This window comes from Enoplosus armatus, chromosome 22 (genome assembly GCF_043641665.1).
Source record: "Enoplosus armatus isolate fEnoArm2 chromosome 22, fEnoArm2.hap1, whole genome shotgun sequence".
Taxonomy (NCBI): Eukaryota; Metazoa; Chordata; class Actinopteri; order Centrarchiformes; family Enoplosidae; genus Enoplosus; species Enoplosus armatus.
In genome coordinates, this window is record NC_092201.1 from 13,214,649 (window position 1) to 13,354,848 (window position 140,200).

Genomic DNA, 140,200 nt, shown 5'->3' on the forward strand with positions numbered 1-140,200 from the left:
AATAAGTCAAGCTATCTTAGAAAATTAATAAATCATTACATCATCATTGACTAATGATTACCATTGATGGTTGAAATTAAACACTGTCATATTTTGTGGTAAAGGACGATGGACTCACCTTGAGCAGGGTAAGATGTGAGTGACCTTTATCCAGGTGGGTGGAAATTCATTTCAGAACAGGTGAAAAGCTGAAATTCAGCCTGATGTGTTAGTGGTTTCAACTTTCGACATGATAGATGTATTATAGACAGCCCTCACTCAAAAAAGATAGAGAAAATATTTATGATGATATTGCACATTTTCAATATATTGCACCCAATTCTTTATGTAAAGAATAAAGTGTATCCCTGAGTTTCCACTGATGGTTCATTCTACCTTAAACAGCTCAAAACCCTCAAAGAATTGCAACAGTTTGGGTTTTAGTGGGGTGTTTTAATGTCCCCATTGGTGTTTTGTTCTCACAAGAATGCAACTGTGAGGCATGACACTTTTAACCTCAGATGGTCAGATGTGAGCATGTTGAATATCAGCACAAAATACTGCGAGCTTTCATCCAAATACATAAGTGTTTTAAAAATGTATTTGCATCATTTTGTGGTCAATTTGTCTGACATTGAGTCCTAAAATCCTTTTCCCTTGAGGTGTAAGGCCTAGTATATACTTACTTCTTATTTACTAACTAATTACTGATATTTATTTTCTGACATTTTAGCACACTTCTTTGTCTGTTCTCCCACGGTGACAAATGTGTAAATTACTGTGATATCAAAACAGGCCAAATCTATCTATCAAAGAGTAGCCTTTAATAGTCGGACATTTTGACATGTCATAGAATGAAAAGCATGTGTTACTAATAACATTAAGGAAAGTGTCCCATTACAGCAGGGGCCAGTTGCAGTCTTTGACTTAAATATAACTCTCAGGAAGTCTCTCAAGTCAGACTTGCTATAGACACTTAAATTGACCTGTTTCATATGAGCTTTCTTAAGAGTGACTAATGTGAGTCTGACTTGCGCAAGGCATTATGGGTGAAATAAGACACAGAAGAGGAGAAAATGGCGGTTACAACAGCGACACTCAGCGGCGGAAGATCGACACATTATACACCTGCTGAAACTGCTGGAGGAATACAAAGCTGACAAAAGTGTGTTATTTGGCAGTTTTAATCAACTTGAAATTTGAAGCGACACCAAGTATGGGAGAAAATAACTGAAAAGGTAAACAGCATAAATCCAACTGCCTTTGTGTCTTCTAACTGACGTTCTAACAGATTGTTGCCATAGCAACAAAACTCTCACCTCAGGCTTAGCCAGGGTGGCTCAAATTAAGTCAGTCTTAATATGTACACAAGATGATTGTTGGTTTAACTTTGTTAAAATTACGAGTGGTTCAGGTAACTTTTACTAGCCAAGTCTGTCAAATGAATGACAAGACATGGACATGACAGAAGCTAGCTTGAAATGGTGCAGAACTTACTGGTAGTCAAACTAATCTTGTCTTTATTACATAGTCATAGCTATAGGTAGCTAGGTAGTGAAATATTGCCAATATATATAAAATATACATATCAAATGTATTTTTACCTTATCAAAACTTGGTGTGGTTTTCTCGCTTAGCTCTATGCTCCAAAACAAATATAAACGAAGCGGGAAGCGGAGAGGCGGGGACCCTCAAACGAAGGCGGAAGTGAAGGCAGAACTTCTTTGTCGCCTCTTCGCTTCTCTTCGCCCACCACGCGGAGTAAAAACAAACTCCCATAATGCTTTGTTCAACATGGCTGCGCCCTGGTGTCGGCGTGTGTGTAAACAGTTGTAGCCCGGAGAAGAAATAAATTGTAGTTTTCATGAAGCTTTCAAACCGCACGGCGACATTTGGAACACGTTTAATCTCATATCAAGCAACAAGGCAAAGATGAAGATTAAATCCAAGTCTTCGTATCACAAATCTGAGAACACCTACAGGGTGAGAGTCCAGAAACTTAATGCGGCATGATGCTAGTAGAGAGACAGGGGTGAAGTGGAGATAAAAACACAACTGTATTAGTGTATGTGTCTGTTATTTTATATGCGGGTTATGTCGAAACAAGTAGAGGGATTCATTGTTAATTTCAACCAAATAGTACTGTCTAATAAGTTATGGAAAAGACGCCTGAAGTCCCTAATATAGCCCATTATTTCAGCATCCTTGTTAGATTCGTCATAAACCCTTCTGACGTGTCTCTTTCAGTTTCTCACTTTTGCTGAAAGACTCGCCAATGTCAACATCGATGTCATCCATCGTATTGACAGGACTGGATCTTATGCAGAGGTTAGTACAGTCGGTAACCTGGCAACACAGTCGTGTCCTCTCATTTATACAATGAACTCAGTGTTTTCATGGTCTGCATGTGATTGCTAATGACTTGTTGGCTCCCTGTGCAGGAAGTAGAAACATACTTCTCTGAAGGCTTGACAAAATGGAGAGACCTCAACCTGACAGAGCATTTCAGTATGTGTAAAATCAAATAAATACCACATCATTTGCTGTATGATCACCTTGTAATAAGTGAACGAAAAGAGCTGAACTTATCTACTACTAAACCTGAGGAAAGATGCTGTGTGTTTGTAGCCAGTGTCAAATGACTGCCTCTCCTCCACAGCTACATTTTTAAAAGAGGTTTCCAACAAGAGCCAGTCATTCAACATGCTGGTTTTCCACCAGAAGTCGATAGTGGAGAGTCTGAAAACGCACCTGACTGTGAAGGACAGTCTGGCCTATCAGCCGCTGCTGGAGTAAGTTGCCTCCATCATTTTGGATGTGGGTTATGTTTACCAGAGGGACAAAATTATTGGTGATGTACTAGTGTAACCAGTAATTAACTCCAGTTGTGTCTCTTCTTCCAGCCTGGTGGTGCAGCTGGCCAGAGACCTGCAGACTGACTTCTACCCCCACTTCCCTGAATTCTTTGTTCTGATCACATCGCTGCTGGACACCAAGGACACAGAGGTCCTGGAGTGGGCTTTCACTTGTCTCTCCTACCTCTACAAGTACCTGTGGAGGCTCATGGTGAAGGACATGACCAACATCTACAGGTGAGAAATACGACGGAGTCAGACTCTGTGGGTGCTCTGCAGGTGAATCTGTTTGTCCGCCGTATTGATGCATTCGTGGAGTGGCAGATGAAGAGTGTACACCACTTGAGGATGGAAGCTAACACCTCTTTTCACCCCGCAGTTTATACAGCACACTGTTGGCACATAAGAAAGAGCACATCCGCAAGTTTGCAGCAGAGAGCTTCTCTTTTTTGATGAGAAAGGTGAGTTATTTGCATGTGAGCTGATGTCAAACATGAGCTTGTGCCTTTTCAGTTGTTTTCATGATAAAACGATACCTCATTGTGTCACACAGGTTCCAGATCTTGATGCCCTGCTGAGTCACGTGTTCTCAGATCTGCAGCAGCACCCCGACAAGGCAGAGGGAGCAGGTCAGCTGCTGTTCGAGATGTGCAAAGGAGTCCGAAGCATGTTTCACTCCTGCGCCTCAAACGTGAGTTTTTTTTTCCCAGGGAGTGCTTGCACTGACACTGACAGAATCCCCTATATATGATGGACAGTTTTCATTTAAAAGTTGTTGCCAGTTAAGTAGAGTTAGAATAAACGAAATGGACCGAACTTCTTGCCTGTATGATTTAATGTGATGTAGAAGAGAAGTCTGTTTTAATGTAAAACCTTGTAATAACAGACACCGTAGTCCTGAATTTTCTGCTTCTCTTCACCCATCCGTCCAGGCTTTCCCTGTGGCTTTGCGTAAGCTCGGAGCCTCAACCAACCCAGGAGTCTCTCTGCCATGGGACACTGTCAGGGACGCTCTGGATCACATGGCCCAGGCTGCAGCCAATCACGTTGACACAGAACACTTCCTGGTTTTGTGGGAGTCCTTACAGGTGGGCTAGATGCACACAGCAAGATGTCCAACTTGTTTTACTTTCAGTCAGTCCTCTCTACACCTTCTCCAAGGATTTTTTTAAACCTTTCTCTGCCATATGTCTGATAGTGGTGTATTCCCATGTACAGGCCAGCGTGGTGGAGGTCCTGGGTGTCATGGAGGCGAAAGGAGAAGAGTCGGACCAGGCAGCCGAGCAGCTCGAGAGGCTGCTGTTCATTCTCCACACCCTGGTGTCCCACAGGGACGGAGCCAAGATCACCAAGCCGGAGGCTGTCTGCCAGGTAAGAGGAGAACACTAATCTCTGACTTTTAGTTGCATATGAAAACCTAGATCTTCTAAAAGTGTTTTTACTTAATGCTTTCTTCATCTTACTTTCTCTCGCCCGCAGACAGTGTTGCGGCTGATTCAGAGCTCGTCTCTGTCAGCTTCTTGTTCCCGTCTGCTCCTCCAGATCACCTCCTCCCTGCTCCTGGGGGAGAACGTCGCCCTGCCCAAAGCGCTCATCCAGGAGACGGTCCAAAAGGTGTGTGTTTGTGTTAAGTAAAATGATTGAGACCTGTATGTTTGAGAGTTCTGTACACATGCTGGGTGTTTGTTTGTTCGTATACATCTGACTCTCTGTCTTCTTCACAAGGTGTTTAGCAGCACGATGGGGCACGATCTGATACTCGAGTTCACCAAGGAGATGTTCACCATGCAACAGTTTGAGCAGGTGAGTCATCACCAGAGTGACATATCCAGTATTTTCCTCTGTTTCTGGTTCTGTCTCTTTTCTCTCTGCGACTCCCTGACACTAACTCCTCTCCCGCCCTCTCCTCCAGCTCTTCCTCCCCAGCCTGTTGCGCTTCGCCGCTGGGTTGTTCGGCAGCGGCGATCCCCTGTCTCGCCACTCTGGCCTGGACGTGCTGGCCAGTCTGATCCTCGCCAAAGCCCCGCCCCCCACAGATGGCTCCATGGCCTTTGAAACCTACCCACTGCTCTTCACCGGACAGACCACAGGGTGCGATACCACAGTACACATCAAACATTTTCATCCACCCGGGTAACTTTAAACACGGCCTGAATGAGTCTTTGGTCGTCTCTTGTGTGTTTTTAAGTTTTACATTATTATTTTTCAGGAGGTAAATGTGTTTTTCTCCTCCAGCAGAGTGTTTAGCATTAAGGAGGCCAGCTGTGCAACATCAGAGCAGCCTGCAGTGCCAGAGCTGGTGCTGTCACTGATCACCTTTCCTGAGGAGCAGAACCAGTCCATCACTGACCTGTCACTGCCTTGGGCCGCCCTGGTGCTCCTGCCACACCTCAGGTAACACACACACATAGTCCTCAGGGCCCCTAGTGGTCACAGAGTTTCTTTCGATTTATTAAGATTAAAATTGTATGTAATATATATGTAATATAGTTATTATACAGATTTATTTTTCATTTTTTCAGGCCTATTGCTCCTGCTAGCGTTGTTCCCGCTGTGACTGCTTTCTTAAACCACCTCCTGTGTGAGATTGAGACAGAGAAACTGGGAAAAGGTTTGTGATTTCTTGTTTTTCTTTTTTAAATGTTCACCGTGTTTCAGAAGTGTCAGAAATATAAATAGCAAAATGCTCATAGATCGTCAACGGTGTTCAAACAAAGGAAGGCTTTAATCCCTCCAAGACGTTTCTTTAAATGTGTTTCTCTTTGGGGTCTTCCCAAACAACTGAGAAAATAGAACCAAGATTTTAAATGGTGCAGGAAGTTTTTCTGTTTTCTCGAGACTGACTGAAGGGCCTCTGTCCCGTCTCCACCTCTGCCCCCTCCAGCTGGTCTGTTTGTAGCCAGACAGGCCCTGAGCTGCCTCCTCACTCTGGACGGCTCTGCCCAGCTTCTCTCACTGCTCACTGTGGACAAGATCAACTCAATCCTACGGTAAGTAAAATATAAAAACGCATCCATCACTCATGTCTTAGGTGAAAAACATCTGTTTTTGGTTGCTGAATGTAATGTCCATGCATTAGATAGTAAACACCTTCCCACTAAAGGGTTTCAATTCTGACCATTGTGTTTATTATGGTTACAGGAAGTTTCCCTCAGACCTGTCTGCCCTGCTGCTGGGAGACCTGTACTACACCCGCTTGTCACTCAGCGGGGTTTCAGAGCACCTATCCCACAGTGCACTGCTGGAGCTCTTCCTGATACTGCACGGCAACCTCTCCTCCAACATCTCCAAGGTGTGTCTGCGGTCGCTGCAGCAGGGACTTCAAGAGATTCCTTGTTATTTAGAAAAGATCACCTAAACACAGAGTTTGCATTTGTCATTAAACCTGTATTTCTACCTGGGTGTTGCTTTCCATAAAAAGTTTCAAGTGTTAAGAAGACATTTAATCAATCAAATCGAGTTTCACAGAATATCTGAAGAATAATATCAACATGTTTCCATTTTTACCTCAATTTCCTCTCTCAGATCCGCCTGCTGACTCTGAGGATTCTCTCTCAATTTGAGGCTGAGCTCCCTCCGCAGACCGAGGTACTACTCTCAGTCCAGATTCTCATTAAACTCGATCAAATTTTATAGAGTTATGGAAACAATAAGCTCTTGTACTTATTTGTGTGAGCGTGTGGCCCTCCATCCAGGGAGAGGAGAATGTGGAGGTGCAGCCGGTGTTCGCAGTTTGCCTGCAGGCTGAGCTGGTGCCGGCCTCAGTGCAGGACTACAGAGACAAGCTGCTTCACCTCCGCAAGCTGAGACACGACCTGGTGCAGCGCAGTCTGCCGCAGGGGCCACCTGCCACCTTCCAGCAGGTACACAGGAAGCACTCCAGGCCGTTGTGTTTTTTTTCATCATTTGGAAAACAGCAACACCATGAGCACTGATTCTTGTGATGTGATTTCTGCTGTTTTTCCTCCAGGTGCCTCTGCGTTACCTCATCGCGATGCTGTTCGTCAATTTCAGGCCACTGTGGGACGCAGTCATCGAGCTTCTTGTGTGAGTATAAAAGGATCCCGCCTGTCAGCAGTGCACTTACTATACCTTTATACTTACTATACCTTTGAACACATTGATTTTAAATGAGGAATGCTAACAATGCTAATAGGCCTTGGTAAAAATAAATAAATATTACAAATATTCAACATGTCGAGGTGTCTGCTGAATACATAAATGAGTCTCTTTCCTCCTCACAGGAGCCATGCCAGAGGGATGGACAACAAGGACTTCTGGAGGGTCTTCCACGAACATCTGGAGATGGTGGCAGGGCTGGCTGGTAAGGCTGCCTGCTGTCCTGCATGTTGTCATGATTTACATGTAAATTCTTTGTTGACTGTCAGGTTTTATATGCTGGCCCCCTCAGTGTTGGTGCTTCTGCTAAAACATCAACACATTGTGGTGATAGTGTATTTATTTACAAAGGAAATGCGGCAAAAGTCGATTTGTCTCTCTGCACGTCATAGAAAAAGAACTGCAGGAGAATAACGAGGACGACGAAGAGGAAGACTCAGGTCTCCGGGACGAGCCGGGCTGTGACGTCATCGAAAGCGGGGACGTAGGGGTGTTGTTCCTAGAGCAGGTGAAGTTGACCTCCAACCCCAACGAGAGGACGGACTTCTCAAACTTCCGCAGCCTGCTTTGGCGCTCCATGGCCCAGTTTCCCGACAGAGTGGAACCACGCAGCCGGGAACTGAGCCCTCTGCTGCTCAGGTTCATCAGGTTAGTGTTTACAGTGTTTTTAGGTATATTTGGGGGGGGGGGCGGATTGATCATTTTCCAATATTTTGTAACAGGTAAATCTGTGCCATCAAAGTGGAAGTATCAGGTCCTGATGTTTCCTTTTTTTTCGTCAGGAATGAGTTTTACCCCGCCGACCTGCTGGTGGCACCTACTCAGGACTTGAGGAAGAGGACCGACACTGCCCTAGAGGAGTCTAGTATGGCTGTAGAGGAAGAGGATGAGAGAGAGGAAGAGGAGCAGGCGGTGGAGGAGGGAGGCAGACAACAGAGGAAGGCTCTTCCAAGGAGAGCTGCTGCCAAGTAGGACATCATAATCACGCCGAATCACACACTCATTAACAACTATTACACAAATTAAAGATTCAACAATGGGGTCAAGTTTGAGTGAAGTAACCTTCTTATCCTCCTTTCATGACCAGGTTTCTTGTTTTATATAATTGTCTTTTTTTCCTTACAGACAGCTGATTGCCCATCTGAAGGTATTCGCCAAATTCACCAACCCTCGCTCTCTCTACCTGGAGAGCAGCCTCAGTGATCTCTATAACCAGGTAAATCTAACACACACACACACACACACACACACACACACACACACCTTGTCTTAAAACAATAGCAACATCAGAGCTGCTTTATGCTGGAACATGTCTGTGTGTTTTCCTCTGAATATCACAGTTTTGCTGTGAATACCAAGATGTTGGACATTCTTCAGCAATGCAAAAAGGGAGTGGGAGTTTGGGACACTTTCTGTTTTAATATATTAAGGTAGACTATTTTCTAAGGCATCACCCTCACCAGCATGATACATTTCTCTCTGTTTTCAGTTGCTCTGCCATCAGGACCAGCAGATTCAGCGAGTGGCACTGGAATGTGTTCTCTCATACAAAGACCCCAACATAGTACCATACAAGTAAGAAAACGACCTTTAACCACCTTAATAGATGAACAGGAAAAGAAATATACTGTAATGTTTCTCTTGAGGCAACAATGGCCCGTTCTTTCTTTTCCTCAATGGGGTCATTGTCAGCATCTTTGATAGGAATCAGCGCTCTCGTCCTCCACCCTCTATGGTTACAGGCGGAGGAATGTTAACTTCCACCTCAGTGCTGACTCTGCCTGACATCATGCCCTCGGATGTCTGTTATCAAACTATCCATTTACTGTACCTCCAGCTCACCTGCAGACAGATGTGTATTTCCGAGGAAGTTTTGCATTACATAGTGTGTGTGTGTGTGTGTGTGTGTGTGTGTGTGTGTGTGTGTGTGTGTGTGTGTGTGTGTGTGTGTGTGTGTGTGTGTGTGTGACTCTTTGTTCAGGATCAGGCTGTCACACTGACCTGGTTTCAGGACAGCAGTGAACAGACCCTTGTTTTTTTTGTATGCTGCTCATCAAACCATATTTTAGGATGTACAACATGGCCTGTCACATTCAGGTGATATTGGTTATTTACTGGTTATTAGATACATATAGCTACGTTGTGGGCAATTAGAAGTTTCTCTAACCCAAGTTTGAGTATCTGTCCTGCAAATACATCTTTGTACAAGACATGTGATGATCTGTGTCTCAGTGTTTTGACCTTTGACCTATTGTGTGTGTGTGTGTGTGCTCAGGGAGAATCTTGAGAGGCTTCTGGATGACAAACACTTCAAAGAGGAGATTGTCCATTTCAACATTTCTGAGGAGACTGGAGTGGTTGATGTTTCACACAGAGCCAGACTCATCCCACTGCTCATGAGGTACTGTGTGTGTGTGTGTGTGTTTTGTAATTGTTAGCTGCCATAAAGGAATAATACCTTTGATTTGCTTTCTTGACGAGAGTTAGATACCACTCTCATGTCTGTCCGGTTAGCTTACCTGAGCATAAAGCCTGGAAACGGGGAAACTGCCAGCCTCTAGAGAGGCAGGCTAACTGTTACCCTGTTTCCAGTCTTTATGCTAAGCTAAGATAACATCTCCTGGCTTCATATTTAACCGACAGATAGGAGAATGGTATGAATCTTCTCATTTAGCTTGTGGCAAGAAAGTGAGTATGTGTATTTCACAAACTATTGAACTTGTAAAGAACCACTTTGCTCATTTTGGGAGTTTGTTTTATTGAACTGTAAAACAACAGCCATGGGTTTCATATTAGCTTCATCAGCTGGAAATCAGCAGACTTTAAAAAAAGAGGAATGTGCTTTTACACACACTCTGTCACCAGCCAGTCTGTCTCCCTCACTTCCAATGTTGACTTTTTGCATGCAATCAGCCTTTTCCTCTGCTGCTTGCTGTCTGATGCCAACATTTTCTACTCTAGAAAGTTTGAGAAATGGCCCAAGATGCACTGTGGGAACAGTCAATACATAAATGATTGAAACAGTGAAAGTGTACCTCTAATTATTGTGTTTGCTGTTCATGACACAGGATCCTGTTTGGCCGCCTGCGCAGTAAAGCAGGCAGTAAGTTTCAGGGGAAGGCGAGCGCCGCCACCCGGTCCTCCATCATTCTGCGTTTCCTGGCAGGTTGCCAGGCTGAGGAGCTGGGAATGTTCATCGACCTGCTGTTGGAGCCCGTCTGCCATCACAGCCAAGGTGGGACACGTCTATGGTAGCAAATGAAAGCTTTGTTTTTCTTCCACGGACAAAAACACCTTTTATAAGAAGCTACTGGGAAAAAAACTGGATCCTGTACTATTATTTTTAGTTTTCTAGTTTAGTTTCAACGCAATCAACATACATTTAAAATGTGTTTTTTATGTGGGTGTCTCGTTAAGACAGTTCTCCTGCATAACTAAAACTATGTTTGTGAAGAGTATTTTAACTGGTAGAGCCACTTGGGGTCTAGATATATTGTGTGAACTTAGAAGCTGTTCTTTCTGTTTCAGTTGATCCACAGAAACGGATTAATTATGAAAAATATTGTTGTTAATTATCTTTAAGGTAATATATTCTAGAAAAAATGCTAATATTTGGTAGCATTTGTCTTTATTTCTGCAATTTTATAGACTTAATCTTAGTTTTTTCTTCCACTCACTGGCAGCAACCTACAGGTAGACTACACTCCTGAGGGGTCAGTGGACCTGAATGATATATCATATGCAGCACAGTACACCAGAAAACAAGTCTTTCTTGAACCAATGCTCCTCTGAGCCTCAGATGTAGAAAAAAAAAACTGTTGAATCTCTTCCTCTGTCTGGGTCCTCAGGCTCTTGCCTGGCAGCGGTGGAGAAAGCAGTAGCTGAGACAGACGTGGGCGCCGTCCTGCCGCTGGGCCGCCAGCACAGCCTGCTGAACATCATCAATGTGGTGATCCAGAAACTGGGCCACCTCATCCACATCTACCTGCCCAAGGTGCTGCAGATCCTGCTGTGTGTCACCGCTTCTGTGTCCACCATCCTGGATAGCAGGGACCAGGTAATCAGGATATGGATTGATAAGATATTTTAATGTTTGTTTGTAGTGTTCCTAAAGCTTCTGTTTCTGTCTAATGTCTGACAGGTTCATTCCTCAGTAACAGTGAAAGTGAAGAAATAACATCATCAAATATTTCTTTTTATTTAGAGATGCAAACCTATAAAAGAACTCTGCGTCCTGATTTCTCAGTATTGACCTCTTCCTCTGTTGTCTGCAGCTCCGTGCAGGCTGCATCAGTCCTCTGAAGAACCTGAGGCGACTCGGAATCCTGAGGATCCAGGACTTCTTTGACGGCTTCGACTCCTACAGCTTCAGTCCAGATGAGCTGGACGCTGTCTGTCAGGCTGTGGTCTGGCCTCAGGTACGTGTTGCAAACAACTTTTTGAGTTTGTGTGTGGGTTTTTATGATGTTTGTTTTCTTTGTTCGGACATTTCTGGCTCACCTAGGAGTTTACATTTCTTTCTGTGCAGGTGTGTCGTCTCCCCACAGAGAGCCCTTACTCCCCCACCCCTCTGCTGAAACTCATCCACGTGTGGTGCAAAAATGCCAGGTCGGAGTCTGCCTCTGTCTTATTTGCATCACATTGGTCATCTATCTACCAGAACATCTTCACCAGTTAATAGTAGTTTTCATCCTGAAGATTTTTTTCCTGTTTCAGGTTCTTCCCCGTCTTGGCCAAGCAGAGGCCAAACCAGCCGGAGTGTGATGTCCTCCTTAACGTCTTCGCCCTACTCTCAGCCAGGAACGCTTCCCCAGTGACCATTGCCATGGTAATGGACATGGCTGAGTCCCTAGCAACCACTGAAGACTTTGTTGCCTCAGAGGCTGAGACCGAGCTGAGTGTCAACGGCTGTGTCTTCCCGCAGCCTAAAGAGGGCGCTCTCGTCACTGCAGGTTAGTAGAGTTAAACACATGTCCTCCAAATTCTCTGACTGGTTTTATTTTATCCATAATACATATATCTTCTAATTCCAATGTCAGACTAATTCAGAATCGATAATTGTTGCTGCAGGACGAAGTTAAATGTCGCCTGTTGTTGTGCCTCCTCCAGACTCTATAACTCAGGGCTCCAGACTGCTGCTGCCTCACATATCCACCCTGCTGCAGTACCTCAGCGGAGTCGTACGCAACACCGACAGACTCAAGAAGAAGAAGTTCAGGGCACAGGTGGCCAAAGAGCTCAACATCCTCTCCAAGTTAGTGTTTTTATTTGGATGAGAACATAAAGTATTGTTCACAGGTTTCTTTCTGTGTCACTGTATGTAAGATGTGTTTTCTCTCGTAAGAATAACCTGTATGCAGTTTTTCTTTGTCTCGAATACATTTTTGAATTTGTGACCTTTTCCTCTGTCAGGGTCAGTCGATTTGTGAGCGACAAGGAGCAGAGCTCGGTGCTCATCAGCCTGTTGCTGCCCTACCTCCAGAAAGCCAACAACCCTCAAGTAAGACTAACAACTTATTTGTCTGTTTTTATAAAAAACTGTCATGGTCTAGAGAGCTCAAATGAGATTGATTTCACATATGATGGAAAATTAAGACCTTGAACAGAGCCTCTAAGACTGTGTGTACCGCCTCCAACTATCTTTACCAATTAAATATTTAAAGTTATGAATGTTTAACGTTGCAAGCATCCAGAGAAGCATGTGTACCTGGAAGACTCAACTCGGGGCACAACATTTAGTTAGAGGTGTTTGTACATCTCCATGCTGCCCATGAATGACCTTACTGCGTGTTTATTTCAGGAGACAGAAATCGACATCCTGGCCACAGTGCAGAACCTGCTGCGACAAAGTGTGCAGCCCTCCGCCTTCCTGCGGCCGCTCAGCAAGCTCTTCTCCATCATCCACAACAAGCTGCCCAGGAAGGCCCTCACTAATGTCTTCCAGGTACAGCAGAGAACTTAATATTCTGTTTACAAGTATACTGTATTTGTAATTTAAGACATAAATGTGTAGTTAGTTACAATGCACTGAACTGGTGGAAAGAGTGTATGAATATACAGAAAGCAGAGTGATGTGTGTTGCTACTAGCCTGTATCCAGTGTGTATTCCCAGCACATCACTTCCTGTTGGTGTTACATTATGTCATTACTCTAGTTTAACCAAAAAGACAAGTGAAGTTAATATCTATGTTTACACAAATAACCAAAATATTTAGAATGTTGACAAGGAAATCAAGCTAACACAGACCATGAAATTCATCTTGACAAGAGGCGTGGCAGTTTATACTGATAGACTACGTCTCTACAGCTGCCTTGAATATAAAATATTATGTTTAATGGACAATAAACTTGATACTTGATTATGCTGAATATTACTAATCGCAGATGCGTGAATTGTTGCAGATTTTGTTGTTGACTTAAATTTCAAATTTGACTTGATTGATGAGTAAAATGTGGTTGTAGTCTCAAAGAATGACGTTTGTTTTTTTTGTTTTTTTAAATGAATCTTCCTCGCTCTGTGTGCTGCTCTGCTTTCAGACTCTGTCAGATCTGGAGCCTTCGCTCACATACATCACTGATTTAGCAACAAAGGTAAGATCATTATTACATTCACAATCTAACTCCTCAACAGTAATCTCTGCCGTCAGGCTCACCTGTCACCGCTTAACACCTGCTTCACATCATTACAACCAGTGAGCCAACACTCGTTTCCTCTCCAGCTTAACGCATTTGACAGCCGACACTTGGATGAGATCTACTTTGACGTGCGTCTGACGGCTTTCCAAGGCGCCACCAGGCGGGTCAAAGACATGACGACTCTGGACCTGGACTACATCGGCACCATCATGCACAACTGCTTCCACACCTATGAGGTAAGCAGATGTATGATACAGATATGCTGTCTACATTAATACCTAACTAGGAAGGTTTTTCATGATCTGTTTGATTCTTCCATCCTTTCACCCTCCCTCCCTCCCTCCTTTGATGCAGATTGGTGACATGTCGCTGGCAGACAACGCCACCTTGTGTCTGTCTGCAGTGATCACCCAGCTGGCAGCGGTCGGAGCCGGAGAACAGATCTACAAGGACATTGTGCAACACACCATCCTGGATGCTGTCCACAAGGGGCTTCGCAGCAAGACAGAGGTAGAAACACACACCAGCTATTTCAAGAGTAATGCTCTTAAATATGAACCCACTAAACGTTTAAACATGTGGTCTCTTCTCTCTATTCACTCTACCAGAGTGTGCAGCATGACTACACCACCGTACTGGCCTGCCTGGTGAAGACCTTTCCCACCAAGAAAGAGTTCAGAGACCTGGTACAGCTCACAGACTACAATGACCTCGAGTCTGACTTCTTTGAGCACATGAAGCACATCCAGGTAAGAGAGAAACCATGAAAACTCACTCCTCTATCTGCTTTCATCCCTTTCCATCCAACCTTTATACACATAACCCCCGCAAACTGACATGCGCATGTTTTTTCTCTCTGTTTAGATCCACCGTCGGGGTCGTGCCCTGAGGAAGTTGGCCAAGCAGCTGACCGAGGGCCAGGTGGTGATGACGCCTCGCTCTCTCCAGAATTACATTATGCCGTATGCCATGACCGCGCTGCTAGATGAAAAGATGCTCAAGGTGACTTGTGCGCATGCAAAGTTGCGCAAATCTGAATAGTTTGATTTCAAAATGCATTCAAACCCTTTGTTTGTGTGTCTGACCCCCCTTCCTCTCCTCACATACTGCAGCATGAGAACATGATATCGGCGTCGGTGGAGGTGGTGGGCGCAGTGTGTCGCAGGCTGACCTGGTCCAAGTACCTCTACTACCTGAAACACTTCGTTCACGTCCTGCAGACGTCGCAGGCTGAGCAGAAACTGGCTGTCAGGTGGGTTTGTCTGCTTGTAAATCACCCTTTCTATTTATTTACTGTTTTCTAACCATTGCATTGCTTTTTAATTTGTTTTGTAAACTCTGTACTTTCCCTCTCTCCCTTGCATTGAACCTCCCTAACTCCAGTTTGCTGGTCACAGTCCTGGAGGCTTTTCATTTTGACCATGAGACCCTCAGCAGAGAAATGGAGGCCGCCAAGGCCAGAGATGGTGAGTGACTAAACACACTTAATATTGTGTATTTCTTTGGTCATTTTAAGTAGGTTGAGTTTTGGATTTTGTATCTTTTAACATTCTTGCAAAGTCTGATAATGAGAAAGCATAATGTGTCACACATATATGTTGTATCAAGCTGGGAGTGTCACGATCGACGCAGCTGATGAGGAGCAACCTGCAGCCGACGAATCAGACGCAAGTGATGATGAGGAGGCAATGGAGGTAGACGGTAACACTGCACCATCCAATGTTCCCATGGAAACGGACACCACCAACAGAGAAAAGGATGTCGCCTCTGAGGATGCAGCCACTGCTGGAGCCAAGAGGCCAGCGGCTCCTAAACCCACCGCAGTGGCCAGCGGGCTGCCGCAGAGCAGAGAGGAGCTGGAGTCTCTGATCAGCGCCATCCACCAGACCGTTAATAACAGCGTGCTGCCTCGCCTGCACAAGTGTCTCACTGCAAAGGTACGATGCGCGCGCACATACACACACACACACACACACACACACAGTCTTAATCTGTTCTGACAAACTCTAAACAGCAGTATAATAGTGGACGTGTTTGTGTGTGCGTTGTCCAGGTAAAGCGTGATGACGAGCACAAGGCAGTGAAGTCAAAGGATGTGAAGGAGGAGGAGGTGGCGAGGATACCGATAGCCTTCGCCATGGTCAAAGTGATGCAGACTCTGCCTCCACACATCATGGAGGCCAACCTGCCTAGGTATGCAGCTGTGTGTACGTGTGTGTGTGTGTTTGAGATCATAAGTTGTATGTGGGACCACTTAAGATGTTGGTGTGGTGTTTGTTTGAAATTGCATTTTAGTGATATGTGACATATTAGTGATATTTTGTCTGCTGGTAAATATGTGTGTGTGTGTGTGTGTGTGTCATCCAGTATCCTGATCAAGGTGTGTGTGCTACTGAGGAACCGTTTCCAGGAGATCCGCGACGTGGCGAGAGGAACTCTGGTGAAGATCATCGAGACTTTAGGCCAAAGGTACCTGCAGTACCTGCTCAGAGAGATGCAGGGGGTCCTCGTCAAGGGCTACCAGGTAGGAGCGCACACGGGGACGCAACCATGCGAGCACGCAAATGGTTACAAAGACACAGAGATGTGTCAGCATTGCCTTTGAAATTCCTAATAGTCTCTCTGTTTCTGTTTGTGCACTCCTCTACTCAGGTCCACGTGCTGACATTCACAGTATACCAGTTGCTGTCGGTCCTCAGTCCAACCCTGAAGAGTGGTGACCTGGACCCATGCATGAACATGCTTATCGATGTAAGAACGTTCCACACCACAAACCCACAGAGACTCCACTGTGTCAAATAACAAAAACGGCTCAACAATCATTCAGTTTAAAGCTTTGTTAAATTCTCCCCTCTTCCTTCTTCCCCGTTGGTCAGATCTTCAACAACGAGCTGTTCGGGGCTGTGGCTGAGGAGAAGGAGGTGAAGGGGATCGTCTCCAAACTGATGGAGGCTCGACACAGCAAGAGCATGGACTCCTACGAGCTGCTGGCCCAGTTTTGTAGCAAGGAGAGCGTCACCAAGTTCATATTGCCACTGAAGGAGGTGGGAGGGGGTGATTTGATGTGAAAAATATAAAAAGACATGCTTAAGTATACAAGACTCAGTATGTATTTAAACTCTATTAAGATGATAGTACAAGAGTCTTTTTCATCATAATTTGATTTAATTCATTTATTGGCATTATTAACATTACTAATTACATGGAGTAAACATAGGAGAGAGGTTGTTGTGCAACACTTGACAGTTCTCCTCACTCTGTATTCTTTCTGTGTTTCATTTCCCCTCCTTTCAGATCCTGGAGACTTCATCCAGTCTGAAGGTGTGTAACAGGGTGGGTGCTGTGCTGCGGCGGCTGGTCCTGGGTCTGCTGGTCAACGGGGGCATGACTTCCCAGGATATCTTACTGCTGTGCCACGGACTGATCAGCCAGAGTCTGCCGCTGCTCACCAAGAGAGACCGGTACACACACACACACACACACACACACACACAAGCCCACATCAAAATACAGTAAACCACATTGACGCTTACTTCCATCTATCATGTATGACACTGTATATGTGTATTTGTAGAGCGAAAGCCTCAGCTCGGCCTCCCCCGGACCCCAGACTGCCCCCTCCCAGCTGCCTGCTCCTGCCTCCGACTCCAAAGAGAGGGGGTCAGAAGGCTCCGGTCAGCAGTCGAACCAACATGCACATCCTGGTGGACGCTGGCCTCAAGGTGCACATTAACACACTCCCCAAGCTAGGATTCAACAATATCATGTTGTAATAGAAGTGAGTCAGAAAAAGTGAATCTGAAGCAGAAGCTTTTCTGAAGTGTCTGCCATCACTCGTGTCCATCTATTTTCTCAGCTGCTCCATTTGAGCCTGAAGAAATCCAAAGTGACGTCGTCTGAGACCTCAGCTCTGGAGATGCTGGATCCTTTCATACTGCTGTTGCTCGACTGCCTCAACTCCATGCACGTCAAGGTACTTGCATTTTAAGTTTACATCGGGACCTTTCATCGCCCCAACAAATGGAGATTATAACTCGCACTCCCTCTCCCTCCCAGGTGATCACAGAGGCTCTGGTGGCGTTCACTTGGCTGTTGAAGTTCCCTCTGCCGGCAGTGGAGCAGAACGCCGGCCAGCTGACCAAGCAGCTCTTTGTCCTGCTGAAGGATTACTCCAAGGCCGGAGCCGCCCGCGGGGAGAACTATAACCTGGTCCAGAACTGCTTCAAGGTACCACAAATAAAAAACATACGCACATATGTGCACACACCTGAAGGTAAACAGGTGACACCATCAGTTTAGTTTTGTAGATGCAAACACAACAAAGGCGCTGAGAACAGGAAGTGTTCCTGTAAGATGAAGGCAGCTTCCTGGAATATTATTAGACTTTTAAAGGGAAGTGCTCCAACTAAATTCATAAAAGTCATGGGCCACCCTGAATGAAGATAAAACTGCTGCACTTATTTGTGATGTTTAATCTGTCCGTTTGTCTCTCAGGCCATCACCATACTGGTGAAGAATGTCAAAAGCAACACGATCTCAGAGACACAACTGCAGGTGCTGCTGGGATACGCGGAGGAGGACATCTACGACCAGTCTCGCCAGGCTACCGCCTTCGGCCTGCTGAAGGTAACCAGTCAAATGTTGAGCTCAGTGTTTGTGGTGCTGTGATTTTTCTTTCTTTTTTTTGTGATCTGAACTGAAAATCTGAAGATGGAAAATGTAAATAGTAAAATATCATTAAAGCTGTGTGACAAAAAGCTTCATTTGTGTACATGTGTGTCTGTCTCCTCCAGGCGATTCTGTCCAGGAAGCTCATTGTTCCAGAGATGGAGCAGTTGTTGAAAAAAGTGGCCAAGCTGTCTGTCACCGGCAGCAACGCCATGATCAGAGTCCACTGTCGACAGGTACTCGCACATGAAAAATAATAAATGTTTTCCTCTCTGCTGTGCGCTGAATGACTGAGATGTTTTAAAGATCTTGTGCTCAGTCTGATCATGTTTTGTGTTTTTGCAGATCTATCTAAAATACCTGCTGGACTACCCGCTGGGGAGGAAGCTGAGAGGGCACCTGGACTTTGTGGTGGCTCAGCTGCACTACGAGCACGACACAGGCAGGGAGTCTGTGCTGGAGATGCTGGCCTACATCTTCCAGACTTTCCCTCAGGTACAAGAAGAAAACAATGCGTGCATATGAGCATCATATCATATAGTTATTCTTTCACCCAGGTTACCCGCATATACTGTAATCCATAATCACCAGTCCAGCACTTTGGCATATCAAAACCTTGATATTGAGATAAACCCAGACCACTAGCTTCAACATAAAATAAAAACTGATGCTGATTTCTGACTTTGCATACATATTCATATCCCACACAAAGGCAACCGCATAATGGTGACACCACGTTGCGTTTTTATTTCTCCACTCAGAACCTGCTGTTGCAGCACAGCGGCTTGTTCTTCGCCCCGCTGGCCCTGGTGGTGGTCAACGATGACTCGGCACGCTGTAAGAAAATGGCCGCCATGGCCATCAAGGCCCTGCTGGCCCAGCTGGACTCGAACCACCAGAACACCCTGTTCTCCCTCGTCAACACCTGGCTGAATGCAGAAAAGGTAAACATACGCTCAGTTTACAGTTGGTAACTTTGGTATGTTTCAGAGTCTTCAATCATTTTGAATAAGATCTCATTTAAACCTCTGACCTCTCCCCCCTGCCCTCTCAGGCCAGCCTGTGCCGTCTCGGGGCTCAGATCTGTGGTCTGTTTGTGGAGGTGGATGACGAGAAGTTTGCCCGTCGCCTGGACGACCTGCTGCCTCTGCTGGAGAGACAGACAAACCCTGACAACTTCGAAGATGTGAGGTGACACATGCAACACCACCTTTGGCCACAAGTTTTGAAGCCTCTTAACTCCGTCTGTCTTTCAGATCGAAGAGGAGCAGGAGGAGAAAGGAGCAGACAGGCTGCTGTTCAGTTTTCTGACTCTCATCACCAAACTGAGCAAACACTGCGGCCTGCTGGAGCTCAGCAATCCTCACGACACACTCTGTCGTATCTGGGGTAAAGGGCCGACACACACCGCCTCTCTGCCACTTGCATACACACATTCCACACACACTCATATATTTTTATTTATTTTACATGTACTCCTGCAGGTCACATTGAAGCCCACCTACGGCACCCTCACTGCTGGGTGTGGCTGACTGCCTCGCAGCTCTTTGGTCAGCTGTTTGCGGCCCATCAGGCGGAGCAGCTGGTTGCTGTGTGGAGAGGAGAGGCGGGGGATGCTTCACCTCAGCCGGCAGCCACAGCCTTCATCACCAGCAGCCTGGACAAGAAGGTGAGGCCGAGGAGCACTTGTTTTTACCTGCAGTGATCTAATTTATGCATCTTACTCTTGTTGTTTAAACAAATGTTTGTTTTTTTTCGGCCTCCTTTATGACATTTAGATGAGAGAGCTGGCGTTGTCTTTCTGCAATCAGCTACAGTCCAAGTTCCTCGACACGGCCTCGGGAGAGCAGGTGCCCAGACTCCACCAAAAACACATTTCAGTCAAAGAGCAATTCAACATCACACACGAGATTTGATTGACAGGCATGTTCCGCTCCACCCACAGGTGATCAAGAACCTGCTGTTTGTCGCCAAGGTGATCTACCTCGTTTCCCCCGAGTCTGACGTCGCTTCTCCTCAGGAGGAAGTGAAAGAGGAGGAGCAGAGGGACAACGGAGATGAAGAGGAGGAAGATGCAGAGAAAGAAAAGGAAGAAGAAGAGGAGGAGGAAGAAGAGGAGGAAGATGACAAAGACGACCGGCCTCCGTCCCTGCTGTGGTTGATGAAGAAGCTGTCGCTGATGGCCAAGAGAGAGGCAGCGTACACTCCCAAAGTTCCCCTGAAGGTACACATGGAAACTAAGAGTAGCATGTCCAGCTCTCTGGTTGACTACAACAAGTTCAGCAGGATCTAATTACCCAATGACTGAAAAGAGCCTTGACTGACCTCAAAGTCTCAGGGCAGCGTTCCAAAATGTATTGATCATATTGAAAATGGTTACATTTGATGTTTTCTAGTAGATTAATTATGATTTCCCAAGTCCACAATTACCATTTAATTATAGTCCGTCTTTCCATAGCCTAAGTTGTAAGATAATCATTTTCTTTCCCTCCACTCTCTCCCACAGAGAACATGTGTGTTTAAGTTCCTGGGAGCGATAGCCATGGACCTGGGGAAGGAACGGCTCGGCCCCTATCTGACCACAATCATCACTCCTCTGTACAGGGAGCTGGACAGCACCTATGCAGACCAAGGTAACTGCTCTTAAAAAGCCTAAAAGACTCTTTGACCAGGGTCTAACTTGTCATGTGGAACAACAGCAACATATCCCGCAGACTACAAAGGCCGATAGTGATTCCACTGAACCCCGCCCTCTGTCTATGTCCAGATCCCACACTGAAAAACCTGGCGCAGGAGCTGATAGAGCTGCTGAAGAGACACGTGGGGCTGGAGAGGTTCTCTCTGGCCTTCTCTGCTGTCCAGAAGGAGTTTTCACAGAGGCGAGCGGCACGCAAACGACACAGAGCCATGCAGGTATGATGGACACCAAAACGCGCACACACACTCACACACACTCAAGAGCAAGAACTTAATTCTTAACAATCAATGTCCTCCGTTTTGCCAGGCGGTGGCTAACCCAGACATCGCAGCAAAGAAGAAACTCAAGAAGCACAAGAACAAAATCGAAGCCAAGAAGAGGAAGATCGAGTTCCTTCGGCCTGGATATAAAGCCAAGAAGCACCGGAGCCATGCGCTCAAAGACCTGGCCATGGTGCAGTGAGCCATGCTTCGCGGCTACAACTGTTTATCAAGGACGCTAGCTGGGAAGCTGACCCAGGAATGTGACCCCTTTACTCAGCAGGCATTAGCTGGTCCAGGATCTTGGGGGCTACCTCGCTGCAGATGTCACATAATGACTTTTACTATTCTATTCTAATTAAATATGTCAGCTGATAAAACAATCACATTGGGCCAGGACATGAAAAAAGACAGAAAACAGATGTTTCTCCCTGGTGGTTTGCTTAAAACATTTGAGGAACAAGGATGCTGTGAAAACCACAACCAACCATGCAGAATGATGAAAACCTGATCCATCTCTTCTGTTAGGTATCCAACATGCTTGTGTTTGTAAAAGGAATTAGAAATGAGACACGGTGTAACAGCTGTTACACAGCAGGAGATCTCTGTATCACTCATGACATCAATTCATATGAATTGCAGATTCTTTATTTTCCTGCTGTGAAACAAAGTGTAGATTTATATCCCGTGAACTGCTCGGGTAAATGTACAACTTTTTGTAATTAAAAAAGATCAGACATTTTTTACCCATCATCCATCTTCTGGTATTACAATCAAAACAGTCTCAACACAAAATGGTACAATCACTGATAGCAATCTTTACTGAGAATCATTTTCACTGTACAAGCAGATATAAATATGCAACCATAAAACTTTGAGCATACAGTTAGTGTTCAGTAACTAAATGACTAATATGCCAAAGCTGTACTCAAGGATTTCAATGGAAAAAGGCTTTAACTACTAAATTATTTTTTAAAAAAAAGTGGGACTAACATGAACAGGAGGAAAAAAACAATAGAAATCTAGCCTGACTTTATAGTACAAAAACAGCCCAGGCTGCAGTAACACTTGACCAGAGGACACAGTAGATGTGAGGTACTGTTTTTTTTTTTACTATTTGAGGCCATATTTGCTGCACTAAACACGGAAATTCAATACTGTGTGGCTAGTCCAGCACACTATTAAAAACTGTCTAATGGATTGTGAATCAAGCAGCTGCTTCTCAGTGGCGATGTGTCTCTGGTTGCTCCAATCAGGTACAGGAGTGAAATTTCTATTGCTGAACCTCTGACGACTTTTGTTCCCTGATGGGGAAACCCTGCCACCCAGTGGATCTTCATTGCATCTTTTTGCTGCCGTTAGTGCCCATCAACTACTGATCATCTTCTGGCTTCACTACATGCAAATGACCTCCGGGAGAAGATGAAGCTAACTGATGTATTGTCCAGCGAAGACACCTGATTTTAGAGATGCTACAGAGTGTCAGAGTAGATGGGCTTTTCAATAACTCTTATTTATTGATTCGTAATAACTTATTGAGTGTTGACACTATTACAAATGGATCCATAAAATTAGCAATGTGTCTGTCCACAGGTGTTTACGAACAAAAATGTAGATACGAACTTGTTGCCCATCCGTCACTGAAGTCATACAGCTCTCTAAATCCTTCACTTGTTGGGAGAGATGGTGCTTCGTGTGTTTGTTCCCAGTTCAAACATTACTGCAGCCTTCGCTTCTAAGTCCCAGTCTTGAAAGGCGTTAGGCATTGGGGGGGCTTGGCCAAGGCTTCAGGTGGGTTTTGGAGGTGGGGAGGAGTGCAACCACTGATCCAGTGGAAAGTGGGACGTGGGGAGGGGTCAGTCACAAGGCTTCATACAGAAGGGTCAAAGGTCAGGAGTATATACAGAACGGGTGGGAGCCTTTACTGTCGACTCTTCAGGGAATCCACCAGCCTACGAGAAACAAAGAGCAAATATAATTCAGCCTCGGTAAACACAGAACAGATAACATGTTGTGCAATATGCACTAAATATGAACTAATACTGAAGAGTGTGAGTAATCTAGTGTAGTGAACTGAGACCTCCACATTGTTTTTTGCTGTTTTTAAAATACAAATGAAAATGTTGAGTTTTTCCTACTTCAGACTTATTTGAAAATAATCATATTATTTCCCTCTATAGTAAGTATGGTAAAGCCTACCATTCCATCCCCTCATCCAGGCCTGTGCCCTTTGTGGCCGAGGTCTTGAAGATCTGCCATTTTCTGTCTTTGAGGGCGGGAAGGCCCAGGGCGTTGGCCACCTCAGTGGGCGTCATTGCCTGGTCCATGTCCTGTTTGTTTGCAAATACCATCAGGATAGCTTTCTTCAACTCTTCCTCCTGATTAAAAAGACAAGGTCGCAAAATGACATCATGAAAAGTAGAATTTTTTTGAGATCTTATTTCCAAAAAGCCTTAAAAAACATATCAGCATTACGGAAGCAAAAAACAACTGTAATAACTTTATCTTATAAGCGACTAAATACTTGATTGTGAAACCATAATTTAACCATATTTAATTGAAATACCACTGAATTTATAGCTTTGAAATATTTTACTTTGAAAACCATTGGTCTGAATTTTTGTGGTTTGAAATTTCCAGAAGGTGTCTGGTGTCTTTTTTTTTACCCGACTTCAGTTTTATTTCAGTTGTTGAGTAATTTCACTCGACATACCTGAAGCTACCATGATGGTTCAAACTTGTAATGAAACACCCTCACATCTGACTTGGTTCAATGTTTTTTCAGTTGTAGTTGAGAATGTGCCCACTTACCTCCAACATGGCCACCAGCTCGGACTTTGAGATTCCCATCCTGTCGCGGTCACTGCTGTCAACGACATAGATGACTGCGTCTGTGTTTGAGTAATAACATCGCCAGTAGGGCCTGTCGGGCAGAAAGAGGAGCAGAAAGGTTGTCAGAGGGGAGAAGAGACAGAGAGCAGGTTCTAAATGTAATACCTCATATTTGATATACATCAAAATCTCCAAGATGTCAGCTGATGCACAAGCTGTTTAGAGCTATGACCATGTCCCACATTCCACACATTCACTCCTGGGAGCTCTGCAGAAACAGCCACCATCTGCCACCTACACCTACCTGATACTTGTCTGTCCGCCCAGATCCCACACCTGGAACTTGAGATTCTTGTACGCGACTGTTTCGACGTTGAAGCCGATTGCTGTGCAGAGAGAAATCCAAATTGGTACAGTGAGGCCAGAGGCCGAGAACGTTATCCACATGTACAGTGTGATATTTACTGCAATTGTGATATGCACTGCAGTACACAAAGACACAGCTTGATTCAATGTCTAATATAATAATAATAATTAATTATGTTGCTTTAAAGTAGCACACGTGTCTATATACTTCCATTTCAATGTTATAAAAAGTATCACAGCTGTCCTCACTGACAGCCTGGCCAGCTGTTGGTTCGAAAATACTCAGTACATACTCTATTAGCTGTAATGAATGCAATTAAAGCAAGGGAAACCTGTTTTTTTCTCCACCGGCTTTGCGTCTCTCTAATCAAAACACTTCAAAGACTTCATTCTGTCAAACAAGAATGCTGATGAGACTGGTTGCCTCTCATTGTAGAAGCATTTGCCTGCAGAATTCCTGGCCGATGCCATTCATAATGGAATTACTGTACATAAATAGGTTGTTCTCATACCACTATGTTAAAAATAGTGCATCTGATAAACAGAGTTTAACTGATATGAATCTGAGGATGTTGTGAAGGGAGGAATAAACACTAAATAAGTATGAATATAAAGAGATGGAGCAAACCAGTACATACTGGGGATTGTGGTGACCACCTCTCCGACCTGCAGCCGGTACAGAATGGTTGTTTTTCCTGCACCGTCCAAACCCAGGATCAAAATCCTCATCTCCCTGGTGCCAAACAGGCCCGAGAAGAGACTAGAGAAGAAAGTACCTGAAGACACACAGGGGAATAAATTACAGCTGAGAAAAGTAGCTTTTGATTAGTGGGTGGATGGAAAATGTACCCTTTGTTCCATCTTTGTATTATCTTTGTAAAGTATTTCTGATTCCGATTCTGTAACACACCACTTTGGTATCTGGTAACCAGTGATGGGCATTTTTCATTGCTTTGGCTTTGCATTAACTTAATGATAACTCAAATAATACAAACTAACCAATGGTTAATCAACTCCCAAAATAGCGATTAAAGTGAGTACAGAACCAGAGAGGAATGTGAAAGTCACTGACATAAAAGTGAATTCAACGTGAAAGAGTGAGCTTTCCTACATCTGTAACTATCTAACACCCAGCTCTTTTCCTGATCTGATGAAACCTAATTCACTGCCATTGTCACTCAGGTGGTTGCACAAGTTAGCTGCGATTAGCTTAGCTACAGTAACAGACGTTAACTTATGGCATGATGGAATTAATTGACGACTGTAGGTGTTGTCGTGCTTTATCTCTTATGTCATTGATGCCAATATGTAGATATTATACACAACAGCTAGGCCGAATAGCTTGGAATGAAGACGTTTAGGAATTGTCCATATCAAAACACCATAGAAGAAAAGCATACGGTATTCACTGTAAATAGCTAGGTTAACGTTAGCTAGCTAGCTGGCAACAGTCGCACTACGCGATAAATGAAGCAGGCAGACACAAAAAAAGAGACATGCCGGTTTTAATTATTCACGTATATGTAGGTTATAGGTACTCAAAGGACAAATACATATTTCATCGACCAATAATTAAGATACTTACCCATTTCGATGAGACTACGGTTCTTATTTCAGCAATGCACTGGCAGGTTGGATAGAGACCTTCTTCCGTGTGGTTGACGTGTCGCTGAAAATGTCACCAACTCTCGCGTGGATTTCGTTTTGCAACATTCGACACATTCAAAATAGCATGTTTAAGTGAAAGAATGGACGAATAGTTACTAATACGTCTAAAATATTTTCAACAATATAGTTGACACGTTCATTGTCTTTTAAATTTTATACATATGCATCTTAGGTACGCTGCTTTATAAAAAAAATATATCTTTTAAACGAAAGTGCTATTTGTGAAAAGAAGATTCATCCAGAAGCTGTAGTACAGGGTACATTCAAGAAGCCAAAACGGATACGTGTTCCCATATGTTAAATAGCTATTCTTAGTAAAAGGAATGTGACAGTCACTGGTGAATTGTTTTGAATGCAACTCATATTAGACGAAGGAGTTGCCCTCTCTCCACAGCATCAAATTTACGATCACCTCAGACAAGAAAGATTATAAAGATAGATGTGAAAGCTGCTAAGCGTAACGTTAATTTAATGCAAAATGCAATCGTTCTGAACAGTTTAGAATAACTTTGCAATGCGGGAATTGCTCTGAGCTGTAATTATCTACGGATGGACCTGGTGCCTGTCGGCTGAAACATCATTTACAATCCGCGGTGAGACTGACGAGGCGGGACCGCCGACAGGATGGTGGAGCGGTCGGACCGAGCCCCTCTGCTGGACTGGGAGGAGGTTCCGTCCGCGGAGAAGCCCGGGGGAGCGACACCGGCGGCAGCAGCGGCCAAGGACCGACTGGCGAGCCCCTCCAACAGTCGTGCCTCATCAGGATGCTCCGCGCCGGGGTTTGGGTGGAGCAGCGGTCCGGGGGGTCCCACTCCCAGCAGGTCTGTCTCCAACGCAGACGGCTGCAGCGCCCCGCCCGCGACCTCCAGCACCCCGGCGGGCAAGGATGAAGCGCTGCGTCCTGACAACGAGGAGCATCTCTCGGATCCAGGGTCGAGGGAAGTGTCGCTGGAAGACAGGATGGTGAAATGGGAGGAAAAGGACCAGATTGTGTCGGTCTTTGTGGTTACATTCAATACCAGATCAGGTGGGACATAAAATGTGCAACGTGGATTTATTATTGCTGTGATAAATAACATACAACGTGGTTGCGGAAAAAGGATCATGTTTATAGACAGGAAATGAAAAAAATAGACGAAGCCTGCCTCGTCTAATGCCAGCAATTCTTGTGTCTGACGCCCAAAATGTAGAGCGCATGTTTCAACCAAGTCTGCAGAACCTTCTCCGACAGGTGTGGCTCTTTCTGACCTGACCATAAGTGTAGAGACATGATTAAAAGCCATGCCACCGTCTGTCTAACTGTAGAGCAGACATGTCGCAATGTCAGGAGGAGTTCTGTGAGGGAAATCAATCAGCTGGTTGTTCCTGCAGAGTCGGCCTATACATTCTGAATGAGGGGCATGTTGAAGACAGGATGGGCCCCCTGTGGAATAGTAGCCAAATCAGGTTACTTACCTAGAGAGCGAATCAGTTTAAGAATCATGAGATTTAATGTTTCAATGTTTTTTAATGTTTTGATTGCGACACAGGAGATTCCCTACAGGGTGGAGCTGGGCACCTTTTTCTGATTTTGCTGCATGTCAGATTGACATGACACCAGGAGAACAGGTTCATCAGGAACATGCTTTTTAAATATCTGCTCAGTGGAAGGGTCCACCGCTACCACCATGTCACACAGTCTGATAGGAGGAAGGAAAGGCCTCAGTTTGAAGCCAACAAATAAGACTCCAGGTAGATTAGCTGGATCAATTACAGGTCTGCACAGTCCCTGGAGGAAAAGATACCCTTTTATTCAGTATGTTATTCAATGTTTTCATGTTTGCAGAACAACCAAGATGAAACAGTGTTACAAATTGCACAGAGCCATAATATATTCTAAAATATCTTTTATGTTCACTGTTTGTGCACTCAAATGTCACCCTTATGCTAAAATGTAAAGGAAAATATACCTCTGCCTTAGCATCACAACAAAGTGTAGACTATTATGACAATTGTGTCTGTGTTTTGGCAAGATATCACAAAACATATTAGATAACGCAGCATCAAAAATGTGCCCCATCCCTACTTACAGATAGCAATCTCCACGTACTTCCTTAAAGGAGAAATCCACCCTAAAACCTTGTTTTGTACCTTTTTCTTTAATTAGAGATTGCAGCAGAGAACTCTCATTAAAGAGACGGAGGGTGGAAAGTCACGCAACATCCTTTAAGCTAACGAATGAGACTTAAAAATGTACTAGAAGATTTCTGGGTCTATACTGCACCAGAACAAGTAGAGATTCATTAGAGTAGGATTAGGATTCATTTGAGTATGTCACCTATAATAAGGCTGGCAGAATTGCTTAAACAGAATATTGATTTGAGGATAATTTCTTGCAGAGTTTAGTCCAGCATCAAGAGCCGAATGATACATCACAAAGCAAAGCATTCTGATTGTGTGCTTTTGTTCACAAATGGGATGTAAAATATGTAATGAAAACACATCATGTCTTATTGGTCTGTCTGTACAGGAAGTCAATCTGACAGGCACTTTGCACTGCGTGATACTTAAAGCTAAATGCTTGAAGTCAATAACAGCTGTCAGAGTGGTAACAGAGCCGCAGGTGGCTTTTAGTCTCAGTGGATGATACAGACCAACTCATCAACTCATGTGGCAAACTCCACTGACTGATACATGTAAGCTAATGATTAGACTGAAAACCACACTGGCTGAGTCACCTTCTCATATCAGGCCGTATTTGCTCAGCTGCCACTCAAGCGTCAGCGCCCTGCCGACACATAATGAATTTCACAGGAATCCAGTCGGGGCTGTTACATGAACATGAAATGAAATGGCGATAATATATTTACCGTCTGGTCTTGTATCAGTGTTTGTGTGCCCGCCTGTGTATGTTAATATTATCCCTCTGTTGTGTGGGTGTGATAGGAAACATGCTGGAGTGGTGTCTGCCCAAAGACATGGACCTGGAGGGAGTGGAGTTCAAAGCCATCGCCAGCGGCTCTCACCGAGTCACCACAGACTTCATGTAAGTGTGTGTACACAGGCATGATCAGGATAAGTATTTGCACAGCAGAGGAGGTTGTTTGCCTTTTTTAAGGATCTGAAGGACACAACCAAGTGGAGGAAGATCATTTAGAGTATTAGGATGCAGCCCCATGTCTTCATCCTGGCAGGACAGAACGACAGAAAGTGTTGCCCGGCACAAGGAAGAAAAAAAAAGCCCAGCCATCTGGCAGTGCCTTTGCTTTTCATGACTCATGGCTTCGTCTGTCTCCCTCTCTCCCTGCGTCCACAGCTACTTCCGGAAGGGCAGCTACTTTGGCCTCGCCTGCTTTGCCAACATGCCGGTGGAGAGCACGGTGGAGAGGGGGGCGAGAATGAAGTCGGTAGGGATCCTGTCTCCTTCCTACACCCTGCTCTACCGCTACATGAGCTTCCTGGAGCACCAGGTCAGGTAAGAGGTGCTAGTTTGTTCAACAGAGTGGTCTACTTAATGCACACGGCAGGAGCCGTTACTTTCACTGAACAAACAGACTTGGAATCAGGGCTAATGATCATTATCAGTGGTGATTCTCCTCTCAATAGTTTTCTGATTAATCAATAACAAAATGCCCAATCACAATTGGGGCACCTTGGCCTGGGGGACGACTTCAACCCAAAGACATTCAGTCAACAAAAACAACCTCACCACAATGTCCATTTAGTAGCTGTCCTGGAGCTTTCTGATCACATCACACGATCTTCTTCTGGAGATTAAGTTTCCCTTGTTGTCATGGAAAGAACAACATTGAAAGATGTTATAAAATAAAAGCAAAACCTCACCTTTGAGAAGCTGAAACCAGAACATATTTGCCTGATAAAGGACTTAAAATGATTAACTGACACTGCTGTTGTTTGAATACACATACCTCTACTGTTTTTTATTGGGGGGAACGACAAAGCATAAGTCGCAACGACCAAAAGTGAAGCTAGAAGACATATCCTTCTCAGTTAAAGAATTATTAACAAGAGTCTACAAAAAAGGTTTTTATATGGTTGCTGATCCACATAAGTTCTATATATCAGAATGCATTTGTCTGTTGGTACCCACTAGTATGAGGCCTCAAGTATGGCAATATTAGTCCACAGGTAAATTCAAATATGGCCTCTAGGGGCAGCTAGTGGGGCTTTTTCACTCCTCTTACCCTAGTTCCTCTTCTTCCCTCTTTCCCCTCATCTCAAATAGACCACTGTCACACTTTCTGTGGTTCCCGTTTTCTCTTTCTCAAGCCGCAGATCTCCTTCAACAATGCTTTTCATTCACAGGCCCGTATACTTCACTGTCACATCCCAAGATTGGTCACACCCCTGTCACGCTTTGAACACACCTCTCTCTATATTCAGTCCCTCCTCCTCTTCCTCCTCCTCCTCCTCCTCCTCCTCCTCCTCCTCCTCCTCTGCACAGTTCCCACACTCCAGCCTCTCCTGGCCTCCAGTCATGCAGCGGTCATGCTCCTTACTCATCATTCCCCACGTAGCTCGCTCCAGATTCCCCATCTGCTGACTGCTATGGCAGTTATATAAAGGGCTCACTGTTGGTCATGAGGTGGTAAAGATATTTAGGAATTCATGGAAACTTTCCCCTTTTTTTCTCTTTCCCCTTCCCTCTGTTTCTGCTTTAGTGAAATACTGTGAACTGGATAGTGGTTATAGAATAATAATAAAAAAAAACATCACATTGTTTTTCCTATGTACTTTGGTAGCATGTAAGACCCAGACTGGTATGCTGCCCACTGCATATTGGTGGCAGTTCAGCTTAGTCCAGTCTGTTGTTACAGAATGAGGGTTTCCAGGCCAAATTCATTTGTATTACAAAGAGCTGCAGCTGATCATTTGTTTCACTATATTACATTCTGCACTAATTAGTGACTGTTAACACATGCCGTCCACATTTTAGCTCTCCATTTAAAAACAAATCGGCTCTCTTTGCTGAACAAGAAGTATTTACATGTGTTTAATGTAGGCATTAATACATTTTGCCAAATGTCTTGAATAAGAAGTGTGACTGGAGCTTTTCAGTGTGCTGTGTGACATGCTGTTGGCAGCGTGTGGATTTGTTGGCAGGCTTGTGCAGCTGTAGCAAAGTAACTTTGGTGATGTTTGTTTTGTGTGTTGAAGAGCACCATGCATCCTTTTTTAAAATGATATTGGGATTGATTGGAATAGTTTTGGTTGGGATCGTTATACTCGAATTTGAGCTGAAACTGTATTGTGACAATGTCATTTGTTTTGTTCCCTGCTCCAGGCTCCAGCTTCAGTCCCCAGGCCACTACTCTCCCCTGGAGGCCTTCTATGAGGACAAGAGAGCACTTCTGCCCCCCAGTGGTGATGGTGTTGTTACTGCATGTCCAGCCAATGCCTGGGGAGCTGCAATCAACCACAGCATGCACCCTGAGATGAAGGTAGTAGGGGACAGTTCCACTTCGACAACTACGTCAGCTGGTGTTTTTTTTTTTTACACTATATTACTCAGTAACCTCTGTGTTTGAATACCTGGACCAGATCACCCACCCTGCAGGCTGTATGTCCCAGTTCATCCGATTCTTTGGGGAGCAGATCATGGTGCTGTGGAAACTGGCTCTCCTTCGCAGACGCATCCTCATCTTCTCCCCCCCACCGGTGGGCGTGGTCTGCTACAGAGGTGGGAAACATCTGGATTTATTCACAAGGGCTTGAATAGAAGTTTAAAAGAATAGTTTGACATTTGGAGAATTACACATATTTGCTTTCTTAAAGATTGATAGCACTCTCATGTCTGGCGGTTCAGTATGAAGCTGGAGTCAGCAGCTGGTTAGCATAGCTAAGCACAAAGACTGGAAACAGGGGTAAACAGCTAGCCTAGTTATGTCTGCTCACCTCTAAAGCTCCTTGATTAACACGTTTTATCGAGTTTGTCGAATCTATACAAAAAACAGTTTCCTTATGTATTTACTCTACGAAAGGTTTACACAATCTTTCACAGCTCTGAAGCCCATCAGAAAACGATATCTTTTACTAATTCATAGTAAGAGTCAGCGTGCATGCCGTTCCTTTCCAGCTGCGTCAGTGTTGGACAGCCTAGACGTCATGCACACATTCACATCCTGTGTTGCTCTCTTTCTCTCCCACACTCATGCATCATTTTTCTAATTTCTCCATCCACCCCCTCGTCCCTCTCAGTGTACTGCTGCTGTTGCCTGGCAAACATCTCCATCCCCGGGATCGGTGTGGCTGTGCCCGAGTTCCGCCCCTTCTTCTATGTTAATGTGGCTGATATCAGCGCCCTGGAGAACGAGCTCTCTTACGTAGCATGTAAGTGGATGCTCGAAACACGTTAACAATCCTGAAAAAAGCCCCACTGGAAAAAGTGGCTGGGTGGTCTGATATACACCATTCGCGGGTATTTATGTGATTAGCATATGTCAAATCTTAGAGATCCTGTATTTGTTTGTATGCTCAGGTACTACTGAGAAGATCTTTGAGGAGAAGAAGGATCTGTATGATGTGTATGTAGACAATCAGAATGTAAAGACCTGCAGAGACGGCCTGAAGCCTCTGCTCCGCCTCAGCACAGCAGACAGGGAGAAATATCGCAAACTCACTGAACAGAGGTAGGTGAATCATAAATCATAAAATCATCTCCAACACAACACACACAGCAGAATAAAATATATCAGGATCTTAACTTCTGCAAAACAGAAAGTGAAAGTGAAAATCACCTCTGTGGTCCAAACTGATATATTAAATATAAATATAATAAATATTGAATGGATTACCATGAAAATTGAGCATAGACATTTATCTTTCCCAGAGGATGAATGGTAATAATGATGACGATCCCTTAACTTTGCATCTGGTGCCACTGCCCCATCAGCCTCAGATGTACTTTGTGTTTAGTGCTAATTAGCATATGCTAAAACACTAAACTTAGATGGTGACCATAGTAACCATTATACCTGCCAACTTTAGCAAGTTAACATGGTATCAGCATTTTGTCATTTTAACGTTTAGCTCAAGGCACCCTGTACTTATGAATCACAAGTAGTGCACTCTCTCCAAGGAACAGCTAGAAATAAAAGTGTGCGTCTGTGTGTGTAGGCAGATGTTGCTGTACTCCCAGGAGGAGAATGGAGACTGTGTGTCCAGTGAAGAGGACCTCTTTATTCTGTAAGTACACGATTCATTTAACCAGCCAGTGGTGCTGTGCTAACTGTTCAACCACGGTTCGCGGAGCAGACACAACGTGGATCTTTTTATGAGGATCCCGGAGAGCACGGCCGGCACAGTGGCAGCTTAGAAACTTAAAACTGAATCCCAGCGGTAACGAGCCTGACATACTCTGACCTTTCTCCCCATACAGTCGCTGTTGTTGTTGTGTCTCACAGATCTGCAGATTTGTGTGCTTTTTCCATGTCATCGCTGCTACTGTTCAGCATGGAGACATGAAATGAAACCACAGGCATGTGGGAGGAAAGCACACAGGGCAAGGGGAACCTAACAAAGGGAAAAAAGTCAACTTTGTAGATGTTCTCTGAAAAATCAATCAAATTGAGTGTATTTGAGTCGTGGAGCTGGGTATAGAGCCATGTAACAAATTCTCTCTACCACCTTCCCTCTACATCTTATCCAGGTTTTTCCTGGAGCAGAACAACAGGATTTTCCAGACCCTCAGTGAGGTGGCAGGGAGCGCCGATCCCACGCTGACCCAGGAGAGTGTGAGGGCCATGGGTCTGGATCCCCATGGAGACAGGCTCTTCCTGCTCCACCTGCTGGAGATCTACGGCTACGACACCCTGCTGGTGTCGGAGCAGCTGTGCTGTAGTTGAAAGACAACAGATGGTCGGCTGTCCGCCTTTCATCACTGCTGGTTTTATAAGGGGGTGGATTTGCATCGAGTGAACTTTGAGTGCTGCACTACTGGCTTCTTGGAGTCTTCAGGACTGTTTGAGCCTCCAGGAATTTCTCTGGTATAAGTTTTGTTGTTGTATATCTCCCCGTGTTTCTTTTTTTCAACGTGGTTCTGCTCCCTCACAACCTGATGGCAAGAGCAGCAATAACAACTTTCATGTAGTTTAACCAAGAGTGATGTGGTCAATTGTACAGCCTCGCAGACAGAAACTCACCCTTAAGATGGATTACTCACCCCTGGCTGACTGACAGCGGTCCTCTGGATCGGATGCAGCTGCAGTATTTCAACAATGAACCGCGTTTTGAATGCCATGGATGGGCAGGTCCAAACCCAAGATGATGATGAAATCAAATAAATACTAAAGTGGCCTGTGAACTGTGAACAAGAAGGTGAATGACAGAGCAAGTGACTTCTTGCAAAGTGAAGCCAGAGATTTGGAGATTTTCAGTGAACAAAATGTGTACTGAGGATTAATGTATGACAGTGAAAAAGAGAGGTAGCCTTCCTGTAAATAAGTTGGTTTTTTTCCTTTGTGTACAGTTTGTCAGTCTGTGTGTGATATGGGGTCCGCCTCTCTGCCAGTTTTGCTGTCCTTGTATCAAGTGCTGGATTTAAACATCTCATTTTGAAGCCTCTATGTCCAAATCAGGTCCTCCTTTCTTGAAATCGAACTCGTGTCACAACAAGCAGGTCAAACCGCCTTTGTCTTCAAGAGCCATGTCTGTATGCACTGCTGTTTAAGTGGCACTTAATGCGACACATGACACAGTTTGCCATTTAATGTGACGACTAATTCTTTTTGGTCTGACCCAAGACCAAATCAGATTTTCTAACGATGTCCAACAGGCAAGGGTGATGTCCACATGGACATAGAGGCAATTTGTCGGCTGGGCCTGCAGTTCAGAGGAATGAGCTGCAACACAAAGAGCACCGTTTAGTCTTTAATGCTTTTCTCAAATGTCCCGTTATGTTCACAACTCTAGTGTCAAGACAAAGTCTGGCCTTCAGGGGACGAGTTCACAACGTTAGATGATTCTCTCAATTCAGAGACACCAAGTTGATTTGTCTTTAACAGCTACCATCGGCAGAATAGATTTAGAATCAGTTTAGGCACAATTCTTTAACTTTTAAGCTCTGTACATTTTGAAGCACACCATATTCTTTCAACAGCAAACAGAGAAGTTGCACTTGTTGGTATCTTATGTTGTGTATTGCTGTTGATACATGATGTAGTGCATAAGTGACTAAAGAAACACTAGACCACTAGGTTCTTTGTTAGAAGGCAGAAGAACTGAAAAATGACATATACACAGCTGCTGCTACATCACTGGCTTGTTAAGTTGTTAATGGCAAACGTGTAAGCAAACAATGGCCTAATTACACATCCAGCAAACACAAAGAAACATTAGCATTCTTGTGGAGTCGTGTTCTTTTGTGTGTCCATTTCTTTTAGCTCTGCTTTGGTCTTCACCAACTCCTGAGGTCTTTAAGCTGCTAGCTGTTCGACTTTCTTTGAAGCTCCTGTTTAGTGCTGGATAGGTGGAGCGCAGTCCGTTTATCGCAACATTTTGCCAAAAGCAAGTCTGTTGATGCTGGAATCATGGTTGATGAGAGCAGGGAGGCTGAACCATGCATCAGGGTCGTGTCTGGTAACCCTAGATTTGTGGAATTCTCGCCAGATTTGTACAAACACAGAAACCAAGTGACTTATTTGAACCCAAACCATGACCTTTCCTAAACCTAACCAAGTAGTTTTGTTGCCTCAAACTAACCAAACTGCGTGCAAGAGTTTCTCAAATCTAGAGTTACCATCTAGACACGAGCACAGATCAGGTATACTTTAGCAATTCATGTGGAATAGCGACGTCAGTGTTTTGAGGAATTTCCTTTAGAGTAACCATCACTACATAATTGCTACGTGAAAATACATGCACTGAAATATAAAAAAATTATATTGAAATAACATCACTGAAAGTCAGTCATATTGTTAATTTGCCGTTTCCTCTTCCTGCTTGAACCATGCTGCACACTAAGCTAACCTGGTGCTTTGGTTACCCCATGGGCTTTGTGCCCAACACATACAAGATATGATGAACTCCTAACAACAAGCTAAAGGTTATTATTCAGTCATTGTCTGTTTTACCGTGATCACTTTGATCCATTTCATTCTTTTTAAATGTATTATGTTTATTTAGAGTTTGTTTAGCTGTAAATCATCATCATCAGTGTAAATATTCAATTGCTGTAACACCATCTGTGAAGAAATGGGATCAGTTGAATGTGTTTTTTAAGGCAATTATGATCCCACAGAGCCTCAGTGTATCATCGAAACCCTCATGCAATTATGTGTTCCAACTGTCCGCTGTAAGAAAACAACCTTGAGCATATTTTCACTCCACATCGCATGGCACCTTAGGCAAGCTGTACAGAGCTGAAGCAGCCATCTTGGTAGTTGAAGGGGTAGTCCGACTCATGTTAAAACACCTTCACTTTATTTATTTTACTGTAAACCATTTCAGAAATAAAGTGCATCGCCACTTAAGGAAAACACAGTTCTCACTCTGAATATTGTGTATTAACAACCTTTACATTCCTTAATTTCATCTCTAGATTTCATTAACTTTATCAAATGTGCTACTGTCTTTACTGTCTAACATCAATGGACGTCTGTTGCTGTACGTTCATGTACATGCTTCTATGAGAACTTTCCATAGTGCCCAATCTCAAACATTCAGGAGTGGTTTCCCTTGTTGCCATTGATGATACATTCCTCGCCACTAGACACGCTTCCATCATTGACATTACCATTAATGCCACATCCGGAGCCATTGGTGGTGATGTCACAGCCACAGAGTGTTCCCGCTGGCATCCTTCCTGTCACAGCAACTTTCAGAGCAGTCAGCCAGCTCTGCTTGAGGTCCAAGCCATCACAGGAGAAAGTGTGGGTGGTTTTGGATTGGCTTAAACAGAAACAGGGCTGACCCTGGAGCTCCTCCACACTGCAGCCCAGTAGAGGTATACAGGACAGGGGCTTCGCATCCTGAAGATATGGGGGGGGGGATGAAAGGAACACAACTGAACACCTACAGTATGGGCGATTTTTGTTCGACATGTTTGGCTGCGCTCTTCACCACCGTCATAGGACACTTTACTAGTGGTTTGTTCTTTAATTTGTACACCTACAAGAGAGACTTCCACCCAACTAACAGTGAAATACAAACAGAAACAAGTATGTAGCATCATTACTCAAAGTTTGAGAATGAAAATGCAATAGTAGTATAATAGTAGACATAATATATTAAAGGATAATACAGTATATCACATTGTTACAGAATTATTATCCTCTATCACAGAGATCCCTACCTGTGGTGCAGTGTACAGATAGAGGACTGGAGGTTCAGTCCTGGTGATAACAGACCACACCTGTTGCCAGGTCTTGGGGTTGTCACCATAAAGCAGGAAGCCACTCATTACGTAATCACGGAACACCAGAGATGCCTCCGAGTGGGAGAACTCACAAAAGAAAACACAATGCTGTTAAAGACTGACGATGACAAGAAAGTCTTCCATTTTCTATGCAGAATATACAAAACTAGAATTTTTAATGTCAGTTTTAGTGTAAATGAAATTCTAAAATGAAATTTGTAAAGTCAAGTTTGTAAAATGGGGAAAAATATACAAGTTTATATGTCCAGTTATGACTAAAGGGTATGATTATCATTGTTTAGAAAGCTAAACCCTCGTCATAACTTTTAGCACACAAGGCTCACCTCCAGTATTCTCCTCTTCTTTCCCTCCACCTTCTCCCCTCTCTGGCCAATCAGGATGGAGTAGCAGGCTTTGCATACTTTGTTCAGCTTGTTACCATCATACTCTAAAGCCACTTTATTGTCTGAACACTTCCAGCACACCACCTGAGGAGCAGAGAAGCCATCACTGCTACATTGTCCTAAAGTGAGGTTTTTGTCTGTGTTGGCGCGAAGCCATCACATCTGGTCACTCACGCAGCCACAGGCTCGGCAGTGATGTCTTCTCCTGGTGAGCGCGTTGAAAGGCTCCTGACATTTCATGCACACGGTCACCTCGTTGTCCCTGATCCAGCGAGGGGCCCGTCGGCCTAGTTCCTCTGTCTGTAAAATACACGCACATCAGCTGGTATGTTTTATAGTCTCCCAGAATTTTCTGAATAGATTAGAAATACACAAACACCTACTGGGTCTTCTACATTCAGCTCCTTAGAAGCCAATTTGAAGGTTTCATTTTTCTTCTGAAACACGTCAATGGCTTCCTGAATTACCTGGAAACAAAACTCAGTTGACACCATTGACGCTTTTCCTGATCCATATAATATTTAATATGTTGTACCAAAAACTAAATAAAACGCCCCGTTACCTTTATCCACTCATCTCTGTCTTGTTCAGAGCTTAAAAAAAACAAAAAAAAAACAAAAAAAAAACAACGAATTACAATTGAACTGAAACTCACACTTAATGCACTTACTGTATATGTACAATGTACAGAAGTTTAATATCACAAGATTATGATTGAGTAATTTAAAATCAAATCAAATGTACTTTCTAACTCAGCCGGCACAACCCTCTAAGTTTGTTATCCAACATGGCAAATTTATAGGACGACAAGTTTACAACACACACACACACACACACACACCTGCTCTGTAGCTCAAGGGTCCTCTCCTTTCCAGAGACCTGGAAAGTGTAGGGGTGGTCTTCATTGGTGGTCTGCTGCACCTGCATGCCATCCACCCCGATCCTGCAGCGGACAGTAAATCGCTGCCCAACCAGGCTGAACTTAGGAGTGCAGCACAGCAGAAAGTTGTTGAACTGCGGAGAAAGGTTATACACCAATGTTCCTTTTATGATCTGTAAGGTATATTGGATTTACATTTCAGGCAGTCGAAGCTAGGGGGACTCAAAGTGCAGTTTAAAATAACCCTGTGACTTGCTCTATGATAGAAAGGTAATTGGAGGGGTAGATATGTACATTCAAAAAGGTGTTTGGCAGATTATGGATCATTGTCTCAACAAAAAATGCCCAAAAGGTGTAGAATCAGTTTCTGCATATACACATCAGTGTTCTAACCAGGAATAGGTGCCTCTCCATGGCAGATGTGTTCCTAGCAGCAAGCTTGAGCAGACGACCTTCCCTGAGGAACTCGTTGGCCGGGTTGACCACTTCCTCCTCTCCGACCATCTCATAGATCTCCAGCAGTCGCTTCAGGCTCTCCTACAGGGAAAGAAAAAGCATCACTGAAACAGATTTGTATGGACACAAACATAGCTATCACATTAGAATGAAAACCACAATATCAGGACCAGTTTTGACTATATAAACACACACACACACACACACAGTTAATGTGGTGATGAAGTGGTACGTAATGGCAACGTACAGCTTTGTGGATGGCGCTGTTTGAGTGGGTGGCTGCCATGGAAATGGTCTGCAAGGATTCTGCAGGAGGAGACAAAAGGAAGAGGTTCATTCTGCTCATTAAAGACGTAATGGCCAATCAGAGACAGACTGGCACTTTATGGAGGGACAGGGAGGTACCATAAAAATCTGACCAGTTAAGCGCTGATACAGCATACTTACTGCGAGCGAACTCATAGTCCAGGTTATCCTCGGGCAGTTTCTTCAGGTAATCCCTGAGCAGCATCTCATAACGTGGAACCCTCTGAACTGGTTCCAACATGTGGTGCTGCAGGGTCAGGCTGCCACACACCTCCAGACTCTAAAAACAGGACAACACATATGCAACGTCCCGCTCAGATCTCCGTACTTTTAGGTGCATAGGAATAAAGCCAGTGTCAATTGTCTTACCTGTACGTCCTGGATGATGTTTCTGAAGGCAGAGGAGCGTTCGGTCCAGGTCCTCACCAGCTCCATGGCCTGGTCAAAGTTCCTGACATAGTCTGCATACATCCTCAGGAAGGGTGCATGTTGCAGCAGAACATTACCCAGGCCTGGGCTCTCACACCTACATTTGGTGGAAGTGGGAAGGCCAAGGTAAGGGTAAGGGTCTTGTTATTTAATTAAAGAGTTACAAGGCCATCTATAAGTATTTGGACACTGACACGTTTTTCTTTTGTTGGTTCTTTACTCCGCCAGATCTTCTGAAATTAAGTAATGACTGTGAGGGTAAAGCACAGACTTTCAGCTTTAAGTCACATTAATCATGTAGGTGGTTGTGGCCCTGTTTATATACAGTTTCCCAATATTAGGGGACGGAAAATAATTTGAGAAAATGAACATAACCCTAAAGCCATTGTATTTAATGTTATGGTAGCAAGTCCTGACGTCAACTACGCAAAGACAAACGTTCAGCATCTTCCCTGGTGATGCTCTGCCAGAGCGGCACTGCACACGTGCAGAAGACCAGAGCGAGAGCAAAAAAACTTAGGGGAAAAAAATAAGCAAGTAAAACAGATGTTCAGTCGACATTCTGCTTTCTTGCCTTAAAAAAAAAAAAACCTAGATTCATCCTGCTACCACAAACAGCTGTGGCATCATCAACCCCACCATGTTTAGCCGAGTTGTTGACAGTTGTAAAGTGATTTTATTTGGTTAAATGAACACCTACCACTGGCGGATGCACTTTTCCAGGTCAGGGAGCAGGAACTGGCTGTGGAAGGAGTAGATGGAGGAAATGTTGGAGAAGATATTTCTAATCACCTCAGGGGGAAATGAGCCTTGGCCTGCCTCTTCTGTTAGGCGCGAGCAGAACACCTGTGGTAGGAGTTAGAGAGGCGTGATTGATCTTCTATACATGACAGGGTTATCCTAACCCTATCCCTCAATATAACAACAAGCAATAGAAAAAGATTTTATTTTATTACAGACTATTTTCTTTGTTTTCATCAGGTGCATTACGAGGTTACCACACTGACCTGGTCTAGCAGGTGGAGACGAGCCACATAGGCCCTCTCTGTCTGCAGGAGTTCACTGGCTATCTTGTACAAATTCTGCTCCGTATTCTGTTCGTCTTTTGGCTCACCTCCTCCTCCTCTCTCCTTTCTCTTCTCTTCCTTTTGTTCACCTTTAGACTCCTTGTGAATCCTGCCATCTTCCGTAGTTGCCTCGTTCCACCGGCAGGAAAACTTGGAGCCATATCCTATGGGTGTCTTGCCTTTCTCCATTTTGTCACTTATTCCCTTCCCGTTTACCACTGTGTGATCTTTCCCCTGCACTATGCCATTCATTGGTCCTGGGGAATGTTCTTTGCCATAGCTTGATAGATGGGCTTCACTTGTGGCATGACTGAGTCTGTGGTTAACTGGTGCGTTGATGGTGATGGCTGGCCCGTTGCAGTTGGGGGATTGCAGCGGTTTCAGTGGCGAACGGTCAACTTTTTCAATGGGAATCCTGCAGAAATTAAGTGCATCTATCATTGAAAATTCAAGTAATATTCACATATGATTGGATTCTATATAGTGCTAAATATACACACATGCTATGGGAAGGTATTCAGGTAATCAAGGTTCAGAAATGGACCAAATAAAAAATCCAACCTGCTCTCATTCAAGTAAAAGATCAAGTCAGGCACGCTCAAAGATTTCCCCGCTTTCTTCTCTTGTCCTTCCATCTTGCCGCTTGGGATTCTGTGCAGTCCTAGCCAGGATTTAGAGGTCTTGGCGGGGCTGTAGCTCCCCATCCTCCCCTGCACGGGGCTGGGGGTCCGCAGTTTTCCTGCAAGAGGGCTCTGGTTCCTTGGGGACAACTTAGCAGGGCTGTGCCATCCTTCCCTCGATGGGCTGCAGCTCTGAATTCCTCTTTTGCCTGGACTTGGAGATCCTAAATCTGGACTGCTTGTAAGATTTGGAATCCCCTGAGTATGTCTGGCAGGGCTGACATGTACTCCAGATACTCCATTCAAAAAACTGTTCCCTCGTCTCCTGACTGGACTAGGGGAACCTAGACAATTATGAACCGGGCTGACACAGGGAACAGAAAGTCCACAACCTCTGTTGGGACTCTGGTCTTGCTCTGTGCCATTAACTTGTTGAGGTTGTAATTTTCCAGTAGTGGGGCTGTGGGCTTGAGCTTGTCCTGCCCTCAGAGGACTCTGGAGGTGAGCTGGTTTAGGAGGCACTGCAAAGAGATAAACAGGGTGCTTGACCAATTCATGATTAGAGTACAATATCTGGCAGGTACAGTACAGTCCACAAAACAGTTAAGACAAGCGGCGATGTCAAAGAATAAAAGAGGAATTTATTGAATAACACTACTTATTTCTCAGGTTGTGTACGTAGGCTACTGGACTACCTTGTGGTTTGAAAGCCGATCCTTTAGCCGGGTCGTTGTCTTCCTCTGCACCAGGTTTAGGGTTTGTTTCTGATCCACAGACCCGGTCACAAGCACGGCCACAGCTGTACGAGCCACACACTCCACTGCTCACTACTAAAAGAAATACACAGTTACTATTTTCACCATATATACGTACCCCTCCCCCCCCCAATCAATCAAAATAAAATTGACGGATTTTGAAGTTTGACCTAGGCTTGGCTGCAGACCATGCATTTGTATTGAGGACCTATTCTGCTGAGTCCTTAAAACCATTTTGTGGGCATGATTCAGAGGTTCCTCCTCAACAACTATGTTACATGCATACGGAAAAAACTGAACTTATTGTGGTGTCTCTAATCTCTGGGTTGTGTAAAGTTATTGCTGAAGGGTTTATTCTGCACACTATTTTCTTGCATCTTGCACTTGTATAAGCACTGCAGATTGTTGCTGAACAGTATTATGCCCTGTCTATTGCTGCACTTTTCCCTTTTCCCTGTGTGGTATGATACCATGTATGCAGTCACTGGTACTGCATCTGTCATGTGGGAGCTATGTCTGCGACTTGTTTTTATCGTGCATGTTCTGTTTTTTTTTGCCCACACTGCAAATCCATTTTCCTTTGAGCTGATAACGTTAATCAATAGGTATCAGCCCTCAGAACAAATTGGGTCCTCCCCCCAAAAAAAAAAAACTTTCTTAGAAAAATATCAGATTGAAGCTAAAGTAAAAAGTAAACCAGCTATTGCTAAGGTTTGTAACAAAATCCTGTACTGTACAATTTCCCCCCGGGGATCAATAAAGTATTTCTGATCTGATCTGATCTGATCTGCATTTTCAATGTTGGACCAAATGCTTAATTAGATGTACATCTAATAAGGATCCTAACAAGACAACAAACAGCATACATGTTAAACACATCATAGTATTCGCTGCTGTTTGACCGACATCCTAACTTCACAGCAACAACTTACTACTTTCAAATTGTGTAACTGATTGTTTTCTTACCTGCTGTTTATTCCCAAACTCAAATGCAGGATGATCCATTACTTGTACAACATAGTAAAGCGTGCCTGTTAACGCCTGGCTCTGCTGAAGTGCAACAGATTTGTTGGTCATGTGGAGAGGGCTAAAACCTACTTTCTCAACATCGTAATACTTCTGCTTTCTCATTTCTCCATTTTCTCCACAGAGTCAAACCTTTGCTAGTACTATCACTCCCACAGAAACTTGTAGGTTTTTTTTTTTAAAGACAGCACTGACGTCTAGGTGGAGCACAAAACCTTGAGAGAAAATGACAAAAGAGGAAGATGCATGTTGAAGGCTACAGCTATTAGGCGACAGCTTTTTTCCAATTATTCAAAAGCCTCTCCCATTTGATTTGTTATTTTTCACAGAACTGAGATATTGGAAAATTCCAAAAAATCATATGCTGAAATTGTGTGCCGTGACATTAAACATACGTTTTTGTGGTTACATAAAGATATCCAGGCAGCCAGATGATTGAAAAATATTAATTCTTACAGGAATAGTTCAACAACACGCGTCCTCGTCCTTGAGTCACTGCTCCTGGCCAAGAAATAGTCCGGCACATGACCCCCCAATAAAACTACAACATTTACTAGGGATGTCGCAATCAAGTGTTTTTGGCCCCCGATCCCTTGACCATTCCAAATTTTGATTATTTTCATCTAGCTGTCTGCAAAAAAAGTGTCTTACCCAAAATGTCAAACTATTCTATTAATGTTTTCAAGTATTTTTGAACTAAATCCAAAAAGCACTACTGCACATATCAATTTCTAGCCTCTCAATTGTGAAAAAAGCAGAGTGTCCAACTTTTAACATCCCCCTCCCTAAATTTCAATGTTATTTGAACATTGAAAATGAGTTATTATTAAACGCTGTCCTACAAAGTCCTTCTGTAAGTCTTTTCGCCTCTGTAAGCGTGCTTGTTTCAACAAGCCTTGCACCAAGCCAAAGGATCATTTGCATTATAGAGGTCGGAGAGATGGATGGCACTGTTGAATCCTGCATCTGTCAGTACCATTGGAGCAAACATACTTCTCTAATCTGAACAGATAGCTCTGCCTCAAAGGGGAACAGCACAGGCTTTGTGTGTGTGTGTGTGTGTGTGTGTGTGTGTGTGTGTGTGTGTGTGTGATTGACAAATGCTGGTCTCAAGCAGGCAAAGTCCAGGCTGAATCAGGGGAAAGAGATTTGACTGCAGTAATCCAACAAGCTAAGACACTAACAGGCGCAACTGTGCCTAACAAATTCAAATACATGCACACACGCAAAATCCAGTAACATAAACTAGTGCCTTGTTACAATTGCAGTTTTGCATTTGCTCTGTAGCCTTTGCCTTGAATGTAGAACAACTTAGAGCAAATACAGGCCCACTTCTCTCTTTTTGTTCTGTTATTGTAGAATTATTTTGACTAGAATTAATGCCTTAGTATCTTATTTGTTCATACCTTAATATATAGCAACCCAAAAGGAGATACAGACAGAGATATACAGAAACGTTACATACGGTAAAAGCAGGATTTAACTCAATGTCACAAAGATGTCTGTAAATTAGCCTACGCTCTTTCAGTTCATGTAATTAGTTCTCTACAAGCCTGAACATGTATAACACATAATGTGGACAAAAGCATCCCTATCACCTGTACGTGAGGCGTGGCAGTCCACCGCCGCACCTTTGACCTTCCGTCTGACCGCAGCTCGTCTGAACTCCTCCGTCTCGCGGCTGCAGTTCAGAGTCAAACTATTCCTCTTCTTCAAGTCAAACATGGTGACAAAGCAGCCTCAACTCCAACTTTAGCCCGCTGTTTCTCCAGACGACGGGAAATTGTACCGGAAACAGAGAGGGGAGAGCAGCGTGCCAGGTATCCTGATGTTCACGAGCCTATTTCACGTGTTCAATCACAGCCACTAATAATAAGACGGCCGCTTGCCAAGCACCGCCTCTCATTTAAGTCCCCACGCGCCCCCGAACGAGCCCACTGGAGGGAACCGACCAATCAGCCCGCACACCGTCACTTCCCACACTGAGAAGGGGCTCTGTAACATGAACGGGACGGATCTGAGCGCCATGGTGAAATAAAAAGCAGCAAGGTGTTCTCTGAGGACACTCTGAATCAAGTTCTTTTTTTTTTTTTTTTACCAAAGATTTAAATGCTAACAGAACTCAATTAAACTGTAGGTCTAGGGTTATTCATTTATTCATCAGTGAATACATGCATTTATTCATCAATAAATAAATAAATAAACATTGGTAGTAAAAACACAAAATGATGAAGTAAATATCTTTAAATTGTTTGAAATGTCTACAACTCAACATTGATTCATTTCTGTATTTCTACATGTCTAGGCAATTGGGTGGCCTTATGTAATAATAAAAACCTAAAGTAATAATAATAATAATATATTTTTGTTTCTGTTTTATATATTTGCAAACTGAATACCGTTAGGGTTTGAGTTGATTGGCAGGAACTAAACATTTGAAGACGTCACCTTGAGCGCAGGGAAAATGTAATTGCCGATATTTTATAGACCAAAGAACTCGTTGATAAATTGAGAAAATAATAGCCAGATTAATCGATAGTGAAGATAAGTGTTAGTTGCAGCCCTAATAATAATATCCTATAAATAAATACATATGAATAGGCAGCTGTTCAATGTAAAAAAAAAAGATTTAAATAAAAAGATAATTATTTCCAAGAGTGAAAATAACGAATGGACTGCAACTAACTATTGTTTCCATCAACAATTAATCTGACGATTTTCTTTTCGATTCGTCAACTAAACATTTACTAAAAAAAGTGAAAATATACCCATCACAACTTCTCAGAGCCCAGGATAACGTTGTCAAATTGCTTATTTTTGTCCGACAGAAAAATCCAAATGAATGCATTCAGTTTAAAGGCCTCAAACAGAGAAACCCATCTAATTCACACATTTGAGAAGCTGGAAAGCAACAAATGTTTGACCTTTTTGCTTGAAAAATTACCAAAACGGTGAATACCTTCTTAAAGTGCTTTTCCGATCAACTAATCGCTTAATGACTTAAAAAAAATGTTTTAACTATACTCAAGCTGTGATTTAATTAATATCAAACAAAATGAAATCTTTATACTAAAATTATAAAGAATAAATACTATATTATAAATATAAAAGGGCAACTGTTGGTGTTAAATAAATTAAAGATAACCAAATAAAGTCAGTGGTCGTCATGGTGACGAGGACTGACGTGTTGAGCTGAGGCCACAATTCTAATTCCATTCTGCACCTGAGCGCTGACAGGAGCTGAACTCTCGACAAGTGTCTTCGCTTCAATTGTGAAACCAAGTGCTGAATTGTTGGAAAGTGACAAACCCGAATTAATTAAACAACCTTTGAACTGTGGAAGTCTTCAGGGACGAGCTGTTAAAGTGTCGAAAAAATGGCCTCCGCTGGGTTACGCCGTGAGAAATACCTGCTGACCTTAGGCATCGTCCGTGTGCTGGATGAACGCTATGGTAAAACATTAGGCTAGCTACAACACATTTAAGCATCATACATCTATATAGCTCAAAGAAGTGTAAATTAATATTTCACAACATATTATCATGTATAAATATGATTTATTCCATTTTGTTTGGGTGAAAATATTGACCAAGGCCAACATCAAACCATTATGCCTCAATTACAGCTGTGATATAGGTGGAAAATTCTTACAGTTGATTCAATGTTATATATGTGCACCTGTCAGGTGGAATATGTATGAATATTAATGTAGGAATTTGAGAAACATCCATTTTGAGGGGGGGTACTAGTGTCGTCGAGTTAACATTGAAAGTATAGGACAAAGATGGCGACTGGGCCATTTTTTAAAAAAGGCTAAAAGTTGTGTCTATTGCACGCGTCATGGTGACGACATCAGAATCAGAATCAGAATCAGAAGCACTTTATTGATGGGGGGGATTGTACAGTACCGGTGCTCCCATTCAAGAGTAGAAAGTAGCATAAATTTACAGCTAAAGTATGAAGAAAATATAAAAATAAAAATATACACATTTACAGTATTTAAGTGAAAAATAAAAGTAAAAGAATATATACAATAACAATGTATATGTATGTGTATATATATGTATTGCACTGTTGTGTATGACTATATATGTATTGCACTGAAACATTTAAAGAATAAATAATGAGGTAGTATATGGCAGATATTGGAAGTAGCATGAGGCTGATGTCGGATGTCGGTGTGGTCAACCTGCACTAACTCGACTGTATGGAGACATAAATGCCTAATGTTAATGAATATATATTTGACTAAATGCAATAAATATAACCAAATGCGACCTCGTTGGTCACTAAAGCCCCTCATAGTGTCATGTTGTGGCCATAATTCAGAGAAAGATATAAAATAAATATTAGAATTTGAAATAATGTATCACAATCTGACATATCCTGCAGTTACGGCCTGCTTGAGACATGGAGCTTAAACGTTAATCACTCTAGTCTCCGCACAGCACAGCAGTCAACATATGTGTTGTCAATCATTTCAGAAACCATCTGTAACATTTTATTGTAAGATACGCAGACAGCCAATCTCAAGGATATTTAAATAGTATTTCATTCGCACCAAGACAAAAAATCTGACAGCAGAAGTTTAGTGTCTATAAAATGCTCATTAACAAACTTGGATTGGATTTGAAGCGGATGAATGTCCTGTTGTGTTTTATACATGTTCTTTTGGCATTGACAATACAAGGAAGACACATATTTTTAGTTATTAGTTTTTGAACTACATGAATTATCTTACATGTGAATAAGGTTTTTCATGATAAGTCTTGCTGTGGAGTGAACTGTGTCACAAATGCACAGCTACCTTGACATTTGAATAAAGGCTTTAATTATTCTGATCATGTCATGACTAATGTTTTCCTTTTTATTCCTTTCCATTTAGTTGCGCTGCCGAGACCAGGACCAATCCTTCAAATGATCCTTACTAACTTGAGGAACCGTCCTGTGAGCAGCGCACACATCGACTCCATGAGCAAGTCGGTCTTCAGCCTGTACCACAGCCTCGTCACAGGTTCAGAAGACTTCCCTGTGATTCCAGTCAAAGGATTCTTCCGCTCGGCCCGGACGGCCACACCCTTTGGCCATACCAAGCAGGAGCAGAGGGAGAACGCCCCACCAACTCCTTTTACGGATGCACCAGCAGGTGTGATGGTGCCTGCTGCAGGCCCGAGCTCTCCTCCAAATATGCTGACTCCAGTTCTCCCTGAGAAGATGGAGCTGGGAGCCCTGAAGGCCGACCGCAGAAACTGCGTCCGCAACGTGGAGACTGATGGCAGCACCGTCACCAGAGTCATCTCCACTGTGTGCCGCCCTGAGAGCACTGAGCTGACCAACCGCTGGAGAGTGACCGACTACAGTGCAGACGGACACGTTCTCATGTCGGCCCTGTGTCAGTTTACCAGAAAGTCTGCGCAGTATGCAGTGACTCCCAGACGGGAGAAGAGGAAGCACACAGAGGAAGAGAGCAGCAGCAGCCAGTCTCCACCAAAGAAACGCTTGAGACTGTGATGGTCATGTGCTCTGCTGCATCCCTTTTGTGGATTCAGCATCTGGCAGGCCAACAAGCTGCATTATTGTGTCCCCTGAGGGCTAGTCTTTGCGTCTGGCAGGACTAGCCACCGCCCATGGTCGCGTCTTGCACCGGGGCCCATGTAGACATGCTGCCTCATATGAGGAATATGTTTGGCTGCGTGGTTACAATTGTACATTTGTATATAGTTTAGTTCATCATAGCTACGACACACAGATCAGTGTTTTTGGAGCGTCTTGCACCTTTTCTTTATTTCTTGGTGCTGGCCTGTGTGTGGTGACTGTGAGGGAGCTACGAGGAACTTTTATTTACTTTTTTAAACTAATTGGACTCATCACAACCATCGCAAGCTTCAGATATCAGCTTAAGCCAAGAACAAGAGGACCTATTGCAACATCTGAAGCAGCAGCGTCACAGCCGACAACACTACTCATCCACCAAAGAAACGCTTGAGACTGTGATGGTCATGTGCTCTGCTGCATCCCTTGTTCTGCCCCTTGTGGATTCAGCATCTGGCAGGCTAACAAGCTGCATTATTGTGTCCCCTGAGGGCTAGTCTTTGCGTCTGGCAGGACTAGCCACCGCCCCTGGTCGCGTCTTGCACCGGGGCCCATGTAGACATGCTGCCTCATATGAGGAATATGTTTGGCTGCGTGGTTACAATTGTACATTTGTATATAGTTTAGTTCATCATAGCTACGACACACAGATCAGTGTTTTTGGAGCGTCTTGCACCTTTTCTTTATTTCTTGGTGCTGGCCTGTGTGTGGCAACTGTGAGGGAGCTACGAGGAACTTTTATTTACTTTATTAAACTAATTGGACTCATCACAATCATCGCAAGCTTCAGATTTCAGCTTAAGCCAAGAACAAGAAGACCTATTGTAACATCTGAAGCATCAGCGTCACAGCCGACAACACTACTCATCCACCAAAGACAGGCAGGTCGACGAGGAAGAACAGGCTGATTGGAGAAGCAGGAAAAGACAGGAACAAGATAGAGGCCTGCGCTTCTCTCCCAGCTAACCAGGCCACGTTTGTGAAGGACAGGATGTCAAGATTTGACTTTTAAAGGAAGGTCCATGTGATATCAGATGCAGAGACTCCTTCATCATCTTCAGTTGAGTTGGCTTTGTTGCAGATAACACCATCGCAACATTTCAACATGGCCAACATGGAGGTACAGCCTCTTCTGGCTGGGCCATATACACTCTGCACACAACTTGAGACAATCCCCCTCAACAAACTGCACTGGAACCCTCTATTGGTCCTGGACTGCAATGATGAACAACAGCCACTTTATGACAGTCGACTTGGTATTTGGTAAGTACTCAATCTGAAAGTGTTTCTGGTGTAGTAGTACTTCTAAATACTACAGTATGGAGCAATAATGACATGACTAGGTAATAAGCTAGAGTTACCAGTAACCAAGTAACATCAAAGATACAAAGGTAACAAACGTATTGACTGTGTCCCTATCTGCTATGTGTCTTTTACAGACAGGTGATGAGATGAGAAGAGACAAGAGGCGAGGAGACAGGACAGCATGCATTGCAAACCCTCTCCGAAACCATCTTTGATAATCCTGAAGCAGCAGATGAGGGGGACATCTGGGGCTGCTCGTCCTCGCTGGAAATGGATAAAGACAGACAAGGTTAATAACCTCAGCAACCAAACAAACTGAGTATTATTCTGATAAGAAATGTATACTCACGTATAAACAATAAGCAATAAAAACCAGAATAAAATCAACAAAATGAAATGAAATACAGTTACAGTGCAGCAATACTTTGTAAGTTGCCTCAGATGCAACAGATGAAATAAAAGTGCAGTAGAGAAACCAATCAATCAAAGGCACAGGAGAACAACAGAGTTTTTAATTTAGATTTGAAAATGGTTAAACTTTGGGCGTATTTGAGATCATCAGGAAGTTGGTTTCATCTGTGTAAAGCATAGTAGGTAATCTGAGTCAAGGTACAACCAGCTGACACCTTTCTCAAGATCTAAGAGCCCTACTGGGTTTATATTCTTCAAGGAGATCAGAAATATATTTTGGCCTGGGATTATTGATTTATAAACTAGCAGCAGTACATTGAAATCTATTCTAAGTAACTTGGTTCTTGTAAGAACAGTTTTTTTAGGAAGACCAGACAAGAGACCGTTACAATAGTCCTTCATGCCTTCATTTACAGCAGGGTGGAAATGAAGGCCTGACTGAGTTTCCCTTAATCTTGTCTGGCTATGACACCTCTAATTCTTGCTACTTGTTTGAGATGGTTATCGCCTTGATGCAGCTGCTGAAGCTCAGATCTGAGTCTATTAAAATACCAAGATTTTTAACTTGGGTTTTTGTCTTTATATCTCCTGAATCAAGCTGAGCAATAACTTTAATTTGTTCCTATTGCCAAATACAATGATTTCTTTCTTGTCTTTGTTTAATTGTAGAACATGTAATTGCATCTAGCTCTTTACTTGCTCTCTGCATTTATAGAGTAGAGACAGGCAAAATGACAGACAAAAAATGTATCATTATATCAAATAGGTTAATAGGTTTTTCATATGCGTTTCAAGAGTTGGTATCTGAAAGGAGGTCAAAGTACCTTGTCAGGCAGAAGCCAATACGCCTCACCACAAAAGTACAGTGCAGTTGCTGCACCAATGGAAAAGATTTGATGTCAGAAGTGGGATTCGAACCCACGCCTCCAGAGGAGACTGCGACCTGAACGCAGCGCCTTAGACCGCTCGGCCATCCTGACTGTACATTCCTTTTCTATAATGGGAAAAAAAAGCGAGTGTAATCCCACCCCCCAGGGATCCATAACGTATTCTGATAAATTGCATTCCCTAACCACACCCGCTTAAAATCTGGTTCCACTGGATTCAGAGTGCAGAGTGCCAACCATTACACAATTACTACCTCACAGCTTCCTCAGGCTGTTGTGGAACAGTTTCTGACATGATATCACCAAAACATTCATCCAGCAAAAAATGGGCCTCCAAACAAATTCTAGCATGCTAACTTTACCAAGGTTTACACTGCAGACACTTGTGGCTGGGATAGCAGTAGCCTGGCATTGCAGCTGCTAGGAGTTCATGAGAGGCCAGAGACTGGCAATATCATGTTACAGGCAACAGTTGCAGTGAAAAACTGTCAGAAGTGGGATTCGAACCCACGCCTCCAGAGGAGACTGCGACCTGAACGCAGCGCCTTAGACCGCTCGGCCATCCTGACTATATATTACCATCATTTCCATTATTTCAAAATTTTCAGATCTCAAAGTTCATATTCATTTTTTCACAATAAATCACAATAAAATGTTTTAACTTAGGAAGAGTTCCGAAATCAATATTTGGTGGAATAACCCTGATTTTCAATCACAGCTTGGACAAAACTTAAAATTGGACTTATCAGAGAAGATGATCTTACTCCGGTCCCCTACGGTCCAACCCTTATGGTCTTTTGCGAACCTCAGCTGCCGCTTGCCATTCTTTTTGTAGCTCACTTGCTGTCCTATTGCAAGAGCAGTGTTTTTGTTTTTATACTTTTACTTGTTGAATAAGATTTGGTTCAGGTGATCAACTAATCAGTACCTCATTAAGTAGAATGAGGTGTGCTTCTGTTGGGATTCAACAGACACCGAAATGTAATGGCTGCCATACATGTAGAGATGCTGATATAAGACAGATTGGGAGCTGTCTCTTCATTTTTTTCCAGAGCTGTATGCATGTTAATCACACAAGACGATGGCAGACTCAAGAGTGGATGTCACGCCTGAGGAAGTTTGCCAGCACTGGGGCCTGGCCTGCAGGTGAAGGAAACGGACCAGCTCCCAGGCAGAAGAAGTGGTATGAGTATATTCATTGTTATTTACTCTCACAATACATTTTACTCATTATAACATGTATCAAATACAATAAAAGGTTCCTATGAGTTAACATGTAATGAGCAAGTCTTTTTCATCAGATCTCTGTGCACAAATGCAAATCAATTATTTAATCTGTGTTCAATGAAATCAAATGTGCAACTGTTATCTTTAGATTAAGAAATGTCCATGCTTGCCATGCTTTTACAGGTTCAGATAGATGTTCAAGCTTCAATGGATGTCGTCAGTCCCAGAGCAGTGTGTGCCACTGTGTCAGTAAGTACTTTAACATTTAATTTCATACTGTGTAGAACATCAGCAGTGTCTTTTACCAGTATTAAGTATGTTTATGCATTGTTTTGTTATTGCAAAGACTGCTGACTCCAGGAACAGAGACACTTAAAGCTTAAACAACTCAGCTGGCCCATTTGTGGCCAGTAGTGATGTTGTTTGCGAACCAGCCGGCTCTAAGAGCCGATTCTTTGTAGCGAACGAGAAGAGCCGAATCCCGTCGGGGAGAGCCGAATCTTCAGCCGCTCCTGCTCAGAATCCATGCAGGCAGGGGCGGGACTTTATTTTGCTGGGCACACCATGCGGCCAATCACATGACAACTCAAACCAAAATAAGCACATTTATTACAAAACAAATGACCCCAGCCAAATGGATAAGTGTTGATGAGGAGCTGGCTAAAATGATAGCCAGTGACTTTCAACCATTTTCCATTGTGGAGGACAAAGGATTTAAAACTTTTGTCCAGGCCTTAAACCCCATGTATGTTCTCCCCAGTAGAAAAACCTTGTCCCAAACAATTATTCCATGACTATATAACACGGAGTGTGCATTGTGGCAAGACAAGGTCAAAAAAGCTTCAGCAGTTTGCCTGACAACTGACTGCTGGACATCCAGAACGACATGCTCATACATGTCCGTCACTTTTCACTTTATTGAAAACTTTAAGATGACATCCTGCCTTCTTGACTGTTTTAAGTTTGCAGAGAGACATACTGCAGAAAACCTGGCAGAGGAGCTACTAAGAGTGGCAAAAGAGTGGCAAGTAGACGACAAAGTGGTGTGCTGTGTTACTGATAATGCAGCAAACGTAACAAAAGCCATAAACATTTTGCAGTGGACCCACCACCCATGTCTTGCGCGCACAATAAACCTGATGATTAAATATGCGCTGAGGGTGGTGAAACCAACTGTGGACAAGGTGAAGGCTACTGTAGAGTTTTTCCACAAAAGCACCAGTAGAGACAAATGGAATCCAGGGGAGAGAAAGACTGGCGGACTGCCACCAGACCAGGTGAGCTGCAGCTCCCAAATGACCTGACTCCGCCCACTAGGAAGAGGCGTTTAAGAGTGGCAACAGAGCAGAGTTTAAGGAAGCCAAGTACAAGTTTAGCAAGGCGGTGAGGGAAGCTAAACGACTGTACTCAGAGAGACTACAAGACCAGTTCTCCTCCAACGACTCTGCTTCTGTGTGGAGGGGGCTCAGGCAGATCACCAACTACAAGCCAAGAGCCCCCAACTCTGCTAACGACCGACGCCTCGCCAACAGCCTCAACGACTTCTACTGTCGTTTTGAAAGACAATGGGACAGTCCTGACACCATCCCCCACACCATCACCCACCAGCTCCAGCCCAACAGCCCCAACCCCCTCATCACACCTGGGGCTGAACTCTCACACCTCTTACCACCACAGCTGCCCCCCACAGTGCCCCCCACTCCTCCAGCATCGACACCTCTGTCTGTCCTTGAAAGAGATGTGAACAGACTCTTCAAGAGACAAAACCCGCGTAAAGCTGCTGGACCAGACTCCATCTCCCCATCCTGCCTGAAGCGCTGCGCCGATCAGCTGTCTCCGGTGTTCACGGACATCTTCAACACCTCACTGGAGACATGCCACGTGCCAGCCTGCTTCAAGGCCTCCACCATCATCCCCGTCCCCAAAAAACCAGGGCCCACAGGATTAAATGACTACAGACCCGTCGCCCTGACCTCTGTGGTCATGAAATCATTTGAACGCCTGGTCCTGTCCCACCTCAAATCCATCACAGACTCTCTGCTGGACCCCCTGCAGTTCGCCTACAGAGCCAACAGGTCTGTAGACGACGCCGTCAACCTGGCTCTACACTTCATCCTCCAGCACCTGGACTCCGCAGGATCCTATGCCAGGATCCTGTTTGTGGACTTCAGCTCTGCCTTCAACACCATCGTCCCGGCTCTTCTTCAGGACAAGCTCTCCCAGCTCAACGTGCCTGACCCCACCTGCAGGTGGATCACAGATTTCCTGTCTGACAGGAAGCAGCACGTGAAGCTGGGGAAACACGTCTCAGACTCGCGGACGATCAGCACCGGCTCCCCTCAAGGCTGCGTTCTTTCTCCACTACTCTTCTCCCTGTACACCAACAGCTGCACCTCCAGTCACCAGTCCGTCAAGCTCCTGAAGTTCGCGGACGACACCACCCTCATCGGACTCATCTCTGGAGAGGATGAGTCTGCCTACAGGTGGGAGATTGACCACCTGGTGACCTGGTGCAACAGCAACAACCTGGAGCTTAACGCTTCAAAGACAGTGGAGATGGTTGTTGACTTTAGGAAGAGCGCAGCCCCACCCGCCCCCATCACCCTGTGTGACTCTCCAGTGGACACTGTGGAGTCCTTCCGTTTCCTGGGCTCCATCATCAGCCAGGACCTCCGGTGGGAGCTGAACATCAGCTCCCTCATCAAGAAAGCCCAACAGAGGATGTACTTCCTGAGGCAGCTGAGGAAGTTTAACCTGCCACAAAAAATGCTGGTTCACTTCTACACTGCCATCATAGAGTCCATCCTCACCTCCTCCATCACCGTCTGGTACGCTGCTGCCTCCACCAAGGACAGACGCAGACTGCAGCGTATCATCCGCTCTGCAGAGAGGGTGATCGGCTGCAACCTCCCATCTCTTCAGGACCTGTACTCCTCCAGGACCCTGAGGAGAGCCAGGAAGATCGCTGCTGACCCCTCCCACCCCGGACACCATCTGTTCGACCCCCTCCCCTCTGGCAGGAGGCTGCGGTCCATCAGGACCAAAACCTCCCGCCACAAAAACAGTTTCTTCCCCTCTGCAGTCAACCTGACAAACTCTCACTGACACCCCCCCGAACACTACCACAAGCTATACAAGCTATACGTTATATTAACGTACATCACCCCTGTCCCCACTGCGTTACATTAACGCACCCACCCCCTACTGGACACTTTATCTGGACACTTTACTTTACTTTATTCTGGTCACTGCACTGTTGTTATTTATCTTATCTTATTTTTATTCTTATTCTTATTGTTATTTTAGCTTTTATATTCTACTTATTTGTTATCAAAACAATAGCACCTTCAGACCACAGCAAATTCCTTGTAATGTATGTTACTTGGCAATAAACAGTTTCTGATTCTGATTCTGATTCTGACTAGGCTCCTGGAGGGAGAGGCCTGCTCAGAGGGTTGTCAAAATCAAATAGGCTTACTAGTCAACCAAGTTGTACCATGGAGAGAAAACCAAGCCCAAACAACTCAAAACACACAAACACAACCAAACAAAAAATAAGCTATAGTGCTTATATATTACCAAAGCTAGCAGGCCAAGCTACCAGGTAGCAGACACTAAAACAAATGACTGTTTACCACCACTTCCTCACTATTATTCTAGTTCCTTACCTACCCAACAAATCTTAACACCTGCCTAGCCATCTTGAGGTGTGCCAGGCTCAAACAAAGTGGATAATGCAACATACCATCAAGATTCGATAATGGGCACAGATTTTACAATTCTAGCCATACTATGTTTGAGATTACAAACCCAAAGAACAAATACTCATGCATGTACTGGAACATGTGCAATGGTGTAATCAAAGACAGCCACAACAGAGCCCAAGCTCCCCAGCACTAGCTAATTCCGTTTACTAACTAGTCTCAACCCTAGTCTTCGCACAGATACATGTGGTGGGTACTTATGCACTAATTCCACCAGTACCAAAAGGCAACCAGGGAACTGGCCACCCTCTGGAACAAGGGAAATGCTCCCAAGACATTGTCTTCACCCACGTTCTCCGCCACACTAAGTGAAAACAACAAACTGGTCAGTCTCCTATTGAGATCAACCACTTCAGCCAACAAAGGAGATGCATGGTTCTTAACAACTGAAATGTGGCCATAGTCACCAATTACACGCACCAGTACTTGCTTTAACTCTAAACAAATGGGTTTGCAAACCCCATTTTCCCTTCAAACATCCACCTACACCCCACAAAACCAAAGTAACCAGTCCAAACAACAGAACAAAAAACCTTGCATGATACTCCCCAAATCTTACCCACAACACTTGAATCTACACTTCTAAAAAGCACCTAAACTCACTTTAGCATTCACACAAGGGTCAAACCAAATTGGTCACCAATCAATCAAAAACTCCTCATTCGTCACTCTAAGGCTGTATCTGATTTTTACCAAGCTGTTTTGGATCCGGGACGAGTCCCCATTTCATTTGACAATACCAAAAGGAAAGATAAAAACAAATTAAATACAACAAAACCAAATAGACCAGGGGAGAGAGACTGGCTGACTGCCACCAGCTTATATATCTTGTGGCCAGAGCAAGTGAGCAGCATCTCCCCAACGACCTGACTTTCCACCACAGTCATCTATACCACCAGGCTCCTGCTCCAGATCGCTTTTTGGGGGATTTGGTCTGTCCCAACACCACAGAAGCGGGGCTGCACAAGAAGGAACGACGGGTCCTGGACAGCATCTACAATATGGTGACAGAGACTTGAACCTGTACCAAATAGGGTAGAGAGAGGGAGGGAGAGAGACTGGCTGACTGCCACCAGACCAGGTGAGCTGCATCTCCCCAACGACCTGACTCTGCACACCAGGCTCCTGGAGGGAGAGGCCTGCTCAGAGGGTCGTCACAAAAGTATTGATAAATTATTCTGTGTTTACTGTGAGTAGTTATAAGGAAAAAATAAATATTTCTACATTTGAAGTCTTCATTGTATTTGTTGCACTTGTATTGCCCTGTGTCTGAATATCTTCCAACAGTAAGCTTTCTTCCACAATAAGCTTTAAATAAAGTACTACGGAACACCACGGAGACTGATAACTTACTAAAATGCATGATATTTAATATACTTACATGAACTAAATTTCGTGTTTTCAATTAGGTGACTACGTAAACAATTAAAACAATAAAAAAATAGTGTGAAGATTGATATTCACATGTTCAGTGTTGATTTGGAGGAGACAGGTAGAGATTTTGGTGGAGTCCTTGCACACTGTATGGACTCTTTGTGGTTCTGAAATTGTGTAATCATCCATGATAAATCACGCTCCAGCCTGTAGTAGGCCCCATCCTACCTGCTGGTGCATCCATTAAAGGAGATGGTGTGGCGTCTGCCTCTGCTCCTGCTTGGTATGGCCAAACAGTGTGGCCGTCTGGAGTGAGCAGAAGAATCCTTTGAATGGAATCAAAGGGAAGTCCTTGGAGCCTGTGATGAGGCTGTGATACAGGCTCAGGATAGAGTCCCTCATGGAGTCGATGCTTGTGCTGCTCAGAGGACGATTCCTCAGTATCAGCTGAAGGACTGGTCCTGGCCGAGGCAGAGCAGCTGAATGGAAAGTAAAGAAAAGGAAAACATTAGTCTCATTAGTCATGACATGATCAAACTAATTAAAGCCCAGATTAAGTAGTCAAAATAGCTGTGCATTTATGACTTCAAAGACAGGTTCACATCGCAGAACTTACTGTTAAAAAACGTATTTAAGATCATTTATGTTGTTCAAGAGTTACTATACATACATACATACATCTATACATAGAGTTACAGCAACATATTTTACCAAGTGGTTGTGGAGACACCTAATGTAGTGGGAACACCAAAGGAGATATTTCCGTCCTGATAACCCACTCGTGTGGAAATGTCTACACAACACATTACAGGTGGAGTTATTGACGGTGTCAAGAAGAATCCGTTGTCGGCAGGATTCGAACCTGCGCGGGGAGACCCCAATGGATTTCTAGTCCATCGCCTTAACCACTCGGCCACGACAACTCTTATGCATCTATTTTCATGACATCTGTGCCTGATCTGATGGGGGTTACGCTCTACCACTGAGCTACATCCCCCTTGCACACGACACACTCTTATCAGAATCAGAAATACTTTATTGATCCCCGGGGGGGATATACAAAGGTATTCGGGTAGCACTTACTGTGAAATCATGTAAGAAACTGTCTATGGTGTAATAGTTAGCACTTCTGGCCTCTGACTCCACTCTTTTTTGCTTGTCCACAAACAGACCAAGAATTTTTTTTTGCCAATATCACGTTACAAGCAACAGTTACAGTGAAAAATAGTTAGGAGACTGCAACCACAACGCAGTATCTCAGACGCCACACCTAATTACTGTACTTGTACGACTAACGGGTTGTTCCAGAGAAAAACAACTGTCAGAAGTGGGATTCGAACCCACGCCTCCAGAGGAGACTGCGACCTGAACGCAGCGCCTTAGACCGCTCGGCCATCCTGACTGTACATACCTTTTTTATCATGGAAAAAAACAGCGAGTGTAATCCCACCCCCCAGGGATCCATAACGTATTCTGATAAATTGCATTCCCTAACCACTCCCGCTTAAAATCAGGTTCCACTGGATTCAGAGTGCAGAGTGCCAACCATTACACCATTACTACCTCACAGCTTCCTCAGGCTGTCGTGGAACAGCTGGAGGCAGACAGCATAAGGGGGGGGGGGGCACAGTATCAAATCTGTTGAAAAACAGATTCAGTTCGTTGGCCCGGTCCACACTGCCTTCAACTCCTCTGTTGTTGGTTGGCCTGAAACCCATGATGGTCCTCATTCCACTCCAGACCTCTCTGATGTTGTTCTGCTGGAGTTTCAGCTTCCTGATCTTCACTGGGGCTGTATGCATCCTTCACATTAGCATACAGCAAGTCCAGGGTCCTCTCCTCTCTAGTAGGACAGCTCACATACTGAGTGAAGGTGGGAAGTGTCTTAGCCATTACGACGGGGATTACACTCTACCGCTGAGCTACACCCCCCCCCTTGCACTTGACACACTCTTATAAGGTATTCTGGTAGCACTTACAGTATACTGTGAAATCATGTAAGAAACTGTCTATGGTGTAATAGTTAGCACTTCTGGGCTCTGACTACACTCTTTTTTGCTTGTCCACAAACAGACCAAGAATGGCTGTTTTTCTTTCCCAATATCATGTTACAGGCAACAGTTACAGTGAAAAATAGTTAGGAGACTGCAACCACAACGCAGTGTCTTCGACGCCGCACCTAATTACTGCACTTGTACTACTAAGGGGTTGTTGACTTTTCTTTGCAAATATTGTGGTACAGGCAACAGTTCCAGAGAAAAAATGCTGTCAGAAGTGGGATTCGAACCCACGCCTCCAGAGGAGACTGCGACCTGAACGCAGCGCCTTAGACCGCTCGGCCATCCTGACTATAAAAACCATAAATTCATAACTATAAATCACGTCTCAGAAGCTCCAGCCTGTAGCAGGTACCATCCTATCTGCTGGTGCATCCATTAAAGGAGATGGTGTGGCATCTGCCTCTGCTCCTGCTTGGTATGACCAAACAGTGTGGCCATCTGGAGTGAGCAGACGATGCTTGGACTGGTCCTGGCCAAGGCAGAGCAGCTGAATGGAAAGTAAGTCAGCTGATTGAGTTGGAAGGGGAATAGACAGATAACTAAAAGTTGGTAATTAATCCTTAATTAATTGCTACATTTACATATTTCAAAATTTCTTAACTAACCAGGTAAAGCTTCATTTTATACACTACTTGCTACTGATGTTGACTAAATCTTTAGAGCAAAGACACTTTTGTTGTGAATTAACAGAATCTACGGACAAAGTCCGGTTGTCATCTTTAATAGTCCCCTACTGATTACGAGACCACATGCAGCACGGTTCGCTGACTTTGGACGCAATTTGGACAAACATTCCTTAAAATATGGAGATGCCGGGGATTGAACCCGGGGCCTCATACATGCAAAGCATGCGCTCTACCACTGAGCTACATCCCCATAATTTCCACTCTGATGGGTGTAAACTACATTCCTCAGGTCGGTCAGTATCAGATGAAGGACTGGTCTTTGCCGAGGCAGAGCAGCTGAATGAAAAGTATAGAAAAGGAAAACCTTACTCTCATTAGTCATGACATGATCGGACTAATTAAAATAAAGAGAAAACTCTCTTTATATAGAGGACGCTCAAAGTAACATCTAGTCCACACAAATTCAGGTCTATCAGGGACTGACATAATCAGACAAGAGTTGCTATATTTCCTCTTAAAGTCAGGTTCCACTGAGACTTGAACTCGGATCACTGGATTCAAAGTCCAGAGTGCTAACCATTACACCATGGAACCACCACAAAACATTAATTAGGAAGCGCTGTGACAGTGTTATACCTAAAAACATTTTTAAAAAAGCAAACTTTGGCTGGTGAACATTACAAACCTGTTGAACTTCTGCTACATGCCCAGTTTCTTCTAAGGCTCTCACTTGAAGATCAACCTTTAAGCCCACATTATCAGGCCTCATGATGTTTGACAATAAAACAATAAGATTTACTTCAACAAACTTAATACCATAATATTACTAATCTGTACCCTGGTGAGTCTTTCAGGCTTATTGCACATCATGATCGAGTCTTTCACAAAACCAAACTAAATCACAACATTTTGCTGTACACAAATGTGAAATGTCCAGGTACTGACAAGGTCAAACATTTCCCAAGTCACAACTTTTTTTTTTTTTTTTACCTGTAACGTTTCTCGCTCCTAAAACAAGTTCCCACCAAGATTTGAACTCACATCACTGGTTTCAGAGTCCAGGCTTCTCATATCGTCATACATGTCATATAGTGATGGTATTTTCTATCATTCACAACAGAAATAGCACACCTTAAATAGTAAGTAACCCTAAAGGATGCAGTCCTTTTTTAAATCATATGGCGTTCATTTATATACACAGTTTTCAAATTGTGGCTCACATACGGACCAGGTGCGGCTGCTTGCCATTACGTCATTGAACCAGTAAGATACATTTATTTGTCCATTTCCAGTGGTGGAACAATGTCGTACAATATGTTACTAAACTATATTACATAGCTCACGACAGGACAGCATATGACAATAGCAGTGATACACAGGATAACGTTGTGAAAAGGCGATTTTTTTAGCTGGCTAACGTAGCTAACTTAGCTAACTAGCTAGCTAACTGTAACTTTAGCTAACAATTGTCTGTCACTTGGTAATCAATATTTAGGCCGAGTTATCAAGTTTAAAGCCCGGCAATATTTGAGAAACAATATATGAATGTTTGTCTTTCAACATACAGTATTTTTTACTGACCTGTAGCCTGGCAGGTCTTTCAGGGGGATTGGACAACATCATGACCGAGCGACCACAGGTGAGCGCACTCAAATCTGGAACAACTAGCTAATGCTGCCTTCAAATACAAGAAGGCATATGGGAAATTTCACTTCGCGTGAGGATTTTGGAATTTGAGGATTCTCACATATGCAACCTTACATGTTTGAACGCTATCTGTTAAAGAAAAATGATGTGGAATGCATAAGATTAAGTTAAAGTAATTGAGTAATTCAAATAAAGGTATTCTGTGAGTAAAAAGAACAGCCAACACTGTTTGATTCTTTGGGCTTTTCTTCTCTTCTTTTGAAGAGAAAAAGTATGACCATAAAGTTAGAGTAATATAGTTGTTAAATGAGAGTAAAGAGAAAGTTAGAGAACTTGTCCTATATTGCATCACTTTTGAAACACACTTTCCTAGAACCAAAACACATACTGAATTTTATAAGCGTAAAATACTTTTGTGATTATGCTAGGCTTCTACTGTTTATACCCACTTAATCATTCAGACATATTGCAGTGATGCAATTGAAGATTATTATTTATTTGACACTAAAGTTCCCCTTTGAAACTGTTATAATCTCAAAGCAAACACACATTGTAACTTGTCCTGTGAATACTAGTTTATTAAGACAAACAGCAGGTGTAAAATAAATGTTAGAAAAATATATTCTTTGTTGGTTTACATCTTTTCCTTCTTTTCAACTACCAAACATGACAAATGTAGCTGTAACACTGATCATCTTCAGGACAGTACACCGTCTTTGATAGTCCTGCTGCAGCAGATGAGGCGGATATCTGGGGCTGCTCGTCCTCGCTGGATATGGATAAAGACAGACAAGGTTTATAACCACAGCAACCAAACAAACCGAGTATTCATCATTATTATGATAATAAATGTATACTCACGTATACCTTTTTTAAACAAGAGGATTCATAATGCATGCTGTCCTGTCTCCTCGCCTCTTGTCTCTTCCCATCTGATATCACATGGACCTTCCTTTAAAAGTCAAATCTTGACATCCTGTCCTTCATAAACGTGGCCTGGTTAGCTGGGAGAGAAGCGCAGGCCTCTATCTTGTTCCTGTCTTTTCCTGCTTCTCCAATCAGCCTGTTCTTCCTCGTCGACCTGCCTGTCTTTGGTGGATGAGTAGTGTTGTCGGCTGTGACGCTGATGCTTCAGATGTTACAATAGGTCTTCTTGTTCTTGGCTTAAGCTGAAATCTGAAGCTTGCGATGATTGTGATGAGTCCAATTAGTTTAATAAAGTAAATAAAAGTTCCTCGTAGCTCCCTCACAGTTGCCACACACAGGCCAGCACCAAGAAATAAAGAAAAGGTGCAAGACGCTCCAAAAACACTGATCTGTGTGTCGTAGCTATGATGAACTAAACTATATACAAATGTACAATTGTAACCACGCAGCCAAACATATTCCTCATATGAGGCAGCATGTCTACATGGGCCCCGGTGCAAGACGCGACCATGGGCGGTGGCTAGTCCTGCCAGACGCAAAGACTAGCCCTCAGGGGACGCAATAATGCAGCTTGTTGGCCTGCCAGATGCTGAATCCACAAAAGGGATGCAGCAGAGCACATGACCATCACAGTCTCAAGCGTTTCTTTGGTGGAGACTGGCTGCTGCTGCTCTCTTCCTCTGTGTGCTTCCTCTTCTCCCGTCTGGGAGTCACTGCATACTGCGCAGACTTTCTGGTAAACTGACACAGGGCCGACATGAGAACGTGTCCGTCTGCACTGTAGTCGGTCACTCTCCAGCGGTTGGTCAGCTCAGTGCTCTCAGGGCGGCACACAGTGGAGATGACTCTGGTGACGGTGCTGCCATCAGTCTCCACGTTGCGGACGCAGTTTCTGCGGTCGGCCTTCAGGGCTCCCAGCTCCATCTTCTCAGGGAGAACTGGAGTCAGCATATTTGGAGGAGAGCTCGGGCCTGCAGCAGGCACCATCACACCTGCTGGTGCATCCGTAAAAGGAGTTGGTGGGGCGTTCTCCCTCTGCTCCTGCTTGGTATGGCCAAAGGGTGTGGCCGTCCGGGCCGAGCGGAAGAATCCTTTGACTGGAATCACAGGGAAGTCTTCTGAACCTGTGACGAGGCTGTGGTACAGGCTGAAGACCGACTTGCTCATGGAGTCGATGTGTGCGCTGCTCACAGGACGGTTCCTCAAGTTAGTAAGGATCATTTGAAGGATTGGTCCTGGTCTCGGCAGCGCAACTAAATGGAAAGGAATAAAAAGGAAAACATTAGTCATGACATGATCAGAATAATTAAAGCCTTTATTCAAATGTCAAGGTAGCTGTGCATTTGTGACACAGTTCACTCCACAGCAAGACTTATCATGAAAAACCTTATTCACATGTAAGATAATTCATGTAGTTCAAAAACTAATAACTAAAAATATGTGTCTTCCTTGTATTGTCAATGCCAAAAGAACATGTATAAAACACAACAGGACATTCATCCGCTTTAAATCCAATCCAAGTTTGTTAATGAGCATTTTATAGACACTAAACTTCTGCTGTCAGAGTTTTTGTCTTGGTGCGAATGAAATACTATTTAAATATCCTTGAGATTGGCTGTCTGCGTATCTTACAATAAAATGTTACAGATGGTTTCTGAAATGATTGACATTTTCTAACACATATGTTGACTGCTGTGCTGTGCGGAGACTAGAGTGATTAACGTTTAAGCTCCATGTCTCAAGCAGGCCGTAACTGCAGGATATGTCAGATTGTGATACATTATTTCAAATTCTAATATTTATTTTATATCTTTCTCTGAATTATGGCCACAACATGACACTATGAGGGGCTTTAGTGACCAACGAGGTCGCATTTGGTTACATTTATTGCATTTAGTCAAATATATATTCATTAACATTAGGCACTTATGTCTCCATACAGTCGAGTTAGTGCAGGTTGACCACACTGACATCAGACATCAGCCTCATACTACTTCCAATATCTGCCATATACTACCTCATTATTTATTCTTTAAATGTTTCAGTGCAATACATATATAGTCATACACAACAGTGCAATACATATATATACACATACATATACATTGTTATTGTATATATTCTTTTACTTTTATTTTTCACTTAAATACTGTAAATGTGTATATTTTTATTTTCTATTTCTTATTTTTATATTTTCTTCATACTTTAGCTCTAAATTTATGCTACTTTCTACTCTTGAATGGGAGCACCGGTACTGTACAACCCCCCCCCCCCCCCCCATCAATAAAGTGCTTCTGATTCTGATTCTGACGTCGTCACCATGACGCGTGCAATAGACACAACTTTTAGCCTTTTTTAAAAAATGGCCCAGTCGCCATCTTTGTCCTATACTTTCAATGTTAACTCGACGACACTAGTACCCCCCCTCAAAATGGATGTTTCTCAAATTCCTACATTAATATTCATACATATTCCACCTGACACGTGCACATATATAACATTGAATCAACTGTAAGAATTTTCCACCTATATCACAGCTGTAATTGAGGCATAATGGTTTGATGTTGGCCTTGGTCAATATTTTCACCCAATCAAAATGGAATAAATCATATTTATACATGATAATATGTTATAAAATATTAATTTACACTTCATTGAGCTATATAGATGTATGATGCTTATATGTGTTGTAGCTAGCCTAATGTTTTACCATAGCGTTCATCCAGCACACGGACGATGCCTAAGGTCAGCAGGTATTTCTCACGGCGTAACCCAGCGGAGGCCATTTTTTCGACACTTTAACAGCTCGTCCCTGAAGACTTCCACAGTTCAAAGGTTGTTTAATTAATTCGGGTTTGTCACTTTCCAACAATTCAGCACTTGGTTTCACAATTGAAGCGAAGACACTTGTCGAGAGTTCAGCTCCTGTCAGCGCTCAGGTGCAGAATGGAATTAGAATTGTGGCCTCAGCTCAACACGTCAGTCCTCGTCACCATGACGACCACTGACTTTATTTGGTTATCTTTAATTTATTTAACACCAACAGTTGCCCTTTTATATTTATAATATAGTATTTATTCTTTATAATTTTAGTGTAAAGATTTCATTTTGTTTGATATTAATTAAATCACAGCTTGAGTATAGTTAAAACATTTTTTTTTAAGTCATTAAGCGATTAGTCGATCGGAAAAGTACTTTAAGAAGGTATTCACCGTTTTGGTAATTTTTCAAGCAAAAAGGTCAAACATTTGTTGCTTTCCAGCTTCTCAAATGTGTGAATTAGATGGGTTTCTCTGTTTGAGGCCTTTAAACTGAATGCATTCATTTGGACCTTTTCTGCCGGACAAAAATAAGCAATTTGACAACGTTATCCTGGGCTCTGAGAATTTGTGATGGGCATTTTTTCACTTTTTTTAGTAAATGTTTAGTTGACGAATCGAAAAAAAAAATCGTCAGATTAATTGTTGATGGAAACAATAGTTAGTTGCAGTCCTTTGCATTTTTCTTGTTTGCATTCGTTATTTTCCCTCTTTTGGAAATAATTGCCGTTTTATTTAAATGTTTTTTCCCTTGAACAGCTGTGTATTCACATTTCATTGTTTATCAGTGGGCTATTATTATTATTATTAGAGCTTATTTTCTCAATTAGTAATTTAGTTGTTTGGACAGCAGACAAAGTAAAAAATCCTGATTACAAATATACAAAAAAAACGTAAAATGTGCCATGAACACGAACCGCCACTGCTCATGAAGAGATAACAATATTTGTTCTCAATCAGGTATGACAATAGATATATAGTCATACACCTCAGTGCAACATATACATACATATACATTGTTATTGTATATATATATTTTTTTTACCTCATTGTTCACTTAAATACTGTAAATGTGTATTTTTTTATTTATTTTCTATTTCTTATTTTTATATTTGTACATACTTTTAGTTCTAAATTATGCTACTTTACTCTTGAATGGGAGCACCGGTACTGTACAATTTCCCCCCGGGGATCAATAAAGTATTTCTGATTCTGAAGTGAAGACGTGTAACCTGCTCGGATCAGTCAGTGATTTCACAATGTTTGGCTTGTTCGGGGGCGCGTTGGGATTTAAATGAGAGGTGGTGCTTCTTAAACAGCCGGATCGATATTAGTGGCGATCTGCAGCCGTCAGACGCAAGTTCAAAACACAGAAACAAAGAAATGAATCACATATTAGAATAAATGTAGCTGACCTGAAATGTAGGCATAGATTTAAGACATTTAATTGTTTTGGTCCCGTTTAATTACCAAATTTTACTCATTTAATGACTTATTTCTGTATTTATTTCAGCATTTATGTATTTATTAATTATTTTATTTATGCAATTATGTATTCATTCTTGGATTTATTTACGTATTCCTGTTTATATTTATACATTTATTTCGCATTTAGTTATTTATCTATTAATACTACAGTCTTTGAGCATGTTCCTGCTGTCTGAGTGAAGATATGGTTAGCTTCCCTATTAACAAGCAGAAAAGAAAGAAACTTGTCGAAGCACAAATAGGCAATATAAAGGCATCAGTGCATTTGTTAGTCCCTGTCTGTTGTATAGATTATTAAATTGTGTAACATGTCACTTGGCTATGCTACTCACTCACATAACTTTTCCTACTATAGCTGTGCAGATAGCTTTATTTTTCAGACGTCATGTTACCCAAGTACTCAGATACAGTATTACAATATTTAGGGTCGTTTACAAAGCACATGAGGAAATCCGTATCTGGTGCATATATATATTATATTATTTATATTATGAAAGAAAATAAATGTGTTTCCGCCCGGTCTCGAACCGGGGACCTTTCGCGTGTTAGGCGAACGTGATAACCACTACACTACGGAAACTGTCTTCACACACAGCAGTGTCGAACATGTCCTGCTGTCCGAGTGAGGACATGGTTTCCTTCCTTATTAACAAGCAGAAACAAAAGAAAAGTGGAGAAGCAGAATACACAATGTACTTCAGAATAAAGACAAATAGAAATAGGAAATCATGATTTAGGTTTACTGATGATCTCTCTGCGCAGTTTATTTTTTCCACTCAGAGTAACAGAATAAACGCGCGATTGTAGAGCTAACTTTCACAATTCATGCTCTATGGTATTTCTTATCACTATGGATGAAATATAGTTTTTGGTCACAAGCGGGGAATTGGGGGCGCTGTTTCCCCTTTTAGTATAAAAGTAAGGACACATTGTTTTCACGTTTGAGTGACAGACAGTGGTATACATTGTGCTGTTGTCTGCAATTTTCAATTTAGTTTGATTTAATTACCAACAGTTATTGAGAGAAAATAAATGTGTTTCCGCCCGGTTTCGAACCGGGGACCTTTCGCGTGTGAGGCGAACGTGATAACCACTACACTACGGAAACTGACAAATTCATCACCAAAACAATGTAAGAAATAGTGTGGAGGATATTGATTTACGTTTATCATTTTTTGATAATAATAACAATATAAAACAATGTGCTTGTTATCTTTAATCTTTTTATAAAAGATGGTTCACAGTCCACAGTGTCTCCTTTCTTCTCCTCTTGTCTCGTCTACACTCAAATAACAGACAAGGGGAGTCTGTTAGTGTCTGTCAGTTACTGTTAATGACTTCCACTGAACAGAATAAAATCTATATTTATCTTTTTACATGAGAGGGCTCACAATGCACACTGTCTTCATTGCTCGTCTTTTGTCTGGTCTTAATCTGGACTTGTTTCTTTCTTGTTTCCTCTCTCTAAAAAAGAAATGACAGAAAAGAGACAATAGCTAATAATGAACAGCGAGAGGAATTATAGGAATGATATAATTGTTTCCTTCTCATCTCACTCTGTCCACAGCTGGCTGCTCCAGTTAGCTGGGAGAGAAGTGCAAGTGGAGTTAACATCATCGCTGGTTTCTATCAGGCTGTTTCTGTCCTCTCCCTCTTCTTCTATCAGTCTGTTCTTCCTGCTCGTCCTAACTGTCGTTGGGTCAGTAGCGTTGTGGCTCTGAATCTGAGTTCCCCTATGGCTCCCTGTAGTTTCACCATGTCAGACACATGGGCCAACCCTGACCTGTGTACTGCAACCATGATGGCGCAAACTATATACAAATGTACAATAATAACCCCTCAGCCAGCCATATTCTTCATATGGTGCAGCATGTCTACATGGGCCCCAGTGAAGACTCTACCAGGGGCCTCACCAGATGCACAGGCCAGCCCTGAGGAGTAAAAATAAAAGGTGTCTCATGCCACCCTGCCAGGATGAGGATAAAAAGATGATCACAGTCTCAAGCGTTTATTTGGTGGAGACAAACTGCTGCTGCTCTCTTCCTCTGTGTCGATCCTATTGTTCCTCTGAGTCCTTGCACACTCTGTGGACTCTTTGGTAAACTGACACAGGGCCAACATGAGAACGTGTCCGTCTGCACTGTAGTCGGTCACTCTCCAGCGGTTGGTCAGTTCAGTGCTGTCAGAGTGGCACACAGTGGAGATGACTCTGGTGACGGTGCTGCCATCAGTCTCCACGTTGCGGACACAGTTTCTGCGGTCGGCCTTCAGGGCTCCCAGCTCCATCTTCTCAGGGAGAACTGAAGTCAGCATATAGGGAGGAGGAGAGCTGAAACTGAGTAATTACCCATGACAAAACACGTCTCTAATTAAAATAAAGAGAAAACTCTCTTTATATAGAGGACGCTCAAAGTAACATCTAGTCCACACAAATTCAGGTTTATGGGGGACTGACATAATCAGACAACAGTTGCTATATTTCCTCTTAAAGTCAGGTTCCACCGAGACTTGAACTCGGATCACTGGATTCAAAGTCCAGAGTGCTAACCATTACACCATGGAACCACTACAAAACGTTAATGAGGAAGCGCTGCGACAGTGTTATACCTAAAAACATAAAAAAAAAAAAAAAAAAAGCAACCTTTGGCTGTTGAACTTCTGCTACATGCCCAGGTTCTTCTAAGGCTCTCACTTGAAGATCAACCTTTAAGCCCACATTATCAGGCCTCATGATGTTTGACAATGAAACAATAAGATTTACTTCAACAAACTTAATACCATAATATTTCTAATCTGTACCCTGGTGAGTCTTTCAGGCTTATTGCACATCATGATCGAGTCTTTCACAAAACCAAACTAAATCACAACAGTGTTTGCTGTACACAAATGTGAAATGTCCAGGTACTGACAAGGTCAAACATTTCCCAAGTCACAACTTTTTTTTTTCCTGTAACGTTTCTCGCTCCTTAAACAAGTTCCCACCAAGATTTGAACTCACATCACTGGTTTCAGAGTCCAGGCTTCTCATATCGTCATATAGTGATGCTATTTTCTATCATTCACAACAGAAATAGCACACCTTAAATTCAGTAACCCTAAAGGATTCAGTCCTTTTTAAGTCATATGGCGTTCATTTATATACAAAGACTTAGACTTGGACTGTATTTATCCCACAGCGGGGAAATCTACATGTCACAGCAGCAAAGACAGAAAGGTGCAGTTTTCAAATTGTAGCTCACATACGGACAAGGTGCGGCTGCTAACAAACGGTGTCATACAATATGTTACTAAACTACATTACATAGCTCACGACAGGACAGCATATGACAATAACAGTGATACAGAGGATAACGTTATGAAAAAGCGAATTTTAGATGGCTAACCTTAGCTAACTTAGCTAGCTAGCTAGCTAGCTAACTAACTAACTAACTGTACCTTTAGCTAACAATTGTCTGTCAGTTGATAATCAATATTTAGCCCGAGTTATCAAGTTTAAAGCCCGATAATGTTTGAGAAAATAAGATATGAATGTTTGTATTTCAACATACTTAAGGCAGTATTTTTTTCTGACCTGTAGCCTGGCAGGTCTTTCAAGTGCATTGGACAACATCATGACCGAGCGACCACAGGTGTGGGCGTGCCTGGCACAGCTAGCTAATGCTGCCTTCAAATACAAGAGGGGATGTGGGAAATTTCACTTCGCATCAGTGTTGATCTATATTTCATATTTTATATATTGGAATTTACTTTTCTTTCCCAATATAATGTTACAGGTAACGTTTCCATTGAATTAGATTGTTATTCCAACATTATCCGTCCATTTGGTGACATGTTCTGCTGCACTACAGTACTAACATTGTGTTTTCTCATACGTTTGCCTGTCTTTTCTCAGCATAATATTTTTATCAGCATAATACAGCACTGAAAAAATATTATTGTCAGAAGTGGGATTCGAACCCACGCCTCCAGAGGAGACTGCGACCTGAACGCAGCGCCTTAGACCGCTCGGCCATCCTGACTATATAAACTGTACAATAAGTAAATATTTTTTACAGATATCATAACACAGTATATGAAATATTTCATGATATTATACATTATATTGCTTCATGACATAGAGCCTTATTATATAGACTCTATGTCACTGTGAGCCCATAACCAGCTATGAAATAAAATATGAATAAAGAGCAACGGAATGTGTTCTGTTTACTGCGGGCATAAAAGAACATTTAAATAGTCCTATAGCATATAATTATATCCTTTGAATAGTATTTGGTATTCACCAGAATGCTTGCTTAGATGGAGCAGTATCTGAAGGCAAAATATGAGAATGTATAGATCTCTCGTTGGAAAGCTGATTGCAATACATTGGTGCTTCTTTTGACACCTCTCGCACTATCAGCGGGTAACCACCAGATGGCAGCAATGGCTTTACATTATTACCATGCTCTAGGTTTAGCTTTGTTTTTCATTCATCATTTGTTCATCAATTCCTAACATATGGATGTCTTTCTGTTGATTCTAGTGCGTGTTGTTTTGTGTCTTTTTTTTTGTGTCTTTTTCTTGGTCTTGTGTATTTCTTTATATTCTACTTATTTATATCATAGTATTTCATCAATTTCGAAAATTATCCTGTAACATTAAGCCTCTAATTGATTATTTCAGTAAACTACAGCACAAAGAAATATCAACAAATACTTCTTTTCATATCAACAGTTGCTGACATGTGTAATGTGAAAGAGGTCACAGAGACGAATCACCCAGCTCTTCAACTTTGTGCATCTTTTTTTAGCGTCTCTTAACTTATTTTGTTTTCACAACTTACAAATGCACTGTATAATTGAGTCTGTCAGTTTGTTTTGAAATCTTTCTGCCCCCTAGTGGCCAGAAATCTATTAATGCTTAAGCTTTTTTGTTTATTGTGCCCACATGCACATGCATATATATATATATATATATATATATATGTTGTGTAATTATTATAGTGTATAATATAATATGATATAGTAGAATGTAATGTAATATAATATTTTTCTTATTTCTGTTATTAATGATAGTCTATTGAGAGAGAGAGAGCGAGAGAGAGAGAGAGAGAGAGAGAGAGAGAGAGAGAGAGAGAGAGAGAGAGAGAGAGAGAGCTAGGCTGTCACTGGCCGGTGCGGGGTGTGCAACAGCAGCGCAGGCTCAGGCAGCAGACGGCGGCCCGCGCCTCCGTTCCCATCCACCGTCTCCTCCGTTCATTTCCATTCTCCCACTTCTCCTTTTTTTTTTAACTCACTCCTTTCTTTTCTGTAGCCGGCTCGAAGAAATGTCCGCCAGACCAGGATTCTACCGGCAGGAGCTGAACAAGACTGTGTGGGAGGTTCCGGAGCGGTACCAGAACCTGACGCCGGTGGGCTCCGGAGCCTACGGCTCGGTGTGGTGAGTGTTTGTGTGTGTGTGTGTGTGTATGTGTGTGTTTAGTCTATGTGTTTGTGCAGGAGGGGTGGCGGGGCGAGGCTGCACAGCCTCAACATTTACCGTATATTGGTCATGATGCATCAGCATAGCGATGCGTACGTGTCGGCTGTGTCAGGATGAAGCAGCTTGTGGAAACTGATCGTCTGGGGGTTTATTGTTGTTATTACCGCCGTATTATTATCCCCCCCCGATGCCTTTGCAGCTTCGGGATCAATATTTCAGGAGAAAAACATCAAATAATAGTATTATTTCCATGTTTCAATACGCAGATGAAGATGTCTTTATGTGTTCTGATGTGCATACAGAAAGACACAGCAGGTCTGCAGGTTTCTATCCCACAGCTCACTGTCTGCTGTGTCTGCATGTGTGGAGGGGAATTAAAGCATGAGACAGCATCATCACAGGAATTTCCCAAATAATCCCCCCACCCGCCCCATGCGCGCGCGCACACACACACGCATAGTCTCTATACTGTAAATATGAGGAGAAAGTCTGCAGAGGCTGGTGTAGTTGGGACCCTGAATGCCACATCTGGAAAGGGATGGATAACACAATGCAACTCTGACACGTGCAGCCCACAGTAGGTGCGTGCATATTCATTCTGCACAGTCCTCGCACACACCTGCACACCTCCTCTGTGTGGATGCAGACATTTCCAATCTTGCCACATGAAATTGCTTTAATTTTGGACCGATCCGCATCAGCCGGCGGGATCCCGTTGCCATGGCGATGTGTCATGGTGATAACCACCTCCAACAGTCAATATTAATTAAGCTGTAATAGCAGGCTGGTGCTTACCTAAGAAAATGCTGAGGGAATGGCTTGCGTGACTGGTCATAGTGAAATGATATCACATGTCCAAGACACGAATATGGTTAAAGCTTTTCTACGCAACGTGGCATGCTGGCAGCTCCGTGATGGGAGAGAGAAGCTACTGTTAGGCCTGAAGTACTCTGAAAACCTTCAACAGAGAACTGTTTGATCCTGCCAGCTGGGCCAAACACTGAACTACGGAGAGACACATCTATTTAAAAGAAGCTTTGTAGGTGTAAAAGGACATTTCATTTCTGCACTTAAATTATCTTCCAGTTAGAATGGCCCCTTTGTGAACATGGGTTAAAAGCTTATTCTATCACCTGCACAGTGAATTCAGTCTCTGCCCACAGATGACACCCCTGACTTGAGCATATGCGCTTTGAGCAGATTACAATGAGAAAAATGGAGATTTGTGGGCCAGCTTTGCTACACTGTACGTCCCCAAATCCTGCAAGTCTAAGTCCAAGTCCTGTGATGCTTTGTACCAAAGGCATGAGAGAGGCAGAAGATTTAATGTCAGTGAGTCCAAATTTCTCCAGATGGAGCACTCACTCTGTGCTGTTTAGGAGGCAGTCTGGAATTGGCTGTTAAGTTTCAATCCATCATTTTTTGTTTGGGCTTTCTCTGTGTAGACGAAGAAGTATCCCTAACTCTTATTCTCCATCTTATTCTCACTTTGTCAGACATTTTTGTCCCAGGAGTGTAGGAGAGGAGCTTTTGTTGAAGGATCACTCTCCCACCATGTTCCTATATCGTCATGGATTCAGGCACTGTATTTTGTCACATCACAAACTAACTCACTAAAAGATAAAGATAAAGAGCCCATATGTTGGCCTGCATCCCCAGAAAGGAGGTTTCATCCCAACAGCTGACTTCCTGTCAAGCCAGATGTTGATTAAGAGACTGTCTGAATTCATAGGAGATGGGATGCGCTTCTTTGTTGGAGCTCCATTATATGATTCAGGCTCCCACAGGAGTATTTTGTGCACAAACATCTAGCCAATGTTACGGCTTTAAAGCTCTGCTTAGAATAGCACAAGAGTGATGACAGTTTCATTCACTCTCAGGAAGATTATACGCACACGGGCATTTTTTGGAGCATGAAACTCACAAGGTTTGATTCCCATTTTGAACACGCAAGCCGCAAATGCATGTGCGGTATTATCAAAGCATCCATTCAACGGTACATGAAGCTTGTCTTTGTTGACAGAAAGTTGTTGCCCTAAGCAACGTAGCGTTCTCATCTGTTACTCATGATCTCTAAGGGTTCCTCAAAGCCAAAGTCAGAGTTCATGTCCATCTATTGCCCTGAATGGCCCTTTCTAGAATTTCTCCGATTTCATAATATTCAATCAACCTTTATTAATACTGCAGAGATATTTAGTCGTGACCCTCATTTACATCGACATCAAGGCAATTACAATAGCAGAGAAAAGGGAAAAACAACCACAAAGAGATGTACTACCAGAGAAAAGTTATTAAGCTCATTAAAATGTAAAATGAAATACAGTCATGTAAAGCAATTACATGTAGAGGTTGGGAGGTGTGAGATGCCCAAAAGCTGTAAGTGTATTGATTTTAAGGAGGTGCTGTGTTTTGTTCTCGGAGTCAAGTGCACTAAAATGAAAAGCAGTCTCTCCAAGTTGTCAAGCCCTAAGTCGTGGAAGATGAAGCGAGAGCCAGTCAGTAGAGCGGCTGTGATAAAGCAATGCTGAAAGTTAACATGGTCATTTTCCAGTAAGGGCTTTGTAGATAAAAAGATACCCAGACCACCCAACCCTATCATTTGAATACTACCAACCATTTATCCATTATTCCAGTTTATCCACCACTTTTAGCTATTTCAACTGTAACATCTATTACTTTTAGCTAACCATTCAAACTAATAGAGCTACTCCACAATCTTTCCACGTAGCTCCTGAGGTACAAGCATCTGTGGTTGCTCTAAAGGTGTCTGGAAGCCGTTTAGTGACGTGTTTTATGTGTCTGGCTTGTTTGGAATTATCAGAAGAAGTTGAAGTGGTAGACTAAGATTAGGGGATTAGCAGGTGTGTTTCTCCTCCTGTTTCATGCTCTGCACATTCTGAGCTCAAGGCATCAAATGGATAGTACATCATGTCACTGGTGAGATGCCTAGACTTACTAAATCTTACTAAAACTCTTTCTTGAATTATACACACACACACACACACACACACACACACACACACACAAAGGACATTCCTCCACACACACCACCCAGCATTGCCCTGCATTGTTAATGTTGATCTCCAGCCATTGTCAGTGGCTTTCTCATGGCAAGACTTGATCAGCAGCCAGCTGGGGGATGGGCCTTCAGAGTATGACATATGTATGCATGTTTGTCGTGATGGGGGTGGGGGGGGAGTTAGGAAAGTCCCACAATCTACCTCTTGAGATGCACAGTAAAACAGCTCTCATCATTTATCTCAAATAGCGGCTCGTTCTCTCTGTAAACCCTCTTGAGACTGCAGGCCTGAGGTCAAGGATCCGACAAGATAATATAATCCATTATAGCTAGAGCTGAAGAACTTATATCCCCGACACCAGTGGGAGAGGGGGAACCGAACGACACGGGAACAGTTTAGAAAGAGAATAGTACAGTAGGTGAAAGGGATTATGTCAGCCAGTAAGGAATGGCTATGGAGAGATTTTAGAGCTGCAAAGCACAAGAGAGTGGAGCATCATAAACACAAAGCTGATTTCATAATTTAACACGCGCTGCCTCTTGAATTTTGTCATGAGACAAAGTTTGGAGGACTGAACACTGTCATGTCCCCAGCCTAATCCAGAGTTACTGTCTTCTCAGTTTGCTGCCGTCAAACCGTGATCCCATTGAATATTCTTTTTTTCTGCTTCCTCTCCTTGAGACAAAAGCTGGGCCGATGTTGGACCGGTCGAGACTGAACATCAAGGGAGAATGTGCACTAAGCTGATCAAGGCTGCTTTCATCTCATGTCAGCATACGTAACATCTGTTCAGTAAACCAGAACTTTGGCACGAAGCCTCTCATTTGGAGAACTATGAATAAAACATGACTGCTTCATTTTCCCCTGTCAAAACTGTTATGTCTCCGCTTGTCAGATTGTTGATTGGAAATATGATAAACCGAGCAGAGAGTGAGATTGGGGTTCTGATTTGTTGCTGATCTCGTTTGGGTAGATGGTGCTTATCATGGGACCGCAGTGCAATTTAAAAGATACAGATGCATGCGGGCCATAATGATAGTGTCTGTGTTTGGATATCTGGGGGCAGAGTGCTTAAAGAAATGGCGTGACAGTTTTGGAAATAGGTTAATTTGCTTTCTTGCCGAGAGCTAGATGGGAAGATCGATACCGCTCTCACAGCCACCAGCCCGTTAGCATAGCTTAGCATAATGACTGGACCCAGGGGAAAACAGCTAGCCTTGCTCTGCCCGAAGCTGACAAAACTTGTCACTGCATCTGGCCCAGAAAGAGTCCCCCACGTAACCTCCCTTAAAACTGCACATTTTCATTTTGACTCAGCTTTTTGTATTAATCAAACAAACAAGATATAATTAGTGAGCCTTAGAGGTGCTGATAGGTGGATTTTGCTGCCGTCTTAAGCTAGCTGTTCCCTTGTTTCCAGTCTTTATGCTAAGCTAAAATAACCAGATGCTGGCTGGAGCTTAATATTCAGAATACAGACATCTTTTCATCGAACTCTCGGCAAGAAATTGAAGAAGCGTATTTCCCTAAATGTCAAATTATTGCAATGGATTGGATACTATGCTGGATGCGAGAAACAAACCCTGGGGACAATCTGTAGAACAAATTATAATTTCCTCCCCCCATTTCAAGTATATGCAAATCATATATATATTTCCTCTTGATTTAATCAGAATGGTTCACATTTACTGATAAGGTCAGAAAATGTACATAAAAACAGTTTTCCTTTGTGCATGAGCAGAGCACTTGACCCATCTCGCAGTTTATATTAACTGCCTCTTCCCCCTCTTCCTCTTTGAAACCGGAGGTGCATTATGAGCTTGGATATAAAAAAAAAAACAAAAGACAGAGACAAAAGAAGAGGGGAGAAATCGATGCCTTGGCTGGGCTGTGTGCGCTGACAGCAGTGCAGTCAGACCCATGTATGGAAGATGGCAGAGAGGAAGGTATGTGTGAGGCGGGGGGGGGGGGGGGGCGGGCCTGGTTCATGTCAGAGAGAGGAGACTGGCTGCTGTCCTGGCTGAAGCCCGGCGGGGGCATCCGGACTGGCAGCAGGTGATTACAAGACAGAAAGAGAGCCACATGGATGCGCTCAACTGTGCAAGAGAGCAGCTTACTCATGCGTGTAAGCATTATAGGCCACTATGAGATGATACAGTAATGTTTACAGTGAGGTTCATACGGTGGAAAAAGCAGGAGACACGCATCATTTGGAACTTCTACTCCGTCTGTCTCAAGGTGACCATATCCTGTACCCGCTGTGAACTTGTTTTTAGGAGAGGAGATATTTCAGAAATTGCAATCTACACAGGCCCCCTCCATGGAGAGTCTGGATACATTTTAGAAAGTCAAACATAGTCAGAACAGAGACAGTTTGGTGGTGTTTCTGGGCCTGCATGGGGCCCTTTTATACACGGTCAGATTGAAATTAGAGAGATGTAAATTAAAGGAATAGTTTTGGGAAAGATGTGTGTATGGTCTCTTGCTATGAGTGAGATGAGAAGGTTGATGCCACTCTCATCTGTTCGCAAGGAGGTGGTTTGCTTGAAGGCTGGAAACCGGGGTAAACAGCTGTAGCCCGGCTCTGTCCAAAGTTAAAACAAATCCGCCAACAAATAGTCTGAAATGTACCGTTTTTTTGTACAGATTAAACTATAGACCCAGGCTGCTTCCCTTGTTTCCAGTCTTTATTCTGAGCTAATAATCTACCAGGTGTAGTTTCATATTCAACTGACAGATATGAGCAAGGAATTTCCTAAATCTAGTCGAACTATTCATTAAATCTACATGCAAAACTGCCATTGCAGTTTTTTACATTCATTTTTATGCCAAGATGATTTTTATTGATTGTAGGCCTCCTCTACAGTAGCTTGATGGCTTCTTTCTAGAGCTCTCTACTGTAGCACTGTCACTGAACATCATTCAGGGAGAAATCCACTGCTGAAGAGTCTGTTATCGCGCCCACAACAGAATGAAACCGATCCGAGTGCTGTGCAGCAAGGCAGTTGAGTAAGCAGGTGTGGCTCTCGCTATATTGCATTTAATATACTGTGTCACTGCCTCCACCCTCATCTAAAACTGACAGCTGAACACTACAGGTCAAGAATCCTGCTGCAGTGCATCAAGCTGCCAATCAAGGTATTCTGTTGAGAGTAAAAGATGGCAGGTTGTGGTTTCACCAAAAGTACATTGCACATTCAGAAGAACTTTGCATGTAAGCAAGAGGGAATTTCCCCTTAAGTGATCAGAAGTCAGTCAGATAAACTAATAGTATATATAATGGCATAAAGAGCTTTATACCATGCATTGAGTCTGAGTTCTATGTGTAAATGTACTGTATAAATCTTCTTTTCAAGGTCTTTCTCTGCTCTCTTCTCTACTCCACTTTTTCCAGTGTTTCACTTCTTGCTTCTTGCTCAGTTTCTGCTGTACTCTGCAGCATTTCTCAATTCTCACCCATGTTTCCTTCCTGTTTGTCTGCTCTGCTCTCTGATGGCTGTGTTATTATTAGTGTGAGTGCTAAAAAGCTGGCAGGACTGAAAAGGCATCACACCACAAAGGCAACGGCACAAGCAGCAGCGGGGCTCAGCGTTCAATATGTGGAATGACATTTACATTTCAAAAAGAGGCAGATGAAATAAACCACGGCACTTTTACAATATCCGACATCCTCACTTCTCTTGTTCCACCACCACTTCCTCTTTCACCCTCTCCTCTCTCTGCATTAGTCTCTGTCTCTCTCTTTATCCACTCTCAATAATATATAGACATGCTCTCAGTAGCATCATCTGATATCAGATGATGCTACTGAGATATTTTGGGATTACTGTAATGGGAAATAAAGACTGGACACAGAGGGGAGACAACACGTTTGGTTCTGTCCAAAAGTAACAAGATCCAGCCATCACCACTTCTAAATCTCACTAATGAACACGTTGTATCTCGTTTGTTTAGTTTCATAGTGAAAAGGACAATTTGCCGGGAGACGAGGTGCTGGACTTAGCTTATCTTAGCATGAGGACAGGAAACAGGGGTGAACAGCTAGTCTAGCTCTGTCCCAAAGTCTAGCTGTTTCTTCCTGTTTCCAGTCCTTATGCTAAGCTAAGCTAACCGTCTCCTTGGCTGTAGCTTCACATTTACCATACAGACATGACGATGGTAACAATCTTGTTATCTAATATCTCACAAACATGATTGCTTTAGATTTCAGTAATGACACTGGATACAATAAGCAACGATTCAGCCATGTTCATGTTCGTTCAGACAAGGCTTTACTATTTATTTCTCTCTGTTTTGTCTCTCCAGTTCGGCGTACGATGTTGTCTTACGGCAGAAGGTTGCGGTGAAGAAACTGTCCAGGCCTTTCCAGTCTCTGATCCACAGCCGCCGCTCGTACCGGGAACTCAGGCTGCTCAAGCACATGAAACATGAGAATGTTAGTGCTCCTTATGAAAATACCCAGAGACAGACAGACGCAGCTCTCTGCATGTTTCTGCTCTGTTATTGATCAGCTCTGCTTGTCTCTGTCTCTGTCACTGCAGGTAATAGGGCTGCTGGATGTCTTCACACCTGCTGCAACATTAGAGGACTTCAATGAACTGTAAATCTTTTATCCCTTCATGTTTACAAGCTATTTTCACCAAAAAATGCAATGATTCTGTCATTAGAGTGCAGGGTTGGTGGGGGGGGGGCGATCCTAGGGGATTATAGGCTTGTAGAAATGGCTGAAGGTTGCCATGGCAGCATCACTATGTTCCCAACCCCCCATTCTCTCTTACACTCTCGCCTTTTCCAGCTACCTGGTGACCAACCTGATGGGTGCAGACCTCAACAACATCGTGAAATTCCAGAGGTTGTCAGACGAGCACGTGCAGTTCTTAATTTACCAGCTTCTCCGTGGCCTCAAGGTAGTTCACTGCAACACGATACACCGGCTGTACACTGATAGCAGCAGACATACATGTGTAACATGCAGACAGTAGAGCAGCGGTTCCCAACCGTCTGATGTACCTCCACAGCCCTGTCAGATGAACTATTGATTCTACCTGTCATTTTCCAAATGTGTTGAATCGATTTTAAACTGGGTGCTATTTAACACAGTTGATTGTATCAAATGGATATTGTTACAATATTGTTTTCATACTATGGTCAAGTTTGCCTTCAGAACCCACTCATTTAAAACATACATCGATTGCTTTTAGCCACCTATTTTAGCCATTTATCCATTATTTTTAGCTAACTATTTCAACTGTCAAAAATTAGTTGAGCTACAATTTTTTCACGTATCCCCTGGCAACTGCTGGAGTAACCCTGTTGGGGAACCACTGTAGTATACCATGCTTGAAGTGAATGCAGCCTGTCAGCGATCTTTCTGTCAGAATTTGGAAACCACAGTCTACGTTGCACAAACACTCTTTATATTTATAGAGGTTGACATTCTGTTATTCTTTGCGAATTCTGTCCAAAGCTTGCGAACACTGCATCGGTCCAGCAGACAGCGGGGCCGGCTGTTTGGCCTCCCCGGTTACCATGGGACAGACAAAAGCGGTCTCCCTTTAGGCAGGGGCTAATATGGTGAACTGCACTGTTGACCCCTGTCTCTCTTTATGTCCTCTCTCTCCTCCCCCATCTTCCTGCCCCACCCCACCGCCTGTCGAACAGTACATCCATTCAGCGGGATTGATCCACAGAGTGAGTGCCTTCTCTTTGCCCTTGTGATTTTTCACCATCAAGTTTGAGAAAACACAACAGCGCTTGCCTGGTTTAAAATGAACATTTCACACCGTATCTGTCTGACAGTATCATAAGCTTGTTCTGACTCTTCATTGAAGATGTGTGATGTTTCCACTGAGTGAAAAGCTCAAGCCCCACACTGCATGTTTCATGTGGCTGCGTAATTCATTCAAACGGATATATTCTAGAAGTCTTGTGGATAACACACACAGTTCAGCCTGGGATTTTTTGAGAAACCCTGGATAAAGTTCTGTGGGGTTTGTAAGAGATTGAAGATAAACAACAGTGTTTGAATTTTAAATGCAAAAGTGAGTTTGTAGAAGAGCATCTTATACTAACGCAGGTGTATAAATGGCCTGTTTTTATGGTTCTCCAAGGTTGTTAAAGTTGGGTGAAATGTAGTTGCCTGGACAGAAGGAGTGAGTATTTAATATTTGGGTACAGGAATGGCTATTTTGAAATCAGTTAAAGCAGCGAAAATGGCCAAAGAATGAATAACAAACAGAAGCTGAGTGGTGTATGTTGTTTTTATATTCACAAACATCCCTCGCTCTGCAGATGCGTCTTCATACAAATCACGTTTCTCTCCTCCCCTGTCTGCTTTTCTGTCTTTCCCAGGACCTCAAGCCAAGTAATGTGGCCGTGAATGAGGACTGCGAGCTGAGGGTAAGACTGACCTTCAGTATGAACCTACAGTTCCTTCACTCCAACCTACGAACTTCATCAAACAAAAAACGGTCTGTCCTACAGATCCTTGACTTTGGATTGGCCAGACAGACAGACGACGAGATGACAGGGTACGTGGCAACTCGCTGGTATCGAGCGCCGGAGATCATGCTGAACTGGATGCACTACAATCAGAATGGTAAGATGACATCAAATAAGAGATATTTAAGACACTTTTTAATATCAGAAATATTAGTTGAATGATTAATCCTCTGGTGTTTCTGTTCCAGTTGATATTTGGTCAGTGGGATGCATTATGGGAGAGCTGCTGAAGGGAAAAGTCCTTTTTCCTGGCACTGACTGTATCCTTCATCAGCATGGCTACCACTGCAATTTGTAGTCCCCCCCCCCCTTTAGCATCAACCTTCCATTACCTCTTTAAAGTGCCCTGTGGACTCAGACCTCTTGTGGATTTGCATCACAATCCCAGGCCTTTCTAAAGGGGATGTGGGTCAACAGAGAGAAGTGGGGAATGAATAGGAGCGATCACAAAAGGCTGAATTATCTAGGTTGTTGTATTCGGCGTCGGAGAGCGGAGCTAAAACGAATTTGATTTACTGATCTTTGTGTGTTGTGGGACTTGCTGTCTAAAAAAAGAACTGTTGACTTTCAGCAGTGCTCAGCCAGCAGAGTTTCTGTCTCAGCTGATTTCCAATGTGACAAGATAATAGGATGATAATATGGCTGATGACTTTTCACGCATCTTAACAGCCCTTAACTCCTCCTGCACTAAGATATTGACCAGCTGAAGAGAATCATGGAGGTGGTTGGGACTCCGACGCCCGAGCTGTTAAAGAAGATCTGCTCTGAACATGTGAGAGAGGGACGAATGAATAGAGGGACGATTGGGAAGAGCCATTTTGGTTTAACAAGAATGTGAAAAAGAATCCGTTATGCACACACTGTAATGCTGCTTCCACTGACACATGCAACCTGTTCTAATTGATTACGCATTCCACTGACATGGCTGTTGATTGACTTGTCAATATGTGAGTGTTGGGGTGATTGATCACTAACTGACACCAAATGATCCACATTGTGAGTTGAACACTGGTGTCTATTTGCAGGCGCAGAAGTACATCCAGTCTCTGCCCTTCATGCCCCAGCAGGACCTGGAAAAGATCTTTAGAGGAGCAAATCCACTAGGTGGGTGATGCAAATCCACTAGGTGGGTGACGCACTGCAAACTGGTTCCTCATCTTGTTAAACTCAATTGAAAGGCTTCGACAGGCTGCTGAAGCTCAAGTTGCTCTCGCCATATTGCAAATAATTCAGTTACACTGGTTTGGCCCTTTGGGTTTAAGCTCGTTTATCCCAGCTTCCCTCTCACCTGTCTGTCTGTTTCTGCCTCTTGTTAGCTGTCGACCTATTGAAGCGTATGCTGGTCCTGGACTGTGACGGGAGGATCTCAGCCAGTGAGGCTCTGTCCCACCCCTACTTCTCACAGTATCATGATCCAGACGACGAGCCAGAGGCCCCACCTTACGATCAAACGCTGGAGAGTAAAGACCGAACTCTAGAAGAATGGAAAGGTAAAGTTTTGATATGAAAGTAGCACGATATATGATTTAAAACAGCTAACAGCGGATAGCACAATAAAACGCTTATTTCCGCTGTCGTCCTTGATGGAAGGCAATAACAAAAACATGATGTGATTGCAGCTTCTCCGTGGCATTTTAAAATGTCCAGATATCGTCTACTTCTCCATTTCTGCAAAACGAAATGCTCTCACTTCCGACTTTGGAAGGGCAGATTTGATTTGCAGAGGAGGAAGTTGCACAAATTGAAGCCACAGATCCAAAGTCAGCCTCAAGCTGCAGAACTCACTGCGGGTTATGCAACGATGAGTTTGAGCTTGTTCCGAGAATGCTGACTACACCACCAAAGTAGGCCTACTATGGGTTTTGAAATATTTAGCGATGCCATTTATAACATCTTAAGTATGATTATGTTTCATTTCAGCAGAGAGCTTTATGGTTTGTGAAATGCCCCCGAGCTGATGTGAGTCATGGTGGATTTGTTTTTTTGCACGGTTTGCATCCTAATTTTGAGTTTCTTTGATAGACCAGTATGCCAAGCTGAACAAGCACAATTATAATAGCACAGAATGAAGGACTCTTGGTTTTTATATTAAATCACTTTACTGTGTCGTGACATTGAAACTTCAAGGGTGTTTTATGCCATTTCATTGTGTTTTCTTTTCACCTTAAACAGGTTTGAAATATTCCTCACCCCGTCTTTACACGGCTCAAATCTTAATCAGCACTCCTGACATGTTTTCTTTCGTCTATGTGCACAGAGTTGGTATTCGAAGAGGTGAGCAGCTTCAAAGCATCCGGCGGCAAGACTGATAGCCTTCAGGTGGAGCAGTAAGCCTCTTTCTGCTTTAAACCTTTACCTGAAGAGGGACCATGTACTCAGTGAGTGGGAGAAGGACTTTGGCAAGCCAAGTGAAGAAGAAAACTCTGCCTTCCCCTCTGCTCAGTGTGACTGTGTTTAATTGCCTGTCATGAGTTTATTTGAGCAGCAGGGACAGGACGGTCTCCACGGGGTCAGATGCACACATTGCGATTACAGGGGGCATTTTAGAGTCCAGAAAGTTGCTTCCTCTCATGTTTTAGCTCAGTGAGAGTAAAATGAAGAACCATTCAATGTGGCTACGTCAGGGTCAGGGTTTGGGGTCACATCAGCAGAGGACAGGAGGATTCATGCGAGGGAGCAACTTTATTGAAATGAACTGTGTTTACAGACTAATATAAAAGGTATCGAAGGAAGACAAAAACTGCACACTAGGATTTCCAAAGCCACGACAGAGTGCCGTCTAGTCCCTCATCCTGACAAATGCCATAAGCAGTCACTGCTTTCATATATGGAAGTCATGTTTAAAGGCTTGCAGCAATGCCACGTCATGTCACATAACAGCTTAGCATTTAGCCTGCATACTACTGCATGATTTTTGTGCATTTTTATTATCACAGAATATTACCGGTGCTGTATTATAACCATTGAGACTGCTTATTGCATCTGCCACACTGCTGTAACAGCCTGAGGGTCAGAGAAAGGCGCTATCAGGAAATGTGACCAACTTTCAACCTGTTTTATCTTTGTCATTTCCGCACAGCAAAAAAACAATTATACAAAAGCGAACAAAAATGGCTGTTCTTCCTCACATGAAGTCATCCTCTCCTGCTTACAGAATAGTAAACACCAACTGTGCTATTAATTAGCACGCTAATTAATACATGCCAAAGCTAGAGCAGAGTGACTGTGCTGCAGGTCTGTGTTTACAGTGTGGCCTCGCTACTCGTATACAGTTTCCACTGATGGCTGATTTCGGATCACCTGTTGGCTTTGGTAGCGCTCCATCAGGTCTCCATAGTTCCCACGCTGTGTCTTTTACAGCCCCGGTTTGTGTTTGCAGTAATTAAGATTGCGGGCATTTTGTAAACTGTTAGAAACAGTTCTCAGAAGGTGTGTAACTGTGCTGGATGATAAGACATTACCCAACTGCTAGTTCCATCACAACAATGACCGGTCAAACGCTCCAGGCTGATGATTCCTATAAAGCAGCCATATTTGGGTGCTTGTGGCAACCAGGGGGCTAATTAGTGACCTTTCATGTTTCCTCGGCTTCTTTTCAGTTTTGATGATGCCTGGGTGTTACAAACAAAACAATCCAGATTGAAGACATTCATTAGTGATCATTGTACGAAAACATTGGGGATGTTTGTTTTTTTTTACCTCGATTGTGGGTATTTCAGTATTGCTGCAATTATTATCGCAACATTATTGTACCCATAGTCCTCTTAAAGAATCTCCCTCATAGGTAACATTCGTATAAGCAGCATGAGCTCAGTGCATATGCGGATTATTACATCAAATGGCTGATTTCCTCACCAACGTTGCGTCATTCATCTTGCAGCAGACTGGAGTTTTAGTTGCACAAACGTCTTGCTGAGGTAGAAACAAACTGGTTGTGTCAACCCACAGTGTGCAGAGCCAGTGAACAATGGGTTTCCAGATTAGTACCGAAGGTCAGTGAAAATGTCAAGAGGTAAAAGAGGACAGCACTGATGTGTCGAAGTCTGAAGTCTACTGCTCAGACACAGTCTTTCATGTATCTTGGGTAATCAGAGGATGTAGTATAATCATTTTAATGGTATATACCTCCATATAAATAGATTTATCATCACACAAAAGATGCATTTATCAAGGATGGTGATTCAGTTCCTCAAACCACCTCCAGCGAAGGGGTTTGCCCACATCTTTGTCAAAGTTAAATGCATCAACCTGAAATTTTCAGGCTCCTGTTTAGTGCAGCGTGGAGCTACTGGTCTAACTGTAGCATGATGGGTACACACGGTTGGCTGAGGTTTAATTAGCTGCAGATATGAAATGAATAATAGAACTAGAGGTAAAGTGGAGGGTTCATTAACTGATGCTGGTTGACATTTTGGGAGGTAAAAGGCGGCGCAGATATAAATCCAGTTTATATCTGACGGTTTATGCATTCTTAAACTTAACCAGTACACTATCTGGATACCAATGGCAGGTGTAAAGCAGATATACGTTTTCTAGGTTAGTTCGTTTAACTGACCTTCCTATGTGACTTGTAGCCCTGTAGGTTAGCTAAAGAGCTGCAAGCTAACTTTGAGATGAACAAAGGAATAAGACAGAAAGAAAAGGAAATTTCACTTCTGCAGACACATTCTTACACTTACTCTGCATACTATCTGGATACAAGTTGGATACTAATGACAGGTGAAGCTAGCAGCTCCTTTGGTTAGCTAAAGAGCTCAGTTACAAGCTAGCTTTACATTTGGCTTTTAACCCAGGTCAAAATCAGTTGTATTTTAATGAATGCTAAATGTGATGTGGCTCTTAGGATTAACCCACTCAAGTTTAACTCAACCAATGAGATGTTTCTGCCTCAAAGAAGCAGTGAACTAAAACGTCAATTTATCATTTAGGAGTCCTTTTTGAGGAACAAAAGAAAGGAAACCTACTCTTAGCTATTATTTTCCTGTAATGGTTCACACTGGAGCGCTACATGTAGCCTTTGTGCAAATCGTCCATTAGCACTGGATGCAAAATGTTGAATTTACAGTCCAGATGAATCAAAAGCGTCTGTCTCAGTCAACGCGTGTTGGAGCTCTGAATGTTAAAGTGTTATGTGCTTATGTGGATGTTGTATATGTGGTGGATTTGAATAGCAAACTGCAAATCGAATGTATATGTATACTGTATGTATGTTACAAGTTAGAAGTGTCTTTTGAGTACATGGTGGCATGTGATTCAACAGTAGCCATGCGTTTCACATTCAACTAAACTGAATGTCAGCTTCCACTTTTCAAACGATTCAGATGATTTTCTCACTCATCATCAACGGGTAATAGGATTTGGCAAGTCTTGGCTTCGACAGAATAAACACCATCATTTCTGTTAGTCAGCATGTCTCTGTCTCATATATTCTCTGCAGCATTCAGTCATTTTCGTATACACCTTGGACAAAAGTATGTGGACAACCCCATCCGCATACCATGACCGGCCTTCACAGAGCCCTGACCTCAACCCCATCCAACGCCTTTGGGATGAATTGGGATGCCAACGGCGAGCCAGGCCTTACATTATTGTGGATGAATAGGAGCCAATCCCTGCAGCCATGCTCCAAAATCTTGTAGAACGCCCTCCTAGAGGAGTGGAGGCTGCACATTAATACCCCTGGGCTATATTCTATAGTATGGCACAGTATAGCATAGTATAATAAAGAACAGTATAGTAGGTCTACACTATAATATAGTATAGCAGAGTATAATATAGAATGGTATTGTATAACATAGTGTAGTAGCCTATAGTTCAGTAGGCTATAGTATAGATTAGTACAGAATAGAATCATATAATATCAGATAGTATGGTACAGTATACATAGTATAGAATAAAATAGCATACTATAATACAGAATAGTATAATATAACACAACATAGACTAAACTAAACTAAACTAAAACTTTTCCAGTTTACTCACTGTAACTTATAATGACAGTTAAGTTTTTGTGGCCTTCTATGATGACAGAAACATGATAGGTATATTATAGGGGTTTAACCTTAGGGTGGGCAGATGCGCCCCACACACACACACACACACACACACACACACACACACATTGTAGACACTCCCACAGACTGCCCTGGGCGACCAGGAGCCATGACTAACAATGTATGTGTGTTGGGGGTGTAACTGGAGACCCCGCAAAGCTCTCCAGTGGTCCACTGGTTCATCTGGAGGAATTTGCGCCCCACCAGACTCTTCTCTGCGGGACGGACTGCGGCGATCTCGGGCGTTTGAAAAGTCAGTTTGTTCACATGAGAGGACGGAGCGGACCGGACCCGAGAGTCGAGCGGACCCGCATCCTGACCTCAGCCTAGTCTAGTCGTTGGGGTATGGCTGTGCGCTCCAGGACGGGATTCTACAGGCAGGAGGTAAACAGGACCGTGTGGGAGGTTCCGGAGCGGTACCGGGACCTGAAGCAGGTCGGAACAGGAGCCTACGGGACTGTGTGGTAAGTTTAGGGAGAAGTTGTCAAATTCATTGCTCAGAGAAGTATTGATTGCATTTTGGTATCAGCTGATTGGGAGCCTGGGTTCATGTTGGATCACACATTCAAATAGTTCTGTTCATTGTCAGATGCATGCAGAGCCACCTCTTCCTGCTCTGAAAGAGAAGTTTGGAAGTAACAAATCAAGTCTTTTTACTGCAGTCTATTGAAAACCAACAAACAGTTCTCCCCTTTTTTTTTTGGTATTTTCAGTATTTTAAAAGAAAAGAAGAAAGTGAAAGTAAAAGAAGTAGTAACTTATACCCTGTCCAGCCTGTTTTATCTTATGTCACTCAAGTAGATTTTTACCTCAGTATACTTAACCTACTATGATATATCTGCAGCAGCACTACAGCTTGTGTGGGGTATTTTGGCCAGCAGTCTCTCCACAGCTGGCTCTGCAGGGCCTCTCTGGGCATTGTGTTGTGTGGATGAGGGGACAACAAAGAGAACCACCCCCCAATCTCATTGTTGGAAGAAGTCAAAGACCCCGAGTTAAGAGCATAGAATGCGCCACAACTTTGTCTTCAATCACAACAGCTTTTTTTTCCACAGCAGGCCTGTGACCTGTCACTCAGGTGTAAATAATATCATTAATGAGGCACTGTTCCACTTAGATGTTGTTAATTACACCCGTGGATTTCCTCATAGACATGTCTGCAGAGAAGAACGTCTTTGGGGATTGAAGTTATACCCATTCAACCCTTTCTTTTGAACTACAACACACGTATGTATCTGTCCCTTTCAGTTCAGCATGGGACCGCCGGGCGGGGACCCAGGTGGCCATCAAGAAACTTCACCGGCCCTTCCAGTCCAAACTTTTTGCCAAGAGGGCGTACAGAGAGTTGCGACTCCTCAAACACATGAAGCATGAAAATGTAAGAAGACAAAAGAGGCAGATGTATATTTTAAAGCTTGTGTCTTCAGTCTGTAATGAAAGAAATCTACTCTGAAACACATTTAATGATGAAGAATTAGACAGATGGAAGGGGAAATACATTTGACTACAACATAACTGACAGGAGAAAATGTCATTTTCTCAGGTCATCGGGCTGCTGGATGTTTTCACTGCTGAAATCTCACTGGACCGCTTACGTGACTTGTAAGTTCATGTGCATTCCTGAGTGCTGATTGTCAAATGGGTTGTTATTCCACCCCCCCCCCCCGGAGTGATTGGACTCCTCTTCTCTTGTCCACAGTTACCTGGTGATGCCATTCATGGGCACTGACCTCGGCAAGCTGATGAAGCTGGAGAGACTGTCAGAGGACAGAGTGCAGTTCCTCATCTATCAGATGCTGAAGGGACTCAAGGTGAACACCACAACCAACACATACTGTATCTTTAACAGCATCCGCTGGAAATGAGTGTAAATTATGTTTCCTCCACCATTGTTAATAAGTACGGGAAACAGAGAGGGTCGTATGCTTGTATCAGAGAGTTGCTGATGTTTGTCTTTATCTCCTTTCTCCTCAGTACATCCACTCTGCAGGGATCATCCACAGGGTGCGTGAACTTTGACCTTTCGGTCTATGAGCTTTGGGGGTGGGGCTCTTGCTCTTTTTCACACTCAATCCCATTCATCCCGATTCCCACACAGGGAGTGTGTATTTTCTAGACACAATGATACGCTGTCTATTCAATTTTGTTGTCCCAGATGTCGATGCATCTCTCTTTGGCTTTACCCGCCCACTTAACGGCTTACTGCATAGAAAGATTTTATTAGCCTACCAGTAGAAATTGTATGAATTCATCTTGAAAATCTGAGTTTGTCATGTTCCGACTGAATGGCTGAATATGGCTTATTGTTGTCAGCCCCTGGAGGAGGCAGCAGCCTTCCAGTCAAAGTTCAGGGTTCCAAAGTTCCCATTTACCCTTAAGTGTGTCTCAGGAAGCAGAAATCTTGATTAATATGATTAAAATTGAAGGATTTCACTATACTACATTTTTTCCCTCCAAACATGAAAACAAGCACAAACAAATGTCTTCGGATGACTCCCATCACTTCCTGTAAAACTATTTCTCTCTTTGTCTCACATTTCTGTATCTCACAGGACCTTAAACCTGGAAATTTAGCCATTAACCCGGACTGTGAGCTAAAGGTAATCCAACTTTTACAGAAAGCTGTCTTACTGTGAACATCCCATGCATCGACACATTCATGTGACGGTTCTGCTTTTTCTGCTTCAGATCCTCGACTTTGGCCTAGCGAGACAGGCTGACGCAGAAATGACCGGCTACGTCGTGACACGCTGGTACCGAGCCCCCGAGGTCATCCTCAACTGGATGCACTACACGCAAACTGGTAAACATTCTTCACATTTTGTGTCAACAGGACTGCATAAAAAGAGGCACAGAGACCTGTTTCATGACCCAGCTTCAATGAGAAAGCTGATGTTTGCTCTTCGTTGCAGTGGATATCTGGTCGGCGGGTTGTATTATGGCAGAGATGCTGCTGGGAAAGCCGCTGTTCAAAGGAAATGATCGTATCCTGAAATGTCATCTTCACCGGCTTGGCTTTGTCTTGTTTAAATGTCTTAATAATGTGTCAGCATCACAAATATTTAGTTGAACCTGTGGCTAAATATATGTTTCAGATCCTGGCCAGCTGTCCTTCTAAACCAACAAAATCCTTCCTTAGTAAAGGCAATTTTCCTGTTTCTACTGTCTGTACTTTGCTAGCATTGTAAGCTGAATAGAGAGCTCATATTTGAAAGGTAAAAACCCATGCAACAGATGATACTTGACCATACTGCCAGACCTGGACCAGCTCAAAGAAATCATGAAGATTACAGGAACGCCAACTGCTGACTTTGTTGTGAAGCTACAGAGCCAAGACGTAAGTCGTACCCCCGGGGGTCAGACTCACGCATTAAAGATATGCTCCATGCAAAATCTGTACGAAACAACTACCTTTTTCATCCTTTCCTACACTTCCTCTCTCAACAGGCCAAAAACTACATCAGAAGCCTAGCGAAAGTGCCAAAAAAAGATTTGCACGGTATATTCTCCAAAGCTAGCTCAAATGGTACGTAAAGATCCCCGTTCTCCAGTTTACTCAGGCGTTGGTGCACTAAACTCTGTCATGCTGACCTTGACATGTATATCTGCAACACAGCAGTGTGTGTTTTGGAAAAGATGCTGCTTCTGGACCCTGAGCGGAGGGTGAGTGCCTCAGAGGCACTCGACCTGCCCTTCTTCAGCGAGTTCAGAGATGCCGAGGAGGAGACGGAGGCGCTGCCTTACGATCAGACCATGGACAACACAGACCTGCAGCTGGACCAGTGGAAACGTAAGGCAGAGGGGAGAGGCTGACTCAGATGTAAAGCTGCATCAGTCCCTATTTTATATCAACAATGGGTGAAGAGACTGTATGTAATGTGAAAAGTGTCACGAACCCACAGAAAATTATCACCAAATTCTGCTGTTCTCTATGGGGCGTATTAGCCTCTTTCAGCAAATTGCTTTGGTTTTAAAGCCTGCGACTTTACTGTTTTGGCTCTCATCAATCTCATTAATCTTCGCAGCTGTCTTCTGATAGACGCTAAACGCAAAACATGACCACAACCAAACAGCACACGGACAAAGTTCGCGGCTAGCTGGTGAACGTAGTGCAGCATTTAATAGCTAAATAGAACTAAAAGGAGAGTAAATATTGGACTCATCAGGTCACTTGAAACACGATGATGTTGCTTCGTGTCCGCTGGATGTGTCGATGGGGGGGTGGCAGGAAATGAATTCTTTCAGTGCTGTTATAGTACCTGCTGTTTGCCACAGGAGGTCACTGAAGATCTTAGATGCTCCTTTTGGCACATAATAATACACAAAATGTGCCGTTTACTGTATGTGCAACAGGAGTAACTAACAGAAAAAAAGAAAAGCAGGACACAGACATGATTTAGAAAGGCTCGTGCATAATAATCTCTTTTGTGTTTGTGCAGGTCACACTTTCACTGAGATACTGACCTTCAGGCCGCAGAGGGACTCCAGAGAGACGTCACTTTAAAAAAACAAACACATCCTTACACACAAAATTGCACACGCTCACACATACACACACACACCTTCATCCAAAAATATAATTATCTTGTTGACTTTTTTTGTGTTTGTGTAGGAGTGATGGATATTATTAGATTGTTAAAGTTTTTGCTTTCAATAAAATATGATTTTGCTCAATTGTTAAGAGGCTCAGTTGATATTTTAGTGTGTGTGTGTCACATTATTTTGTCCATCCTCCATAGACAACATGTTTGAATTCATGCTAACTGCCCCCTTGACGTCAGTCTATCCATTATGTAGCAGCTTTTTTTTTTTGTCTGTTTACATTTTGATATTTTATTCTGATAGTGGATGCATTTCTGGAACTAAGGGCGAGCGCACCCATTGTACAGTACCAAGGTGAATACCAAGTGAAGGCGGTAGTGAATAATGTTACCACACGTATCATATTAACCACTGCAGGTCCCACAAACAATTAAACAGGGCCAACAAAAAGGACTAATTCTCAAATTTACTTTAGGTGTTCATAGCTAAGATATGATGATGCATTTTTGATTACACTTTGTTGTATATATATGTTTTCCGACATGAAATCCGATTTGTTTGGGACATATTCCCTTTTACAGTGATCGGACCTGTGACATTGCCCTTATTTGGGCCAGTCTCCAAACCATTACACCACCCTACAATCTCCAAAACACTCCCTTAAAGCAGCTCTAAGCCCAAAGCCCAAAGAAGGGAGCAATGTAATCCCCCACTCTTACAACTGAGCTTCTCCATGGACTCCCATCTCATCTAGAAAACTGACCCAGGATTTATTAGTAAATATATCTAAATTGGTTATATTCACTCAGGGTGAAACCTTTTTATAACTAATGTGGGTCACAGTCTACTGACTTTGATCTGCCATCAATTCAAAGCAATGGATTTTCCATGAGAGTGATTAAGAAGGCAGATATGTTTCTTCTCAGCTCTCTCCGATAAGAGCTGTTTGCCTGCTCATGTTGACTGACTGACTATGCAGTGCCAGTTGTGTATTTCCTGGTGGCCGTACACTTCGGAGTCTTACGGGATAATGGATAATACCTACATATCCAAACAAAACGGAGGACACTCGAATCTCAGCAGACTTCTATTGCTGCTGTTTCTGGCAGGTAATATAAGGATTTTCCTTTTGACAAAAATACCAGTGGCGGAGACACTTTTTTTGTTGAGATATTAAGGTCTTTTGGCACAGTGTATGAGTGCTGCCATACTGATTTATGATACTAGGAACACTCCTAACTTTGTGTATATTACCTGTTATAAATGTGACAGACCGTGATATACAGTATGATTAAGCAGTTCTTGTACTTTACATTTACATTTAAGGTTTTTACTCCACTAAATATATTTTGGGTTGGGATTGTTTAGTCAAAATAATATTTCCAAGGGCAAGAGTGAAGTCTGATGTTTGATACCACATGCTGTTTTAAATAATGATATATGTTGTCATTGACTGTGTAGGCCTCCAGCCAGTACTGTGTACGGATGGAGAGAACCCTCAACAAGATGATGATGATGATAAGGGTAACTGATTTTACATAAAACAATAAAACGTATATTAAAGGTGACATCTGTATCATCTTGCACATCCAGCAGCTATAAAATTCACTTTAATATTTGGTATGATGACTGTAAAGAAATGTGAACTCAGTCTCTAAAGTATAGTGGTAATTGTGAGTGTTGACATTTTCAGAAGGACTGAAAATCAACTGTTCAATTGTCAGTCCGGACTACGTGACTGTGGGCGTGCCGAGCAGCGTCGAGTGTGATTCCGACTGCACTGAATGTATCTATTCTATGTCTTTGGATGGGCAGAGTGCCCAGGGTCAGGGCAATGTGCTAGCCTTCACTGTTAACAGTTGGCTGGAGGCCTTAACTGTGACATGCACAGCCACAGATGAGCAAACAGGGCTGACTGCGACAACAACAAAGCAACTGCAAGTGTTGGGTAAGTGATATCGGATTTGTTTTATTTTAAGATGAGGTATTAGCGTTGGTGTATGAAAAAAGTTGTACCATGGCTTTCAGAATAATTGGCCTATGTTCACGTCTTTTTCTTTTCTCACCTCAGCTGGACCTGCCAACGTTTCCATCACAGGTCCTGATTTGATGAATCCAGCGGTGAGCCACACCTACAGTTGCCATGCCTACTGTCGGCCATCTTGCAACTATGCCTGGAGGACGGATAAAGGCCCGTGGATTTGTGGTCAGGGGAATGTTATTTCTATCACTCCTAAGGAGATGGACAAGTCCAAACTTCTCATCTGCAAAGCCACCAATAGTGTGTCTGGGCTGTTTGTTGCTGCTACTCGAAACGTAGCTGTGATAAGTGAGTCAAGAGTCAAATGATTTTATTAATAAAAGAGGGGCCCATATTCCTAGCTATGCGCCTGCGTGTTGATGTTACCGTCCAGTTTTAACCATTAAAAATACACTTATTGGTTTTCTTGCCAAGACTTAGATTATTAGATTGATACCACTCTCGTGTCAGTATGATGAATATGAAGCTACAGCCAGGAGATGGCTAGCTTAGCTTAGCATAAGGACTGAAAACAGGGAGAAGCAGCTAGCCTGCATCTGTCCAAAGGTAACAAAATCCGCCTACCTGCTTAGTAATTGACATGTTTTATCCTGTCTATTGTCTGTTTCTTGGCTGGGAGCAGTGACTTCCTGGCATCTCTGCTAGTTGCCTGGCAACCTCACAGTGATGGCAAGACTATTTTTCATACATATTAAACAAACAAGACGTGTTAATTGGTGAGCTTTAGAGGTGCTGGTAGGCAGATTTTGTTACCTTTGGACAGAGCCAGGCTAGCTGTTTCCAGGTTTTATGCTAAGCTAACCGGCTGCTAACAGTAGCTTCATATTTACCAAATGAGAGTGGTACCAATCCTATAGTTCAGCGAACATGCCTTTAACTAATTAGCAATGTTTCTTTGTTTTTGATGAGATTGAGTGAAAAAAGCTTAATTGCCTGCCAACAGTGCTGGACCTCCAGTATGACTTCCTGAATGAGCATTACATTTGCATTTTTTAAAATCAAGTACAGTTCACAAGCTTTTTCTCAGTAATGATCTATCCTCACTATGTTTCCTCCAGCTGGTCCATCAGAGGTTCAGATCAAAGGCCCCGACAGGATAGAAATTGCTGAAAAGCATACGTTTGTGTGTACTGCTGAATGTCTGCCTTCTTGCCGCTACGTTTCGTCTGTGGACAGTCAGACCGTGAGGGGCAACGTGATCGAGATGACAGTGGACCATCCGCTTAAATCTGTCACTCTCAAGTGTGAGGCGCAAAACACTGCTTCAAGGAAGACAGCTACAGCCTTGAAGATTGTACATATAACAGGTAGATGAGCCTTAAAATGCTTTAATATGCACAATCTTACATCAGCAGCGCTGTCTGCTGTTGTTTGACCTGCCTTGGTTTCCTTTTTCTTGTGTTCAGGGCCAAATCGCAACCTGTCCACTCGTCCTGACGAGACCTCAGCTGTGTTGCTGCTGGCCTTCATCATTTCTACTGTTTTCGCACTGTGATCGCACTACACACAGGTGAGGCACACTTACTATAGCATGGGAGGATTATGATCCCAGAATGATTTGGCTGCTTTTTAAATTGTATGGTTCTATTATTAATATTATTATTTAGCTGTAATAGCAGGTACAGACTTATTATTATCTCTTTGTCTCTGTCTGTCAGATCCTTCCACGTCCTGCGAGTGAATTTGTGGTTGCTGAATTGTGGGGAATGAATGACTCATGTGCCTGTGATCTCACGCTGCACATGATTCTTCATTCCTCAGATGTTGACGGTGGGCTGAACCCTGTTTGGAGAAGCACTTCAACATTAAAGTGTGCAGGAGGGAGTGTGCACATGTAATGTCAGAATGTGTTGACTTGTGAAAATATTTGTAAGATACATTAGAAATGTTGAAAACTGTGTAAATAAAATGCACTGATGACTTTGACCTCAAGACTCTTCAGTTACTTGCAATAAAGTCTTAGATGAATCCAAATTGTCCACACCTGTGAACCAGAAAACAGGTGTTTTCTGCTCAGGTTGTTGGGTGGAGCTATGCTGGAAATGACCAAAAGTCACTAAACCTAATGAAATAATAAAAATCATGAAGCTGTAATTAGTTCCACTCTAACAAGAGCAATAAAACTGACAGGAGAGTGATAATCAATAGTCAATAAAGCATTGTTTGTACACAACCAAACCCTTGTGAGGATATCAGATTGATTCGATGGTCTTAGTTCTGCCTTGGCTCCACCTGCAGGTTGGATGGTGATGGTACACCACTGAGGTCTGTCTTTAACCAAAATTGAAGTAATTATCCGTAAATGTGTTTACGTATAGAAAAGAACTCGCTGTGTGCTGCCATCTGTTCCTTTGGCAGCCATAAGACAGACCCTCCATAAAGCAGAGTAACTCAAAAGTCAAAACTACATGCCAAAACAAAATATGGATTGAAAACAAAAATAAATGGAAAAAGGAGGAGACGTTAGAGGGAGACACAGGTGGTATCACACACCTAACGAGTAGCTCATTTCCAACCAGATGAAGCGCATTTAGAAAGACCTTATGATGTTTACACCCTCAAGGGAAATTCTCTGAAAATGTGTTATGTAAATGTTCCTATTCCACACACTTCAGGAGTTTCATGTTTGCTGTAATCCCTCATAGCAGTGACAGTTAACGGTCACACCCAGGGTTCATATCAGTCCACTGGCAAACACTTTCCGAGAAGTGCTTCACTGTGGCTTGTACACCTTCATGCTTCATGATTTAAAAAAAAATCACTGGCACTATTTTTGAAGGGGATGTGATCGTGAAGGAGGGGAAGGAGCTCTCAAGACTTGTACTCATTGTGACAGTAATTTAAATATTAATCAAATCAGAGCTCCTGAGCAGTTAATTTCACTCCAAATATAACTAATAATAAAATGACTTTTTTTTTTACCTTCTTAGCAGATTTTATCATACCACATATCTAGCAATTTATGCCCCAAAATGTCCTGTATTTCCAAATAGTTATTTTACTAACTAGAAATCAAATCTTTGGTAGCTTCCTCATTGTGTTCCTGAAGGCAACAAAAAGAATCGAATGGATAAAATCATTACATATACCTTTTTTCTTTTTTTTTTTTTTTTTAAATAATCCCTTCCATCAATTCCGTCAATCAAACATCTTCAACACATGTTCAAATCTCACTTGTTTAAAGCTGCTATAATCAGTATTTTTATACTAACGATATATCAAATGACAATATGAAAACAGTGAGACAACGCGAAAGGTGTCGCTCGTAGTGATGAACCTACAGGGAATTATCACCTGAATCTGCAGCTAACCTCGGCTTTACAGAGCTTCATAGTGAGTTTCAGCTCCTTGTTTAGCTGTCTGGCCCACAACTTGTTGTTTTGGTTCACGCTCACCTCTGTCATAGCGTCATCTTTGACCGCAGAAGGCAGCTGTTTTCAGAGAAAAAGCTTTAAAAACCCACAACAGAGCTGAAAGTAGAGTGAATATTGGACTTACATTTGCCAGGTGGCCACAAACACAACTCCATATGAATGCTTATGTTGCTCCATGTATGCTGGATGTGTAAATAAGCAACTGTTTGCTAACAAGTTTGCCAAGTTGTTTCTGCTGCCCCCAAATGGCCAAAAAAAGTTATTTGCATAATGTCGCTATATGTATTCAAAATGTCTTAAAATCCTTCTTCAACAGAAAATATATCACAGTAAAAACAAAGTGGACCTAAAATGTAGTAATGAAAAATCTAAAGCTCACACAATGGCCCTGAATTGCAATCAATCAAAAGTTCCAGACTTTGTATCAGTGCAACTGGGTGCACCTGGCCGCTCCATCAGACTGCAGCCTGCATTTAAGATCCACGTCTCACTCAGTCGCTGGCTCTCCCCCCTTGCACCACATGGTTTCTTTTGTTTGGTTTGTTTTAGTTGTACCTCTCTTTATTTTAAACCACACAGCACTGCACTCTCACACACTCTCCAACTTCTGATTGCCCATTTCATTCATTTATTAAATAAGTGAGTGTCCCCCCCCCCCCCCCCCCATCTTGTCATGGCCTAAGAGCCGGGTCGTGACACACGCTGTAGAGCTGTTGACAAAAGGTAAATACATTAACGGGACCACAAACAAAGAAAACAATATCATATCCTGCAGGCGGCTCGAGCTGTATTCTATCAAGATGTTGTGATAGATTGAGTTTTAAATCTTTACATCTGCAGTCACAGGCAGATAGAGAGCCACATTATCTGACCTGGATTAACTCTGCGGGCACAAAAGAAACAACCACAACCCTCAGAAGACAAAAACCACATGGGTCCACACAGCCCAGCTGATAACCAACAAGTTTGCCAGGAACATTAAGTCATTTGTTGTCTGTGTTTTGTGTGAGCGGGTGATAACAGTGGGCAAGGCCTTTCCCCCCATGCATTTATAAGAGTGTGGCTAGTTATAAGAGTGTGGATAGTAGTTCAGACTGTCTGCAGCACCATGGTTCATCACTCAGCCTGTCTGCTGCTGCTGCTGCTGCTGCTCACCTGCCTGGCAGGTAAGATGCTGCCATAATCGGCTGGAGTTTTGATTTGATTTGCAGTGTTTTATGAGCTGCCAGAAAAGGAATTGTGTTCATTTATTCTCTTTTCTCATATCCAAGGTTTTTCTGCCAGTGAAACTGAGCAAGGTGGAACCATAAGGGAAAGCTCATGTAAGATCCTTTAGATTCTGATTCTTACCCATCACTTTATTCATAATATTTTCAAGTGTTTCATGTTCTTTGCTCTTTCCTGATTCTCGTATTGTGCTGTTATTCATTGGCCTCAATTTCCTCATGAGATGAATAATTTTTTAATTGGGTAACCTTGTAGAAATCTTGTCTGTTCTACACCCCCCCTGCAGACGGGCCCTCCTCGGTGGTGATCACTGGGGTCGACATAGTGACAGTGGGAATCCTATATGGTTTCCAGTGCTCGGCCAACTGCAACCCGGGCTGCCAGTACAGCTGGACCAGGGGCAATGTGACCTCTCAGGGCTCCGAGCTGAGCCTGCAGCTCCTGCACATAGTGCCAACACAGACCCTGACCTGCACAGTGGTCAACCCGGCAACAGGGGAGTCAGTCACAGTCCAAAAGAAGCTGCAAGTGACGGGTATGAATGAGCCACGTGAATTCAGATTCATCAGTTCCCTCAGCAGTGCTTCCTTCACCTAAATTTGTTTCCAAACTTTTCAGCTGGGCCGTCAAACATACAGATCAGAGGTCCCCCCAGTCTGATTGTTGGTGCTGCGTCCACCTTCACCTGCTCGGCTACGTGCTACCCCTCCTGCAGCTACTCATGGACAGTTGTGGTGGATGAGGAGACATTCAGCACTGCACAGGGCAACACCATCTCTGTCACTCCAGTTGCCAGTACCGTCGCCTCTGAAACCCTGATCTGTGTGGCTGAGGATACCGTCTCACATCTCTTCATATCTACGGCCCTGTTGGTGTGGGTGGCGAGTACGTGAAGAGCCTCTAAATGAGAATTAACGATCAATAAGTTGTAACAAAAAGCGACAAAATTTGAAAAGAAAAATCAACCCAACTGGGTACACAGCATGAAGGAAATGTGTGTGCTTACTGTTAAAAGCATGGTTTGATTTAAAATTTAAATTTCTGTAACCGGTCTCGCATATCACACTGTGATTTCGATTTGGCAGCCACTTCAGATTACATTTGGATTGCACTTCTGTGTTTTAATTACCATTATGTTATCATAATACTTAGCTAAAGATATACATTTGGATGAGATTAAAGCCTGATTTGTTACATTTTGAAAGAAGAAATAACCTCCTCTTACAAATAATAATAATAATAAACTTTATACTATGGGTGAACCAGGATGAAAACATGTCAGGCAAAATACAAATAATGCAAAATTAAAATGGAATAAAATATCCAACAATGATATAAGAATCCTGATAATAAAACAGATGAGACATCGCTCTTAAGAAGCTAGTGCACGGACTTTGTGTTGGCATCATTTCGTCAAAGATACTGATAAACTAAAAATAAGCTTCCATGCTCAAGAACAATTTGCACCTCACTAGAAGACAACGTTGTCGATTCCAGCTTGTTGTCTCATTCATGGATGCATAATAACATCTTATCCCACTTGCTCCCAGTTCATTTGCTTGAGGATGTCTTTAAAGCAACAGACTGAAGAGAAATGAGGGGAAACTCATTGTGCCATTATCCTGTAATTGCCACTAGTGGCCAAAAGTTACATACGTGTAAGGCTTGCGTCAAATCATCTCTGACTGACCTAAACTCCCCTACTAGATTATTTGCAGATGATGTAACTTTGTGAAATGAGCACAACACACTCAAACGTCTTTTCCTCAAACTCCTCATTCAGGCTTATCTGACATCAGCATTGCGGGCGACAGTACAGTGACGATGGGGAAACAGTACACGTTCACCTGCTTGGTCGTGTGCATTCCGACCTGCACCATCACGTGGAGGTACAGTGGGAAGACCTTCCAGGGTGACCAAATCCACATCCCCATCTTGCATCAGGGGAGCAGGTCCAACTTTGAAAGTCACCTGAAGATCACTGTTAGTGACTCCTCTAAATCTGAGCCTCTGACCTGCGAGGCGACAAACACTGCCTCTCACGCCACCATCACCGCCACTATGAACCTCACAGTAATCGGTGAGTTTGGGGTATTGCTCCCACCTGATTTTTGAATAAAAAAAATGGAATGAGGTACAAGAAACTAATCTCATCATGTCTTTCATGTTTGGCGTTTCGAATGTTCTCTCTGAGCAGACCCCATCTCAGTGCTTCCCACCTCTCAGGCCCTGCCAGTGGCCGGCAAGTCCTTCTCTCTGCGTTGTGCTGGCCCTCAGAACCCAGCCTCCATCACATGGCTGAAGAGCAAACACTCGATGCCAGGCAGTAAAAGAGTGCATTTCTCCCCTGGTAACATCACGATGACCTTCAGTCCTCTTCTGCAGGAAGATGATGGTTTATACCAATGTGTGGCGGCAGAGGGGGGGACACCCATCCAGTCTGTCGCCTACAAGATGCAAGTAAACTGTAAGGATGCTACAGTCACCAACTAACTAAAATGTCTTAAAGTAATTATAAACCTTTCCCTGGGCGCAAAGGTCCATTCATCTGCATTTCATCTGAATCATAATGTAAATCTATGTGCACTCCACATATGAGTAATAGTTTGCACTTCTTCTTCTTCTTTACTTAGTAAAAGAATCTTTATAGTAAATGAATGGCATTTTTAAAGAGGCCTATCTGCCCATCCATCTGTTCTACCTCCACCTGCAGACGGGCCGTCCTCAGTGGTGATCAGTGGGGTCGACACAGTGTCTGTGGGAATACCGTATGGCTTCCAGTGTTCAGCCAGCTGCTACCCGCCATGCCAGTTCATCTGGACCAGGGGTAATGTGACCTCTCAGGGCCCGGAGCTGCGCTTGCAGCTCGGGGTGCTGCAGCCGACGCAGAGCCTGACCTGCACGGCCGTCAATCCTGCTACAGGAGCATCAGTCACTGCCCATAAGACGCTGCAAATGACAGGTAATGATGAGAGAAAAATGTCATTTGAGCTTATTTTTTAGGAGCAATACCTTCAACCGAATCTATTTCCAACTTTTCAGCCGGACCATCAAATATACACATCAGCGGTCCGGCCTTTCTGACTGCAGGAGCTGCATCCAACTTCACCTGCTCAGCTGACTGCTACCCCTCCTGCAGCTACACCTGGACTGTTGACTGGGATGAGGACATGTTCAGTACCGCACAAGGCAACACCATTTCAGTCACTCCCCCTGCCGATACTGTCGCCTCTGAAACTCTGATCTGTGTGGCTCAGAACAGCGCCTCACATCTCCACATCTCCTCGTCTCTGCCGCTGAGGGTGGCAGGTATGTGAAGGAGCTTCACCTCGACGTGAGAATTAACAGTCTTTCAGAGTCTGACTTGGCTTGTATTTGTGGTCTCTTTCAGATGGACCACAGAATGTGATCATTTCAGGACCAGAGTCTCTTGAAATTGGGGTCACGGCGAGCTTTAAGTGCTCAGCCGAGTGCACTCCTGCCTGCAGCTTCACATGGACCCTGTATGGGAAAACTATGACAGGCAGTGCCATTGATGTCACTGTGGACCACCACGTTTCCAAAGAGTCCATCAGCTGCCGGGCTGAGAACATGGTCACTGGGAAGACGGCGGCGGTCAACGAGACGCTTGGTGTCTCAGGTAGGCCGTTGTTGGAGGTCTGAGTGTGTTTAGTTTACAGCTGTTCATATCTGTTCTGTATCTCATTGATGTGCTCTTCACTGCAGATCCTCACTGGTGTGGATGCTGAGACACTGGAAGAACGGCACTCTGCTCTGTGCACAAACAAATAGTTTGGAAATCTTTTTCTTATTAATGACACTTATTGTATGTGTGTGGCTATATTTGCTCAAGCATTGTGTGTACTCTGACTGCCCTGCCTTTTGCACAAAGCATGCTGGGACAGGTTCCAGCCTCTTTGTGACCCTGAATAAGATTAGACCGATATAGAGAAAGGATGTATGGATTGTGTGCTTGGGTAATACGTTTTGGGGTTTTAATTACACAAGGTTAATCTCATTTTCTTTCATGATGTATGCCCATTTGTCTTGCCAAACAATATGCACCATTATACTTAATAAACAATGAACTGCTCTACTTCTGCTGTTGACACTGCTCATTCATCACCCATGTGACACGTCTGAGATTAAGTAATGCTGGGTTATAAACTGTTTTACTTCTGTAGATACTGACTCAACAATAGTCCACACGCAGATTACAAAATACACCTTTATTTGGAGTTTAGTTTCCTGAAAGCAGACTAGAATCTGTATTTGAAGAACATTTGTGACTTAAACTGAATCCTTAATCTCTCGCACGGTTCTCTACAGTCAAACTGAGCCAAGCTGAAGAATGGCAGGAACATTCAAAGTACTCACAGAGACCAATCCATACCTTAGGTATTGGAAAATTGGAAATTCACACTTCCTGGTAATAGAACATCATTTCTGATTGCATATGTTTATAAACATGTTTAGAAAAGTCATATGCAAGTAAAATTCCTGCATCCTGGATCCCAGCGTCCAAGAGGCCAAGTGTCTCATTGGTGGAACTTTTTTCTAATACGTTTCCATGAAGCTTGAATTCAGCGTTATAAAAAGAGAGATTTTTCAGCATTGCATGCTCACATATCTAAAGAAACAGTTATGCAGTAAATGATCAAACAAAGCTACATTTTTGTAAGTATCATCAATCGCAACATTAACTGGATTCTACACTCCAAGTTTTTATCAGCTTAAACAGTTGCGCCATGGTCAGAATTACAATCTACAATTTGTGAATTTCCAACTTCCAATTTTGAATCTTATGAATAGAGGAAAGATGATGAATTTAATAAAAGTGAATTGAATTAAAGTTTAGTAGTATTAGAATATAACTACACTGTTCAGTTGCCTTTGATGTAAAACTATGTAGCTCTGCGTGTTGAAATTTGAAAATGAACATCCCAGTGTCACACTCCGTACTTCTTCTGTAAGGCTGTGACGGAGGATCCCTCCAGCTCAGCTTGGTGAAGGAAGTCGAACACTTCTTTAAGCACTGGTGGGGGGGGGGGGGGGGGGAGAAAAGCAGCACAGTTATCAATATGATTGAGTGTGATACAGTGAACAGTGCGAGTCATCTGCAGCAGTTCATCAAAGAGACTCAACCTTTCTTCTCCGGGGACGACAGGAACATGACGGCCATGTCGAAGCGCCGCACACTTGCTAGACTCCTGAGGATCTCCAGTGTGACGGCCGGCGATTCGTTCCTGCACAAGACTGATGTTAATGCACAGAATACTACACATGGAACAGAAAACCTGTTTGCGTCTTTTAAAACTCACGTGATATAGAAAGCATGCAGCGTCCTCAGGATCTGATTGAGAATGTCAGGTTCAAGGGAGTGGAGGAAAATGTTTGCGTACGCTTCCGGTTTGATTTGCTGCAACAAACACCAGGCTCAGTTAAAACAAAACAATGCAGGGTAATCTTCACATTTCGGCTGCGTTCCAAGGCGGATTTGTTTCGTGCAATTCCTCGGAGATATTATACTTTGAAAAAGAGTCTGATAAAATGAAGTCATTTTAGTAATCTAGCTTTTCCATCAAATTCAAGATTGCAGATTTAAGCCATATTTGCTGGTAATTTAAATGCAAATGAGATTCAAATTACATCTGTGGAAACCAGACGTGTAAACAGTCAGATCGGTTATCTCTGAACACACAGCTCACCTTCAGATATCTGTAAATCACTTCAGGCTGGTGTCCGATCTTGCGGAGGTCAGCCTCCAGCTGGAAGCTGTTGGTGGGTGGAGGAGGCGGCTCCGTCACTGTCGGGGAGGGGTTGTTTGACGGTGGAGGAGGATGAAGGATTTCCTCCTGCGCTGGTTGTTTGGTCTGTCTGCTAGCGGGGACTCTGGGAAACAGAAGCATAACAAGTGTTTACTGGGAGGGAATAACAGATACCACATTCCACAACATTCAGTACAAATAAAACAACCAGCATCATGAAAGAAGAGGTAGTGCCACTAACTGCTCAGACGAGTGTGAGGGGGCTTCTGCCACCGCCTCTATCTTGATCATCTTGGCGCTGGGCGACGTTGACAGCGGAGAGGATTCGTCCTCAGCCTCCCTCGTCACCTCCTGGATGAAGGACTTAGACCCACCTGAGTCCGCCTCAAGCACTGTCACCTTTCCACTCACCTCCTCAATATCGATCCTCCTCAGAGGTTTCTGAAGAGCATTAACGTTCAATGTCAGTCAAAACAAAGTAAGACTGTTTGTCAATCTTTATACAAAAAGCATCAGATCATTGATCTGAATTCTGGGAAAGACACTATAAAATCTTCAATCTACATTGGGGTCTATACTGCCACCTGCTGGACAAATACTGTTAAAGCAGACAGAAGAACTTCATCCACTCTTTACAAGCGCAAATAGAAAAAAGACAAAATTCACTGACACATTATATTATTATCATTATTGATATTTTCAATATCAGTTACATTTTTTAAAAATAATTTAATCAATCCTTTTGTATAAAATGTTATATCACAACTTCCAAGAGTCTTCAAATAGCTTATTTTCTCCAACAAACAGTTCAAAAACCCAAAAGAATTCAATGTACTATATCAGATGAAGAAAAGCAAGCAGATCTTTCAATTTGTGATTCTGAGTCCAGCAAATGTGTGTATTTTTACTTCATAAAAACTAATGAGAGTGAAAGATTGCCAATATTGTTATAGATTAACTTGATTCAGGATTAAATTCAATCATCTCAACTGCATTTTCCCAATTCCCCAGAACAGTCTTCATTCATTAATTAAAGGATCCTTTCAAATTAAAATACAGCACATTATCATGCAACATCATACATTCAACTTTTGGCTTGAAATGCAGTCAGATCACGTCAGTGTTTTTAGCATCAGACGTCCACAAATATCTGCCGTTACTGCATACGCTGTAGCAAAATGCAGAGACTGTGTTTTCAGTGTTATTAAATGAGGAACTCACAGTTGACCGCAGATGTGTTGGTTTGTCACATGGCTGCACTGTTCTCCTCTGTGTGCTGTCTGCTGTCTGAAGGAGGCCGCTGGAGCCCATGTCCTAACACAACACAATGACATCAAGAAGAGAAGTGAAGTCTGTAGAAGATCAAACCTAATAAAGTCTGACGTGTCCATTAGTCCTCTGTACGTTATGATTATGCCGACTCTCATGGCCAGAGCTTAAAACACAACACAACAAGAACTTCCTTCTCTAAGTACAACATTACAAACAACCAACAGCAAAGAATACAAAGTCTAAACATACAATCTGGAGTTTCTGGAGCTCATTCAGAGCCTGCTTGTTCCCTGGTTCCAGTTTCAACACCTCCTGGAAATCTGGAACGCACACAAAAAAATGGCAATTTCATTTTAAGACGATTCTTTTTGAATAATAAACAAAACTTCTAGACATGACTTATAACTAAACTGTGAAATGGTTTAAAATAGAAAATAGAAATAAAATAGTAGCAACGCAGATTATCTAAAAGAATACAGCCAGATATGTGACAGCTTTGTGGTCTACCAGGTGTTACAGACAAAATGTAGTTGTTGCTGTTTGCCTTTGGACAGTGTTCTATACAGCACCTTGTTTGGCCTCCTCCAGTTTCCCTAAAGCCACTCTGGCGGTGGCACGACGGGCGAAAGCCTTGGAGTAGGTACTGTCCAGGAAAATGGCTTTGGTGCAGTCCTCCTCTGCCTCCTTATGCCTGCAGCAAACAGAGGACAAAAGTTTTATCTTCTCTTCTTTTCACTCTAACAAAAAAAATGTGCGGGAGAAATAAATGCTTGCGCTTACTTCTCCAGCTTGAGGAAGGCCATGGCTCTGTTGGCGGGCAGTAGGACGTTCATGCCGTCTGCCTCCATGCCTCTGCTGTAGCACTCAACAGCCACTTCGTACTTCCCCTCTTTGAAATAAGCATTCCCCTGAAAGGCACATTCAGAAATATTTCCAAATTTGTTGCCCCTGAAGGTCACCATTCTCTCCTAATGTCAGTTGAAATTGCACTTCGTTGACATGCAGTGAGCCACACACTATAAGATTCTGTGAGTAATATGGGAATTAAAACAGATTAATCCTTTTTTTACAAAAATGTCTACAACGTTAGAATTACTCTTCACATGGATGTTTGGGCACATTTTTAATTTACCAGCCTCTGACATGTGAGCTGACGAGTCCAACTGGGACACTGCAGTGACAAACCACAGCAAAGCTTACTCTGTCTTTTTGTATAACCGCCTCCTGTCGCCTCTGCTGTTCCTCCATCAGCCTCTGCTGTTCAGGGTCCACTGTGGGAGCCTCCTGTGGCTGTGTGGGCTCACTCGGTACGGCCGGTGCCTGATGTCCGAGACTCTGAAACCAGCCATGGAAATAAAAGTAAATAAAAGAGAAGAAGAAAGGAGGCTAACCCCAAAATAATCCTTTCACACTTACCTCTTTGATTTTTTCCACTTCACTCTGTGCTTCAGCGTTCCCGGGGTCAAGCTTGAGAACCGTTTCATAATCTATTCAGAAACAGATTCATGTTGCTATCTCGGTGCACTCACGTTCAAACACATCTGATCTGATCCTTTAAACAGTGTGTCACCTTCTAATGCAGGTTCATATTTCTTCAGCGCAAACCGTGCAGCCCCTCTTCGTGCATACGCTTTGTAGTAGTTGCTGTCCAGAGCTATCGCCAAGTTGCAGTCGGACTCCGCCACAGCATACCTGCAAGGTGCAAAGTCTTAATGACGTACAAGACTGCATACACATCCACTTTAATGTGTATGCAGTGTACATTTATTGAAAAATATTCTACAGCGCAAGACAGCAGCGACATAATCTATGCCGTTTACTTTTTGAGTCTGCAGAAGGAGGTGGCTCGGTTTGTGGGCAGCACAGGGTTGTAAGGATCCGCATCCATCCCTCTGGTGTAACACTCAATGGCATCGTCGTACTTCCCTTCTTTGAAAAACGTGTTACCCTGAAAACAAAAGTATAATATGATTTAGGGAAAGGGTAATTTCGTCTTCTTTTTAGTTCTTTTTGCAATATTTCTCAACAGTATTTACCCTTTCTTTCTCAGCCAGCGCTTTCTCCTTGTCAACTGCAGCTTCCTCGGAGTCTGACTCATTTGACTCTGCAGGACTTTCCTCCTTATCCATCTCTGCCAGAGCCTTGTCCTGCGACCACAGAAAAATAAATCTTTAGTCAACAACTGCATGACTTCACCGATCATGTTAAGGATATCTAATAGGAATGCATACCACGTCAAACTTGTCCCATGATCGGTAGTCGTATGCTTTAATCTTCGAGCCTTGCTTGGGCTCATCTCCCTTTGCGTCACCGTTGCCTGACGGCTCCTTTTTCGTCTTCTTCCTCTCCCTCATCTTTGTTTTGTAGTCTTTGTTGCGCACAGGTGGGAGCTTCTTCTACAACACAGAGACAAAAAGCTGCTGACACCTGAGGATCATCCAAAACATTACCTGCTCCAGAGATGGAGGGGTGTCCACAGCAGGGACAGACCTGGACCTCCTTAAGTCCTCCCGTCCTCAGCTCCTCGTCCTTCTTCTTTACGTCTGTCTCCCAGCTCTCCAGGTCCTTCATAAAGCTGTGCATATCCTCCGCATTTTGACGCATCTGAAGCTGTAGCTCAATGGCTTTGTTTCCCCCGGACATGTTAATCCCTGTGAAACAGACATTTGTTTTGGACAATTCTTAACACTTGTTGCTGTAGTTGTTGTCTTGAAGTCCGTGTTGCAGCCAAGAGGAAAACACGAGAATCACGCCGTCATGCTTTTGAGGTTAACAGCTAGCTAGCTAGCTAGCAGAAATACCAAACCATTAAGAGAAAATAAAGTAAATGGAAGTGACTCTGTAGCTACTCAAACCTTGTAAAGTACCTGGCACTTCTTTCTCCGGCTGAGAGTTACAGTTAAAATGTAGCTGCAGTTAATTTGACTAAATAATACAACAAAATGTGTCGTTATTCATAGGTTTCTGTTTATGTTCGGAGCCATGACAGCCGAGTACCAGCATCCTTTGCGCTACCGATCGTGCGTTGGGCGTAACCAAAGATCGTCTATACGGTCCATATAGAACAGATAACTTACTCCAAAAACCTTTCACTCACTTGACAGTTTGTAAAGGTCCGATATTAACCGACCTAAAGACACACATCACAAAGGTGTCGATTTTATTCTTGGACGATATACATTAATATATTGTATATTGTGGTTCTGTACTTGTAATTACTTGGTACGGGTTTGGAATGAAGTAGGCTAGCCCTCCCCCTCCTAACAAACAAATTGATAAACCAAATAAAATATGCAAAATGTAAACCAAATGTCCACATGAAAGGTGGACATTTGGGCTCATTTGCTTTGTGTAACTGCAATGGGAACGGTCCTCTCTAGGTTTGATGGGTCGGTCTTGGTCTCGGTCCATACATCGCGCTTTGAGTTGACGCCTGCACATTCTGAATAGACGATCTATACCGTATTCTAGTCTACAACAAAACTGCATTGAAAAGTGCGCATTTTGTATTGCTTTTTAAAAAAAATATTATATTAAAGACAATTATATTTCTCGACTTTTTTGTATAAGAGCGATGAAAATCAAATTACAAATAAATATTCCCGTTCATTACCTTTGACCTATAGCTTACCACGTGATTTACAAAACAGTGATAACCTTTCTTGCTAGCTACGGGTAGCTAACCAGGGGAACCTATGCTAACATTTCGATATTGTAGAGAGCCTTTCATACAATGGATCAGACTAAACAAGAGGAGGAATATGGATACGACTTATTCCCGGAGAGGAACACGGGAGAGCACAAGAAGGCATCACTTGGGAGCCTGTTCACTTTCAACCACAAGTGTCGGGTCATGCTACAGCTCGCAATGGAAACTAGTGAGTATCCTAGCTAGCTAGTTACCCTTTTAATGTCATCTCGACAGTGAACATCGGACACCTTGTCTGACTAAGATGTTTCTGTCAAATGTGTTTGTGTTGTGAACGCTTTAACCTCGCTGTCGGAGTAGCAGCAGTTAGCATTTAGCTAATTTAGCTAGCAGTGGTTTCTGTCGGTGAATGCTAACTATATTCAGCTCTAACTGGTTTCTGTGCTTCTCTCAGGTCCCTATGCCAAACTCCTTCTAAGTGCCATGAAAAGTTCAGGATGGTACGTATAATGCTGAAATACGTGTGTTATCACTGTTGACCTTCCACTGTTACATTAACTCTCACATTCCAGCAAGCAACCTGGGACTGTTGACTTGTTTTCACTTCTTAACAGATAATAATCTTGCAAATGCCACTGCTGCTATTACTACTCAAAAATAAATACCGGTATATCCAAATAAACAGTTTGTTGTTAAAAAGTAACAGAATTACTGCATCAAATGAATTAATTATTGATTAATCAAAAGCATGTTTAGAAGCACACCCTTTATATTGCTTAGTGCTAATGAATCTTAATCTCACATTATATTTAATGTGTCCTTTTATCGCTTGTGTAAAGAGCATCTACTACATATATGCAACCAAGTCCTATTTAATATTCCAATTGTCCAACTATTTATGGGCTGTTGCATTAATGCTGTCTCTCATGTGATCATCTCAACCCAAATTAGATTAAAGATCACTGCTTTACTTTGTCCTCTCAACACAGCCAAGTGTTAAAAGAGCGACATTTCTCCTGTGAAGATTGTGACGGGACGGTCAGCGGTGGCTTCGACGCAGCTTCTTCTCAAGTAAGAAAGAGATCTTGGCAGTAATGAAGACAAAGCAGCCTCTGAGGGCTTCCAAAGATTTTGACTGCCCAACGTTAATGAGCTTTGCGTCTGTTTGCAGATCGTTTTGTGTCAGAACAACATCCACCAGCAGTCCCATATGACACGAGTGGTCACACATGAGCTCATTCATTCCTTTGATCACTGTCGGGCCCATGTGGACTGGTTCAACAACTTCAGACATCTGGCTTGTTCTGAGGTGAGCCCCATTGTGTTCAGCACTGGCTGCGTTTATGTGCAAAGGTACTTTACTGAAAATGTAAAAGCAGGTCACGAATATATACTTTCTTAGAAAATGTTAAGTAGTTTCCTAAAACAGCATGGCGCTGTAGTTTTTACCAATTGTCACTTAAACATAAGTGAATACTGCATTTTTGGGGGGGGACTATTTTCAGCAGCGGATTGATACACATTTGGTGCTCTTGGGAAATCACTTGATGATTGCATCCACATCGCATTTTGTCCTCCGACTGCATTGTTTGAATGTTTTGTTGGTACTAAAAAGTAACATTGTAAAATCTGTTCCCTTGTTTTCAGTAAAAAAATATAATTATTTGTGTCATTATTTCAGATTCGGGCAGCTAACCTCAGTGGAGACTGCAGCTTTGTAAATGAAGCTGCCAGATTCAACTTCGGTTTGAATCAGCATCATCAGGTACCTGCGGTGGGATAAATGTAACTTTTACTGGCAGGTTTCAGGTTTGTGTCTCTAATCTAACACTTAGATCATGCTTTTCCTCGGACAGGAGTGCGTCAGAGGCCGTGCCCTTCGCTCCATCCTGGCTGTGAGGAACATTAGCCGAAAGGAGGCGGAGAAAATAGTGGACGAAGTCTTTGACACGTGTTTCAACGACCACGCGCCATTTGGGCGAATCCCGCACGGCCGGAAGGATGCCGACTTTGCCTACAGAGATTACAAGAACAGAGATCGATATTATGCAAACCTTTAGTGTCGTCACATTCTCATTTAACTCCGCGTGACTGGCGGTGGCGCTGACAAGAGCTTGGCAGCATCACGGCCGTGGTCCGCATAAAAGCCTCAACAGAATGACAGTGTGTCGAAAAGGATCATATCCCTTCAGAGGGGATTTTCAGAGAATGATTTGTCCTTGGAATAGGAAAGCAAAGGAAGGAGCTACAGTACATTTCACTTCTACCTTTTGGACACTCATTCTGTATAAAGGGATCGTAAGGAGTGATTTTGCTCTCGAAGTAAAGTATTAGATGAGGCGCTAGTGATTTATTAGTCATTTGTTTTTAGGTGATCTATGGGTGCTTTTATGGAAAAACACAATTTCCTTTGACTGTCCTTTGTTGCCACATTGACCTCCACTAATTTCATGTAAATAGAATGATTGTGTTTAAATTAAACAGAATCAACTTGTGTTTGAATTAAAGTTTGATTCCTCTAAAAAAGTATTATTATTAAGAGTCATTAGTTATTTGTGAGGACAGGAGGGGCTGTTGCGTTTGACCTTGGCACAAAGTGTTTGAATTTCTGACTTGCCAAGGAAGTGTGCATCGCTGATTATAACGCATTTATGTCTAATCCAGGGAGAGGACTCTTTAAATTAACATGTGAGACGAGTAATATGAGTAAAGTGAGAAAAGTTCTTCCACAACAACGCGGTCGACTTTGTTCACATCTGCGACGCCACTGTAAAATGTCACTGCTGACATCTTTATTGGACATTAGCATTTAAAGAATCTCGTATCCCTCCACAGAGATTAATGAGGAAAAAGTTATAAGGGAATTAGCCTCATAATCCCCCCCCCCCCCTCCCTCCCTCCTCCACTTCTGCCTATCTCAAAGACAACACCCTCTGCATCATAATCACAAAGTCACTTGGTGTGTCTGCTGCTGCTGGAGTGTAATATGCCACTTATCTCAACATTCTCCTCTTAAACACCACAAAAACACGAGATGAGCGAGTGGGCTCGAGCAACAAGGCGAGTGGGTGGGATGGGGACGAGCGAAGAAGATTAGGTTAATTTTAGAAGCTTAACGGAGAAAATGACAAACAGCTTCAAGGAAATGGGTTTAATGTGAGACACGCACAAGAAAACAAAAGGAGGGAATGATATTTGGATTTGTGCAATGTCATACACCCAAGTAGGCTAAATAAAGAAGTCATATAAAACAATAGAATTACTGCTGGAATTGTGCACAAATCAAATGCCAGCCACTAAATACATTTGAAACAATAAGATATGCAGAACAAGGTTCTGAATTTGTAAAGTGACTTATTTCGTGCTCTCATACTGAGTTCAGGACAGTAGCCTGGGTTTTAGAAGTCCACATCCTTGTAACAACCCCACATCCACATTTTAGAGAAATATACTCAGAGCTGATGAAATAATCCCCATGTTAATGTTTTTAATTAAAGAATGTTGACTCCCCCCAGGTGGCTAAATTGCTAAAAAAAAAAAAACTAGAAGAGGAACCTCAGTGTCTCCAATGATTGCGTAGTTAGCGCTTCTCTTTTCTTAACGATATAAAAAGGTTTATTTGGGAGCCACATTAAGTGCAACAAACTGTAAATGCATATCATCTTTCATAAAGGTATTACAGCCAGCTCTTTAGCAATTCATACATCCAGCAGACAAACATTGATTTGGAGTCCTGTTTCAGGCCATATAATGAATGTGAGTCTATAGTCACTCTAGGGTTAGGGGTTAACCCTAACCCTAAATGCTTCACTATGTACACAAGCTAGTTGCTAGCTTTGTCTGTCTGCCATTCGGTGCTGAGCAGGTGGCGTACGGTTGATGTGAGAGGTTTACAGAGAGAACACAGCTGATGAGAGCGTTAAAAGTGAACCAAATTTAGTCTCAAACCCTCATTCATGACTGCAGTACCCTCTCAGTCCTCTGGATGGCAGTTTTGGCCACTAATCCTCATCAGTCCAATCCAGACATGAAAAGAAAGCGCTCTTACTGTTTTATTGATACATATAATTGAATCCATTTCATTGAGTCCAGTTCCAGGTGAATGCTGGGCCTTTCATGAGCAGAGATAGGGCGCAGTAATCAAGTTGCTGCTGCGAAGAGTGACGACTTTCATTATTCCATCTATTTAAGCAGGCAGCACCCACTGTGATCTAATTAGGATGCTCCAGCAACACTGAAATCCCTCACTAATCTGCTGTAGGACAACACATTAACCCAGAGAGCACTAATGAACTCATCTCATTAATTAGTATAATGCCAGATTTAGTTGTAGCGTGGAGAGGCGATGAAGTGCGAGGACACCCACTTGAGTTTCTGAAGTTTTTAAGGTGGCTGCTCTTCCTGGGGGTGGAGGTGATAATGAGAGACTGCTGAATTATTTAGCTGTAAAAGTACTGAGATGTTGGTATTTCTCATTTTATGAAGAAGACCATGCATGTTCTTGCACAACACATGTTTTCAGAAAAAATGTGTGACACGCACACACACACACACACACACACACACACACACACACACACACTTGCTTCTCAAGGCCTTGGATGACTTTGAAATGAACGTGACATGAAAGAAAGAGGCAGAGGAGAGAAAAGCTGGATCGACATGGCATCTTTTGTCCAAGATGGTCATTTTTCTGTCCCATCTCCAGCACTCTGGGGAAACGCTTGAACAGAGAAAGTATATTGAGTCCAGTCGCCTGTTCTTTAGCCTGAGGAGAACAATCATATTCAGCTGATTGAGGACAAGAGTGCATATCTAAAGATGGCCACCATGAACCTTGTTTTATCAGCTGACATGTCTGAGCACAGATATATGAGGATAAATATCTAGAATGATGAGAAGAACGAAATAATAATAAAAATGAACGATGAGCAATTGTTTTAACAGCAGTAGAAGTACAGTACGCTATTAGCAGAAGGGCTAGCAGAATTAGCAGTTTAGCCTAGACAGAGTATTATTATTACTTTGTTAATTAAAGGAATAGTTTGACCTTTTGAGAAATACCACTCTGATGTCTGTATGGTAAATATGCAGCTAAGGTTATCTTAGCTTAGCTTAGCACATAGACTGGAAACACCTAGCCTGGTTCTGTCCAAAGGCCGCAAAATCCGTCTATCCACATCTCTAAAGTTCACTAATTAGAATGAGTGAGAGTGAGTGTATAAATATAAAAATAAAAAATGCCCCCTTTTATATGATAAAAGCATAAATTTTCCTAGTTATGCTTTATTATCTAAATCCATAGACAACCAGTGAGTATCCATTATTGCCGACATGGCACCTATTGCACTCAGTACAGTGTATGTGGGACTCTGGGATGTAATATAATTCATTAGGTAGTTAACAGGCGACCCTGACAGTGGAGGAAAAAGTGGAATCATTATAATTCACAGCACAAATCCTCTGGAGGCGAACCGTCTAACCTGACAATTAACTTCCCCAGCGTGAAAGCGCTGTTTGAGACTGCAGTGGGGGGGGGGGGGGGGGGGGGGTATCAATTAATTATGTGTGCAAGTTGAGGATTAATTAAGGAGGTGTTTAAAGTTTGCAGAGATCATCTTTGTATTAATATAATGTTATGCGATTTGAGCACAACTTTTTGGCATGTCTCTCTCAAAGCAAGGACATCTATAACCTTCTTCTGAATACTGTGAGCACCACAGACAAAAGTTCATTCACCTCCGTTGTGCTGCGGTGGAGGCAGAAATCTCACAGGTGCATATTTCAAACCCTGGACAATTAAACCCTTAATTATCTGCATGGCTTGATACCTTTAGAAGTAAGGGATTTTTTTTTTATTACAGTAGCTCACAAATCTTTTTTCCTTGTAGGAAAAAAAAACACTATTTTGCAGGCAAGTAAGCCACAAGGCTCTGACAGTCTTATGTGGCCGTCATGTTTTCCGTCGTTTACAGTCAAATAGAAAAGGAAGGAGGCGGTGAGTTAGTTAAGTGGCCTTTTCCCACGTTGTCTCAATAACAACAATAAATCGAGGGATTTGTGGCACACTGCCGTTTATTAGGAATGAAAGGACTGGAGATTACATCAGGAAATCCCCCTGAAACACACACTATGCGCACAAATGCACACAGTAGATCATCTTGATACTGCTAAACATCCTGTATAGGCGTCAAACAGCAAAGACACAGGAATGCACACAAAATCTCTGCAACACATGTAGACCAACCAGGTAATGTGAATGTGAATATTGTTTGATAAAATGATGTCATTAGATTACATTGCAAAGCTACTATATTTGTTGTAATCTGTATGTTTTCTCCTGCTCCCCTCCATTATTTCTGAAAACTTCTACAACATGTCATTTTGTCATTTTCCAGCACACATCAGAGGGGTTCAAGTAAATTAGCACTGGCAGACAGTTAACATTCACTGCAGAAATGTAGATGACTTCTACGACAGTAATTAACGCATGCTGGCATTTGAGTCTTCATTTTGCTAATGATATGCATGGTATTAATTAGGCCTAAGTGATTAACATAACAACCGATGGACAATGTCCTGGGGTAAGAGCAGGGCTGTTTTTCTTTTTATTAACTCTCCCTAAAGCCATGGGCTCATTAATAAAGCCTCACAGCCAGCTCTGCTAACCTTGACAAGTACTGTGTCATGTTGAAAGTAATTTAGTAAAACTCTGTAGACTGAACTGAAAGCTGTGGAATATGTGAAGAAAGTAAGGACGCAACAGAAAAAGAAAAGTGAACTGTGGCAAACAGAGGAACACTGTGAAAACAAATAAAAGGGAACAGAAGGGGCACAATAGAACCAAACAGAGGGGAAGAAGAAAAAATAAAAGATAACAGAAGTGCGGCAAACATTAAGAAATGAACACAACAGCATACAAGACCAACCAGAATAGAAAGAAAGTGGAGAGAAGAGAGGAGAACACAACAGAATTAATGAGTTTGGCTGATTATTAATCCCGTATCGACCTACTGTACGTTTAAGGGTGAATTTGTGGCTGATGAGCCGTGACACACTTTGGTTTCTCCGTCGATTTAATTGCCAAACTGCCACTGCTAAGCCAGTGGTAGTAGCTTAGCAGTTAGCGCTGGCACACACAGTACAAGATGAGAACATTGTCTTCCTGGTATCATAATAGATAAAGAAAAATACAACTTGCCCCCAGGTTGATGTGAGCTGCATTAGCATTCATGTGGAGTTGTTCTGGCCACTTGGCAAATATAAGTCCAATATTCTCTCTACCTTTAGTTTTGTTTTGGTCTCCAGTCACCAACTCCTGAACGAAACATTGGTCTCTTTAGCTGCTAAATGCTCTACTTATGTTAACCGCCTAGTTGCTACCTTTCTCTGTCTGCTATTTGGTGCTGGGCAAGGTACTGCAGGTTCTGTAAAACAGCTGCTTCCTGCAGCTGGAAATAAGGTTGGAATCGCGGTTAATTGACATTTTCTACGGGTGAAATCCTTGATTCTGGTGCTGAAGAATGAACCTGTTATTGATAGTCCAAGAGGTCAGAGAAGTGGGCTGGAGTCCTGCAGCCCTGTGAAGACAGCTAAGACCCAAATCTCACTCTTTGTCATTCAAAACTCCAAGGACATCGGAGGATCACCTCGTTCTCCTGTTCGCCCCCTTTGTGCGATGTGGCCGGCCTTCTCTGAGCCGGGCGGGTGGCCGGTGGGACTTCCAACTCATTGAAGGGAGGAGCAGGAGATTGCCTGAAGGGTCGACTCCCCTCTCTGGTGAGCCAATTTAGTTTGACCTCCCGTATCGTCTCCTGCGTTGCGAGTCCAGATAACTGTCCTCCAATCTGGCGGCTTTGTCACGGTTGAGCTCTGGCAGCGCCGGAGCAGCTGAACCTGAACATCCACAACCGGAGGGATTACTGTGTCTTCACTGAGGACCTGAGTGAGGGGAGGATTGGACATTTACTTGTCACTGAAATAGTAGATAAGAAGTGGGACAGCAGAGTGGGCTAGAGAGCAGAGATAGCACTGCTGTCCTGCAGCTGGAAGGTCAGGGGTTTGATCCCTGGGAACTGTCAGGGTGTCCTTGAGCAACATGGATGTGAAGAGTTGACTACAGTTACACCTACATCTGATTTTCTTGGTCAAAGTCAGTCTGGAAACATTTACATTGGTATATTTGTGGTTCTTCCAGGTTGTCCAGATACAAACAGATCAGGGGTTCTAAACAAAGGTCACATCACTCATAAACACTTGGTTAATTGGATAGGTTAGAGATTTTGATCAAGCCATATTTGATTCCTGGGACTAAGCAAGTGCTAGGGTCCTGAGAAGAGCGAGAACGTTAACAAACTAATGTCACAGTGTTGCTATTGATCATCAACACATGTTGAACCCTTGCAGCATTCTGTCTAATTATCATTTCCCTGAGTTAACCTGCACCGGCTTTACCTCAGCACAATGCTCATTATTCAGCAGGGTGAGGATTGTTCTGACCCTGCATCTTCACCGCACATCACACTCATTACTCACCGCCGAGTAAGCAAGGATCAGTCCACTATCTAGCTTTTAACATTGCACACGACACTATTGATCAGCCACTGGCTCGGGCGCTTTTCACTGCCTGAGCCAGCAGGCAGTTAAAAGAGTAAACACACACACACAGAATATAACCTGAATGCGCTTTAGTTATCTCACGTGGTCAAGGCAGGAGAAACACATTGATCTTCCAGTGAACTTCAGCGACTTGAATAAGGAGAGGAATCAAAGTCAAGTGAGCCGCTTGGACGACAAAAGCAGTCAGCTTGCTAAGATGGCCCGGTCAGACTCCTTTCGAATCCACCACAAATGTGGCATGTGTAGCAGTCAGTTGCGTGCCGACCAACAAAACATGTTTCTGTTCTGTATTTTCTCACCATATTTTATTAAGAAAGCTTAACAAATATTTTGTGACTAGAATGAAAACACCAACACACTCATGTCTTTACACTGCACCTCCACTTTAATAGAAAGACTTTCTCACTGCAACTGCACTGATTTTCTATCTATAATTCCTTGATTGAGTAGTTTAATGTGAATTTCTGTGAATTCAACTGTTTTATTGTAATGTGTACACTTGAAAATGGTCAACTATGCTAATGCTGAAATCAATAGATACTGGTTAACCTAGTCTTGTTGTCTAAATGTTAACTCGGTTATTAAGTACAGTTACATTCGTCTACAGAGTCCTACATGCTTATATTGCCTGATTTGTTTAATAGGCTTATGGTTATACAATTTCAGAATTTCCATTTCTTAAAAAGCTAAAAGCTGTTAATTGATTAAAGTTTCATTTAATTGAATTGGATGAGCTTAGAAAATGTAAAAAAAAAACAAACAAAAAAAACTGAATGTGGTAAAATGCACTTTGGCATGTTAGCGCAGCGTCTGTCATAGAAGATTGTTTATATGTGAATTGGCCTGGTTTAAAATTCCCTGCTTGGGTGCTTTGGATGGGAGAAACTTCTCTCTCTGAAGCCAGCCTGGATGTGTGCCACTAGAGGTCGCTCTGATGCTGCTTCCTGTTCCACACAAGAAGCCTTCTGGGTAAAACATCACTTTACACTGGCCTTAATCCAGTGTATTAACCTGTAAATTAACCCCAGGGACGGACAACAGTATCACAATGTAAATACAAATTAAATCCTGCATTCACATACTTGTCATAGAGTGAATACACACATTATGGTGGAGGTGTGGCAGTACAGTAGAATGAATGATGTGTTTTCTTTATAAATCCCCCATTAAGTTAACAAACTGCACACGTTTAAGACTAAACCTGAAGTCAGAACAAAACACAACATTTCTTACTAAAAAGTAATTCCTTTAATGTGAGTTTAAGTGACTCATCTCGCGGTTCATTAGTTAAGAAAACACTCTGATTGGTTTTGCCCCACAGGCCATTGTGACCTTCTTCAAGTTGTCTCCACCAGCAGTAAATCTTAGTCTGCGTGATTCAAGACCTGGTTTGCTAATAAATGTGCGCACCGACCGTACCGCTGAGTACGAGGCACATCTCATTTTTATCTGCAGCCCGGCCTCACAATCCCCCTGATCCTGTCACCCCTCCCCCTCCAGAAGACAGAAAACCCCCCCTCCCACATCTCTAGAAACCACTTCTGATGGAAAACGCAGCTGTTTGCAAGTTTGCTCGCTGAGAGAGCATGGAAACGGCTTGTAAGGCACGCTCCGACAGTACTGTAGGCCTCCTGGCAGGCTAACACAAGGGCGCAGAGCTGTGGTTTCACATGGTTCAACATGCTGCATGAGTCACTGACCAGAAACATACAGCGTGGTGAGGCTCGGTGACTTACATTGTGGTGGGCGAAGGCCAAAGACAATGGGTCTGCATAATAACATATGTGAATGATGCCCGGCAAAAACAATGCATGTCAAATCCTTGTGAATACCAAGAAAAGCCCTTTCGAAATGTTAAAAGGGACCAAAACCCAGATGGTGACAGTTCATGAAAGTTTTTCCGTTTGGTGCTCTAAATATTTGCTGGTAGTTCTTTCCTGTCGCACAGGAAGTGATGCGTGTTTCATTTTCTGGACACAAAACAAGCAGCCGATCTTGGCCATTAGCAAACCAATTTTGGCATAATGGCCACAGTCGGAGTTGTAGGTCACGTTTTTTTGCCATTAGTTCCATAAATAAGCTGCAGTATTTTAATTTTTATTCTGACAACGGATGAAATGACCGTATATTGTGAAAGGGGTCACTTGTAGTGACAAACCCACAGAGATTGCAGATTTCATTAGGTTTTGAAGAGCTGTGTCGGTAAATTATTTTTATGCCATTCATGTTAGTTCCATAGTAGTTAGACAGCCACTAGGGCCGAACAGACAAAGAAAAGAGCCTCCACTGTTTGACTGACAGGTGATTTCTGGGAAGCGTGGCGCAGAAACTCCACAGCTTCCAGCGGTTGAAAAGCATTTCACTGTGATTAAGTCGCAGACCGTTGTCGCCAATACTGAGAAAACGACATTATTGTGTTTTTATCTATGGACTGTGGTGTTGAATAAAGACGTGTTTGTATATGATGTCAGGGAGAACTATAACAATGTACTCATGTGAGGGTGTTTTCTCATTTCATGAAAACAATGAAAGCTGGTGGCTGTCATTGTTGCTTTTTCCTCTGAAAATTATAGTGTTTAATATCCCACTTTTCCTCTTTCAGGCATTTAGCTCTAAGCTGTTTTGTGGGTGTCTTACGATCACTGCAGCCATGGCGAGGTGATTAAAATCAGGTGTTACTGTATGATTGATGCAGTGTGCGCCACATATGTGCTGCTTTCACACTGGTAATTACAACACTTTCAAAAGATGTGGAATTCGCCTTTTGATGTATGTACGCCTGCAAGGACTTTAAAGAACTCGGCGAAGGACCATCTGGGACTGAAAAGAAAGTCGCTGGTGGGAGGAAAAAAAAGAGGAAAAAGCGTCTCATCTGAACAAGGTATGCAGCGAGTTCGTTTTCTTCTTTGAATTGAGACCTTGGATGAGGCTGCATTATGTGTCCACTGTATAGTCCTGTGGTTGTTAGGAAACACCCTCTCTGCTAAGGCTATTGGCCATGTACCTTGAACATTTCCATGGCCATTTCATGAATGGATTCTCACAGCAGTTTGTATAATAACATTCAAAGGGCAAACATTTTCATAACTTATCCTATATCCTGCTGTGAATTTGCAGGTAAACACTCGTTTAAAGCTGCACCAATCGATTTTTTTGATTAACAATGGCTCAAATGACTGTGTAATGTGAGAGGCGTTGCTCTCCTGTCAAACTCACAGAGAAATATCACAAGACTCTGCACTTCCCCTCAGCTTTATGGAGCGTTTTAGCGTCTTTCAGCTCATTGTTTTGGTTTCATCTACTATCATCAGTGTTGTTTTCGGCCGCAGCAAGCGTCTGTTTTCAGCGAATAAGCAAAGATGCAACTTTGATATTGGGCCTGTATGTATTTGTTAGCACGCCCATTTGGTTGATTTTTGTTTTGTTATGAGTAAACTGTTCAAGTGGGAATGCTTTTAATACCTGGACAAACAATGTAATACCCACATATTTCCATCAGCTTGAGGTTGAGAGTAGAAAATGTTTCAACAATAAAAAAAAAAGTCAGGTTTTGGTGTCAGTACCTTAGGATCGAATACTGAAGGCTTCTTTCCAAACCAACCAATTTGCACAGATATTAAGCAATCGTACAGCGACACAGAGGCACAGAGACCAATCTGTACAACAACAGTAGCATAAAACAGACCGAAATGCTATTCAAGACAAGACAGGTGGAATTCTAAGTGAGGAGGCGAGACATTAACTTTTCCTTTACTTCAAAATGTCTTGTTCTACTGGTGTGTGTAGTGCGGCTGTCATCATTTTCCCCTCCTACTCCTAAAACTGCTGAAAGCAACAAGTCCAGACACGTTCTCTGGGGGGTGGTTGAAGTGCATTCTGGGAAATGTAGGAACACTCTAACCAAAGTGGAAGTAGACAAGGCATGTTGAGGAGACTAAAATAACACTTTATTGGAAACATGATTGATGTTTTCTTCAAAACTGTTCCAGAGTAGACTCCTTTACTGTTCCCAGCAAAACAATAATCTGTCCATTATTCCACCAATTAGGTTAGTTTAATGAGAGATGATGAAGTTTACAGTTTAATGATAGATTAAATAAAGAAAGATAGTTTTACTTCTAACCCAACAATAAAAATCCTCTCACATCACCAAACTAATTTCATTCAGTCCTTGTCATGAAGCCGCTCAGGAATCCCAGACTTAAAGCAACATCTGGCTGGTTTTAAGAGTCATGGCCAGTTTGCCGCAGGTGGTGGTGGGCGGGGGTTCATGTGGGTTATATGGACCGTGGAAGTTTAAAAGGGTCAATACATGCAGATACAACACAACTCTTGCTCATGTGGAGAGCTGGAGAAAGGGGAAAATGGCAGATTTTCAGGAAAAGTCTGCAGTTCCTTCCATATTCCCTTAAAGATCTTTAGACAATGTGGGAAGTTTAACAGTGCGGCACCTACAACCAGTTTCAAGCTTATGCTTAAAAATGTGGCTTTGTTGATCATAGTTTGGTGAGTAAAAAAAAAGCCACAAATGGATTTTGAGAGCCACAGTTGGATTGAGGGAAAAGTCCTGTTTGAGGTCTGGTTGGTGGAAATGATTATGTTCCCCTCGCTATCGTGGAAAGTAATGCTCGGCAGCAATTTGTCCACCTGCACCTCTGAACAGCGGGCTTGGTAACAATTACTGGTCCAGGAAAGAAAACATTACAGAGTCATTACAATAATGATAGTAATTCAGGCCAGGATAGACGTAGCCTCTGCAGGCCTTCTCTCCTCCTTCTCTTCCTTCTCTTTCTGTCCCTCTTTCCCTTTTACACCCATACCTTCACTTTCAATCTTGCTTTTTACACAAATATCTAATTTTGCCCCCTTTTAGCTTCTTTAAAATCATCACTCATTTCACTTTGAGTGTCTCTTTTATACTCTGCACTCATACACACATATTGAATGGCTCTTTTCCTTAATACTTTGCTGTGATTTGAGTTTATGGCCACATAAATCACATATATTGCCCTGGAGACACACTTTAAGTCTGGACAGGAATATCATAGGAATATTATGGGGCTTTAAGGCTTGACAGCAGCTTTCAATGAAGCCATACTGTCAAAAGATCTGTCTATTTTCAGCAAACAAGAGCATGTGAATGTCCCCTGTCCTGACCAAGGGAAGGGGCACCACAGACGACAAGGGGAGGAGGCCAGCTGGAGACCCCCGCCTGCCAGGCAGCTCTTATAACAGCCTTATTCATGTTTCAGAAACTGAACTGACGGTGCCAAGACGTTATCCAAGAGGCTGATGGAGTCGCGACACAGCGGCTGCTGCCATCCAGTCTGGAAAACATTTTGAAAATCTTTGTTATGAAATGAGCGCAAAGATGCCCGTCCTCGCGTTGTGGGGAAAAGATGGCTCCGTTTCCCATCTGGAGCTCGCTGAGTCAGTGTGGGAGGACGTGTGTACGTTTTCAGCACAACACAGCAGATGATAAAATAGCTTATGAAAAAAGACAAATGGCTGCAGTCACTCTACTGGGTGGGCCCGCAAGCGCATGACATATTAAGCCTGTGAGGGATTATTTTTGTATTTCTCAGCAGTTTTTTGGTGGAGTCCACTGATATATGGAGCCATAAAATATCAGGCTTGATGCTCTGCTTTGATATGAGGTTTCTCTGAAAGTTTTATTATTTTGTGCAGTTACTTAAACTAAAAAAGTGTAATGAATCCCAGAGTTCAACAACTGAAAAGGTGTGTGAGTATGTTACTATATTATTCTGTTTTTGTATTTTTAGAAGACTATTCTTTATGGTGTTTTCGCTAAAGGTACAATACGTGCACCATCGACTCCTGTCTAATTGTAACCCAAGTTGAAATCGATGTGAAAGATTTGCTACTTTGCTGATATGTCTTTTATCATGCATTGACAACAATAGAGAAAAAAATGTACTTCCTCGAGGATGAGCCTTTTTTTATTCCATCAGGCTGATCCCTGTCAAGAGATTTAGTGTCCAGTGATAGTCTAAATGGTGTTTCAGAGGCTTTGCTATGGTGGCCCTGAGAACTCAACGTACTGCAAGATAAGAAAACACATGCAAATAGACAAAATGCCAGCATTTAGAAAACACGCTGCAAATTCAGACAACACAACCAAATACACAAAGCGACTACTGAAGTTTTTCCAAAGGACACTAACACGGCTTGGACGCACTTTTTCTTGCCATGGTTTGTCACTCATGAAGTTATTGAAGTCGGGTCTGTGTATTATCCGTTCATTCAATTATTTCATTCAATCTGGTTTTTGTAGGCTTCTAACGAGGAAAATGACTCTGTGTTTTCCTGTTTTTGTCTCTAAATGGTGATCTGATAAACAAGAAAAACCAAAACCCTTTCTGTAATTTTCTTTTGAACTGTTTTGAACTCCACTTTGTGCATGTGCAGTCTGATCTGCAGCGTGCACTTACCTAAAGTTTTAAATAGAAAATTAAGAACTGTGCTGAGCTCTTTTACCACTCTGACAACAATGAACCTCTGACAATAAAACTCTTGTAATGTACAAAAGAACTAAAAATGTCAGTACAGCTTTCAAAAGCCCTTTTCAGTCAAACCATTTTTTTTTTTTATGGCTGTGGAGTTTCAAAGAGAATCAGCCAAAGACAAACTTTCCATCAACACTCCATGCAGACTTTGTGGACAGATCTGTGCGTTGATCAGGCTCAGACAGTGCGGGTCTGAGGGGAAAGTGGGAAATCCCCTCTTCGCAGAGCTGCTCCTACGCCGCCGACTGATGTCGTAATTTCTCTGAAACCTTAACCAAACAATAAATATTCGACAGCTCAGTTGTTCTAAAAAGCAGCGCTGTTTGCACAACACTGCCTGCCAGAACACGCTCGCAGGGTTCACTGTGTGCGAAGGTATTGGGTGTTGGGTTGGAAGTGTAACCTATGGAGGTGCAAAGTTTGGCTTTCTGGTGGCTAATAAACACACACATATTACCTTTTTACTTTTGTGCATGACCATTTTCATTTCTGCCTCTATACTTTGTTGGAGTTTAAATCCCCTGAATCCTGGACACACATGAGGAAAAAGCTCAAGCCATCAAGCCAAGATTGAATTCATTACATGTGGAGGGACTGGCCATACTGTTCTCATTATCTGGCAACATGAAGAAAGTATGAGTTAATTGCTATGACATTCCAGCCAACGTATAAACTGCGGCGGTCCAAACGTTCCTTCCCAGAGAAGCTATTGAAAATGCAATTGAGATGTAGGTCAATAATCAGTACAATATGAAACTTTGTTTGGAAGTGTTACTTCCCTCAGTGAGTCTCGATGTAGCACAGCAGGTTTCACAAACACCATTTGGCGGCTGCGGGTCTCCGTAAATAGTGGAGAGGTTAACTTATGAAAACACTCACACCCTGTTATCAGATTAGGTCTCTACAAAGAGCTCTCAGCATCAACAAAAGGGAGGAGATATTTCTTCTTTTTAAAGAAAGAGGCACGATTAGCACTGTGTCATGTTAGTCTTTACCCCCCCACCCCCCACCCCCTCCCTGCTCCAGTTCTCATTCCTTCCTTTGCTTTCATTTGTTCGAGCTGTCGACACTAGGCTTGGCCTGAAATTAAAAACCTTTAGTGTTTGTTTGCTCGTTGTCAGCACAAGGCTTTTCCCATCCTTCCCAGGGACAGCATCGCTTCCACCATTTTGAAACTGCACTTGGTAAGGTGGGTGGTGGGTAGGGGGTCGGCCGACAAGCGGGGATCTCCAGAAATAAAAAGAAATGATCGAATCCTATCTTCTTTACCCCTGTGGGAGAAGCTACATTTTCACTTTCAGTGTTAAAATGATTAATCCGATAAGGTAGACCTACTTTAATTGTCGAGAACTGGTGACTCCTCCTGACACTGCATCTGTGATGTTTTTAAAAGCTTTTAAATGCTTTTATTTCTACCCATTTTTAACATTAACAAGGGTCAGATTTGGTGTGGTCTCTTGGTCCATAGTTAGGGGTCAAGCACACACTCAGTGCCAGTGTGTTTGACCCAGGAGTGTCTGAAGTGTTGATTCTCCAAGAGGTCGAAGGTGAGGTGGAGACAGTCAGGTGATGATTGAGTCTAAGAGCTTTATTTAGACTGGTTTTAAATGTTGCCTGTGCACATGTGGCAGCTGTGACAGGTACATTTTTAAATAGGCACATTCTACGTACACCACAATGTATTCCCTTTTCATTTATATGTGCCTATTTGATATATTCTAGTTCAAGAGAAACTGAGTGCAAATGTTGTCAGTGACGTTTACACTCAGTTTCTCTATTTGCTATCACTGTTTGCTTCTGCAGTTTCCCAGGATCAATACAGTTTTGTGCAATCTTTTAAATCCAGCTTTCACCTGCTGGTGCTGCCAGTGATGTTAGACAAGACGTTTTCAGAATGAGGGACAAAACTGTCTGATTGGTGGAGTAAATAATCAGGGGTAGACCCAGTTTTTCAACTTTTTTAGAGTGGAAAGTAGCCGGTAAACCCACCAATCAAATAGAGGTTTCCTGTAGCCAGTAAGAAAAAAGAGAGAGACCATGACAACCAATCAGTGAGCAGTACAGTGAGGGCTTTGTATTTAAGAAAAATGGATAGAGCAGGATGTAGATTTGAGTCACAATGCAGGTTTTAGACATGTTGAGACACTACACTGTGCATTAGTGAAAATGTGTGTGAAATGAGTTTGCTGTTCACAAATATTTGATCAGAAGTTGATTTTTTTTACTTCAGAAAACTTCATTCACGTTTGAGGATCTCCATTTGTGGTTTACTTTGCCCCCTTAAAGTTCTTACTGTAATTTACCCTTCTGTCTCTGTCTACTTCCATGTAATGTGTTTTCACTTGTGTTTTCACAATTCATCTTTCTGTCTTTATTTGTATCCTCTCTGACAGCGTGTTCCAGACACTGTCAAGGGGATCAAACAGGCTCAAACAAATTGAAAAGATAATTGCAGGCTGCCAGCAGCAACAGCCACCAACCACCATGTCACAGCTCTCTTTGCATACAGTGAAGGAATGCGTCAGATAGTGTTGACAGGATGAGCGGAAACCACCTGGAGTTTAAACTAAACTAGCAAGGTCACATTTCCTCATTTTTTCTCGTCCTGTGGCTCGTAAAAAAACAAAATCCCCGGGGGTCCACCGGCCCGGACTCATCCAGGCCGAGTGTTTGACTTGGGCTAAACGCAGACAACAATTACCTCCTTATTGGCAATTTGTTTGCCAATAAGTGTTTGTTTGTTTGTTTGATTATTTTTGAGGTGTTTGACATTGAAACCACAGGATGTTTTCCCAAAGGTAATGTCTGAATGTCACTGTTGTACTGTAAAAAAAACATAAGATACAGGATATCAAATTGACTAAACTATTTAGACTTTTTCTGGACCACCTTGCCATCTTTTCTTTCATATAGAATATACCCATATCTGTAATCAAAGTACATTATTATAGAGTGTTTGCATTCTGGAAAAAATGCATTTGATAGTTTGGTATTTAGAATATGTTGGGCCGCTACCAGCTCTCCGTTAGTATGCATTCCTGAAAATAAGTAAGTATAAGGATAATAAGTCAAGCTGTAAACGTAAAACAAAGAATGGCTAAGTGTCCCAGGTGCAGGGAAACAGCTTAGCCTCCGGCAGTTTGTTGTCAGCATCTGTGCTCATAAATCTCCACTCTCATCACTACAAGTCCTCACACCTAACTCCTACCCTTCAAAATACACACCCAGTGGAGATGCAGATGCATCAGTGTGAACTCCTCTGTCAGAATCAGGGCGTACTGCATGTACACTCAGGGCAAAGTCTAGTTGATTAGACAGCAGCAAAGATAATCAAAGCTGCACTTATCATTTTGTTATACTAACAATGGGTCAAATGACTGTGTGTGCTATGAAAACGTGTCGCTCATAGTGATGAACCCACAAAGAATCATCACCCAACTGTACAGTTTCTCCAAGCTCTACAGCGCATTTTAGCGACTTTCAGCTCATTGTTTTGGTTTTTACAGCCCGCAACGGTTTTGGTTCACTCTCACAGCTCTGATTAGTTTTGTTCCCAGCAGCTGTTTCATGCACTGTCTTTAATAAAAAAAAGCTCTGATAATCCCACTGTACACTACCTGTCCAGTACCGAAAGGCAGGCAGACAAAGTTAGCAACTACCTTGTTAACATAGTGACTACATAGCGCATTTAGCAGCTAAATAATCCCCCAGGAGTTGGTGGAGACTAACGCAGAGCTACAAGGAGAGTGAATATCGAACTTACATTTGTCTGGTGGCCAGAGAATAAATGCTATTGAAATGCCAATTCAACTTCAAAGGTGATGTCAGTGTTGTGTTCACAGCTTGTTTCTCTTACCCCCATGAGGCTATGGTTAGTCAGTAATTACAGGTTTAAGATTGACGGTAGAGGCAGGAGATGCTTAGCTTAGCTTAGCTTAGCATAAAGAAAACGGAAACAGCTAGCCTTGCTCTGTCCAAAGTTTAAAAAAGCACTAATTAACATGTTATATCTTGTTTATTTAATTTGCACACTAACAGACATTTTAAAATGACAACTTGTTCTAATTAGTAAGCTTTAGAGGTGCTTTTTTTAAACTTTGGACAGAGCCAGGGTAGCTGTTTCCCCCCTGAGACTATTCAAACTCTAGACCAAATAAATTAAGCTATCGGCCTTGAGAAAGGCCAACTGCCAGGCTCCTTTTTTTTGTAACTTTGGGATTTCATCATTTCAATTGTTCCATCAAACCTCGTCATCCATTCCTCAAATCAACCGCTACAGGCCGATAAAACCTGCAGAAAAAGGAGAAATCGGACTTCAAACTATCCCTAATTGGCTTTCGCAACTCTAAGTATCAGTGTAAAACTTTTTAAAGTGGCAGCATGGGGGTGAAGATTTGAGCTTTGAAAGTGCCTACAGACAGCATCTTTCTCCAATACCTCAGAGACTGTGATTCACAGCCCGGTCTCCGTCTCAGCCATTATGGTTGTGTCTTTTACAGGCGTGGGGGTGTCGGTTACTGCTGTCCACAGACACCCAGGCAGTCTGACTGATTTAGCTCTTTAGATTTGTGTGGAATTAGTCACAGTGGAGGGCTGGCCGGGACAGCGGGGAGTTGGGAAAGAGAAAGCCTGGAGTGGGAGGGCTTTTTTTCCTTTCTGGTTTTACGACCCCTCAGGTTTCCACCTGTGCTGACATGGCTGAGACTTTACAATAGTCCTGAAAGAGTTACAAGCAGCCGCGTAGAAATTCCAGGCTTTTTTTCTTTCTCTTTTACCCCTTTTCTTTTTTTTCCTTTTTACTGGAAGGGTGGGGTGGGGGCCGTAGTTATTGTGGAACATTTGTCAGGCAGCCAGTTGCAGAGGCAGGGCCAACCGGTGATTTATGGCAACATCTGCAAGATGCAAAGCCCTTGTATGCTTTTAATCATACAAAGAGCCCTGGCTTGGAGATTGAAAAGAGATGGTCTGATGGGGTCTGATGGGGTTTATATAGTCCGTGCTGGGATTCACACTGATGGCAACTCGTGTGAAGATATTATATGACCGTGGGATTTCTGCAGCTCAGTGTTTCCAAGCTGCAGTTGGCTTTGGCTGGTGTTTGCGCCGAGCGAATGCTGTTTCTGTGATTCGATATGGTCAAGAGATTCTCATCAAGCTTGAAGATAATCTGCGAATGATCGAAATGTTTTGTCACATAAGAGGAAAACCCAAACCACCGGCCAGGAAGAGCGAAAACCATCCGTGAAAGCAACACAACACAACACAAATCTTGCTGGATTTATCTGTCAACAGTTGGGAAGTCGGGCCCAAAGTGAGTGTGACCTCACATACCGAAAGCTGGGGTCTCCTCATTTTTTAAATCTGTATGTTAGTACTGACAACGCATATCTAATGTTAAAACGAGCTCAGTGGTCATGAAAGTCAGACACCAATCCTCCAGCAGATTTCCTGAGCTTCATAACAGAGGAATAATAATTTCTGCGAGCCGCCTTTAGCTATGTAATATAATAAACATCTGTCTGCATGTCACCACATCTGGCAATAATGAAGGCAAATTAGCTACAAAATTCAGAGTGTCTGGCAATGAGATAAGACCGTAGCGTGCTAAATTCATTTTCTTGGCTCAGTCTCTGGGGGTGTGGAGAGCAGAGATAGCCCGAGGAGCTGACCCTGGATCAGTGTCTGACTGCTATCATGAACACTCCGGGGTCAGAAAATGGAGATCAGACGCTGATCTGCGACCAGGGGGTAGCAGCCTCCATTAGTCGTCTGCCAGTCACTGGTGGTCTGGAGGAATCGTCAACTTCCTGTCTCATTTCTCTGGACGCAGAATCAAAGAGGGGAAATTATTCTGCAATCTGGCTGGCTGCCCCCCCCCCCCCCCCCCCCCCCCCCCACCCCGCCCCCCAGCTGGAAATGTGAAGGTTGTCTCTGGCTGCCGACTCTGCAGGAGACTCCTGGATCCACGGCGTCTTTTAAAAGTGGAACCCTTTACGCCTCAGTCGCTTGTCAGGCCACAAATTGTTTTTTGGTTGCAGCAATTTCAGAGACTTTCCTTAAGGAGTAAATAAACCATTCTGAGGGGAATTACATCCACCCGCTTAATTGTAACATGCATAGTTCAGTGAAGTGTAAAACCTTGCCTACAAAGAGGGGATCATGTATTGTTGAGAACAGGGGTTGAATCCACCAGACCAGATGCTAAACTCTGAAAGGGGAAGAAACTTTCTTCCCACAGTTGCCGTTAAGTGACCTTATGCAATGCACTTCAAGGAAAAAATCCCTCTCAGATCCTCTTATATGGTTAACAATCACCAGTTTTTCAACACTATTCAGGAGTCATTTTGAAATAAAATATAGCAATGCTCCGCTAAAAAAACAAAAACAAGGTCATCCGGCAAAAAAGTTGAACCTGGCTCAGCTTTTACTGGGCCGCAACACAATCAAATACATGCAATCTAACATTCCCCTGGTAGATTACTTGGCAATATGAACAGAGTCGTTGCGAAGAAAGATAAAATAATCCAGAGCTGTAAAATCCTGTCTCAGAGTATTATAAACTGATATCGCACACATTCAACTACTAAACTACTAAAAGTTCTCTTTCTGTTCTGGTCTGACGTCTGTTTATGCACATCTTAGATGCATCACCAGCTCATCATACATCATTTTGCCCTCACAAAGGTTTGAAAATTCACATGCAAACAATACAACGTGTCAGTCCTATAAGTACCACCACATTGTGCTCAACACAAGTCCACTGAGTTTATCATTAATCACTCCCAGGCCTCACTTATCCATCCTGGAGGATCACGTTTGTTAGGAATGGGTTCTGACACAACTTTGCACTGAGATAAGGTTATTAGCCAGAAGTGGACTAGTCCTTGAATGTTGCCTCAGCAGCAGCAGCAGCAGCAGCAGCAGCAGCAGATGTTTCCCAGGTGTTTGGATGTGTGTGGCTCCACCATCTTGTCTTAATCGCAGCCTCCTCAAAGAACTGGCAAGACTTCCAACAAACCCCCTCATTCCTTTACAGTGGGGTAAAGGCATAGAAACCAGCGCAGCGTAGCCACCAGCCAGGTGTACTTAAACATTAGTCAGCCAGAGGGATGGGAGAGAAATAACACATCCTATGAAAGCAAATATCATCATCAGCATTTCCATACACAAAATGAGTGAGAGCAGGAATCCAAACACAGACCTTTAGGGTGCATGTGATTTTAACAAAAAGAAGTCCGTTTTACTACTTTCCACTCCAGTTCTTTTGACTGAAACAACTGACCTTGAACAGGGGATCTGACTAAACCCCTTCCAAACTGCTGGCACCACCATCGTGAATCTGCCATTTCATAAACACAACTCCATGGTGGCAGGCAGGGAGGTGCAAGACGGTTTCCAAGTGCAAGTTTCAACAGCTAGCCCAGTGCACAAGCACACCTTTTCCCCTCATGTTGAAGAAGAGAGGCCTGAAACAACAAACCGAGGCGAGAAGGACCGAAAGGGGGGCAGAGAGGTGGGGGGGGGGGGGGGGGGGGGGGGGGGTCATGAGTCATCCAGCAAACAGAGAGAGTCTAGTTCGGGCTCAGCCATATTGTGCCATACTGTTCAAACAGAAACTTGTGGGTTAAACATAAATTACATATAATTATCTTAAGTAGTATTTAATTATGAGCATCAATATTAATGGAATCATTATTAATGATAATGATTGCTGCGGTAGTATTGGTAATTGTGGTGAATCAAAGTTGGCTGCAGGAGTAACAGTAGTAGTATTAGCTGAGGTAGTAGTTTCAGGGGTACTAGTTGTACTAGCAATATTGTTGGTTGCAATAGAAAGTAATAGTAAGTGTAGTGGCAATATTTATAGTATGTAAAAGTGGCAGAACTAGTTGATGCTGTGGCAATAATAGCAGTATTGTGTGTGAGCAGTGCTGATATACTGTGTATTAAACGTTTTAGTGCACAATTACTTGCCTTTCTTAATAAAAAGAACTCAGTCAGTGGTAAGTTGTTGCAGCGGTACCAGTATTAGCTGGGCCGTAGGGTTGATACCATTGTCAGGATATTATCATGGATATTTTCTGTTCAAATCACAATATGGCGAATGTAGACAAAATAACCTGACATCAAAGTCTTCATCTTGCTTGGAATCATTCATTAGGACAACAATTAATTTGCAGAGCAATAACAAAATGATCATGATTCCACTGGAAGTCGATACACTGTTATTTGCAATCATTGTCCAGCCTTACATAGAACCAGATTGTGATACCAAACAGTTAAACATCCTCTCCTCCCCGTCGCTCTCTTGGTGGGGGGGCTGACTGATGACAGACCTGAGGCGTCCTTGGCGGTCTGTGGTTCTGCTCCACAAACACAGCGTATAACATCCACCGCCAGCGCCCTCAAAATCTTTAATACATCTCCTGCACGATAAAGGCAGCAACATCATTGAAGACTCGTAGCACTGAAGTGAATGTAGCAGCACACATTAAGGTGTTTTTTATTGTTTACACATGTGCAAAACACTGCTTCATTCAAAGCTGGAATAACTGTATAGGCAGGGCTGCAAAATACTCATACACAAAAAGGTAAGCAAAAATAATGGAATCTGTTTATATACAATTTACAAAATATAATAAACTTTATATAAAAAATGTATATAATCATCTATATTATTTAACTGAAGCTGTGTCAGCTGTTCATAAGCTCCTTTTAACGTCAAATTGGCCTTTACATTCACTCGTTGCACATTTGAGGAGTCCTTTATTGCGAAAGTGTCCATTCAGTGAGGTAGAAATGTACATTTTTTGGTCGTCCTCTTCTTGAAAAACAAGAGTCACTCAGCTAAGTGCTCGTTCTGCGCTGTGGGATGGGATCAGTCCTGCTGCTGTCAAATGGCTGTTCATAAACACTGCTGCTCTGCTCTGACGCAGAGTCCCTGGTGAGACTGTTCTCCTCCTGGTCTGAATCGGCGTCCGGAGCGGCGTACGGATTCTCATGCAGAGTTATTCCATTATGCGTCACTGGCGGTGGGCCGAAGCCTGTGTACAGGTCCTTATGAGGCCTCCAGGGAGCTTTCCCAAATGTTCCTGAGAGAAAGATGCGAGAAGACGTCAGACCAACGTACAGACAAAATCCGTGAAAGTTCAGAAAATGGGTTAGCTTGAGACTTACCCATGAAGGTGTTGCAGGGTGAAAGACACTCGTGAGGTCTCCCATAGTCGTTGGCTTCTCCCTCCGCCATGGATGGTCGGCGGTCACTCTGCTGGTGGGAGGGGCCGTGATGGAGACTGGCGTTGGGGAGCTGCATCAGGACAGTGGAGGAGCAGAGGTCAAAATGCTCGGACAGGAAGTAGTCTGTCCTTTTAGAGGGATTGGACAGGGTGCCGCCGTAGGAGTCAATGCAGACGGGCCTTTGGTCGACGGAACAGCCTGAAGGGAAAAAATGGAAATTATTTCCTTTAGAAAGTGAGGAAGACAAATTAGATAACGAATGTAATTCAGGAATACCTGGACATAAAGTTCTGATCAAGAGAACATTTTCCAGAAACTGTGTACTGACCTGTGAAGACTTCTGATGGGTCAGTGGAGTACATGTTGTCTCGGCGAAGCAGTGAGCTGACTGGACCTTGATAATGGCAGAGCAGAGGATCGATGGCCGCCTCCATGTCTGCTTCACTTCCTGTATCCAGCTGACAAAGACCTGGGTGGGTGAAGGAACAGTATCATATAAGAAAAATGTGATGCTGCAGACGGATTCAATTCTAGGACAGAAAGGAGAAAGGACAGGTGTTTTACCGTTCATGTCTTTAGGCTGCAGGTAGAAGCCGCTAATGGATGAAGCCATATACTGGTGGCTGCTGCCGCTCTCTGATGGGATGTAGCCATCCTGTCGGTCGGCGAGTGTGCCCTGGGAGGACAGGTAGCTTGGGATGTCGGCAGGGAGGTTGGTCTCATCTAGAGAACAAGGAGATCAAGTTATATCATGCATCTTTATAGCATACTTTCATTTTGTATAGTTAACAGATTGCCATTAAATGTGGAAAGAAAAAGAAATCCAGGTGCTTGGAAGATCGGCTCATCATGGTTCAGGGAACCCTTTATTGACCATGACAAAATAAAGGCAAAACTCCAACTAAAGCCGTCATGAACGAACCTGTGTTGGTGACGCTACAGTCCTCATTGCGTCGCCGAGTGTGGTAGATGATGACCACCCAAACCAGTGATGTGCCCACCACGCAGCACACCACGGCTATAATGACGATTCCCACTGTGGTCCACCCATCATCGTCTGATCCTGCCCCGCCCACAATACCAACTCCCATGGCGCCCTGCACTCCAGAGTCACAGTTGGGATTTGGAATGACCGCCAGCCGAACGTTGCCCCTCTCGGTGCCCAGCGCGTTGGACATTTCGCAAGTGTACTTCCCGGCGTCAGCCTCGGCAGCGTCGACAATGATGAGGAGCTGGTTGGCAGCTGCGAAGAAGTGGCGCTCAGTCACTACCAGCGGGCTGTCGTCTTTGGTCCAGTTCAGCCTTGGGGGAGGGCTGCCGCCGGCTATGCACTGGAGGACGGCGGTTTCGCCTTTGGCCACAGTGCGATCCATGAGGGGCCGCAAGAAGGAGGGCGTTTCTATGAGAAGGACCACAGCAGTATAATAGGTTAGTGTGGCAAGTAACCGTGTGAGTGATTCATCAATGTATGTGTAACTATCTTTCATACAAGCCTTAACCTACAATAGAAGCTCTAAACATTTAAACGTAGAGCTCCTCGTGACTTTCTGCTCCAACAGCAGTGCTGTTTCTCACCTAGAACAGTTAGCGTAGCATTTGCAGAAATAGCTCCAGCTGTGTTTTGAGCCGTGCAGCTATAAACGCCGATGTCCTCGGTCTTGACGTCCACTATGAAAAAAACGTCATCCTCCGGCATGACGTGCATACGGCGTTCGCGGGCGGCAGGGAAGTCTGTGCCTCCGTCTTTCTGCCAGGCGATCTGAGGGGAAGGGTGACCCACGGCAGCACACTCCAGCCTGGCTGTTGCTCCAGCACGGATGCTAAGATCCATCGGCATCTTGGTGAAGGAAGGGAGCACTGGAAATGAGAAAAATACGTTCAATTTGGATCATTTAGGCATTTTATTGATGTTGCAGATAGTGACATATATTAAACAAGTGGCTTCTCCCATCCCAAACTTACTGTTGACAGTGAGCCTGGCCTTGGTGGAGTAGGATGATCCAAAGTGGTTGGAGATGACGCACTGGTACTTTCCCTCGCTGGAGAACTCCACATTACGTAGCTGCAGGGTGGTTGTATACTCCGTCACCTCCGTCTCGCCTCCTGTGCCTCCCTGCACCCGCAAGTGCGCCTGGTTGTGGATCTCTGCGTCGTTCAGGACCTCGTTGTCTTTCTTCCAGGCGAAGGTCATGGGCGAGTCGCTGGAGCTGGCCGCCGAGCAGACAAACGTCACGTTGGTGCCCTTGAGGGCTGACTGGGTCTCCGGCTGCACAGTGATTTGAGGCTTTGGGAAGTCATCTGGGGAAAAAACAAAAGGGAGAATATAAAATTGCTGCATAAAATGTGTTCAGGTCTGGAATTGGCTAATTAGTGATGTTTGGTACATTTTTTTGGTATTTTGTCAGCAGATGAGGCTCTGAAAGGGGAAAAACCGAACCGAAATACTTCCTCAGTAGTTTTCTCGGTCGGTAATCAGGAAGGCTGAAAACTTAACTTAGTAAGTTTCCATACCGGTCTCTTCATGAGTCTCATTAGCTTGTCCAGGAATCAGGGAGGAAAATACTGAACAATGTGGGTCAGTTAATAAATGGAAAACCTGCCGTGGATGAATTGCTGTTTTTGAGGCATTACAGTATGTGTGTGTAAAGGTGTTACACCAAGTGAATGCATCACTCACCACACACAAACTCCTCCTGGCTGACGGCGAACACACTCCTGCCCTTCAGCATCTGCGGGTGGGCGCAGCTGGCGTTGACGCAGGGCAGGAAGGTTTGTTCTGCCACCCAGACGGGAAGCCACTTCAGCTGGCAGTCGCACAGCAGGCTGGAGGTGTTCAGACGCCTGCCAGAGGAGAAGATACCATTAAAAGCTCAGTCCCAATGCAGTAATATCACTTTAAATGGTCGGTTTTCTGTGATTTTGGTCTTGCATAGTTTGTGATACATTATTCCCATGTGAACAATGCTTGATGCATAATACAATACACATGATAGACACATTTCCCACACAGTTTTCAAGGCAACATTAAAAGGTCATATTACACTAAGATATGATCCATTAAGTCACAATACAAAAAAAGAAATTCCCTTGCTTAGCTTTTCACTGGAAACTATCGGTTAGTGGAAGGAGACAAAGGAAACTGAACCTGTTATTAACATTGAAGTAAGCACTGCTCGGTGCTGACTTTCCCAGCAGGCCATAATGAGTTTCACCTGGTGTTCTGTCCCACATCAACACTGAAACACTAACTAACGCTGTCCTCAAACATGATCATACTTACAGCTCCTGCAGGTTCTTCATCTGAGAGAAGGCGTTCGCTTGGACGGACATGATAGCGTTATTACTCAAATCTCTGTGGAGAAAGGAAAATAGGACTGGTAAGATCCTCGCAGAAAGATGGCAGCTCTTTCTGCCAACATCAGCCGTACAGAGTGAAGGCTACAAAAACTTCAGTGGAGAGAAGAAAAAGGTCTGGGCTCCAGAACAATAAAACTCTAGGCAGCAGTTTGCTGTGTTAATCAAGAGAGGCCCAACTCTGGGCTGTTTTGAGCTCTGGCAACGGCTGGGAAAAAACTCTAATTAGAATCAAATGCAGCTGTTGTACACTCACACACACACACACACACACACACACAGAGCTCCCTCCACTTGCCTTGGTGATCGATATAGTCTGGCACACATGTAAAGCTACTAATGGCAGAGTTTTTTCTTGATTTCACATCAAAGCAGAGGAATGGGAGAAGACAGTTTGGGTGTACGGCTCTAACAAACAGCCTCTGTGTCTCAGTGTGATTCACCCTGCTTAGTTTACAGCTCGGACTTTTGGAAACAATCAGTGAGACACGAGGCCGACTCACAGGTGCTGCAGTGCGTCCAGGCCTGAGAAAGACTTCTTGGTCACTGAGCGGATCTGGTTCCCCTGCAGAAACCTGGGAAAATGACAAAAGTTTGATCAATTTCAAACCTCACTTTTTACTCACTGGCCTTCACACAGTCCAGGGTGAAACATCGTGTCACGTTGATCATGAACTCACAGTTTTTTCAGCTTGTCCAAAGCAGAGAAGGGCCCATTCATGTCTTCAATGGTCCAAGAGATTTCATTATTTTGGAGATCCCTTTCCGAAGAAACAAAGACAGACCGCATTGTAAAAAAACTCCACACCCAGAAAACAACTGCACTTGCGATGTTAATAAAACTTTACGTGGCTTTACATTTCGTGTGAGGGGGAAAATGTTTGAGACTTTCAAATTATATTCAAAGCGGCTCCATGCCTTACAGGAAGTTCCTTCCTGGCCTTTGCGGCACTTTAAAAAGCCTGCAAAGGCTTTTCTGTGTTGTATAGAAAAAGAGGTTTTACAAGGAAACGCTGCAATATAACATGTGTGCTGCATTTTAAGCTTCATTTAAGGGGATAAATATACTCTGCATGCAATTCAAATATGTATGTGTGTTACCCGCAAAGGAAGTGTTGCCACAGATCTTCCAGCCACCATTAAATACATCATGAATCTGTGATATTTAACACATTCTTTGTCTGTTAAAAGAGTTTAATTTTCTTTCCCTACTTTTGGCGAAGTCCAATCAGAAGACCTCAACAGTGATAGCTATTTTCCTGCTCCTCAATCAGAACCCAGCTTGTCTGTTAGGTGCATTGCTTTCAGGAGCTGGCTGCACCAGCTGTTCATAAGTTCATATATATACAATAGTAACTGCCAGGTGTAACCCTAACCCAACTACCGTTAGCTTGCTTAATGTATTACCCCTTTAAAGTAAAGAGTAGATGGGCACGTTTCAAAAACATAACATACCTCAAATTACATTTTAGTAAAAACTCATCTCTCGTTTGTGTGGTGGAAACTGTTTTAATTTAGTGTTGCGTAAATCTCCACTCGGTAAATACTTACACATAACTAGTCTAAGTTTAAACCCACGAACAGCTGGTGCAACCGGCTCCCAGTCTAGCTCTACCGTGGGTGCAGAAATTGGTCTCTCTGCCTTTTCTTCATCAATAGATTTCTCTCTGTATGATCTTCGAACGTCAGGGCAAAATAGCGGCTCTACAGAGGAAGCCCTTGCTCTTTGATTTTGAGGGAATGACACCCAAAACCTGATCATTAACACTGATTAACTGATTAACACATTTTCTATCAAACTGGCCGCTGAAAAAATACGGACACATTTTGCTTGCTATCCACAGAAAGAAAAACACACCAAACAATTAAATACACAGCATTAGAGCACGAACATCACCAAAAGCCAAGACTTTTCCCAGATAAATTATTGCCTCCTTTGATCCCTCAGCTGCTCTAATGCTTTCAAACAGTTATTTTCGTCCTCCGCATGCCTGGTTATGGCTGATTGAGAATGAGGAAGGGTGTGTGTATGTGTGTGTGTGTGGGAGA

At 43.1% G+C, this 140,200-nt stretch overlaps 9 protein-coding genes and 11 non-coding genes across 22 annotated transcripts in view; 5 read left to right on the forward strand and 15 right to left on the reverse strand.

Moving 5' to 3' along the window:
- The first annotated feature begins 1,911 nt into the window (after positions 1-1,911).
- On the forward strand, positions 1,912-21,956 carry utp20 (UTP20 small subunit processome component). 3 transcript variants are annotated; one of them, XM_070929266.1, is made up of 61 exons: positions 1,912-1,962; positions 2,227-2,307; positions 2,421-2,487; positions 2,639-2,771; positions 2,883-3,071; positions 3,214-3,295; positions 3,388-3,525; positions 3,767-3,922; positions 4,053-4,205; positions 4,314-4,448; positions 4,560-4,637; positions 4,747-4,925; positions 5,070-5,228; positions 5,357-5,445; positions 5,719-5,824; positions 5,976-6,126; positions 6,360-6,422; positions 6,530-6,697; positions 6,805-6,881; positions 7,079-7,158; positions 7,346-7,601; positions 7,736-7,921; positions 8,079-8,169; positions 8,443-8,528; positions 9,229-9,354; positions 10,022-10,188; positions 10,802-11,010; positions 11,228-11,371; positions 11,482-11,561; positions 11,670-11,905; positions 12,063-12,207; positions 12,366-12,453; positions 12,754-12,897; positions 13,491-13,544; positions 13,673-13,825; positions 13,944-14,099; positions 14,198-14,338; positions 14,454-14,591; positions 14,702-14,841; positions 14,973-15,055; positions 15,198-15,526; positions 15,643-15,782; positions 15,957-16,113; positions 16,242-16,340; positions 16,466-16,633; positions 16,884-17,050; positions 17,164-17,311; positions 17,446-17,562; positions 17,646-17,816; positions 18,084-18,215; positions 18,383-18,493; positions 18,603-18,752; positions 19,019-19,201; positions 19,312-19,443; positions 19,514-19,646; positions 19,742-19,926; positions 20,036-20,107; positions 20,203-20,481; positions 20,764-20,890; positions 21,025-21,170; positions 21,262-21,956. In XM_070929266.1, exons 1-61 carry the CDS (start codon positions 1,912-1,914, stop codon positions 21,415-21,417), a joined length of 8,460 nt encoding a protein of 2,819 aa, XP_070785367.1. In that variant the 3' UTR covers positions 21,418-21,956. The 3 variants fall into 3 exon arrangements, with proteins under 3 accessions (XP_070785367.1, XP_070785368.1, XP_070785369.1); XM_070929267.1 differs by having other exon boundaries at positions 5,073-5,228; XM_070929268.1 differs by having other exon boundaries at positions 5,097-5,228.
- Positions 21,848-26,060, reverse strand: arl1 (ADP-ribosylation factor-like 1). Its single transcript, XM_070929270.1, has 6 exons — positions 25,999-26,060; positions 25,052-25,189; positions 24,352-24,433; positions 24,027-24,138; positions 23,415-23,593; positions 21,848-23,167 (listed from the first exon to the last, which is right to left on the reverse strand). The coding sequence occupies exons 1-6, from the start codon at positions 26,000-26,002 to the stop codon at positions 23,137-23,139; spliced, it is 546 nt and encodes a 181-aa protein (XP_070785371.1). The 5' UTR covers positions 26,003-26,060; the 3' UTR covers positions 21,848-23,136.
- A 645-nt stretch (positions 26,061-26,705) lies between these two features.
- Positions 26,706-33,925, forward strand: LOC139305306 (DENN domain-containing protein 11-like). Its single transcript, XM_070929269.1, has 9 exons — positions 26,706-27,108; positions 29,007-29,106; positions 29,377-29,535; positions 31,366-31,522; positions 31,623-31,761; positions 32,280-32,411; positions 32,560-32,710; positions 33,198-33,266; positions 33,730-33,925. Exons 1-9 carry the CDS (start codon positions 26,706-26,708, stop codon positions 33,923-33,925), a joined length of 1,506 nt encoding a protein of 501 aa, XP_070785370.1.
- A 2,672-nt stretch (positions 33,926-36,597) lies between these two features.
- On the reverse strand, positions 36,598-45,102 carry LOC139305414 (FYVE, RhoGEF and PH domain-containing protein 4-like). The gene is made up of 15 exons (XM_070929383.1): positions 44,976-45,102; positions 41,538-42,117; positions 40,917-41,391; positions 40,610-40,755; positions 39,850-40,006; positions 39,622-39,760; positions 39,422-39,480; positions 39,112-39,255; positions 38,680-38,852; positions 38,401-38,431; positions 38,222-38,305; positions 38,013-38,132; positions 37,779-37,922; positions 37,372-37,521; positions 36,598-37,048 (listed from the first exon to the last, which is right to left on the reverse strand). The coding sequence occupies exons 1-15, from the start codon at positions 45,100-45,102 to the stop codon at positions 36,740-36,742; spliced, it is 2,838 nt and encodes a 945-aa protein (XP_070785484.1). The 3' UTR covers positions 36,598-36,739.
- A 6,480-nt stretch (positions 45,103-51,582) lies between these two features.
- Positions 51,583-51,665, reverse strand: trnal-cag (transfer RNA leucine (anticodon CAG)). The gene has a single exon. It is a non-coding gene; the product is annotated as a tRNA-Leu (tRNA).
- Positions 51,666-52,058: 393 nt separating this feature from the next.
- On the reverse strand, positions 52,059-52,141 carry trnal-cag (transfer RNA leucine (anticodon CAG)). Its single transcript has one exon. It is a non-coding gene; the product is annotated as a tRNA-Leu (tRNA).
- Positions 52,142-58,778: 6,637 nt separating this feature from the next.
- trnas-aga (transfer RNA serine (anticodon AGA)) lies at positions 58,779-58,860 on the reverse strand. Its single transcript has one exon. It is a non-coding gene; the product is annotated as a tRNA-Ser (tRNA).
- A 396-nt stretch (positions 58,861-59,256) lies between these two features.
- On the reverse strand, positions 59,257-59,339 carry trnal-cag (transfer RNA leucine (anticodon CAG)). Its single transcript has one exon. It is a non-coding gene; the product is annotated as a tRNA-Leu (tRNA).
- Positions 59,340-60,203: 864 nt separating this feature from the next.
- trnal-cag (transfer RNA leucine (anticodon CAG)) lies at positions 60,204-60,286 on the reverse strand. The gene has a single exon. It is a non-coding gene; the product is annotated as a tRNA-Leu (tRNA).
- A 515-nt stretch (positions 60,287-60,801) lies between these two features.
- Positions 60,802-60,873, reverse strand: trnaa-ugc (transfer RNA alanine (anticodon UGC)). The gene has a single exon. It is a non-coding gene; the product is annotated as a tRNA-Ala (tRNA).
- Positions 60,874-61,145: 272 nt separating this feature from the next.
- On the reverse strand, positions 61,146-61,217 carry trnaq-uug (transfer RNA glutamine (anticodon UUG)). The gene has a single exon. It is a non-coding gene; the product is annotated as a tRNA-Gln (tRNA).
- A 6,794-nt stretch (positions 61,218-68,011) lies between these two features.
- On the reverse strand, positions 68,012-68,084 carry trnav-aac (transfer RNA valine (anticodon AAC)). Its single transcript has one exon. It is a non-coding gene; the product is annotated as a tRNA-Val (tRNA).
- A 455-nt stretch (positions 68,085-68,539) lies between these two features.
- Positions 68,540-68,612, reverse strand: trnav-cac (transfer RNA valine (anticodon CAC)). The gene has a single exon. It is a non-coding gene; the product is annotated as a tRNA-Val (tRNA).
- Positions 68,613-69,997: 1,385 nt separating this feature from the next.
- On the reverse strand, positions 69,998-70,069 carry trnaq-uug (transfer RNA glutamine (anticodon UUG)). Its single transcript has one exon. It is a non-coding gene; the product is annotated as a tRNA-Gln (tRNA).
- A 1,371-nt stretch (positions 70,070-71,440) lies between these two features.
- Positions 71,441-71,523, reverse strand: trnal-cag (transfer RNA leucine (anticodon CAG)). The gene has a single exon. It is a non-coding gene; the product is annotated as a tRNA-Leu (tRNA).
- Positions 71,524-72,812: 1,289 nt separating this feature from the next.
- On the forward strand, positions 72,813-84,866 carry mapk11 (mitogen-activated protein kinase 11). The gene is made up of 12 exons (XM_070928674.1): positions 72,813-72,925; positions 80,293-80,422; positions 80,529-80,587; positions 80,783-80,894; positions 81,649-81,678; positions 82,339-82,386; positions 82,471-82,585; positions 82,677-82,748; positions 83,181-83,260; positions 83,514-83,592; positions 83,805-83,978; positions 84,746-84,866. The coding sequence occupies exons 1-12, from the start codon at positions 72,813-72,815 to the stop codon at positions 84,817-84,819; spliced, it is 1,086 nt and encodes a 361-aa protein (XP_070784775.1). The 3' UTR covers positions 84,820-84,866.
- Positions 84,867-88,886: 4,020 nt separating this feature from the next.
- Positions 88,887-93,156, forward strand: mapk12b (mitogen-activated protein kinase 12b). The gene is made up of 12 exons (XM_070928673.1): positions 88,887-89,005; positions 89,790-89,919; positions 90,085-90,143; positions 90,241-90,352; positions 90,516-90,545; positions 91,094-91,141; positions 91,230-91,344; positions 91,454-91,525; positions 91,799-91,878; positions 91,989-92,067; positions 92,158-92,331; positions 92,981-93,156. The coding sequence occupies exons 1-12, from the start codon at positions 88,887-88,889 to the stop codon at positions 93,043-93,045; spliced, it is 1,083 nt and encodes a 360-aa protein (XP_070784774.1). The 3' UTR covers positions 93,046-93,156.
- Positions 93,157-103,939: 10,783 nt separating this feature from the next.
- Positions 103,940-109,408, reverse strand: rpap3 (RNA polymerase II associated protein 3). Its single transcript, XM_070929014.1, has 16 exons — positions 109,256-109,408; positions 108,997-109,161; positions 108,802-108,912; positions 108,586-108,713; positions 108,336-108,457; positions 108,182-108,252; positions 107,966-108,100; positions 107,546-107,673; positions 107,335-107,456; positions 107,015-107,085; positions 106,715-106,807; positions 105,735-105,934; positions 105,434-105,617; positions 105,047-105,144; positions 104,871-104,971; positions 103,940-104,760 (listed from the first exon to the last, which is right to left on the reverse strand). The coding sequence occupies exons 1-16, from the start codon at positions 109,406-109,408 to the stop codon at positions 104,675-104,677; spliced, it is 1,968 nt and encodes a 655-aa protein (XP_070785115.1). The 3' UTR covers positions 103,940-104,674.
- Positions 109,409-110,428: 1,020 nt separating this feature from the next.
- Positions 110,429-112,878, forward strand: atp23 (ATP23 metallopeptidase and ATP synthase assembly factor homolog). Its single transcript, XM_070929134.1, has 6 exons — positions 110,429-110,643; positions 110,869-110,914; positions 111,404-111,485; positions 111,586-111,723; positions 112,096-112,179; positions 112,271-112,878. The coding sequence occupies exons 1-6, from the start codon at positions 110,499-110,501 to the stop codon at positions 112,472-112,474; spliced, it is 699 nt and encodes a 232-aa protein (XP_070785235.1). The 5' UTR covers positions 110,429-110,498; the 3' UTR covers positions 112,475-112,878.
- Positions 112,879-133,643: 20,765 nt separating this feature from the next.
- The window catches only part of lrig3 (leucine-rich repeats and immunoglobulin-like domains 3), a 19,713-nt gene continuing 13,156 nt past the window's right edge, over positions 133,644-140,200 (reverse strand). Inside the window, exons 9-19 of the mRNA XM_070928841.1 lie at positions 138,832-138,912; positions 138,655-138,726; positions 138,078-138,149; positions 137,475-137,638; positions 136,760-137,095; positions 136,373-136,654; positions 135,720-136,196; positions 135,362-135,520; positions 135,126-135,266; positions 134,738-134,995; positions 133,644-134,652 (exon numbers count right to left, since the gene is read on the reverse strand). Of these exons, the coding sequence (XP_070784942.1) occupies positions 134,408-134,652; positions 134,738-134,995; positions 135,126-135,266; positions 135,362-135,520; positions 135,720-136,196; positions 136,373-136,654; positions 136,760-137,095; positions 137,475-137,638; positions 138,078-138,149; positions 138,655-138,726; positions 138,832-138,912 (2,287 nt within the window). The 3' untranslated portion in view covers positions 133,644-134,407. The remainder of the gene's footprint in view (positions 134,653-134,737; positions 134,996-135,125; positions 135,267-135,361; positions 135,521-135,719; positions 136,197-136,372; positions 136,655-136,759; positions 137,096-137,474; positions 137,639-138,077; positions 138,150-138,654; positions 138,727-138,831; positions 138,913-140,200) is intronic.

Excerpts from the sequence above, each read along its gene's own strand:
- mapk11 (XM_070928674.1), top strand. The coding sequence starts at position 72,813 with ATGTCCGCCAGACCAGGATTCTACCGGCAGGAGCTGAACAAGACTGTG. Across the intron at positions 80,423-80,528 it reads AGCACATGAAACATGAGAAT|GTAATAGGGCTGCTGGATGT; the intron begins GTTAGTGCTCCT and ends CTGTCACTGCAG. Across the intron at positions 82,586-82,676 it reads GATGCACTACAATCAGAATG|TTGATATTTGGTCAGTGGGA; the intron begins GTAAGATGACAT and ends TTTCTGTTCCAG.
- LOC139305414 (XM_070929383.1), bottom strand. The coding sequence starts at position 45,102 with ATGTTTGACTTGAAGAAGAGGAATAGTTTGACTCTGAACTGCAGCCGC. Across the intron at positions 42,118-44,975 it reads CTGCCACGCCTCACGTACAG|TGCCTCCTAAACCAGCTCAC; the intron begins GTGATAGGGATG and ends ATCTCTTTGCAG. Across the intron at positions 39,761-39,849 it reads ACATCATCCAGGACGTACAG|AGTCTGGAGGTGTGTGGCAG; the intron begins GTAAGACAATTG and ends TCCTGTTTTTAG.
- atp23 (XM_070929134.1), top strand. The coding sequence starts at position 110,499 with ATGGATCAGACTAAACAAGAGGAGGAATATGGATACGACTTATTCCCG. Across the intron at positions 110,915-111,403 it reads GCCATGAAAAGTTCAGGATG|CCAAGTGTTAAAAGAGCGAC; the intron begins GTACGTATAATG and ends CTCTCAACACAG. Across the intron at positions 111,486-111,585 it reads TCGACGCAGCTTCTTCTCAA|ATCGTTTTGTGTCAGAACAA; the intron begins GTAAGAAAGAGA and ends GTCTGTTTGCAG.
- mapk12b (XM_070928673.1), top strand. The coding sequence starts at position 88,887 with ATGGCTGTGCGCTCCAGGACGGGATTCTACAGGCAGGAGGTAAACAGG. Across the intron at positions 89,920-90,084 it reads AACACATGAAGCATGAAAAT|GTCATCGGGCTGCTGGATGT; the intron begins GTAAGAAGACAA and ends TCATTTTCTCAG. Across the intron at positions 92,068-92,157 it reads CTCCAAAGCTAGCTCAAATG|CAGTGTGTGTTTTGGAAAAG; the intron begins GTACGTAAAGAT and ends TCTGCAACACAG.
- rpap3 (XM_070929014.1), bottom strand. The coding sequence starts at position 109,408 with ATGTCCGGGGGAAACAAAGCCATTGAGCTACAGCTTCAGATGCGTCAA. Across the intron at positions 108,458-108,585 it reads TCCTTCTGCAGACTCAAAAA|GTATGCTGTGGCGGAGTCCG; the intron begins GTAAACGGCATA and ends TGCACCTTGCAG. Across the intron at positions 104,972-105,046 it reads CTGCATGCTTTCTATATCAC|GAACGAATCGCCGGCCGTCA; the intron begins GTGAGTTTTAAA and ends AGTCTTGTGCAG.
- arl1 (XM_070929270.1), bottom strand. Across the intron at positions 24,434-25,051 it reads GGTGGTCACCACAATCCCCA|CAATCGGCTTCAACGTCGAA; the intron begins GTATGTACTGGT and ends CTCTCTGCACAG. Across the intron at positions 24,139-24,351 it reads GGCGGACAGACAAGTATCAG|GCCCTACTGGCGATGTTATT; the intron begins GTAGGTGTAGGT and ends TCTGCCCGACAG.
- utp20 (XM_070929266.1), top strand. The coding sequence starts at position 1,912 with ATGAAGATTAAATCCAAGTCTTCGTATCACAAATCTGAGAACACCTAC. Across the intron at positions 16,634-16,883 it reads TCATATTGCCACTGAAGGAG|ATCCTGGAGACTTCATCCAG; the intron begins GTGGGAGGGGGT and ends CCCTCCTTTCAG. Across the intron at positions 19,647-19,741 it reads CACACTCTGTCGTATCTGGG|GTCACATTGAAGCCCACCTA; the intron begins GTAAAGGGCCGA and ends GTACTCCTGCAG.
- LOC139305306 (XM_070929269.1), top strand. The coding sequence starts at position 26,706 with ATGGTGGAGCGGTCGGACCGAGCCCCTCTGCTGGACTGGGAGGAGGTT. Across the intron at positions 31,523-31,622 it reads GCATGCACCCTGAGATGAAG|ATCACCCACCCTGCAGGCTG; the intron begins GTAGTAGGGGAC and ends TACCTGGACCAG. Across the intron at positions 32,711-33,197 it reads CGCAAACTCACTGAACAGAG|GCAGATGTTGCTGTACTCCC; the intron begins GTAGGTGAATCA and ends CTGTGTGTGTAG.